This window comes from Protomyctophum parallelum, assembly GCF_964188405.1.
Source record: "Protomyctophum parallelum genome assembly, chromosome: 12".
NCBI lineage: Eukaryota > Metazoa > Chordata > Actinopteri > Myctophiformes > Myctophidae > Protomyctophum > Protomyctophum parallelum.
The window spans coordinates 35972481-36116659 of NC_139712.1; the positions used below are offsets into that span (position 1 = coordinate 35972481).

At 43.1% G+C, this 144179-nt stretch overlaps 4 protein-coding genes across 5 annotated transcripts in view; 3 read left to right on the plus strand and 1 right to left on the minus strand.

Moving 5' to 3' along the window:
• Positions 1-6903: 6903 nt before the first annotated feature.
• Positions 6904-10467, plus strand: cidea (cell death inducing DFFA like effector a; the record flags this gene model as incomplete). Its single annotated transcript, XM_083777763.1, has 5 exons — positions 6904-7017; positions 7547-7691; positions 8503-8655; positions 9603-9775; positions 10368-10467. The coding sequence occupies exons 1-5, from the start codon at positions 6950-6952 to the stop codon at positions 10465-10467; spliced, it is 639 nt and encodes a 212-aa protein (XP_083633889.1). The 5' UTR covers positions 6904-6949.
• A 4423-nt stretch (positions 10468-14890) lies between these two features.
• tubb6 (tubulin, beta 6 class V) lies at positions 14891-28070 on the plus strand. Of its 2 annotated transcripts, none has more exons than XM_083778480.1 (9): positions 14891-15086; positions 15727-15835; positions 16391-16501; positions 17445-17560; positions 19026-19154; positions 20100-20337; positions 21541-21755; positions 22503-22874; positions 27254-28070. In XM_083778480.1, the coding sequence occupies exons 1-8, from the start codon at positions 15030-15032 to the stop codon at positions 22869-22871; spliced, it is 1344 nt and encodes a 447-aa protein (XP_083634606.1). In that variant the 5' UTR covers positions 14891-15029; the 3' UTR covers positions 22872-22874; positions 27254-28070. The 2 variants fall into 2 exon arrangements, with proteins under 2 accessions (XP_083634606.1, XP_083634605.1); XM_083778479.1 differs by having other exon boundaries at positions 22503-22867.
• Positions 28071-38390: 10320 nt separating this feature from the next.
• Positions 38391-95533, plus strand: dipk1c (divergent protein kinase domain 1C). Its single transcript, XM_083778778.1, has 9 exons — positions 38391-39214; positions 79951-80154; positions 80473-80526; positions 80843-81021; positions 81883-82030; positions 83739-83909; positions 87897-88061; positions 93038-93112; positions 94506-95533. The coding sequence occupies exons 1-9, from the start codon at positions 38972-38974 to the stop codon at positions 94719-94721; spliced, it is 1455 nt and encodes a 484-aa protein (XP_083634904.1). The 5' UTR covers positions 38391-38971; the 3' UTR covers positions 94722-95533.
• Positions 95534-132813: 37280 nt separating this feature from the next.
• cUnh18orf63 (chromosome Un C18orf63 homolog) overlaps positions 132814-144179 on the minus strand; it is a gene marked incomplete at both ends in the record, with an annotated part of 27318 nt that continues 15952 nt past the window's right edge. Inside the window, 6 exons of the mRNA XM_083777764.1 lie at positions 132814-132936; positions 133761-133844; positions 134939-135175; positions 135549-135643; positions 136631-136889; positions 139267-139453. Of these exons, the coding sequence (XP_083633890.1) occupies positions 132814-132936; positions 133761-133844; positions 134939-135175; positions 135549-135643; positions 136631-136889; positions 139267-139453 (985 nt within the window). The remainder of the gene's footprint in view (positions 132937-133760; positions 133845-134938; positions 135176-135548; positions 135644-136630; positions 136890-139266; positions 139454-144179) is intronic.

The window sequence follows — 144179 nt, forward strand, 5'->3', positions numbered from 1 at the left end:
TGAGTTTGTAGGTCTGCTATTTTCGGTGCGCGACACCGTTTTGGCGACGAAGTGTAAACTGGAATTCACGGACGGTTACGTGAACACGCTGCTCCGTGCCTAATCTATTATAAATAATGATCGATTAGATATTAACGGATGATTGAACTGACTGATGAGTTTAAATAAGTCTATTATTCAACCCGTTTCAATGTACACGTGTGTGTGTTCACACGTGTGTGTGTTGTTAAACAAACTTATGGTCACGAGCACGGCTTGGGGAGAACGCACGCAGAACCAGGGTGCACACGCTGTCCCAAGTCCGGTCCGCGGGAGCACATGCAAGCACAACGCAGTCCACGCACCGTGGCCGCGCGCGCCACGCACAGCCACACACACACACACACACACACACACACACACACACATTGTTTATTGGACCAGTCGTGTGTGAAATTGTGAATGGATTAAAGCAAAAATAAAATCTCACAGCTCAGCTGGTGTCGTAGGCTACTGTTATTGTTTGTATGGCCAACAAGTCCGGATAATTATGCAATTTGTAGTTTTGCACTAGTTTTGCAATTTGTAGTTTTGCATTTTTAAAGAATAGGCTACATGTAATAGGCTACTTTAGAATATATTCACTATTGTTAAATGCAAGTATAGGCCTACATGCAGTTGCAGTACTGTCTGTCTGTCTGTATAGTATCCTGCAAATTTGACAGAGCAACTTTCACTTGTAGTCATAGTACTGTGTACTGGCCGTAATCAGTGGTTAATATTGGTCATGCACACTTGCACAGCCATATTCAATCTTCCGCCGTAGCCTGAAAACCCATATTTTCAGACTCCATCATGGCCCATAGCACTTACCCTAACCCCTTAGATAGCATTTCTGTTGGCTTAGATAGCATTTGACACAGACTTATAGCATGTTATGTAGACAGCACTATAATTGTATTGTATATAGTCATAGCACGCCATAGTACATATGTATAGCATAGTAGTAAATATGTATAGTTTATATGTATAGTGTATGTATAGTTTCATTATATAGATATTCCACTGTTACTTTCTTAGCTTACGCATGTTTCATGATATTGATAAATGCTTTTATGTGATGTATTCCCATGCTTTTGTTCTTGCTTAAATGTAAGTCGCTCTGGATTAAGAGCGTCTGCTAAATGCCTAAATTGTAAATTGTTATATTCCAATTCCAAATATTATCCAGCCAGATGTAATATAGACTTATATACTAGTCTAAGGTTAAGGTTATAGAGCGTCGCAGCTCGAGTTGTGACAAATCATGACAACAAACAAACAAAAAAAATCGGGCCGGACAAATAATTCGAAAGAAGAAGAAAATGTTGTGAGTTTGAACCCTGGACAATGTGGAATAAGCTTGCAAATATCTAGTCAGGTATTGTGTTGAATGGATTAAAGACATGATTTAAAAATAATAATTTTAATAAGCTAAGACATTTTCCTTACAATTCTCTCTCTATACCTCTCCCTCCTTTTAGTCACACAGTCACACTAAATGAGGGCCATGTTCTGGGTTGTGTTGAACAACAACTCAGTGGTATTTCATCTGTGCAAATAAATATGTTTTAAACCTTTAATTTAGGTGGCCTAGGCCCTAGAGGTGCATTCTTTGATCTTCATCAGACCATACAATGTCACAAAGAGCAAAACTGTACAAAGAAGAATCAGGAGATTCCAATAACCTGGCTACAATTACAATTTAAGCATTTGGCAGACGCTCTTAATCCAGAGCGATTTACAGTAAGCAAGACGCATCAACCAATCAGACATCATGCATGGCTTCACTAATATAATACTAATAGGCCTACATTCTAATTATTTTACGCATTGTTGCCAGAAATATTATTCTGTATGTAAACAAAAGTTATTAGTATGCAACTGCATGCCCTAAATTAGATTTTGTTTCCCCCCTGGCATGTTCATCATGAAAATCAAGCCACGTTACAGGTTGTTTTCCGTTATTCGCCGATGGCATTCTCAGATTGCAGGTTGGATGGCATGACATTTATTTGAGGCTCACAGATACACACAGATTAGATAAATCAACAACATGATGAAGAAACAATTATCTTGTAATATTAATGACAATGATGATGATGAAGATAACGATGATGATGACGATGATAATGATGATACTCTGTCTGTTCCTCCTAGTGTCTTCATCCAAGGAGCTGTGGAAGAAGCACAGAAACACATAGATTTATTTATTTTAACAATTTTCAAGTTTCAACCGTTGCTATAGTTAACTTATTATTATATATATCGTTGCTGTTGGACAGAAAGCTTGTATGTCCATTTTCACATGTTTATGTGAAATGTGGAGATACAAGTATTTTTGTTGTAGGCCTATCTCTAAATGAATACCCATACTGAGTACTGCACAAAAGTAGTGAAAATAGCAGATTGCGCACAGCACCTCGCATCGCCTTGTGCAAGTTTTTATCACAGGTAAACTGAGAACCTATCAGTCTAAACAATAATAATAATAAAAATAATAATGATAAGGCTAATAATAATAATAATAATAATAATAATAATCTGTACCTTGAAAGAATATAGGATGCCAAATGAACCTGGCATCCATGTTTACTTACTCTAGGCCTACTAAAAATCATTCATTCGTATTTTCCACTACATGAAGCGTTGAAGTCTATAACAATAAGCCCTGTTGATTATAATCCATTTACATTAAATTAAATGAGTCAGTTCATATTCAGGGATTTCTGACCTCTCTAAGCAATCATCAAACGTCCCATGATCAAAGAATATAGGGGCGTTTCCTGGGAGACTCGGCCATGATTCCATCGTCTCCGAAGCCTCAGGGAGGTCTTCTGACTGCTCGTCATCAGCTACAGCAGCATAAGAAGAATAAACAGTGTTTTGGTGGGTCAGTTTACAGAAGTGTTAATTTTGACAGAAGATTTTGATGACTACTTTTAGTCATATTCTTACCCTTACCCTTTATCCCAAAACTTCTTTGCAATATTTTACTATGTTGAAAAACATTTTAAAATAGTTCAACTATAGCAAATCTACATCGACACATTGTGAGCTTGTAGATCGGCTATTAAAACTATTTTAAAATGTTTTTCAAAATAATAAAAAATAGCAAATCATTTTAGGGAACGGCCCTTATTTGGTCATATCGGTATCTGCAAATATGCCAGTCTAACCGATCCGACACAGGGGTAAGGGGTTGACACTATGGCAGGTAAATGAGTGAGGACTTCAAAATAAGATATTTTTTCTTTTTTTATTATTATATATATTATTCTCTGGTATCGGTATTCGGTATCGGTATCGGTTAACACAGAAATGTTGGTATCGGGATCGGAAACGAAAAAAGTGTATCGGGACATCCCTATAGACTTTACAGTGTTAATTACCGTAAGTATATGATTAATATGATACTCTATAGCAGGGCTTTGACTTGAGAGCTACTTTCAATCTGACCGGCTCAACAAGATCTACCCACCAAAAATATATATTATCCCATTGCTGAAAACAGTTAAAAAATGTACCTGAGGGGGGCTCTGGAATAGTGTCGCTATAGCGTTACATTATGAGACAAACGCATTTGGAATGGGAAGGGGGAAATGGACTTGGTAGGGTTTTCTTTTTTAAATAAACTCAATGCTACTGATGTTTGTGACTTTGTGTGCAAGTATTGCATTATGGCTTTGAGCTGATTTTGATGTCAATCAATCAAGTCACTTTAATTCAAGTGGCAGATGCCAAAAATTGTGTTTTAATTATAAATTATATATTTTTAGGGGCATGTCATATATGATCTACCTGAACAGCCATTTGTGATCTACTGGTAGATCACAATCTACCATTTGGGCATCCCTGCTCTATAGGATGGTCTCAATTCAGTCATCTTTGGCAACAAATAATTAGCATCAAAAACTAAGAAATTTGTAAGATGAAAATAAATATTTGCTTAATATATAAATCATACACTTAATTTGCCTTTCTGAGTCTTTTTGTGAGTGAGAAAGGTAAAGCTGTATTATGGAGAGAGTCTAATCATTGTTTGTTCAGTAAACTGGTCTCTCCACCTCTTGTAATTGTATACAGTATTGACATGCTTAATGTTTGATGTGTTCTACCTGATCCCCCCAACGGCCTTCATGTTCTACTATACATTTCTGGAAAACAACCAAATGATGGAGCTCAGCTTACAACAAAAACACACGCTCCTTTACATCTGTAAACCATTGATGTGATGTGACAATACATTTTCCTCACCTGAATATGCATTTTCTGTTGACTAAATAGCTGGAGAGACAGGCCGGAGACCCCAGTTACTGAACAAACATTCTATCGCAATGATTTCTACCAGTATGTAGAGCTAAAACACTGACTTATTATCAGCAGCTGCGGCAGTAATAGTGGCCAACAGAGCAAAAAGTAGGAACACCATTTGGGTCTTAATTTCAGGTAAAACAATACAGTTGTTGGGTCTGCTAGTGAGTGCACTGCACATGGACAACAATTATTATAGGTGAAAATCTAAAAAGTAGGCCTAATGTATAATGCATGGCTACATATATAATCAATAGTGGCAGCCCAGTAACTATAAGTATTGAGCTCACCTTCAGTAGTTTGGAGAAATCCTTGGATGTGAGAAGAATGTGGGAAGTGATATCTTCAAAATGCAACTCAACTACTGAGATATATCTCACTCACTACTGTACAATATACAAATATTGAGGCAACGGTTGCAAATAGCCCTGAGCATGAATGTTCAGCTGAATTTCGTAGACAGATTCTTACGTGCCTGGGGGCATACTGTAGGATCTTGGCCAAACAGACTATGAGAGTCAAGTGGGGCAACAGTGAATCAGGCCCATTTGGGGTCACCAATGGTGTCAGACAGGGAGGAATTTTGTATTATATGGATGATCTGTCGAAACAGTTGAATGCTTGTAACACTGGTTGTATGCTGGGTAATGATCTTGTTAATCATTTGATATATGCAGATGATCTAGTCATACTGAGCCCAAGTAGCACTGGACTACAGCAGCTGCTCGACATATGTACTGAGTATGGCATTGAAAATGATATCAAGTATAATGCCAGTAAGAGAATTGTTCTTATTTGAAGAACAAAAGAGGACAAAAGTCAAAACTTTCCTGATTTTAAACTATCTTTTAACACTCTCTGTATAGTAAAGTCAAATATCTTGGACATTTTAATACAGAACAGATGATGATGATGATGATATACACACAGACAGTGCCGTAGGACGTATGCACAGGCGAACATCCTCGCACGTAAGTTCAGTATGTGTTCAGAAGCATCAAGCAGTTAAGATTACTCTATTTAGAGCTTACTGTACACCACTGTACACTGCCCACTTGTGGTCAAGCTACAAAAAAGCAAGTATTCAGAAACATCAAGTAGTGTATAATGATGCATTGAGAATTTTACTCAAAAAGCCTAGATGGTGCAGTGCAAGTGAAATGTTTGTGGCTCAAGAGTCAATACTCTTCGAGCTATTCTCCGGAACGGATGAGTCTATGAATAGCATCATCGTCAGTATAAATAACTCTGTCAAAAGTTGCACTAGATACTCCTCTAGTCTTATAAGATGTTGGCTTAAAAGCCTTTATTTATAACAGTAACAAATGCCTTTAGTTTTGTATGTTTTTCTATGGACCCTGAGTGCAATAAAGGCATTCATTAATTAATTAATTCATTACATGAAGATTCTTCACTGCCTTCATGCAGTGAGATGTCCTTTAGAATTCTGGCACATGGAAGGACTAGGCTCTGTGGGTTGACACCTGTCCGGGCCCCTCCTACGTCTCACCAGGTCCACTCCTGCTCTCACCAGGTCAGGCCCTGTGCGTTGCACCAGACTCCCAGCACCAGGCACTTTATTCAGGAATGGTGGATTCTCAAGCCGCAACGGTTCCGCAGGCTCCACCTTGCCCTTGGTGGTGCCGCAGGCTCCGCTTGAGGCTTGCATGGCCCTCCTAAAGGCCTCACCGTGGGTTTGTTGGGCTTCTTCCTCACGGAAGACACAGGCTGGGGCGCTAACCCATACTGCTCCCAGGTGCCGTCTAATTTCCGGCTGCCACCCGTCTCTCCGGTGGTCACCAGACTATTCCTGGTTGTCACTTAGTCTATTCCTATGAGTCACTATAAATATATAACCTACTCAGTTATAGGGTGCAGTGCCTTGCTCAAGGCCACTTTGATATGCAGCTAGAGCAAGGTAAAGGAGGAGCCTATATAGAACCGGGAACCTTCCAACATATAAATGTGTGTATCTAAGTGTGAATTGCTTAAAAATATACCAGGGCCCACAAATAATAATTGATGGAATCCAATCACATAAATTCAGTTGTTCATGAGATGATGTATAATGGTAAGAGCGCCCCTCACTTCACATGTGTGTGGTTTTTAACCATGTGTTAACTCTCAGAGTCAAATTAACATTTTGTCATATGGTTTTATATTCATTCATTCATTCAACATTAATTAAGAAGATATTCAGTGTTTATCAGTCAGCCACTCAGCCCTCTTTATTTTAACTCTGTCCCCTCACCAGGGGGCAGCCTTCCTCTTGGTATCATAGCATCCAGTAGCAGTAGCCTACTGTAAAATATACAGTAAGTAATTAAGTAAATAAATAAGAGAGAGAGAGAGAGAGAGAGAGAGAGAGAGAGAGAGAGAGCAAGCACCCTTATTCCTACTTGCAGACAAATTAAGCCCCAGCTATCCATCTGGCTCTCATTCAGGAATCCTGACCAATCACAAATCAACAGTGCTGATTAGTAAGTGGTTGGTTTGTGGTCCATTAGGTGTTGGTAGCAGGTGTGTTGAGAGCAGGACCAGATATCACACCACAGAGATTCCAGACCAGAAGTGTTGGTTAATAGTTCCTGACACAGCAGGCTGTGTGTGGACCAACATGGCTCCTTTCTCCCTTCAGTCCAGTGTGGATTATGCCAAGACTCTGCTACCAGAGACCCTGGTCAGGTAGGTGACAAGTGACAACTAGTGACAACATCACAAGATTGCAGATCTAAAAGTGGTTAACCACCTGTAGTATATGAGCTGTTTGAACTTGTAAGATGTGTCACTGCTCATTGGGGGTGGCAGTGGCTCAGGGATAGAGTGGTAGAGTATCTGGATAGAACAGCCGGATCAGTTCAATCCCGGGCAAGTTAGTGTTGAAGTGTCCTTGAACAAGACTAATGGCTCCCTATGTGTTGGTTGGTGCCTGCATGGTTTCCTCCATCGGTGTGTGAATGGTTGAATGTGCATTACAGTACATTCAAATCTATCTAAAAGCTCTTTGGATAAAAGTGCTATATAAATGCATAATTTACCATTTTTATAAATGCAACAGTCGGTTCAATAAGGACACTTATTTTAGTTTTCCAAATAAAAGAGGATTCCTTATTTGGCAAATCTACATTGAGTCACTTAGGCCTACTTCAGATGAAAGTGCTTCACAATGTATGTATCACATGGTACAGTATGGTGTTTGGTCTTGGTTCAACAGGTCAGTGCACAGTGTCCAGATGTCCATCTCACAGCGTATAATGCCTGCTGCTAGGCCCCGCATCTTCAGAGTGACCACGGCCACTCACAAGAGACACACAGGCACAGCCATCGCCGCCTCATCTCTGGACGAACTCCTCGACCAGGTGAAGCAGAGATTAATACAATGTTTAGAGTAGGGCTGAATGATTTGAGTACAAATTGCAGTCTTCCTGTTGTAGAATAAACTTCTCTTTGCCGTATTTTTATTTAGCGAATGCAAAGTCCTTAAGCCAAACGGTTGCCTCCTGGTCTGCTGTGTGGAGGGTAATTAATCCTCCTTCCAGTCTTTGGAGAGGACAAACTTCTATGATGTGCTTCATAGTTTGCTCCTCACCACACGCACACAGTTCTTGCCGTCAGAACTGCAGACTCACTCCCATGGCCATCTTCCACTACTCATCTTAATTGCAAGCAACTCTTAGATCCTATTTTTTTATATCTGGAAATCTCCCAAACTAGTGCAAATAGCAGATCTACAAGCTCACAATGCGTTCAGTGTTGCTTGGAGATCTGCTATTTCTTTTTACTACTTCTTGAAACCACAACATGGATAATGTACTGTCAGCATAAATATTTATAATGGATGCTGTACAGACTGATAGTGTAGGCTATTAAGTCTGACTCTGAACGCAAGGTTGCACGTGTACACAGAGTTATAGACAATACTACGATTGTATAAATTAATATAAATCATGGTATTTTTCTTTAAAACCTTTAAAATATGATTCATAGTGATACAGATTAATGGGAACTTTGTTCCTTTGATACAAGCCGGAAAACACAAAATGCACACGTGGCCCATGCACATCTGACCAACCTGAGTGGTCAGATGGGTGGGCTGCGGCCACTCAAAAAGAGATTTCCAAGTGGCCCGTGTGATCCAGAACCATCGTGGTGTACCTTGTTGCTGCGCAGGCATCCCGAGTGTTCCTGCTGACGAGTCCGCTCCTCACGTTGGTGTTGGACGAGGACGGGACGCAGGTGGACACGGAGGACTTCTTCCAGTCTCTGGCTGACGACATGTCCGTCGCTGTGCTACAGGAGGGAGAGAAGTGGACAGGGAGCAAGGTAGGTGGTCCGTCGCTGTGCTACAGGAGGGAGAGAAGTGGACAGGGAGCAAGGTGGGTGCTACTTAACCCATTTTGACCTGGGAACGATTCTGCAAATGTCTTCTAAATCCTGACTGTTTTCTTGAAAAAGCTATGTTTTTCTATGTCAGTCGTTCTCAAACACTTTCATGTCACTTTTCACGATTCTTAAAAAATAGCAGACCTACCGAGTGGCGTGCTACGAGCTTGTAGATCTGTTATTTTTCTTTTAACACCAAAAGGGGTTCCCGTCCCAGAATGGGTTTTTGGGTTAAAACCTCACAACACAAAACTATGTGCTGAAGCCTGGAACTATACCATTATTCTATTTTATCAGGCTTGCTTTACTAGCATTGGAAAATGCTTGGTATAGTTTCAATCACAACAACACAAAATGTAGGCCTACAGAAACTGATTTGATGACTGAAACAATGTAAGACATCTTTAATAATAACGATTAATTATTTAAGTGAACATCTCTGTATGATTGCATGCACTGCCCAGACGGCCCAAGTGGGGGGTCTGGGGGTCCTCCCCCAGAAACCTTTTAATATAGTAGATGGAAGTTCCTGTATTCTGCTGAATTTTGGGACTTTGATACCAAATCCAGGAGAGATGACAATGCAGGAGTCATGCAGGAGATAAGGCAACCCTGCTGATTGTTCTATTGATCACAACGCGCCACGTTGTGCGCGTGTAGATCGGCTATTTACATTAACTGTATATATCTGGAAGAACAGGTCACTGATTGTATTGTTATTGACTATTAAATATCCTTGGGTTGACAAACTAGACATATGTAATGTTTTGGACACTTAGAATATTCTATCTTGTGAAGCTTAAACGTCCATAGACATTCTACACGGAAACACAGCCGTGTTTTGTTTGCAAATATTCAGATTTGGTCTGTTGAAACGTGTGTCCCAGGTGCGTCCGAGCTTCCAGCAGCACTGCAGGTGTGGGATAGCCAAGGTGACCTTTGACCTGTATAAGCTGACGCCCAGGGACTTCCTGGGTTGTCTGACCGTCAAGGCCACCCTGTACGATATGTACAACATGTCCGTCGACTTCAGATGCAGTAGGGCCAAGCACTTCTTCAAGTGAGTGTCAACTTCATTACGGTTTGTCAAGCTTTTAATGTCATGGTTCCCCTGCAGTTTGATATTAGGACCCTAATTTGATAAATTTGTTCCCCCTCTTAATCTCTGGGACCCCTTTTACTGATTTCTGGATCAAAGTAAACCCTTTTACCCCGACTACATGTTGCTTAGAAAAATATAACTATATGCTGTCAGGCAGAAATGTCATAACTCCATATGTTAACATATGTTGATGCCATGCGTTTTTAAATTGGCTATTTTTGCTACTTTTGAATGTGAATCCTGAAAAGTAGCCGTTTTGATATGGGGTGTCCCGACCCGATGCTATGAACGATGACCCACATTTTGGAAAAAAAAGGAGTGTAAGACTTTAAATTAGAGCATCCTGAGCACATTTACTTTAAACTGTGTCCAGTTTTTACATTTTCCACTTTCTCGTGCACCCCCTGTAGTACCTCTGTGTACCCCTAGGGGTACACGTACCCCCATTTTTGAGAACCATTGTTGTACAAGAGAATACACTTCCAGAGAGTGCTTTCATCATGATTTAAACCAATTAATTTATACTCCACTCTGTTTATCTGTCTTTCAGGGTCATCCTGCATTATGTAACGCATGTGACTCAAATGGCGGGTCAGTTACTACTGTACGCATCTACATCTTTACTGGAGGCCATTGGCGAGGACGATTAAGTGTGTGTGTGTGTGTGTGTGTGTGTGTGTGTGTGTGTGTGTGTGTGTGTGGTAGACATGTCTAGATGTTTTTAGTGGTAGTAACGCGTGAATAAATAAAATGCTTCATTTGTATATTTTGAGGTAAACGGCATTTATGTGGAATTTAACTGAAGTTACTGTCAAACATGAAATGTGTCAAATGTATTAATAATAAAGATTCATTGTTCTAAAATTATAGTATATGTAATCTAGCAGGAGTCCTATTTAAACTAGTGATGGGAGGCACATTGATATTGGCCTCAAAATATATCGGATTTAGCAGATTACATTTTATTATAATGTTGAAAAATAATTAAAATGACCTGGAAAAAGCCTTTTTGTGATGATGAAGGCTGCAAATTGTTTTCTGGGGAAGCTTTCGAAAGAGTCAGTTGTTGGAACATTAAAAATAAATCCTACATTCAAGCTGTTTATGTTGGGATATGAGCCAACATTTCAATAACGGTGCATCCCTAGTTTTGGAATAAAGAGGCATTGCTTTTTTTCCAAATTCAGCCTTTTTTCAGAATGGACAAAATATATATATATATATTTTTAATACAGAATGAGATCATATCGACATCTGTTATAATAATTATATCTATTGGCCAAATTGTCTCATCGGTACATCCCTAATTTAAACTACAAATTTTATTGTGCATGCATGTTGACATGTCTGTAGACCCAAGTGTTTGATGTCAATTATTCACTCCATGGAGACTTGAATTCATGGATATGTTAATTGCGAACGCAATGAGCACTAACTATGAGACCTAGCAGAACATGTGTGTCACATGTGTGGCTGTAACACCACCCGCCCGCCCACCAGAGGGCACAGCTGTAACACACACACACACACACACACACACACACACACACACCTTAACTTAAAGAAGAAAACTTACAAAAAACACATACACACTAAAAAAAAATAACTTCAACATTTTTTTAACTTAAAACTTCAAAAAATATCTCTTAATTGTTATTGCAATTTACGAGCTGCGTTCGCACGTCTTATGTTTTAGTTTGTCGCATTCCTAAGCCATTCATTTGATAATTGGCTGTGGTTGCATGGTTCCTTATGGAGAACCACAGCCAGTTATCAAATTATTGGCTTAGGAATGCGACAAAGGGGTCTCCATGGGGTGATTAATTGATAGAAAAAGTTGCTTTGGGTGTGAACTATCCCTTTAGTTCAGACTCTTATGTCCCGATAAAGATGACATGGACTGATGGTCACTTCAGCTCCATGATGAATTTGTTTTTGATTGATTTAACAGTTTGCAGAATCGCAGTACATTTCAAGTACAACTCGATTAAAAAAACAACTGAGTGGACGGCACCATAAAGCATTATACACTTGTTTACAATAAGGCCCACCATTTTCAATTAATCAAAACATTTGGAGACGTACGAATAAATACTTCTATATAGCCAAAACTAGGAAATCATCATAGAGATGGAAAGAAATGGTTTGTGTATGTGTATATAGGGGTTTACCCAGGCTAGTCCTACACAGGACTTCCAGTCACAATGTGTTTAGTCATGTCTCTTCTTAACATAATCTTGGTTCAAAGTACTGAACCTGTTTGTTGAACACCGGTTTTCTGCCAGTACAATATTTTTTTGGTACCTTGTAATAAAGCTTTATATTCCTACATTAAGTGATGGAGGATGGGGTAATAAAAAGAAAATATCAGCGCCCCCAACTTGCAGCTGATGGACACATTAATGCATTACTACATTTCAATCCAACATGATTGTGATATGGGCCATTCTGCACAACTAGTACTGTTATGTTTGGTATATGATGCCAATGCTTTTGTCAGCTACGTTAAAAATGTCTACATTGTATTGCTTTTACTTAAAGCAGCACTATGTAACATTCCTCTTCTATCCCGGATTTGAACCCAGTTTCCTGCTCAAGTGGTGACATTCTTACCGTTTATTGTTTGTTTATAAGGATCGTTAAGCTAATGGAGCCGGTCTGCTTGCTCGGGGGATTATAGATAGATAGATAGATAGATAGATAGATAGATATACTGTGTCTAGGTGAGACATTGATTGATTGATTGAATTATTAGACAATATAAAAAATGCAAACAGCACAAGGTACAGTCAGGCATTTTGGTCCAAAAGGATTTCTGAAGAAAGACCTTGAGGTCTTGTTTCAATTCGGGTCCCATGCACTCACACATATACAGTCGTGAACAATCACCTCTCTCTGACCTGTTGACAGGTGACATTTTAGGCCTGTTTTAAAAGAGGTCCGTGATTTGCTTTGTTTTAGGGGAAGGGGGCAGCCGAGCAGGGCATTCCACACCTGAATAGCAGTGCTGCGGACGGTGAATTTACCCATATTTGTTTTGTAAGTGGGTGGCACCAGATCATTGTTTACGCTACCGCTAGTTTTGCGGCAGTGGGTGTCGCTCACTTTTTTTAAGTAATCAGTCAAGTAACTGGGCACTGAGGGCATAGCTGCATGTACAATATCGAATGTCAGACCCATGCATTTTCAATTGTTGTCTCCACCAGGCCGAAGGCATGGGGGGAGAGTATATTTTGCACTCCGTCCGTCCGTCCGTCCGTCCGTCCGTCCGTGTGTGTGTGTCCGTCCGTCCGTGTGTCCGTCCGTGTGTCCGTGAGCAGCTAATCTCGGCCACCGTTAACCCGGTCCATGCCAAATTTTGCACACACACTCCCTGGATGCCAACGATGAACCTCTGCCCCAAACTTTCCAGAACGGCCTGTTATAGCGCCACCAGGAGGCCGCTTTGTGCAAAACAAGTTTTTGCACAGTACACCTACAGATTTTGTCCAAACATCACGCAAATTGGTACACAGTCTCTCTAGAGCCATTCAACGAAACCCGTCTTTCAGATTTCTCAGACTCCATCCTGATTGGTTAAGATTGGCTTCCAAAGTTCACAGGAGTGCTCCGTTTCAAACAAAATGCTGCAAATCATGAACACATCGCGTGATTTCCGTGAAATTCTGCACCCACATTCCCACCAGGCCGAGGACGAAATGCCACATGAACAATTTCAACTCAGCCTCAAGGTGGCGCTATAACTGGCCGAAAAGTGTTTTTACCTCTAACTGCACGGATCTGTGGATAACTTTGTATGCCAACTCCCTAGAGGCCAAGGAAAAACATTTGCCTGGAATTTTTCACATCTGCTCTTTATAGCGCCACCAGGAGGCCGACATATGTAAAACACATTTTCTATTATTACTCCTTCAGATTTTATCCAAATTTCACGCAAATCGGTACACATGATCTCCATAGTCATATTGATTTCTCATATTCCATCCTGATTGGCCACGATTGGCTCCTACAGTTTTCAGGAGTAGCCCGCTTTGTACAAATAGCCACAACTCCTCAACGCAGCGTCCGATTGCGATGAAACTGTGCACGCATATTCCCACTAGGCTGAGGAAGAAATCCTGGTGGAGACCTGTGCCCAGAAGGGCACTTTTTCTAGTTTGACTCTGTCTTCTACCTGGAGCCAACCAATGCTATCCAGATTCTCTGCATATAAGTGGGTCATTGGTCCCACCAAGCCTAGAAGAAGTCGAATCAGTTTGTTTTGGGAGGTTTGGAGCTTATTCTTCTGTGGCCTTTGATATGATTTAAAATGTCTCAATATAAGAGCAGGGAGACTAAATACAACCACCCCAATTGTTCTATTCGATAATGTATTCTAACATACTCTAGTCTACCATACAGATTAGACAAAATTATATTTAATTCATTAAAAAAAAACTGTTTCATGGTGAGGCTTTAAGTAAATCTGTAAGTAGCTAGCAGTGATGATTGATCGTCATAGGGCTTCTCTGACACTGTAAGTTGAGACACTGCATGGCTGTGGAGTGGAGTGGAGCTGTGTCAGGACTCAGGAACAGCTGACCAGAGGAGCGTCTGAGGGGAAGTCCTGCCTCATGTTCCATTCCTCACACATGTTCCCTTCTCTGCTTCCTTCATTACTACCTCGTCCAAAGATATTAATACATAGGTCATATGGGTGTAGGCTGTAGCTATAGTTACAATGGGCAGAAGCTCAGTCAGATTCCAAGCAGGTGTGCGCCACCGTGTCATAACGTATTGTTGTTGACTTGTTGTCTTTAATTGGTTTTGTACATGGACCCCGGTTTGTGTCTGTTTTTACTAAGTAATACTAATCTGTTGCAGTCTAGATTCTACCTCTCAATTGTGTACTAATAATAGCCTTGAGGTGGAGGGTGGAGTTATTCTTTTGGAATGGAACACATCCCAGAGGGGGGGGTTCGGTACCGTGCCTGCCTGCAGGGCGTGGCTGCATGAATGCACGTCAGCGGAGGAGAGCAGGAATTCAGACAGTGCGCGTTCTGGTCGACAATCAGCACACAGCTGGGACGCACAGCCACGCACAGCAGTCTGACACGCATAGCAACACACACACACAGTCACACGCATAGTGACAGCGCACTGAGCGCACATCGACAGAAAGAGCAAAAGGCAGACGGAAAACTTTGATCACAAGTTTTAAAAAGGAAATAAAATGAGGGAAATTGTTCACATCCAAGCCGGGCAGTGCGGGAACCAGATTGGAACCAAGGTAGGATTCTTTTTCATATTAATATGACAATGTTTATGCCTGTGGACCTCCCAATTGATTTTGGCAGCGGAATGCCATCTGTAAAATATGTTGTGCAAGCCAGGGAACCTCATACAAGATGTGTTTTACATATTCCACTTTTTCCAATTTTTTCTGAAAATAAGATGATTCACAACAAGATCAGCAATTTTGATAAATATTTGATTTAGCATTTATTTTTCCTGGAGACCCCCTGGAACCCCCTCATTGACCCCTGAGGGCCCCAGGACCCCACTTTGAGAAGTTATTTTTATGTATGGAAAAAATACACGCAAAAAAAGTAAATATTTTTAAATGGTGTAAACAACTTTGGGAAACAGAAAAGATATGTACTCACGACTCATAAAAATGGATCCCATACATACATACATACTATGATGGTGTGGTTTGCTGACTAGAAGAGATGCTAAGCTAACAACAACATGGCGGTTTCCATCATGTCTCATCTCATCTCAACGACATATGAATTGAAAACACATCACATGAGCAGTAGGCATTACATTCACTTAATATCTGTCTATATGCATCTCTCAATATCCCCCCCCCCCCCCCCCCCCCCCCTCTCTCTCTCTCTCTTTGTGTGTCTATGTCTCTCTATCAGTTCTGGGAAGTGATCAGTGATGAGCATGGCATAGACCCGGCAGGGAACTACGTGGGTGACTCCATCCTACAGCTGGACAGAATCAATGTTTACTACAACGAGGCCTCCTGTAAGTACAGTACACACATCACTGTGTGTGTGTTAGTGTGTGCATGCAACTTGTGAGAGCCAAGTGAATTAAACGCTATTTTGATCAACCTGTATGGCAGAGTATAACTTGTATAGCCTACATCTGCAGGTCTCTCACTCTTCCATTGAGGAATGTAGATCCTGTGGTAGGGTAGGACACCTATTGATAACAGGTATTGTGTAAAGGTGAAATCACAAATTATACTCCAATGGGCTCTAATATAATAATAATAGAGCGCAGTGGGGAAGCAGGCTGGGAGTCGAACTTGGAACCTTTTGTTTCCCAGGCTCTACCCATTCATCTATGGCTACCTCTGGTAGGGCAAGAATAGCTCTCCAGTATATAGCTCAATATTACAAATGTCAGTGCTGGCGTCGGGGACCAAGGTTGGAGTCTTAACTATTTTTTTTTCATCTGATCATCACCACAAAACTGTGCTCAAAGTTCTGTGAAAATACTAGCTTTTAATATTGTGTGTGCGTGTGCGCGTGCGTGTGTGTGTGTGTGTGTGTGTGTGTGTGTATGTATGTGTAGCGCATAAATATGTCCCCCGGGCGGTGTTGGTTGACCTGGAACCAGGAACTATGGACAGCGTTCGCTCAGGAACTTTTGGACAACTCTTCAGACCGGACAACTTCATCTTTGGTATAACAGCCTGAAAACATGACAAACTCCACCTCTACATTATTTGTATCAAACCCTAAAATACAGAACCTGAATATCACACTCTAACACTGCATCAAACCAGCCCAATCACCAGAGAAGAAACATTTCAGTAGTACATTTTTCTACAGGCCACTGTAACACTTTGCATCTCAACATTTCAAGGCAGGCCTGCCCTGTATAGTCGCTCAGCTATAGCGCAAAGAATCTGTAGGATTGAGTTGGCATGGCCACGGTCCACTTCTAGAAATGTTAAAAACAAAAACAAAGCCTCCAGTTTCAGTGTTTATTTGCAGAAAAGTACTGTGCCAACATCAACAATACTTGTAACCCAGGTAATATCCTCAAATGATGATATATCAATGGCAATAAAGGAGACATAAATGAAACCCCAGAGTGCTCCAGAGTGTGTGTACGTGTGCGTGTGTGTTCTGTAAACAGTCCTGAGGTTTATAAACTCATGTCTCGCTGAGACAAGACAAGAAACAGACGCAAGCACGCAACGCAACATGCACAGAGTGACTCAGCATGTGCATATCGCCACAACGATCTGTTGTGAGCTTGTAGAATAGATTGGTCATTTTCGGTCATGTATATATCGTCTATACCCAGGCTTTTGTGAGTACCCCAGACAGTTTTTAAGTTGCTCGATTCACTATACATTTAGATATTCCTTTTAGCTGCCCGGGCCCTTCCTATATACAAAGTTACAAACCCATTATATTAATAGAAAGTATATATTAAACACACATCTTTTGTTCTTTGTGCCTGATATTGCCTAATACGTGAAGAGACCGTGTTTTTATTTTTTATTAATTTCTTATTTATTTTTATTTTTATGGATCCTTATGCTTTTCATTCTCCCCCCAAAACATTGAACTCAGCATTCACTGAGTGTGACGCCGGTTCTCTGTCACCGCTGCAGGTCATACGGGTGCAGGCAACAACTGGGCAAAGGGTCACTACACAGAGGGAGCTGAACTGGTGGATTCTGTCCTGGACGTAGTGAGGAAGGAATGTGAAAACTGTGACTGTCTGCAGGTAAACATCTATAACATAGTTTATAACAGAAACATTTTCATTTCAAGGACCCTCAGTTTGACAAGTATTAGGCTAATGGCATTTCTATCTCTGGAAGCCCAATTTATTTTATTGTAAAATCAATGTTAATTAGATTTTTGAGAGTCCATTTGGTTGGTGTTGGTTGTTCATGACCGACACAACACAACACTATGCAGAATGCATGGTGTGCTTGTAGATTGTCCATTTTCAAATGGCCAAAATATACTGTAGGGCTGAATTGGTTAATGTGTTTTGTGATAATATTAAATCTAAATCTGCGTAAAAAGTAAAAAAGTAAAAAGTACAATATTTGCCCCTGAGATGTATTAGAGTGGAAGTAAAAGTATCGTATTTAAAATTGGCAATACTGAAGAAAGTAAAAAATACCTCAAAATCATACTACAGTACTTGAGTAAATTAACTTAGTTACTTTGGATGGATGGATGGATGGATGGTAGTACCATAGATCTGTCCACCATCTGGTAACACAGACACACACATTTAACAAAACCAGTTAGAATGGAGTGTTTCTGTACATAAACACCTCCATCATTGTGTTGTGTTGTGTTTCCAGTCCACCCATTCCCTGGGTGGAGGTACTTCTGGATACACTGACACCACACAGCGTATTCAGGGCGGAGTCACCACCCCCAGGGGAAGTTGTGATTTGCTCTCGTTCACTGCAATGCAATTTGCGGCATTTCCAAAACAATATTGCGCAGAGTAGCGATTATCAAACGTATTTGCAATGCCATACGTTGAAAGATCTGTTTCCCGTGGACAAGGCACGTTACCTCCGCAAGTTAGATATTATCGGCATAGATGTTTGTCCTTATGTGATTAAGGATTGGAATAAGTTGCATTGGCAGCCATAGAAAATTCTTACCCTGGGCTAAAACCGGATGTGACGTTTTTGGGCGTTCCTGTCTTATGTGGTGTCAGTCTATTAAAGCTGAATTAAATCTCACAACTGAAAGATTTTTTATGGCCAAATTATAATCTGCGATTTGAAACGGCATGAAAAGAACGAGCACACACACACTAGCGCTGTTTCATTAACAATATATAAATATGCAAATATGCATGTAAAATTATGATCTTTTAGTAATATCGTTGTTGCTGTTCTACATATACAGTCAACCAAGAAATCACAGGTTGAGGCTTTAAACCAATGTTACTTATCCCAGACCATTAGAGTTTTATGGAAGATGCTTCTAAACATGAACACTCCAAATGCTCCAATCTTAAAATAATAACAAAAAATCTACAAGCTCTGAATGTTGCTGCAAGGTTGTAGATCGGTGCTCACATGCTTCCATAGAAGACATGCTGGCATTTATGGAATCCAAATGACTACTGAAATCAGTCTTGGTGACTGCAAAGAAGTTGAATCCTTTGGTACTGGTTCTGGGGCGGTGGTGTCATTGTGTGCTTGTGTTTGCAGGGCTTCCAGTTGACCCATTCCCTGGGAGGAGGGACTGGTTCTGGGATGGGAACCCTGCTCATCAGTAAGATCAGGGAGGAGTTCCCTGACAGAATCATGAACACATTCAGCGTCATGCCTTCACCTAAGGTAGACACAGAAGAAGGGAGGAAGGAATGGATGATGGATGGATGGACAGGATTATATATTAAATGCGGCAGTCTGCTATGTTGTACATCTGCTATTTTCACTAGATTTGAAACAGGGCTTAAGTGGTTATGGTTAGGGCGGCAGTGGCTCAGGGGTAGAGTGGCAGCAGGGCAACCGGAAGGGAAGGTTCCCAGTTCGATCCCGGGCTCCCCCATAGTTAATGCCGAAGTGTCCTTGAGCAAGACACTGAACCCCTAGTCCCAATGAGCAGGTTGGTGCCTTGCATGGTTTCCTCATCGGTGTATGAATGTGTGTGAATGTAATGCACAATCTATGTAAAGCGCCTTAGATAAAGTCCCTAGAGTCTAGACCCTATACCATTTATGTACATTTTCCGGTAGAGCAAAAGTACAATAGCCTATTTGTTTTTAAGTGAAATTAAAAATGAAATTATTATTTTATTGTAAAGCGCTTTGTTGTTATTTAAATGTGCTATATAAATAAAGTATGGTATGGTATGGTATTGTATGGTATTTGTCTTTGAAATGTACTGGGGTTAAAGTCAAAAGTATCCAAAAATACAAATGCTCAAGTTGAGTATACAAACGCTCATCAAAGTACTCGAATAAATGTACTTAAGTTACCGCCCACCACTGATTATTGATTACCGTGATCCTCCTGTTCTCGTCTTTTAAGTGCCAGTATACGGTATTAAATATGAATATCTCTGGATAGCTCTGGATTAAGAGCGTCTGCTAAATGCCTAAATTGTAAATATCCTGTGTGTGTGTGTGTGTGTGTGTGTGTGTGTGTGTGTGTGTGTGCATGTGCTGTGTGTGTGTGTGTGTGTGTGTGTGTGTGTGTGTGCGCGCATGTGCTGTGTGTGTGTGTGTGTGTGTGTGTGTGTGTGTGTGTGTGTGTGTGCGTGTGCGTGTGCGTGTGTAGGTGTCAGACACAGTGGTGGAGCCCTACAACGCCACCCTGTCGGTGCACCAGCTGGTGGAGAACACGGACGAGACATACTGCATCGACAACGAGGCGCTCTACGACATCTGCTTCCGCACGCTCAAGCTGACCACGCCCACCTACGGCGACCTCAACCACCTGGTGTCGGCCACCATGAGCGGAGTGACCACCTCGCTGCGTTTCCCCGGCCAGCTCAACGCCGACCTGCGCAAGCTAGGCACGTTTCTGCTGTAGGGAGTGCACTGTTAAGGCCTATTCATACTAGTCCAGTTTTCAGGTGAAGAGGTGACCACCGAAAACTACATCATGACGTCACGCAGCGGTGGTCACCGCTCACACGACACATCTCTCTGCTTTTACTAACCGTGGCCACCCAAAACTGTACTATGAATAGGCCTTAAATCAATTTAATAATGTAGAAAATATTAACGATAATACTATAGGTTATAATATGCACACAGAATAACTGTTCCTATACTTCCGGGCCCCTTCCCTATACTTTACAGGTGTTACCGATGATGATACTAATGAAGGCTCTGTTCCATTCTGGTCAAACATAGTCAGGGTGCTGCTGTTGTGCATGTTGGCTCACTGGAAACACTCTGCTACCTCAGTGGGTCTCAAAGTGTCCTTGAGTGGGTTCCAAATGCTTGTACAAATCTCAGAGGGGGGGTCCTTGAAATGTAAAAGTTTGAGAACCACTGTACACTAAATGGAACAGAGCCTTAATAGGTATCATCACCTGTGAAGGAAGTAGGAATAGGAAGAGTTCTTTCCAAAATGGCTGCTGTGCATATACCCTATCGATAATTTTATGAAATAATCAATCAATACTCTTCCCTGTTGTTGTTTTGGATATGTCATTATCCTCCTGTATTAAAATTGTTTAACACTTGCTGAACATTGCTCTGATCAGCTCAATATAGGACTAGACTTTCAGCCATGCAGCTACGTCAACCAGTGGTCCGGGGACCACCAGTGGTCCTTGAGAGGATTCCAGGTGGTCCCCAGCTAAATGATGGAGAGTTGGTAACCAAATGTTAAACATTACTGTTAAACATCTGAATTAATTCATTTACAAGAAGTCTACACAATTGGAAAATGTAGAAGAATTGTTATTTTTATCTCTCCTAAATACAGCATAGAATTGTGGACAAAAACAAAACTCTTTGGTTTTGGGTCTGAGGGACTAAACCTCATCAAATGGTGTTCCGTGGCTAAAATTCGGAATAAATAGTGGGCCCTGGTATCAAAATGGTTGAAAACCACTGAGCTACGTGGTCTGAAAATGTGGTTGTACAAGCTTTGGGGAGCTTGTGGATCGGCTACTTTTGGTATTATTGCAGAACACAGTTGTGCGTATTTAAAGTTTTAAGTGGTTAATCTGTCTGTCTGTCTGTCTATCTATCTATGTACACAGCGGTCAACATGGTGCCCTTCCCCCGGCTGCATTTCTTCATGCCAGGCTTCGCTCCTCTGACGGCACGCGGCAGTCAGCAGTACCGTGCCCTCACCGTGCCCGAGCTCACCCAGCAGATGTTCGACGCCAGGAACATGATGGCGGCCTGCGACCCACGCCACGGCCGCTACCTGACGGTGGCGGCTGTGTTCCGCGGCCCCATGTCCATGAAGGAGGTGTGTGCTTTGGTTTGGTTTGTTTAGGATCCCCTATCAGGTGGCGTGAGCTTTCCATCTTGAAAAAGAAGCCAGTGTGGAAGTAATGAAAGACACTGCAGTTCTCATCAATGGTGTAGATTCGACCTAGTGTCACAAATTCCCGCTAAAGACAACATTTCATCCCATCAAAGCCAACGGAAATATGACAGGACATTACACTTGGTTTTATTACCAACATTTTCATAAAGACTTCGGTATTTTAAAGTTGTTTTTAATGTAAATAGAGGGTATGTGTGTGACATCATCATCATACCCGGAAGTTATGCCGGAATGCAAACAGAAATCTGATTGCGTTAAACAATGTTAAACTCACTTTGATACTCACTTTGCCACTGAGTTTATGCATGTGCAACTGCATACCATACACTATATTATGCTACCAATAATTATTAAATAAAAAAGGGTTTCTTCTGGTTCTACTGAGTGAAGACGCACCCTCGGTCCCCTTCCTTCCAATAGCATTGATCATTTCCAACCGGAAATTCAAGATGGTGCATTTGGATTTGCTGATCTACCGGCTCTGTAGAAACCTATGGGTGACGACATATCCCCACTATTTTAGCAGTGATGGAAGAAGTTCCACTTGAGTAAATGTCAAGTACAAAAGTATTGTCATCAAAAAATATACTTAAAGTATTACAGTAAAAGTAGGCTACTTCATTACTGTCCAGCACTATATGTATCAGCTGGCTTGTTTTTCCTCAGGTGGATGAACAGATGCTCAACATCCAGAACAAGAACAGCAGCTACTTCGTGGAGTGGATCCCCAACAACGTGAAGGTGGCCGTGTGCGACATTGCGCCGCGCGGCCTCAAGATGGCCGCTACGTTCATCGGCAACAGCACGGCCATCCAGGAGCTGTTCAAGCGCGTGTCGGAGCAGTTCTCGGCCATGTTCCGCCGCAAGGCCTTCCTGCACTGGTTCACGGGCGAGGGCATGGACGAGATGGAGTTCACCGAGGCCGAGTCCAACATGAACGACCTGGTGTCAGAGTACCAGCAGTACCAGGACGCCACCGCCAACGACGGAGAGGACAACTTTGATGACGAGGAGGAGGACGACATCAACGAGTAAGGAGTAAGATTTTAATGATAATATTACATTAATATAAAAAAAAGAGCTATCCGTTGTGCATCTGTCCCCCTTTTTTATTTTATTTTTGTCAGGAACGTGTATTCTCTGTCACAACCTCTCGGTTGTTGGTTTCGTTCTTTTGTTGGTTCAGTCACTGTGATTCGGTATGCCTTTCCTGTATAGCTCCAGACAGTTGGCTCATAACATTAGCCGCTGTTGTCAGTGGCTCGTTTCACGCTGCAGCGGTGCAGAGACCTCCGCACGGCGTTTCTGAGTATGGGGTCAGAACGTTTCAGAGTATGGGGTCAGACCAGGGGGGCAGTCAGCCAGATATTTCGTGAAGCCTCATTTGAAATCGGTAGTTCATATAATGGCCTGTTGTGGCGCTGGACTGGACCCAAAAAGCCCCATAGCTCCATAGAGGCCCATGTATTTTGGCCCAACTTCACCTAGACTGTATTACCTTAATAAACATGGTCATGAATACTTTCTTCTTCCAGTCACTAGTTTAAAGTCTCATTTCTAATGTCATAATATTCTTTTTGGAAAATTATGGTCCCATTAATTAAAATAATGACCATAAAGTCGCGTATGTTCTGAGGGGCGTGGCTACCGTTACCGTCTATGATCGGGATTCCCCTCCCACTCAAGAGTCTTCTCCTCCCACTCGAGTCAAAATAAAAACCAACGGAGAAGAAGGGTCCCGCCTCGTTGTCTGGGCAGCCAATGGCCAGCTGGACCCAAACGGAGCCAGCCAATGGCCAGCTGGTCCAAAACGGATCTAGAAAGATGGCGATTTACATGCAAGGGATTTCAGGCTTCATTTTACGTTCATGTTAGACCCGGGGAACGCTTTGTCCATATTTCTTTACAGTCTATGGGTCAGACTCGGGCAGCCAATCATGACTAGGTTGCACCAAAGTTTATCGCTAAAGCCAACGGCATCGAATATAGGCCAGGCTTCACCTGACAAAAAACAATTATAGTATACTACTACTGTAGCTAGTTGATCCAAGTCAGAACACGATCAATTGGTTGATAACTAAAATAAAGATGCTCTGAAAATGCACGTGGCCCACCCAGTCAGTGGTCAGATAATAGTCCAATGAAGAGAAAATTATATATAAAAAATTTATATATATTACATATATCGTGTGCAGACATTCAATATTTTTCTTCATTTGAAAATGTTTTGGGCCCAGCACCATCTTTAAAAACTGTGGGAATGTGCATATCTTATTTATTTTTTACAGATAATAGTCCATCCATTGATCCGATGGGTGGGCCGCGGACGCTTTTGAGATTTTCAAGTTGGCCATGATGACCTAACCATGATGCTTGAGGGGGTCCCAAAGGGTCCCCACTCCCCATCTAATTTAGTCAAGGTAGCGTCAAAATCAGTGTAACCACTTCAACCCCGTTTTATGCATGGGTGGTGGAGCAGTAACGTAACGGGGTACATGAGTCCACAGACAGACAGTAGAGAAAATGTCCCAGTCAACAGCCTGGCTAATCCCCGTCTACAGCACTCCATTGTAGCTAAAACTGACTTCCTAGCACTTCTGTTTGTAGGTGGATTAACCTCACAGACAGACAGATGGGTGTGTGTTAGAGCACGTGCGCGTTTACTATTCAGGTGCATGTTACACCTGTGTGTCTGTCAGTAAGTCATTTACTCATTTACTGTAATATGTCCTTAGTCCTCAGTCATAATACGAAAATGGACTATATATGGTCAGAATGTATGCTACCTTTTGATTCAGGGACCCCCAGGGGTCCTTGAGGGGGTTCCATAGGGTCCACTGCTGGCCAATCCCCTTTTAGCCACGGGAGATATTGAGCTCATGAGCTCCAGGCAGTACTACTACTACTACTACTACTACTGTAGTGTACAGTAGTATATATATATATATATAGGGCAATGGTTCTCAATGTGGGGTCCTTGAGGGGGCTCCAGGGGGGTCCGCAGCTAAATTGGGTATTTGGAAATAGATCTGAATGCTCATAATGCATCGGAACTTCTTGTTGATCTGGTATTTTCAGAAAATCTTTCATAATAATAATAATAATAAAACTTTATTTGTATAGCACCTTTCATGACATGAAATGCAGCTCAAAGTGCTTTACAGAACAATGGAGAATAAAAGAAAAGCAAGGCAACGACATTAAAAAACAAGCAGTAATGCAATAAAGTGAGGACATGAATAACAAAAAATAAAAGATCAATTAAAAGCAATGTTGTAGAAGTGGGTCTTGAGCTGTGCTTTAAAAATGTCTACAGAGGCTGCCTGACGAAGGTACAGTGGGAGCTTGACGGCCCGTAGAATCAAAAAGCTGCTTCCTCGTATTTTTTAGTTGCCATTTCTTTAGGCAAAGCGAGCAGGCCAGCAGTGGAAGACCTTAGGGGGGCGGTTTGGGACATATTTAGGCATGCATTCATGTAGGTAGGAAGGTGGGAGACCATTGAGAGCTTTATAGACAAGTAAAATAATTTTAAAATAAATCCTAAAAACAACCGGAAGCCAGTGCAGTGAAGCCAAAACTGGAGTAATATGTTCTCTCATCTTAGTTCTAGTTAAAACTCTGGCTGCTGCATTTTGGACAAGTTGTAATCTGTCAGTTGTTTTCTTAGGCAGTCCTGAAAAAAGTGCATTGCAGTAATCAAGCCGAGAAAAAACAATGGCGTGGATTAGCGTTTTTGCATCGTCCAAAGACAAATAGGCTCTGATTCGTGCAATATTTCTAAGGTGAAAAAAGGCAATCTTGGTAACATGATTAATGTGTGAATTAAAATTCAATTCAGAATCAACAATGACCCCCAGGTTCTTTACTGTACTGTTACTTTCTACAGTCAGGTTTCATGTGGCACAAAATATTTTCAGATATCCAAATACATACATTAATTTGGAAATCCTTGACATGAAAATGTATGAGAAGCACATATGGCCTATGAAACTGTACACGACCGTTTAGGTCCTGTATTGAAGCCTGTCTAGACTCGCTGATGTATGGAATTGTAAACAGCTGCTGAGCTAGCGCTTCAGTTCTTTATAGCAAGGCACAAAGCTAACAATACACAGTCTGGGATATGCACGCAGTAGAGAATCGACCAAAGAGTTTTGTGTGTGTGTGTGTGTTTGTGTGTGTGTGTTGCTATGTCCAGCTGGTATCCCAGCATGCTTGTGTCAGGAGGCCAGCTGACACTGAAGCAGTCCAATGGGTCACATGACTAAAATAGCTAAAATAAGTCGACATAATGTGTTTTTTATCACTCACAGGGGCTTTTTGTGTTATCCTTTTAGCAAAACCTTTTGACGGTACTACCTGTACTGTTAACAAACTTGTTAATAAAGTATTCTATCAAAAACCCAAGTAATGTACAGAGCTCAAAAAATGTATTAAAGTAGGCAGACTACTCAAGTAAATGTACTTAATTGTAACTTGTCCACCACTGCTCTCCATCAACTCTCTATATTACCACAGCAGTTCACTGAGTAACACTATTATTGAAATATCATACTAACGTACTAGTACATACTAATAAAATATGTTATTTTCAACATACTATTGAGTATGCTTCATCTCACACATACCAGAGACCACACAGAATGTTAGGAAAGTGCTCCATCTTGTGACAAAGCAGAGGTACTACGCATACATGCAAATTCCACACAATTTCAACAAATAACTACATTATACGTTTAACCGAATAACTACACTCTACATGTTTAATAGAATAAAAACTACATTGTACATGTATGTGTTTAATTGAATAAATAACTACATTATACGTGTGTTTAACAGAATAACTACACTCTACATGTTTAATAGAATAAATAACTACATTCTAGCCAATCTACAGCCCATGTAGATTGGGATGTACATGGGATCTATATCCCATGTAGATTGGCGACAAGCGACAAAAATAGTGCAGCCCAAGTACAGAGCCCGAGAGAGACTGAACATAACCACTGCAAGATAATTTTACACAATATGTACTGGGGGTCCCTGCTTCATCTCTAAGGGGTACCCTCACAGTAATCCTGGTCTCTAAACTACCTCTCCCTGGCGCCTGGGCGCCTGATGGAGGGGAAAGGAACTGGTCGGAATAACGTGTTCCTTCCACACTTTCGCGATGCGACTCATTGTGAGCTTTTAGATCGGCTATTTTGAAATGGCCAAAATGAAGTGGTTAATGTATGTTTTTTAATAATAATCAATTATATATCATCTACAAATAATAATCATCTACAAAGTAACTAAACGTTTTCAAATACAATAAAAAAATTCTGAAGTAAAGCCTACATCAAAATTGTACTTAAGTACAGGTACTTTTCACCACTGTCTGTGACTGACACATCTGTGAATATCTGTTCAAATAGGAAGTGGAGTGAGGAGGACCAGCAGCCAGAGCAGCCAATCAGAGACCAGGATGAGAACATCGATCCAGCTGACTAGGGAGTCGTTGTGTAAAAGCACTGGGTTCTCAACGTCAGGTCTGGGTCCATGCACCCGGGGTGTAAATGGACCATTAACGGGTCCGTCACGCCGGGAGTGTATACAAATGGACCCTTACGGATCAATTTGGTTCTCTCAGAGTGAAATGAACACTGAGAATTTAGACCCCAGTCACATCCAGTCAAATCTGATTTATTTCTCAAAATCTGATCTTTTGGCCCGACCATTCCCACTGCATTTGCAAGATTGGATCTGTAACAGATCTGTGTGTTTTACACTGGTAGGCCTATAGCCACATCCAGCCTGAATCAGATCTGACTGTGCCACAGTCATATTGGAATTTGTTTAAACAAGTCACAAACAAGTCACATGGAATCCACTTTAGGTCAGGTTGTTGCATTCAGACTGAGAGAGATCTCCTCAAATCAGATTTGAAACCACCTCTGAAAATCTGATTCCATGTGACCTAGTCTGCATTTAGACTTTAAACCAATCGGATTTCAATCTTGATGTGTCACAGATCTGATTCAGGATAGATTCGGCTGCCAGTGTAAATGGGGCCTAAAAGGATAGATTGCGTAATAGTATAAAGTTTGTCTTCCAATAAAAGTTGGACATTTTTGAAGATCATCACTGTCACATGATCACGTTTTGATGACTTCTTCCTGGCTGCCATTCATAATTTATGAGTGTTATACATGTGGAGTGTTTATTCATTTTATTTTGTTTGGCTGAAGTGAAATCGTGTGGTTGAGTTTTTCTACGTTTGTTGATGAAATTGTAACAAAACAAACAATAAAGACATTGAAGATCGAAGTCCATCCAAGGTTGAATCTCTTTCATCCCATACAGGTTAATCTATTTGGGTTTCGGATCCTGACAAAATGGCAATAAAGCAGTACTATTAAAAAAAGAAATATACAACTGTATATATTGCCTGAGTCGGCTGGCGGGCGGAACATCACTTTGACTTAACTTTGGTTGGATCCAACCAATCCAACCAATATATGGACGACATAATGGTGACATTGAGGAACTCCATATGGGCATAAAAGGAACAATTAAGAACTGACAGATACAGAGATCTCCACATAATATACTAATCACTCGTATGGCGCGCTTCAAAAGCCTTTCTTCTCTCTGGAGAAGCTGAGACAGGTTTGAAGGTTCAATATGCATCAGGAGTCTAAATAAGTCTGAAACTGAAAAACTCCATAATTCGATGACGTGTGTAATTGATAGGGAACAAATGGGTGAAGTAGCTTACTCCTTTATCCACTTGCTCACAACGCATACTAGTGTTTGCGATGCATTGTGAGCTTGTATAATCCACTATTTTCCTGCAATGGTTGTCCACCAGAATATGGATGCTGCCTCAGGGGTTTAGAGTGGTTAATAGTATACTAGGCTGCACTCTTTCAATAACAAGAAAGAGCTGATGCAATGACACCAACCCACCAGAAGATGACGATGTAACAAAGCTCATTAGCTCCACTACCAACTGTCAAACTTCACTGAGTACTATAGGCTAGCTTCACCCTGGCCGGCAGGCAGGAAGGATATTACAAATAACTGGAGAATCAGAAGCTAGTTCTACCGAAATATGAACGGGCTCATTGCAAAGTTTCTGCTCAACGCTTCAAGGTCAAGCTATTTGTTTATATTTAAAGCAAAGTGGGATAAGAAGCGAGCCTGTCTGAGATCAAATGTCTCCCATGCAAATATATGTATTTATTCCGCTGAATTATTCAATGACCTCGGGCTGTGCAAAGTCCATTTCAAGAAAGCATGCAAATTTGGGGGGCTTTAAAAAAAATGTCCTGAAATAACTTCTTAAAGCGCAAATAACATGCATTTAAAAACTGCTTTTAATATTTAATATCATATTGTCTATGTCCATCAAAGTTATTTCTAATGGTTTGAGCCTCAATCACCACTCTGATATAACCAGGCCTTCTTTCTGGACTTTGAAAGCAGTTTTAGCTGCAATACCACAATGTCAACAAAAAAAACAGATTAGTTTCCATTCCATGCCAGCTTGGAAAATCAACAATGGTGGACATTGGAAACAAAGTGGAAATGCAAATTTGAAACTGAAGACTGAAGAAGGAGGAAATATACAAAGTAGGGTGACATTGATGAGACCAAAATCAGTTGAGCTGTTCCTGAGAGCAATTTCCATTAAAGCACCTACAGTATATTATATGAAAGCTGATTGTTCAAAATTGGTTATTTGTGGGGAGAGAGACCACTTATGGGAGCCCCAAAAACACAAAATAAATTGAAAAAGTTGAATTTTATGTTATAGGTCCTTTAAACTCTTATAGGCTATAGACAGGGGAGGGGGTGGATTTTTAACTTCAAGGTGGAAGCTGTGTCCTCGTTAAGGAACATTTGCAAAGTCAGTTATTTCTGAGTATGTTAAATTAAGTCTTATCTACTGTGATAGGGTGGGTGGCCTAAACGATTGGCTCCCTGTTAATGAGGGGCCTTAACAAGCAGCCACTGATGAGTGGATAATGCTAACGAGAAAGAAGAATAGGGCTGGGGACATAAATGGTAATTAATTAATTAATTGATTAATTAATGCATTAATTAATTAGTTAATTAATTAAGACCTCTGAGCTCAATGTGACGCTGAGCAGATGGTGACTTACTTTATCTCACTCTCACACACGCGCAATGCATGCATACGCATTTATGCACACACGCACACGCACACACACACACACACACACACACACACACACACACACACACACACACACACACACACACACACACACACACACACACACACACACACACACACACACACACACACACCTGATTCTGCTGCAGTATACTGCATCTCTCTCTCTCTCTCTCACACACACTGTCTCTATTTTACTTTTCTTTCCTCCTATTTATATATCCATCGCTTGCACGCATTCACTCAAAAATGTCATTGCAAAGCTGCACGGGGGCATAAATCCTGCATGCGTAGGTCGATGTCATCTTCTCACAGTGAGGGATGGAGTCTGGACACAATGCGAGGGAGGGAGAATGAGAAGACATGCAGGCGGTGAGAAGAAGTATAGGCGAGTGTATGAAGAGAATGAAGGAGAAAGAGAGCAACAAGAGAGACACAAAGAGAGAGACCACTGGTTCCCAAACAGTGGATCAGGACCCAGTTGTGGGTCACGGAACAAGTTTTATGGGTCACAACTCGAGTAAAAAACGTGTGCATATTATAACCACATACCTGGAGGTCTATTATAGTAATGTTAACTCCATAGACACATACAAAACAGATAAAGTTCAAAACAATGACGCCATCATAAAAAATAAAAAATAAACTATTTTAGTTTTCGTTAGATATTTCATTAGATTCCGTTCCAATAGCACTGGTTTCTAAACACTAGGTCGGGACCCATTTTTATGGGTCCCTTGTTATATTTTGTTTCCTACATTTAGTTTTTAAATATTATAATTTCAAAACATAAAAAAAAAACATTTCCTAAAAAAAAGAAAAAAGATTATCATGAATTGAAAACCAAATTCAAAGATTTTTTCCCCCCAGTAATTGTATGAAGAAATACATTTAAATCCATAAATTAGAAAACAAATGATTAAGAAGCAGTGAAAATATCAACAAGTTCATAAGGTGGCACGAAGTGAAGCGTTGTCTAATTTATCTTTTGGGCCACGGGCTAAAAGGTTTGTGAATGGCTGACCTACAGGGTGGGATTGGAACCAGGGATTGGAACCAGTGCCCTACTGTATATATAGCTGCACACATCAAAGCTGTGCCAGCGCAGCGGTCACAGCCTGGCAGCACTGCATGTGCACTGCTGTGTTTGCACAACTTTATTACTATCCTGTGTTTTTACAAACGGGACGATTACCGACATGCCTCTGAGCCTAGGGCTGTTGTTATGAGAGAGAGAGAGAGAGAGAGAGAGAGAGAGAGAGGAGAAGTGAAAGAGGGACAATAGAGGGGGTTAAGAAGAGAGAACATTAGAAATCGCGAAAATAGAGAGAGATAAAGGGAAGGAGTTAATAAAAGAGAGAAAAGTAGAGAGGATAGAAGGATAGACCATGTAGGAGAAATAGAGAGATACAGTAGCATAAGAATGTGTGTGTAGAGGGACAGACAGAATAAAGGAGTGGCAAGAAGACTTTATGGAGTGAGTCACAGAAGACACACACACACACACAGTGTGTGTGTGTGTGTGTGTGTGTGTGTGTGTGTGTGTGTGTGTGTGTGTGTGTGTGTCTGGCTGAAGGAAGGAAGCAGCATGGAGCTGAGCGAGCAAAGACGATGAGCATGCACACGCACACACACAGCGTGAGACTCCGTTCGTAACTCCAGCCCTAGCCAAGCACTTTCAGACATTCAGCCAGCATGGAGAGCGAGAGAGAGAGCGAGAGAGAGCGAGAGAGAGAGAGAGAGAGAGAGAGAGAGAGAGAGAGAGAGGCAACAGCAGAGGTGGAAATCTGAGCCTTTCTTGCTGGGAATGACGGCACACACAGCACAGCTACACTACCTCTGTCTCTGACGCTGCTATAGCATCTCTCACACACACGCACACGCACACGCACACGCACACACACACACACACACACACACACACACACACACTCAACAAGCTGTAGCTATGGCAAAGACTTCAACAGTGTGAGGAGGAGAAGTTCAATCAATGAAGCTGGCCTTTGAGGAAGCTTGTTGCACCTGACAGCTCTACTGTGACATCATCGCACCGCCATCACCCGCTGGACATCCGTCTGCCGCCATCCGTCCCAGGGTGGGACGTGAAGGACATTAATGACATATCAGGGTGGGACAGATGGGACACGTCTCAGAGGACTCGGAGGACATGCAGGAGACGATCCTTTCCAGGACCGTGTTTTTGTTGTTTGTGTTTCCGAGAGAGAGTTTGATGTTTGTTTGAGAGACAATCAGTGTTAGTTTTCTTTGACAGACATTAAAGACTGGAAAGGGATGCGAGAGCCGGCCGCAGTGTTGTTGTTTGCGAGACGACTGAAAGCTTCATCTGGAGGTTAAAACCCCCGCTTGGCTGCTGTCACCACATCAAGGACCTTCTAATGACTTCCAGAACCCTCGAGGACCTTTGGCTCCGCCGGCTGTCTGAGAGAGACGCGGAGCGCGCGCTGCCGCGACCCACACCGGACCGCACAGCCTTCTGAGCTCTTCAAAGAGTTAAAACGTTCAGGGACATTCGACCCCTGGTTTGGGGTTTTGCGGTCTTTCCCGGGTCTCAGGTTCTCATTAACGGATTTAGTGTCTTGACTAAAACCAGACGGGCGAAGAAGAAGGACCTTCCGTGAACCATGTGGTTCGAGCTGCTAGCCGGACATCTAGCGGGGATGATGACGGACACGTGCAGGCCGCGGCCCACGGCTGAACCTTTGACCTTCTGTTCAGGGGGCACTGATGTTAGCAACTAGGATCACCTCAACACCTCTCACCAGTTCTACCGAACTCAACCTCTAACTGTAAGCAGTCACCGACACGGTGACACCAAGCCTGATTAGGTACAACACAAGAAGAATGGAATGGAAGCAGGCAGTAAGTCACAATGTTGTTACAATGTCAAATGAACTAAAATATGTTTGCATACTATAAAACACAACAAGAAAGAATACCTTGATACATAAACCTTGGAAAGCAGGCAGTAAAACAAAGCAACCATGCAGTAACAGTTCTGATTATCTGAAGGACTTCTTCTTTGGCATTGGGGGAAATTAAATGTACTCATGTGCTTATGTACAATTTTGATGTATTTTTGTTGATACTTTACTCCACTATACATTTCAGAGGTAAATATTGTACTTTTACTCCACTACAATTAGTGGACAGCTTTAGTTTCTAGTTACTTTGCCGGTTTAGTTTACCATTACAAAGCATACAGTTAAACCATATTTTATACTTCTGATTAGGGATGTCCCGATCGGATCGGGTGATCATAAATTGGAGCCGATCATGTCATTTTCAAATGATCAGGATCGGGAGAAATAATTTTTTTTTTTTTTTCAATAAAATAGTGTCTAAATAGGCTTGTGTCTAATGTAAATCTCAAAGAAAGATGTATAAATTATATTTTGTGAAAACTGTCATGTTTATGCTTGATGTTTGTCCTCCTGGGCACTAGTTCCAGCAGTGGCAAACACTTGGGGTGCCATTTTGAAGATCCGTTTTACAATGGGGTAATACATAAATTGCCCTCGCTCTGTGCACAATCGTATTATGAAAGGCATATCGGCCCGTGTTGAACGCACACACATGGCATACGGCGTTCCTGAATATTTTAGCATTGTGGGAGTGTCCATATATTAATTATTTTCGCTTTGCGCAATTTGCTATTAAGCCCCTTGACCTAAAAACACTCAGTGCATAACGATTAGACGTGGGTCTGACCACCTCATAAACGCAAAAAGCACTGTTTGATTTTACACTTGAGGGCTCTGGGAGGCTGCTGGAGTGTTGCCATGTCTGTTTATTATAAGCGGCTTCTTTTTCTGTAAAGTTGCTTGTAAATATTGGTAGTTGACTAGTTGTACTAGTTGTGGTTGCTTTTCTTGTTTCTAAAGTGGTTATTTGGGCTTTTCTCCTAATGTTGTTTAAACCAGTGATCCTCACACAGCACATTCCCATGTCAAGGATCCCCAGATGAATGCATTTGCCCAACTAAGGACGGCTAATCCAAAAATTTTATATTTTTTTTTCCAAGATTACTTTTGAAAATAGCAGATCTATACCAGCTCACAATGCATCACATTCATTCATTAAAACTATGAACTCTGACTGCATGGGGATATATATAATGATCATTATAACAATGTGCAAGAAAATATTTAAAAAGAAGGAAGAACTTTATATTTGTGGACAATCAAAATATGTTTTTTTATTTTAATGTGGTGTCATTAAAATTAATCTGGATATGGCAGACTCACTATCTAGAAAATAAAAACATGGCACTTCATTTAAAATAGGTTACAGACCCCTGTTATATGCGCTTATTTTTATAGACCTATTTACTTGTTTCTATGAGACATGGCAACAGCCTCTTTTCGTTTTTTTTTTGTAAAATGTTGAGATTAGAAACGGCCATAATTCTTTCATTTCTCAACCTTAAAAATAAATAAAAACATATCCATAATCCTTGGGAAGTCTTCAATAAAATGCTACGAGCGAAGACAATATACCATCGGGGCCACAGGCACAGCATTAAGCAGCAGCATTCAACTCATTCCTTCATCATGACTTGAATGAAATAAAATATAATAAACGTTATTTTACTGGTGTTTTTCAATAGAAACAAATAATTTTGAGGCATAAAGGTGACAGCATGCAGTGCAATAGGAATAATTAACCCAAATGTGACAAAGTCATGTCATGTCTTCTATGGTGCCAGCCTGAAGAAATGTAATACCACGATCCCCAAAGTGCGCATTCCGTATGTGACATCAGCTGACTGGTAAAGAGAATGTTGATTGGGTACGTCTCAAACACGCCTTAAACACACCCATGACTAATTCAAGGCCGTTTTGCGCAATCCACGGGATGTCGAAAGCGCTTCTTAACATGCCCAAAATTGCAATATGACATACAACAAGCCCCCAGCTCATAAAACTGTAATATTATATGTCATATTATATGAATTGCTTAATGGAGCCCTTGGTCTCAAAGATCATGCAACAAAGACATTCACAGATGTGTGAAATACTGTAGACCCATGATGAAAACAAATGCAACCCCCATGATATGATAATGTCCTATAGGCCTACTATCTATCTCTGAATGATAGCCAAAGCTATGCAAATGGTGTTTTTTCTACATACATACATTTCTCACATGGCATAAGTGTATAAAGTGTATAAAATATAAAGGTCGGATCGGGAAAAATCGGTATGTCTCAAAATCAAGTGATCGGAATCGGATCGGGAGCAAAAGATTTTGATCGGGACATCCCTACTTCTGATATTCGAAAATAAAAAAGCTCACAGCGTATTTTCGAAAGAGCATGACAAATCTGGAAACAAATGTAGTATTTGTAATTGTCTACTGTTAATATTGATGCCTTAATTTGAAGTTGAAATATGCAGGCCTTTTAGTTGTAACAGGGTATTTTGACTTAAGTAGCGTACTGTTGTTGGTTGCTGCAATTCTCCTGGCATCGAAATGACCATTAACTGCCAGAGAACGTGCGCACACACGCATGCGCGCACACACACGCATGCGCGCACACACACGCATGCGCGCACACACACGCATGCGCGCACACACACACACACACACACACACACACACACACACACACACACACACACACACACACACACACACAGAGAGAGAGACAGCTGTTGACGGAAAGGACGTTTAGAAGTGCACAACAGCTCCGGCAGACCCCTGGAGACTTGTGTGAGCCCAGAGTAGAAGCGAGATGACTTCATGGTTTTGGACGCTCTGGCTAAATTATAATCCTAATCACCAAATACAGTACATGATGTCAGACTACTGGCGGATGACATCACTTAGAGAGAGAGAGAGAGTGACACGTTTAAATGTTTAAAAAGGTAGTTTGAGAGACTTTGAACTTTTGGCAAGACTGGACATGAGGCAGAACATTATTTTAGACATTGAGACTTTTTCAAATGTGGGATTCGGTGGAAATAATTCATGGGATATCAAATGTCAGAGCTGGAAACATGTGTCAAAGGTTGAAATGAAACATTCTTTCTGAATGACAGATCCAAGCTGTGATAAGGAGACATTTAAGGGCATCCATAGATAGGATACATCTAAGGACACATCTCTAAGGACATATTTGACAAGTCTAGACAGCTGAGTTTCAGAGGCAGTCATGGGACACAGAGTGACAGACTGGTAAATGTAAGCAGCCCCAAATCGCTGCAATCTTTTCTGATATATTATTATTATATACTCCACTATAATGTGGATTTCGATCAATATTAATTTAGCCCTATAGCTATTGCATTTTCCACACTGTCACTTTTCTTACACAAACAAACAAAAGAACAAACACCAGACCAGAATATTTCCAGTTCCTTCAACTTCCAATTAAAGTTACTTGTGATTTGGAGTCGTGTGTATTCCAACAGAAGTTGATATTGGACTGAAGGAGTTGACATCAGGACAGCACAGCCAGAGCTGTGTGTGTGTGTGTGTGTGTGTGTGTGTGTGTGTGTGTGTGCGGATGTGTGTGTGTGCATGCGTGCTTGTGCACTACACACAGTGTGTAAGAGGTAGTGTGTTTGACACAGTCTGTTTGTTCGTTAGTCAACGTGTGTGTGTGTGTGCGTCTAAACGTGCAAATATGTACTGTGTACTGCATGCATCTGTATGCTGTCTCTATATGAGTGCATGTCGTGCTGTGTTAGTGTGTAGGCGTGTGCATGTGTGTGCACGTGGCAGACTTCCAATATGAACAGTGCAGGAACACAAATTAAATGTTGCTTCAATCTTCAGTTCACAGATCAGTGGTTTTCATGCCAAGTCCCATTATTTATTGTGGATTTGAGCCACGGACCACCATGAGATTTAGCCTTGCGGGCCCAAAACGAAATATGTCCACATTTCCATGCTGAATTGATGTTGGCACCATTACTTACTAAAATGGCAACAAATAAATATGGGGAAGCAGCTTGTTGCTTCTCCGGGCCGAAGGCGTGGAACAAACTCCCACTATACCATCGACAGGCAGCCTCTGTAGACATTTTTAAAGCACTGCTCAAGACCCACTTTTACACTCTTGCTTTTAATTGATCTTTTAATTTGTTTTGTTATTCATGTCCTCACTGTATTGCATTACTGCTATTATTTTTTAATGTTTATGCCTTGCTTTTCTTTTCTTTCTTTCTCCAATGCTCTGTAAAGCACTTTGAGCTGCATTCCATGTCATGAAAGGTGCTATACAAATAAAGTTTTATTATTATTATTAATATTATTATTAGGAGAGATAACACGCAAACATTGATCATAATAACTAATAATTCTTCTACATTCACTAATTGTGTAGACTTCTCGTAAATTAAGTAATGCAGATGTTTAACAATTAACTCTTAAAACTTGAGAGCCATAAGGGTCCATTCTGGTTTCATTTGACGGTTACCAACTCTTCATCATTTAGCTGGGGACCACCTGGGACCACCTGGGACCACCTGGAACCCCCCCCCCCCCCCCCCAAGTTTATCCCTATTTTATACTTTTCATTCGAAAATAGCTGATCTCCAATATACTCACAAGGTCACAACGCGTTGCAATGCAACACGTTGTGAGCAGCGATTTCTTTTAAACTGTAAGCATTCTTTGATTGATTGCGACGGTAGGTCGTGTTTACTATGAAAACCTGCATCCCGTCAGTCAGTCAGTGTGTCGTGTCACGCCTTGTGTCACACAACTTTACATCTGACCTCAAACCCTTAGATCTCCATATATGGAGCTGACCTGTTCTGACATTCCATATGTTGATCCTTCCTCAACCATCCTTCCTCTTCGATCTCTCCCTTTTGACTGATACCTGTCCATTCAAACTCTAGACGGGCCCGCCCCAAAGTTATTAGTAGAGTTCTCAACAGGCCCGAAAATGAACCAAGACACTGCCCCCGCTGCCACCCTTAGATCTCTATATGGAGTTTACCCTTTCTGACATTCCATATGTTGATCTGACCTCATCCTCATCAAACCCTGCACACTCAAGACACACTCTATATATGGCCAGACCTCATCAAACCATGTACAGTACACTCAAGACACTGCCCCTGCTGCCACCCTTAGATCTCCATATATGGAGCTGACCTGTTCTGACATTATGTTGATCTGACCTCATCAAACCCTGTACACTCAATGTGATGCGTGCACTCGCCCTCAGGGCGTCTTACTTTACCAATATGCACCTTTACTAAATGTTCAATACAGGACTTTTTACTTGTAGCAGAGTTTTTCTCCATTGTGCTACTGCTACTTTTTAAGTAAAAATAAACTGATATTACACTCTTTTTTTGCAGGGATCTCAAGTCTTTGTGGATCGTGTAACGGAACATGAAACATACTGTACAGAAGCATCATAACACCATAATCAGAGCCGTTTGGATTACATGGATTACTGGGATCGTTTTGATTATGTCCTCGATGACCGTTGGGTGTCGTGGATATGGAAGCTCAGTGTTTGGAGCTTACATGGGATGGATCGTATCCAAGGAGGAGTGACCCTCAGGCTAAGCTCTGTGACTTCCCTGTTCCACCCCGGATTTGAACCCGGGTCTCCTCTGCGCAATTAAGTGCTGACATTTTTACCAGTGAGCCAATAGAGCTTGCCTTCTTGCTCTGGGGAGAACTTGATGTTGACCTCCAAGTACAATTTGTGTCAAAACAGAAGCTTTATTTTATTGCAGTTATTATCGACTTGGAAAGAAGGACTTTAAGTCACTTTTAGGCGACATTCTGAAGACAAATTCTCTCGTTCATGGTATAACACCACTTTTTGGGCTCAAAACTACCATTATCCAGTGATACAACAATTTTATTTGATTACATATTTTTCTACCCCTTATTTGCTAACCCATTTAACACATTTTCGGCAAACGGATTACAAATTTCTACGAAATCCAGCACCTCCATGGCACCCCTCGGAGCCCCCTCTCCGCCGGCAGGGCCGGGGGTCCGCGGCGGCGGGGCAGGAGGAGGCCTGTACGTGCTGCGGTGGCTGGGGGTGAGGATGTGGTCCCGGAGGGGCACCCTGCTGTTCGCAGCGCTGTGGTTCGGCTCCTGGTGTTTCCTCAACGGCCTGGTGTTTGTCCACAGGACCATCCTGTCCGACTACTGCACCGAGGACCGCAGTAGGACCATCCTGCACACACTGGTGAGTCCATGAGTTACTGCACAATGCTATGCTGCGCTCACACTCTGGTGAGTCCATGAGTTACTGCACAATGCTATGCTGCGCTCACACTCTGGTGAGTCCATGAGTTACTGCACAATGCTATGCTGCGCTCATACTCTGGTGAGTCCATGAGTTACTGCACAATGCTATGCTGCGCTCACACTCTGGTGAGTCCATGAGTTACTGCACAATGCTATGCTGCGCTCACACTCTGGTGAGTCCACGAGTTACTGCACACAACGTATGCTGCGCTCACACACTGGCAAAGCTATACAGGCTGCCATTCATTTTCAATGGAATGGTAGCCTGGAGCACGCAGGTGCGTGCGTCCGCATGCATGTGTGTGTGTGTGTGTATTACAACCGTATGTATGTGATGTATGCATTGGTGTCACTGTCTGCTACGTTTCTATGAAGACAGCTTCCATTCATCCAGACCTATACAGCTATTAAGATCGGTCTCATGTGATTGGTCCTTACTGAATCACTCTACCATGCACCACACTTTACAAACCCAATGTTTATTTAGCTAAGCGTGCGTGCGCATGTGTGTGTGCTTGTGTGTGCTTGGGTGTGTGTTTTGCCAGGAGCGAGACGTGAGTGTTGCATCAACATTGTGCAGTCAGATAGTGTCAGAAAATACTTTGGTGGTTAAGTGCTCGCACGCATGCATGGACACACACACACACACACACACACACACACACACACACACACACACACACACACACACACACACACACACACACACACACACACACACAAGTGTTTGGGTCAATAAATCTAAAGCATGCTGTGTGATCTCATCTAACATCTGATAAGGACTGACAGGAAGTAGAACTGTCTGTGTGTGTCTCTCTCTCTCTCTCTCTTCCCCCATCTATCTCTATTTATGTGTGTCTCTCTCTGCCTCTGTCTGTTATTTTTGCCGATGATGTTTGGTGTAGGCCCTACATCAAACACTGTAGGGGGAAAGCCTGAGGGTGGTCTCCTGAAGAAATCATTCTCTTGAGCAGCTGCATGCGACTCCAGCAAGTGGTAGTGTGAGGGTCTAATCTGTCTTATTTATACCGTCTTGTCACCTGCGTGGAAAGGAATCGGGTGTTCAGAAGTCTTCTCTTCACTAGTGTAGAGGGACAGGAGGGGGCCTAGCTAGTACAGAGACCACTGAATTTAAAGGGATTTGGTTCACCCCCAAAATGTTTCTTTTTTCTATTGATTACTCACCCCATGGCGACTTGATTTATTTTTTAGTTCATTTTTCCTTCCAATAATTTGATGATCAGCAATGGTTCCCTATGGAGACATTAAGGAGACTATTTCTGTCTCCATAGGGAACCACTGCTGGTCATCAAATTATTGGTTTATTATTATTGCCACAAGAACTACAAAAAATATCCATGAATTCAAGTCTCCATGGAGCTTCTGGAGGGGTCCCTGGAACAACATAGTTTCAGATGGGGGTCGGTGGCCAAATACATATATATTTTTGGGGGCGTCCCTGACATGAAAATGTTGGAGAACGACTGACATAGAAACATGCGTTTTTCAGAAAACTGTCAGGATTTAGAAGACATTTGTAGAATCGTCCTCAGGGTGGTCATATGGGTGGGCCACGAACACTTTTGAGATTTTCAAACAAAAAAAGGTCCTGAGAAGCACTGACCTATATGGTTTTAAGGGGTTAACACTTAGACATCAGATATTGTGTATCTAATGGTCTGTCTACTGGGAGATTATATGAATGGAACACAGACCGTTCTGTTGTTTACACAGAAACATAAACTGCCACAATGTTCTACAATTACACACTTTCTGACCATTAGCTCCACTTCTGACACTCTCTTTTTGTCTCGACACGCACCGACGCACGCACATACAAGAACGCACGCACGCACACACGCACGCTCGCTCGCACATTAATCCTTCTGTGTTTTGAGATGACATCCATATTTTTGACCAGGAACATTACAAGAGAATCCATTCCAAAAAATCCAGACGATTTGTGTTAACCCTATCCTATACTTCAAAGTAAACAAAGCTGTCAAAATATCCATTCGCAGTTATTTATGGTATATAAGACTCTCTCTCTGTCTCTGTCTAATTCGCTTAAGGCAGGTGGCTGCCGTTTTTCCATACCAAATGCTGTTGGGTCTTTGCTCTTAAAAAGCAGCAATTTTAATTTCCAGGACCCCCGGTGTGATATGCATTAAGCCACAGACCCCCCGTTTGATACAAATTCTTATCTCCAGGAACTCCAAACTATACACTGTCAAATCAACAGGATAATGTGGTGCTATAGGACAGAGCAATATAAGGGCCTGAGGGACACACACGCTAGATGGCTAGACTCCTGCAGAGCCTCGCCTTAAAAAATGAAAATAAAACAAAGGTGTTTTGAAGTGATGTGGTTCCGGGGTCGTGACTCACATTTGCTGGGTGGTACAAAGCCAAAACATATACAGTACATCACACAGTCTGCAGGAGAGCTCCCTGAACCAACAAAGCCCTGGTATTATTCACAAACGATCCCTCTTAAAACAACAACAAGTGAAACCGCTTAAGCGTGAAAATGATTTAGGACGCATTGAGGCTGCGTCCTGCTGTCATCGCTGCCAGGTGCCAAGCGAGATGACAGGCTGGATTTCCTCCCAGAAAGAAGTTTAAAGTCTCCAGACTCCCCGTGCAGACTTGTCTGAAACTGCTTCAGGTCGTGCCGTGGCAACCTGGACAAAAGACCCACAATCCTCTCTTCCAGCCCCTGAGGACACCCCATCCCTCTATTTTACGGTAAATCTGTCTTTGAACGGGGGGAGATTACACGCTATTTGAAGAGTTTCACTTTGTACCTGCTGAGTTGTGCATAGACTTTATTATTTATTTATTCATCAAATTTAATTATCTCCGAAATTGAGCGTACTTTACAGGCTGATTTTGACTCTGTTCAAAAATGGTTTCACTCTAACAAACTGCTGTTGAACAAAAGAAAATCTGTCAGCATGCTGTTCACTCAAAGACCAAACCCTCATCCTCTAGTCCTTAACTTTTCCGATGGGGCAGCATTGGAGAAAGTGGAGGAGTTTAAGTACCTAGGACTTTGGCTGGATCCTCAACTCTCCTTTAAGACTCATATTAACTCTATTGTTCAGAAAATAAATTTCAGTTTGAAAACTCTATATCGATCCATCAATAGTTTTACCCTTCAGATTAGAAAAAGATTAATTTCACAGCTGCTACTACCCATAATAGACTATGCGGATGTCATATATCAGAACACCACCGATACAAACCTCTACCCCCTCAATGTCACCTATAACAACCTATGTAGATTCATACTGAGATGCCCATATAGAACTCACCATTGCTCCATGTACGAGTCTTTAAACTGGCTATCACCTAAATCACGAAGACACTCACATTGGCTACAATTTATTTTTAAATGTATTTTCTTTCCTTATCCACAGTACCTAAAACAATTTCTTGTCCCATACACACCACACTATAATTTAAGACACATCCCTACTTTACAGTCCCCACAAGGATAAAAAAGGAAAGTGGGCGCCGTGCCTTCAAATTTAAAGCTCCATCTGATTGGAATGACCTACCAAGTCCACTCAGATCAATCACTTCCCTCAACGTATTTAAGGAATCAATTTTCATACACCTTCTAACGCCGGGCTCATGCTTCTAAATTAACGTACTCTTCTTGGCAGTTGTCCTTGTTTTCCATAAATAAACACACCGACCGATCTGTATGTACCTTCATATGTGTTCCCTGCTGGCTCGATGCTGCTGTTCATTATTATCACATTATGCATGCTGGTATTGCTTGTTTGCTTTTGTTTAGTTTTTTTTTGCCTAATAACATGGTCTTATTGTGCAAAGGGTATATATTTTCCCCCATATGAACTCTGCTATTTAGGGTTGAAACAGTGGGGTGGGAGCTATCTTTGGGCGAGCTTTTGTTTTGTCTTGTTTTGTTTTGTCCTTTCGGAATGTATGGTTGTACTGTTGTATTGCTTTGTGAACTGTATTGTACAATGTATCTGTGCTGAGGACCCCCTCTAAAATGAGATGCGACATCTCAAGGGGCTTATCCTTTCAATAAAGGTATATATACTTTGTGTGTGTATGTGTGTGTGTGTGTGTGTGTGTGTGTGTGTGTGTGTGTGGTTCTGTACAACTGGATCTCCATGTGTGCCTGCCTAGGCTATAGCTAATCAGGGCTGTATCGGCCTATATCCGACCGTCTCAATACCGGGAACAGCACTGGTCAGGGACGTGCAGAGAGTGTTAGAGAGGCAGAGGCTGAAAGAGGGCACTTTTGGACAAAAATAGTGCAAACGTGTCGCGCTGCGACACGTTGAGAACTTGTAGATCAGCTATTTTCGGGGTGCAAACCAGTACTCTTTAGCTAGTGGAGACTGGAGATGTGGGTTACGACATGGATTTCTAAACAAATTTGTTCAACGCAAAATACTGTGTTCAAGTTCAGAAAAAGCAATTATCCTGAATGCTGCCTTCCAGCATGGCATGGAAAGGAGAGGAGGGCATTTGCATTTCTTTCACCATTAGTAAATGCTGCATTCGTGGTCTGGAGAGGGCAGTTGTTTTACAGACGGGTAAAAGGGCAGCGGCTCAAGCCCCCTTTGATGTCTATGTGTGCACGTCCCTGGCACTGGTCCTACAGAGATTTTGCAAATTTAGAAATGCATGGTATATCTTTTAGCACATAAATAAACGCAACAAGGAAATTCTGACTCTCTCTTCTCTCTGTCTAACTTACAGTCTCCTGTGTAGAACAGGAATGCCATATGAATGATATGATTTAATCCATTTTAGTCTAGTGATTAGGCATCAAGCTCTTTCCAATCTAGATGAAATCCTGCTGACAGACGTAAGCCAGAGTTGAAACACTAGACCACTGGTTCTCAATGTGTGGGGTCCAGGGATCCCCAAGAAGGGTCCTTGAGGATGTTCTAGGGGGTCCTCAGTTAAAGGTATAAGGAACCAAATGGACCCTTATACTGGTCTGTAATTCAAAGATTGCACAAATGCTGTACCATCTAGAGTTCAATTAACAGGATTTTATATTTATATTTATATATTTTATATGATTTTCATGGGTTTCTGAAAGTGGGTGGCATGGCAAATGTTTCTCCCAGAATATGGACGCTGGGGTTGAAGTGGCTCTGTATCAAGTATATATTTATTTTCAATCTCTCACGGTAATGGATATTCTCTCCAAGTGACATGCTGTATGTTAGGGCAAAATATTTATGTTCCATAATATGACATACATGTAATGTGCTATAAACATTAACAATAATGTAATTCAAGGATGAAAAGGTTATTTCCAAGGGGTGCCCTGGTCCAAAAAAGATGTTGGCCAATCAAATCCAGATGTTACGTTTGTGCCATTTGTTGGCCAATCAATTCCGGATGTTAAGTTTGTGGATGTCCAGTTGAAACACTTTTAACGCCTTTTTTTAACCACTTGAAACCCCAGCGTGCCTATTATATCCCAGGAGGAACATTCACCAAAGATTGCTGATCCACACATCTGTAGATCGGATATTTTTGGCGAAGATAGCGAACAAAGTACAGTTGTAACTCAAGTCTGGTTCTAGAGGTTTTTTCAGCCTTGAAGACCCTGAATCACTAGCCACGCTCAAAATGGCATGAAAGTTCAGGCTGGTGAGTGTCAGGCTCGGTTTTAAGTGGTTAAATCAGTTTCATTCCTTGCATAGTTACCGCACTTTGGCTTGCTGTATATAATATATTAGACCCTGAGGGACCCCAGTAGGGTTTAAAGTGGTAAAAAGAAATGGTGAGAATCACTGCGCTAAACTGATGAAAATGTGCTGATAGACTTAAGCCACAGTTGTAACATGAAACCACGTCATATATTCTCCAGCTCAAAGTGGGATCAACAGGGGGGACTGTGTAAGATATGGGAGGTTTATTTATATGAACTCATTACGTTGATGATGTCATTCGGTGTGGTTAAAAATACACGCGTGGGAAACTGCGAAAGCTCCTCATTTGCCAAAAGAGTCAAAAACACATGAACTCAGTTAACTTGCAGTGGAAAACGAATACACAGTGTGACACGACACTGTATTTATGATGACTGGGATTCATGGCCGCTTATTATTTACAACATAAAACATTGTGTTTTATCCATGCATGCAGGCCAAACTGGCACAGTTCTGAGCCTTGTCCTACTAAATTCAACAATGCATTCATCAACTTCTAAACCGAGACATAGTAGTGAATCAAGTTTTTGTTAATATTATTATTATTTATTTGATACTTTAGAGTCAAGAGACTTTTTGCTTGACCTTAAATGTTTAGAAGGATGCTACAGTAGGTTCATTCATTTCTTTGAGGCACTATGCTGTTTTCTCTGCACTCTACTTGACTATTTGCCTTGTGGTTTATTGACTAGAGTTCATTCTTACTCACTGATTATTATGATCTCACACTTGAACAGTAAGTCACTATATGGATAAGAGAGTCTGCTAAATGGCAGTGTGGAGTTTGCATGTTCTCCCCGTGTCCCCTAGGGTAGGTAACCTCGCAAAAACATGCAGTAATCCTAGTCTCTATACTGCCTCCCCCTGGTCAGCCGGGCCGCGTGATGGAGAGGAAAGTAACTGTTTGGAATAACAATTTAGCAGACACTCTTTAAAAGGGAGTATGGTAAATGACAGCAAATGGTCCAACCGGCTGGGAATTCGAGAGGGGAGCATAGTACACTCTCGGGTCACCCACGTTTTTTTAATTTTCACATAACACTAACATCCAGAAAAGCTTCTGTTTCCTGCATCTCTCTTCCAAACAAGTTGAAATGGAGTTTATCTATATCTGAATCATATTACATGTGTTTATTTGAACAGGAGTGTATCTATGTGAATCCTCCAAGTCTGTTTGTTTGGCTCTTGGGCTGTTAGTTTTATTTCCAGTTCATGTTTAGTTTCATTTGACAGCCTAGCTCCTTTCCTCAGGCCACGGAGAGGACACGTTGTTTTTTGTAGACTAGTTCAGTGGTTCACAACCTTTTTTGACCTCTGCGCCACTAGCACATATTATTTTAATAATCCTCAAGGACCACCCCACCCACCTCCCCCAACCATATTATATTTAGTATAAGAAGGAATTTCTATTTTACTTAAAGTGATTGTGACATTAAAGAAAAAACTTTTTGTAATTTTTTTCATTTGTTTAGGTTTTCTGAGCTCAATTGTACCCCCAAAAAACGGAACTTTTAACATTCAATAGATTTTCTGTGGTCTGGGGTTTTCTGGCTCAAACAAGTGCTCAGATTTTCCTGTGTGTGATGTGTGATGTAAGAACCAGCAGGTTGGTTGGTGACTGGTTGGTCACTGGTTTGCCTGTTTTCATTGCAGCTCAAAAGGCTTCACAGACACAGAGAACATCGACTAAATGTTCAAAGTTCAGGTCGTTTGGGTGTAATTGAGGTCATAAAACCTAAAAGAAAACCGAAATGTTTCATTTTTGTAAAACATTTACATTGCCAGATTCATATACTTAGTTGCTCACTGGTCTCCTATACAAGCTCACAGATCGCTGTGCGACTCCGCTCAAGCCCTTGTTATAATATTTCAAGTTTCGTCCAGCGGTCTGTTGACCAGTCCAATGGTCGTTCAGCGGTCTGTGGACCAGTCCAGTGGTTGTTCAGCGGTCTGTGGACCAGTCCAATGGTTGTTCAGCGGTCTGTGGACCAGTCCAATGGTCGTTCAGCGGTCTGTGGACCAGTCCAGTGGTTGTTCAGCGGTCTGTGGACCAGTCCAATGGTCGTTCAGCGGTCTGTGGACCAGTCCAGTGGTTGTTCAGCGGTCTGTGGACCAGTCCAGTGGTTGTTCAGCGGTCTGTGGACCAGTCCAGTGGTCGTTCAGCGGTCTGTGGACCAGTCCAGTGGTTGTTCAGCGGTCTGTGGACCAGTCCAGTGGTTGTTCAGCGGTCTGTGGACCAGTCCAATGGTCGTTCAGCGGTCTGTGGACCAGTCCAATGGTCGTTCAGCGGTCTGTGGACCAGTCCAGTGGTTGTTCAGCGGTCTGTGGACCAGTCCAGTGGTCGTTCAGCGGTCTGTGGACCAGTCCAATGGTCGTTCAGAGGTCTGTGGACCAGTCCAGTGGTCGTTCAGCGGTCTGTGGACCAGTCCAATGGTCGTTCAGCGGTCTGTGGACCAGTCCAGTGGTTGTTCAGCGGTCTGTGGACCAGTCCAGTGGTCGTTCAGCGGTCTGTGGACCAGTCCAATGGTCGTTCAGCGGTCTGTGGACCAGTCCAGTGGTTGTTCAGCGGTCTGTGGACCAGTCCAGTGGTCGTTCAGCGGTCTGTGGACCAGTCCAGTGGTTGTTCAGCGGTCCAGTGGTTGAGAAACAGTGTGCTAGAGATTCACAACCCCCTTGTGTGTGAAGTCTTCGTCACGCTTGTTGAGTGCAGGAGTCCTACAGTAAGTGATGTGTTTTTATCATTCCTGAGAGAGTTAACCCTTTACCCACACGTTACACATCATCTAATAATACCTTGAAGCCCCATTCACACTTCATCACACAACAACCCTGTAGTGAGCTTGTATATTTGTTATTCTCAGCCTTTCTCGGCGCGCAACGGATCATAAATTAGGCTTAACCCTCATCGACCCCATGAGCCTTGGAGGTTTTCCTTCTTTTTTCCTTTTTTTTAACTTGCTGACAGAATTATGTGCTGTAAGCTGTTTTACACATAAGCACTGTGTTTTTATCATTCCGGGTATTCTTCATAGCCAGAGGGGACAGAGAGACATCCAAATCTCTGCTCGCTCGCTCTCTCTCTCTCTCCCTCTCTCTCTGGGGTCAAACTGTCTCCGATCCTTATGACCTCATGTCAGTGGAAATGTCGGCAGTGTTTGTTTTGGTCTTTCATAACCTGCTTTATGGACGTCCGTCCGTCCGTCCGTCCGTCCGTCCGTCTGTCTGTCTGTCTCTGTCTGCTAGGGAAATGACTTGGAGACAGAGTTTAGGTGAAAGAGCGGCACTGGCAGTCAGATAGGAGGACACAGTAGTGTTGTAAGGACAGACACATTTAAAACATAAACCTATTTAGTACATTACTAAAATATCCATCCATCCATCTTCAACCGCTTATCCGTATAGTCGGGTCGCGGGGGCAACAGCTCCACCAGAGAGCTCCAGACTCTTCCCTCTCCAGAGCAACTAGTAAGAGAAATCTATGAAGATCTGGGAACTAAATCGTTACCAAGACATTTCTTCACCAATGTGTTTCTAAATGTGTCTAATAACATGTACTAAAAGTTTGAAATTCAACTCCTGTGGGAAATTGAGTTATTAGCATAATATGTGACCATACCCATAACATCCTATATAAGGCCAAAAAGTCAAAAATTCATCATTCTTTAAGTAGGATGTGACATATGAAACTAGGGGTTTTTCATGATTCTGAATCCATTCCAAGCATTAGTTTTGCACAAAAAACACTCCTTGGGCTAAATTAGGCCATATCCACACCAAATGTGCTGACCTCATCACGTTTGTGATGACGGCTACGGCCGTTTTCCTCCCAAGGAGTGTTTTTTGTGTAAAACTAATGCTTGGAATGGATTCAGAATCATGAAAACCCCCTAGTTTCATATGTCACATGCTACTGAAAGAATGATGAAATTTGGACTTTTGTTTCTTTATATAGGATGTTATGGGTATGGTCACATATTATGCTAATAACTCAATTTCCAACAGGAGTTGAATTTCAAACTTTTAGTACATGTTATTAGACACCTTTAGAAACACATTGGTGAAGAAAGTTCTTGGTAACGATTTAGTTCCCAGATTGGTCAAATACCTGATAAAATGCCCTTACTAAACTTAGTAACTTGGTCAAAGACTTAACAGAAAGGCTGATGAGTGAAGCAGACAGATACACTGACAGGGGGATAAATACAGAGCTGTTGTTTTATGTAATTTAAATAGTGAACCACAAGGTTATGAGTTATATTCCCATCAGTGGGGGAAAGCAACTAAACTCAAGTACTGTACTTTACTGGAATATTTCCTTTTACTGCATTACAATTATTTGAAAACTTTAGGTGCTGTAATGTTGTATCATGAATACAATCTTAGTGTTTAGACATTTATTTGGGGTCCCACTTGTATATCATCACGGCCCAACAGTGGGCCCCGGCCCACAGGGGGCAAAAACAAACAAAACTAAAACATACCAAAACGGTGTCAAAACCAACTGAAGACTATGAAGAAGTGCTGCTTATGGACCTGATCCAGCTGGACCATACTGCCACTCAGCTCTGCCAACAAGGACTCTATATTGTGTGCTTCTCAAACTTCTTGATATTAACGATCCCCCCATAACTCTGAGAGATACAGACATTTAAGTGTTCATTTGAATTTTTGAAACCCCCTCAAGGAACCCTGAGGCTTTGAGAAAACACTGAGGAAGGATTGGCTGATTGATTGACGGATGCTGGCGCCAACGAGCGTGCTGATCGACACCTCAACGGTGAAAGAAATGCTGCGTCGCTTTGTAGATTTGTATATTCTGCAGCTGCCAGTGTGAACACAGCATTAAGGGTATATATCCATTTCTGAAGGGCATTATGTCAAAATGAGGGCCAACGACAACCATGGCCTCCATGATGAAATTCCTGCCCTGAGGCTACTTTTACTTAAGTAAAGAATCTGAGTAAACTTTTCACCACTGTTGATGAGTGAAGCAGACCATATGAGATAAACATAGTGTATATCAAACTGACAGTGGGTGTAAATAGGGGTTGACATCACTGTGTTGTTTTATGTCTTTTAAATATAGTGAACCGCAAAGGGTTTGATTCATGTGGGGTTTTTTTTTCTGTCAGTCTGAAGCTTAGTTCGTTGTCGTTTTGTTTTGTCCCCTCTGGCTATAAGGGCTTAACTGACCACACAGAATGACACGTACGGTAAACGTTAACACATAAAGGCACGAACAGGGTTTGAGAAGAAATTTAAAAAAAATAGGCCTATGGCAACATTTTCCAAATTTCATCATGCTTTAAGTAGAATGTGACATGCCAAACTAGAGGGTTTTCATGATTCTGAAACCATTCCAAACATTAGTTTTGCACTAAAACACCCCTTGGGCTAAAGAACGGCCATAGCCATCAAATGTGATGAGGTCAGCACATTTGGGCACGTGGCTATGGCCGAATTTAAGCCAAGAGTGTTTTGCGTGGCCCAGGCCGTAGCGTAACGGTCTGGGCACCGGACTGGTGATCCAGTCGCGGTGTGCCGCGGGTTCGACTCCCGAACCCGACACGGCCTTTACCGCATGTCATCCCCCCATCTCTCTCCCGTTTCCTGTCAGCCTACTATCTGTCCCTTAAAAAATCAATAAAAAGGCGTAAACCGCAAAAAAAAAATCTTAAAAAAAAAAAGAAAATGTTTTGCGTGCAAAAATTTATGGAATGGATTCAGAATCATGAGAACCCTCTAGTTTGACATGTCACATGCTACTTAAAGCATAATGAAATTTGGAAAATGTTGCCTTATATAGGTTGTCTCTGGTCAAAAATGGCCATAACTTTTTTTCGTGATGTTTCCAGCAAAGCAGGCCTCTCATTCTGTGTACCATAATGACCAAATGCATAGAAAAACACAAATAAAAAGTACGGCATGAGTGACATCCTAGGTTAAACTATATATTCCTTGAGCTTTTGAGCCTGTGGCCCCCTCGACTATTGAGCAAGATGCTGAATGTGTGAGTGAGTGGCTGAATATAACACACTTTAATCTAACTAATAATCATTTTAGAAATGTCCTCAAAATATGAGAACGGAATTTCTGGACGGAATTGCATGACCATGCATGCAGGCACCGAAATTGGTGCTGTGATTGGCCGTTGTGATTGGCTGGAAGGTGTGCCATTCTGTGCTGTGATTGGCTGAGCATCGCTTAACGGGTGTGACACAGGGGACACCTGTTATATATAAGTGGCATGATATTCCGTGCTCAAAATTTGAGGAGGGAATTGGCACCGAAATGTGTAAGTCTATAGGTTAATGCAGTGGTTCCCAAAGTGGGGTCCGGGGACCCCAAGGGGTCCCTGAGGCAGTTCCAGGGGGTCCCCCCCCAGCTAGTTTGGAATCAAATGGACCATTACTGGTTTGTAACTCAATTAACATTGATTTTACAATATCAATTGTGGGTCCAGAGATAGAAATTCCATTAAATGGGGGTCCGTATTGCAAGTCTAAACTGGGGGTCCTTGAAATTGAACAAGAATCACTGAGAATCACTGCTAGAGCCGTAAAAATCTTCTCTTATGGGGGTCCCTGGCATATCTTTTCAAATGGGGGTCCGCAGGCTAATTAGTGTAAATTTGGGGGTTATGAAAAAGTTTGGGAACCACTGGGTTAATGTATCTATTAACCTACTCAAGGAAAGAGAATAGAGGACAGCTCCCGGACGCTCCTTCTTCGCCTGCATGGGTGAAATGTACTCACAATGCACTCATATTATATCCCCAAACTTTCATGTATGGACTAGTAATAATAATTAGACCTATTTTTTCCCGCAGGGGAACTTCAGTTCAGCTGCCTGAGTGCTGGGTGAAGCAGGGGGGGTAGTTAGGGGTTAAGCGTCTTGCTCGAGGACACCTCGACGCATTGACGGGGACCTCTGCTTCCCAGACTCCCAGATGGGCTTCTCCACTCATTCAGCGGTGGCTGCCGCATAGCTGAATAGCTGAATGTGCTCTGGATATAAAGGCTCTATAGAAATGCCTCCTCCATTGAATCATTTTAAAGCTCAGGCTCAAGACATTTTATTCACTGACTTTGAAGATTTTGTTATTTATCATTGGTTGTTGGTATTTCATGTGCGTGTCATTGAGCTCTACGATATTTATTGTGTTCTGGTTTATGTCCGTGGTTTGTGTGTTCGTGTGTGTGAGATTTAGTTACTGTACCTCAATCCTGCTCTGTACACCACTTTGGTCAAGAGTATTTTTTTACATGATTTATGAATCAATGAAAAACCAATAACAAGAATTGCCCCCCCCCCCAAAAAAAAGAAATTAATAATAATAAAACAATAGACACAAAGAAAGGCCACAAGCGACAGCTCAAAAATGCACCACAGTAATAAAAAGAGCTTACAAAACAATCATCCAGCCTCCAAACCCGAACCCTTGCTTCCATACAGCATAACAGTCCATCCTCATGATTTATGTATGATTCACAATAAGCTGTTCCACATTCCTCACGCACACCACGCACGCACACTCACATGGGTTAGTTTCACTATACTTGTGAGACCATCAACATGCACAGTCATTTTATGACTGCCATTTTTAAACCCTAACCCGTAAAAGCCTATAAGCTCACTATACAATGTGAACTTGTATATATCTGCTATTTTCGGTGTGTGGCGCCGGCACAAGTTTGAATAAGGCATAACTCTAAACCACAACCTCTAACCGTCTATAGTCTTAACTCTAACTAAAATAATATCATTATACTTGTTTCCTAATTTTAAGCACACTCTTGCTTTATACAATTTAATATTTTTTTTAACATAAAACAGCCATTTCTCTTGTAAGGACCAGAGATATTGTCCTCATAATGTCTACTTCTGAAATTCTACTATACCCACTATAGAGGGACATTTGACCCTCACTAGGCTAGTAATAGAAGTGTGCAGTGCCAGCGCACGCGCACACACACACACACACACACACACACACACACACACACACACACACACACACACACACACACACACACACACAACTTGTGAGAACATATAACATTTTACTCTTTGACTGCCCAACAGTACCATCTAGTAGTGGCTCAGACTGCCAAGGTTTTAGCCCCTTTTAAGAAGTGAGACCGACGGAATTGACGCACTTCCGGGAACACGGGAGCATTTCAGGGGTGCACCCTAGATACATGGTCAGTGATCACAGCCTAGATACATGGTCAGTGATCACAGCCTAGATACATGGTCAGTGATCACAGCCTAGATACATGGTCAGTGATCACAGCCTAGATACATGGTCAGTGATCACACCCTAGATACATGGTCAGTGATCACAGCCTAGATACATGGTCAGTGATCACAGCCTAGATACATGGTCAGTGATCACACCCTAGATACATGGTCAGTGATCACAGCCTAGATACATGGTCAGTGATCACACCCTAGATACATGGTCAGTGATCACAGCCTAGATACATGGTCAGTGATCACACCCTAGATACATGGTCAGTGATCACAGCCTAGATACATGGTCAGTGATCACACCCTAGATACATGGTCAGTGATCACAGCCTAGATACATGGTCAGTGATCACACCTAGATACATGGTCAGTGATCACACCCTAGATACATGGTCAGTGATCACAGCCTAGATACATGGTCAGTGATCACAGCCTAGATACATGGTCAGTGATCACAGCCTAGATACATGGTCAGTGATCACAGCCTAGATACATGGTCAGTGATCACACCTAGATACATGGTCAGTGATCACACCCTAGATACATGGTCAGTGATCACAGCCTAGATACATGGTCAGTGATCACACCCTAGATACATGGTCAGTGATCACACCTAGATACATGGTCAGTGATCACACCTAGATACATGGTCAGTGATCACAGCCTAGATACATGGTCAGTGATCACACCCTAGATACATGGTCAGTGATCACAGCCTAGATACATGGTCAGTGATCACAGCCTAGATACATGGTCAGTGATCACACCCTAGATACATGGTCAGTGATCACACCTAGATACATGGTCAGTGATCACAGCCTAGATACATGGTCAGTGATCACACCCTAGATACATGGTCAGTGATCACAGCCTAGATACATGGTCAGTGATCACACCCTAGATACATGGTCAGTGATCACAGCCTAGATACATGGTCAGTGATCACAGCCTAGATACATGGTCAGTGATCACACCCTAGATACATGGTCAGTGATCACAGCCTAGATACATGGTCAGTGATCACACCCTAGATACATGGTCAGTGATCACAGCCTAGATACATGGTCAGTGATCACAGCCTAGATACATGGTCAGTGATCACACCCTAGATACATGGTCAGTGATCACAGCCTAGATACATGGTCAGTGATCACAGCCTAGATACATGGTCAGTGATCACAGCCTAGATACATGGTCAGTGATCACACCCTAGATACATGGTCAGTGATCACAGCCTAGATACATGGTCAGTGATCACAGCCTAGATACATGGTCAGTGATCACAGCCTAGATACATGGTCAGTGATCACAGCCTAGATACATGGTCAGTGATCACAGCCTAGATACATGGTCAGTGATCACAGCCTAGATACATGGTCAGTGATCACAGCCTAGATACATGGTCAGTGATCACAGCCTAGATACATGGTCAGTGATCACAGCCTAGATACATGGTCAGTGATCACAGCCTAGATACATGGTCAGTGATCACGCACACACACACACACACACACACACACACACACACACACACACACACACACACACACACACACACACACACACACACACACACACACACACACACACACAGTAACGCTGTAATTTGTCCAGTATGTCCAACTCTTTTTCTTCTCTCACAGGCCATCTGTCTTGTGTTAATGTCAGCTTCCATAAAACGTTAACGTGTTCTTATGGAGTCAGACAGTAAGCTACACTACCTGACCATACAGTCTCTCATTCAAAAGACATCTCTCATGTTAGGGTTGGGATCCGATTCCCTTTACGATTCCTATATTAATCTTCTTCCTTTTTTTTGATAAACACAAATGTAATCGTGCACACAGTATTACATAGGCTACATATTATTGTAGTTGTTCTCAAAGTGAGGTCCAGACTCCAGGGACCCTCTGGGACACTTGATGTTGTTCCAAATGGACCCTTACAGGTCTGTGACCTGTCAGAGTTAATGTGGTCCTTGAAATGTAAAAGTTTAAGAACCACTGGTATTGGAATTAGACAAGTCCACATACCAGCCCTGATAGTGTGATAAAACCGGGTACGGAAACCGGATCACAACCTTTGTTAGCGTGTGTCGACGACAAATACAATGTCAATCCCTAGTGTTCATTTCACTCACATTCTGTGAGCTTGTAGATCGGCTATCCAAATCCGCCATTGCTTCATGGGGTGAAAACAACATAGCTTACCATTGGAATTGAATTAGGGAACATACATGTGTGTTTTATATTTATTTTTTTCATAGCTAAAATGAATGTGAAGCAGGGCAATTGTAGTGCAGGTGATTGCAATTGATTGATTGATTGATTGATTAAATACTTTATTGGCAGAAATGTTTACGGATATCACCGAAACAAAATGTTTCCATTCAGGTCCTTGGTATTCAATTCCTAATCATGACATGAAAAATAAGGGGTTATGCAATAACCGTGGTTATTTAATCAGTAATTTGCGAAGAATACGCACCCCCCCTCCCCACACACACACACACACACACACACACACACACACACACACACACACACACACACACACACAGATATCCTGTGTTCAGATCTATCAAAGAACACCACAGATAACACAGAGGACATCACTTCCCATAACCAGACAGTCTGATCCTGCAAACTGTGATAAGCATTCGTACATAGCGCTTAATTTGCATAAATATGATCTATGGGATGGATGAGAGAGAGAGAGAGAGAGAGAGAGAGGGGCAGTAGAGGACAAATGGACAAGGAGTTGGAGAGAACATTGGGTGGTGGAGAGAAATCAAAGGGAGGATGAGTGGAGGGCAGAGATAACTAGACACTGAGGCATTTAATAGAGAGAGGTAGACTTGCATGTCTCATGCATACTAATTAATGCCGAGGCTTAAGCTCAATTTATACTTCACCGCACAATGGTGTTTAGCGTCCAGGATAGCAGATATACAAGCAAACAACTCGTTGCGTCCGTGAACCGTTGTGAGCGTGTAGATCTGCTGTTTCGGAGGTTCGACACCGGCATGCGAAGAAGCTTAACTTAGGCTGACTGCCAGACAGTCTGAATGACCAAAACAAAATGTCCTGCAGGTGCTGTGTCCTTGTCTGTCTCTGCTCGAACGCACTCACACGCGCCACGCCCGTGAACACATGCACGTACACACACACACACACACACACACACACACGCAATCGCACACACACACACACATGCACACACACACACACACACACACACACACACACACACACACACACACACACACAAACGCATCTCATCTGTATGGAAAGCACACATCATTCTTTCTGTCTACACCATCTCCCTCAGTTTTCCTACCGTCTGTCTCTCCTACACTGTCTCTCTCAGTTTTCCTACCGTCTGTCTCTCCTACACTGTCTCTCTCAGTTTTCCTACCGTCTGCCTCTCCTACACTGTCTCTCTCTCAGCTTTCCTACCGTCTGTCTCTCCTACACGGTCTCTCTCTCTGGTTTCCTATTAGCTTCCCTTAATTAGCCTGTCTCCCTTGCAGCTGTCTGTCCGTCAACCGTCTCAGCTGTCTGTCTATGCTTGCCTGCCTCAGTAAAGAGACACAGACAAGGACAATGGGCTACAAACTCTCCTTAACAATGCAGAAACAAAAGTTTGTCTTGAAGATAGAGAAGTTGCTGAGCAGAATGTATAACTCGCAGATAAGCAGTGTGTGTGTGTGTGTGTGTGTGTGTGTGTGTGTGCGTGTGCGTGTGTGCGTGCGTCTGTCTGTTTGGCACTATACTTTTATAGAGTGATTATCACAGACCTGAGGTTTGAACCCTGAAGGCACAGCCGAGGTTAGAAATGTGTTACACAGAAAAATGTTACAAGTAGAGACACAGAATGTGATGACACGTTTATCATGAGCGGTAGGAGTCTCAAAAGTAGAATGAAAGTCTTCTATCTGCTTTCTCTCTCTGGCTCAGCTCTATTGGCACGGCAGGTTGTACAGTATGTCGGTTGTCGGTTTGTCGAGTGAGAGAATGAGGAGAAGTTTGTGTATTATTAGTAACCAGAATCAATGTGTCAGGAACAAAAGTGGTTCAAGTAAAGAGACAACACAAGTCCAGTTTACTAAGTCTAGAGGTAGTGTAGACAGTGCAGACAGCCTGTATTATAGTAACGTTGCGTGCGTGCGTGTGCAGAAGACATGCATTGCATGTGCACACCAAGACATGCGTGATCAGGTCATGTGATGTTATGTAAAGCCTGAGTTGTGCAGCTTGTAGTTAAAAGGATAGACATTCCAGATGTGATTATAAACAGCTCAGTAAACGTTCCACATATAATGAAACATCACGCTGAGTGCACGCAGGCCTGGCTATAGCAGCGTCACCTGTGTGTCCACCTGGAAAAGTACAAACCAAGACACCTTTGCAAATTAGAGACAACAAAGCATCTGTTGAATTTCTGCAGAGTCTGTATGTGGGTCCATTTGGATCCCTATGTGTATTTACTTGTTGTTGATGTTGTTCTTCATGTCTTGTGGTTGAGGACCCCTGTAAACATAACTGTAACCTGAAAATGCATTTTCTAATTACTATAGAGCAGGAGAGGCAGGGAGACCCATGTTACACCATTAGTCCACTTGCCAGAATGTGAACCCGGACATGTTGAGTACACCAACGTTTTACGTTAGAAATGTTGAGTATGGGTCCCCAGCATGTAGAAACTGCCAGATGCTAACTTGCATATGTTGAGCAATTTTCATAATTGGAATAATGTGTGACATTAACAACCTATCAAAATATTGAAAAAACACTCATTGGGCTTAAAACGGCAATGCAAAACGAATGCTTGGAATGGATTCAGCATCATGAAAACCCCCTAGTTTGATACATCACATAAAGCATGATGACATTTTGAATATGTTGCCTTCTATAGGTTGTTAATGGTATGGTCACATTATTATGCCAATTATGAAAATTGCTCAACATATGCAAGTTAGCATTCGGCAGTTTATACATGCTGGGGATCCATACTAAAAATTTCTAACATAAAACCTTGGTGTACTCAACATGTCCGGGTTCACAATGGGGCTCTATGCCTGGGCTGGCAAGTAGACAATATAGCAATGATTACTACCAGAATACAGAGCTATATTTAACACTTCATCAGTTTCCCTGCGGTGATTAAACAATCGTGTTCCAGATCCTCCTGAGACACTGCGCTGACTTGATCGTTGCTTGTCATGAAAATCTGCTTAACGTATTCCAAAGTGTCGATCACAACAACAGAGCGGAGAAGGAACACGCGCACGCGCTGCGCGGCACCGCCACCATTGTAATGCATTGGGCCTCAATTTCCCAGAACCCTTTGCATGCCGGTGCGACAGATGTTTTCGCGATGACGTTATCAAAACGCGTCACCTATCCCACTCTGTTCGTTGGAAACCTTATATGACTTAAAACGTAGTAAAAAACACGGATTAAACAATGAAAACATAACTCCTGTAACTTGTTATTGAGAGGGAAGCCGTTCTACAGTCAATTAACTCATGTAAGTTGTGTTAGGGAGGGAAGGTGTTGTTTTTTGTTTGTTTGTTTGTTTGTTTACGAACATTATATTTTCTATTAATAACTAATGTCTTAGTAAAACTTGACCTTTGGCTCTGTTGATGCCCACTGCATTAGGCAGTACAGTGTGTGTGTGTCATATAGCTGTGACATGACAAAGAGAGAATTGAGGCGGTGGCGAAGCTGTCACGGCAGGATATGAATTAGCGCCCTGCGGCGCAACTCCACTGTTAGTTTTGACAGCTTTCAAAGCCTCCTCTGCCCACAAGCCAAAACAGCAACGCTCCCCACACACAATGACACGGCAGTTATGTGTGATTGCCTCATTGTGAGAGATTATGAGACAGTTTTATGAAAGGTTCACGCGGGCCAAGTGCCTCTAAACCAACAAGACACTGCATGAATGAACAGTGGCATCCTCGATCATAAATGGGGATTCCCAAGCTAATAGAATTAGAAACTACACAGCCTGATGGTCTCGAGGGCAGAGATATATGTAATATATATATATATATATAATGTTTTTATAATCGTCATGGGGGCCCGCCAGCCAGGGGGGACCGCCCGCTGTTGCCAGCCAGGGTGTTCTCGCTGGTGGTGGTTTCATAGTGTGAACAAGTAGCCTAAGCAGAGTACTGTATGCATGCATACCCATACCTGGCAGGTGAAAACAAGCACCCAGATTAGCATTTCAATGCCTGATCTGTGTACAAGGGACAGGCAACGCGGTCCACCCCCCACCACCCCCCATCCCGAAAAAAGAGGTGTTAAGGTGCCGGAGTGGATGGTTAGAGCGGCGCGATTACATACAAAGTCAATGCAAGACGAGAATTGCGCGAACGGGCGCGACGCGACCTGGTGCGGTACAAACGGGATGAACAGAGGCCAATATATATATATATCGAGATCCCTGGTCCAATTCCTCATGGGGCCCCGCCCCCCTGGCCCCCACAGACTCTACGTCACTGCTCGAGGGAGAGCCGAGCCCGCCGCCGAGTTGTTCGGATATGCGGTTGTCCAGAACCGCTGAGCCGACTGATGTCCATATAATGGGCATGCCGATATACATGTATGGGCACATTGCACTCGCTTCTTCTTCGCTTGGAAAGGAGCCAGCTTAGGTGGTTTGGGCATCTGGTTAGGATGCCTCTCGAGGAAAATCCCTATGGGAAGGTCCTTGATGCACGGCCCCGCTGGAAGGAGACCCCCGGGCAGACCAAGGGTGAGGTGGTTTATATCTCCAATATCTGCCGGGAACACCTCTGGAACGCCCAGAATGAAGTTACTAATGTTGCTCTGGAAAGGGAAGTCTGGAGCTTTCTGGTGGAGCTGTTGCCCCCGCGACCCGACTGCGGATAAGTGGTTGAAGATGGATGGATGGATAGATGGGCGCATAAGGAATCTCCAAATCTGGCCACAGTCAATGCGTTCAATGAGAACAGGAAAAAGCACAGGAAAAAAACAATTCAGCATATACTGTAAGTGCGCTGCCGGTCATTCCTTAACATAGCACTTACGCTTGCGAGTGGTTTAACCGCTAGCTAGCTGAAATAAAACTCATTGTTGTTGCATTAATTAAAACAACAGCAACATGTTTGCAATGACCAAACATGTCATCTGATGATGTCAGGTTTCTGAATAGTCCACAATTCAGCTCACCAACGAGACACGGTTAGTAGACAGAAATGGTGCCATATCTAGCATTAGTAAGGACCAACTCAAAAGATAAAGGTTGAAAAAGGGGCGAAGTGGTCCTTTAAATGGTGAAATGGTTCAAGTGGGACCGGTAAAACAAGTGTTTCTCTCCTCTGGCAGCTGTTCCATTATCGAGAGATGAGACATTAAATATTTGGGGACATTCTAGCTGCTTCCTGACCTTTCCGTGACAATGGGACGGGAGCCTTGTGTCACACACGCAGCCTTCAGCCATGCTGATCATAATATACACAGATTTATCTCTTTATTGTGTCACCGAGCCAGACAAATGGGCTGCCTGCCTGCAGCGGGCGGGCGGGAGGGCAGGCAGGCAGACAGACAGGAAGGCAGGCAGGCAGGCAGGCAGGCAGGCAGGCAGGCAGGCAGGCAGGCAGGCAGGCAGACAGACAGACGGGTTGTGAGCCTGCAGGCAATTGAATGGAGATGTTTACTAAACCATTATGTGTATGTATAGAGAGATTATGTGCTCTGGATGCCGACGCATGCACGCACACACGGGAGCGAGACGTGAGTGTTGCATCAATATTGTGCAGTCAGATAGTGTCAGAAAATACTTTGGTGGTTAAGTGCTCGCACGCATGCATGGACACACACAGACACAGACACAGACACAGACACAGACACACACACACACACACAAACAGACAGACAGCTATAGTGTGGTGTCATTGTCCCCACGGCAGTGGTCCTTTCTTGTCATGGTTCTATTGTCAAACGGTGAGACGGATCCGTTGATAACATGACGGCATTCATCTCACGGCAGCACACATTGGGTGGACGAAACATGTCGGAAGTGTTGCTGTTCCACGGTTGACGGTTCTATTCCCTATAAACCCTGTCACTGAGAGTGCCTTGCTCTTAGTTAGAGTACGTAATCCTAAACTCATAGTTCACACATCTATCACATTGTGATTCACATGATGTACGGTTTCACTTGTATAACACTCACATGCTCTCTAGGAGTATAATAGCTACTTCACCCATGCACTGAATTACTGTACAAAGGACTTGAAACCACATGCCTACATTTTACATCACATTCATTTAATGTATAGTCGTTTTTCTGTATAGTCAAGATACATACACAATGTAAAGGTTATTGATCCATGCTTTGTCCAAGCTGCGGCCATCATTATTCACACTGTAAGTACAGTATCAGCACTGGGGGGCATTGCTACAGCCTCATAAATCACTCTGTGTGTGTGTGTGTGTGTGTGTGTGTGTGTGTGTGTGTGTGTGTGTGCGTGCATACGTGCGTGCGTGCGTGCGTGCGTGCGAGAGCAGGGTTATAGTTACATCCACACAGTGGAATAATGAAACGTCAACACGTATACACTCTCCAAAACACTCACAGCACGTCGCTTCGCGCCACGTTGCAAGCTTGTAGATCGGCTATTTTCGCTACTTCTTAAACATTTGTTTTCTAATTTATGGCATTTCTTTGATTTGTCTATTATTTCTTCATGAAATTACTGAGAAAACAATTATTGAATTTGTTTTTAATTCAAGAAACAAATACTTTTTTGGCAATGTTTTTCGAAAATGTTTTGAAATGGGGCCTAATAATATTTAAATACTAAATGTAGGAAACAAAAAATAAAGGGACCCATGAAAATGTGTCCGTGACCCACAAATGTGTCCCGACCCAGTGTTTGGGAACAGTGCTCTAGAGACTATACTAGATAAATAGCCTATACACAGTAGAAGCTCACAATGGCTTATACGGCCTGGCTCAGGTCCTGGCCTATAGGTCAAATGCTTCAAGGTAAAGTTGTTAATGTTTTACCCTTTGTAAAACATTTTCATAAAACAACACATTTTAATATTACAGTAAAAATCATGATGTTATGTGATACTGGATTGGTGCATCGGCAGCATACACACTGATACCAGTATTTTAGGCAATTCTGATACCAGAACATCTATATTTGGTAAACGGAACACTCTCCCCAAAACACACTCGGCGCAATTGTTTTAACCTATTTTGACCTGATATCAGATTCTAAAAATGTCTTCTAAATCCTGACAGTTTTCTGAAAAAGCTATGTTTCTATGTCAGTCGTTCTTCGATTTTTCTAAAATAGCAGACCTACAAGCTCGTAGTGCGGCACTCATAACATAATGCTAACACCAAAAGGGGTTCCCGCCCAAAATGGGTTTTATGCTGAACTCAGAGGTTCTTCTTGTCTTCATGTATTCACTTTAATACTGTAGGTAAAAGTCCATAAAATCCAATTTTAATTACTTCCTTTGAACAAAAAAGGTGATGTGTGATGACGTGTCGAGTGTCAAATGAATCTTGATTCAATTCACCTGTCTTCATTCCCATTGTTGCGTCGATATGTATCTGAAAACTTTATTTATAGGTTAGAAAAAAGCCCCAAGCTTTGCTGCCCGTCTCTTTGTCAATTTGTAAATAAACAAACTGCGTGTGCATTGATGGAGGTGGAGAGCTTCACCTATCTAGGCAGTGTTGTCGACAAACAGGGCGGAACAGATGCCGACGTAAAAGTCAGAATTGGCAAGGTCAAGAGCAGCTTTCCATCAGCTGAAGAATGTCTGGGGAGCCTCAGATCTTAAACACAAAGATCAGGATTTTTAATTCTATGGTGAAGCCGGGCCTGCTGTACGGAGCAGAAACCTGGAGAACAACTGTAAACACCATGACAAGAATCCAGACATTCATAAACACCTGCCTCAGAAGAATTCTCCGAATACGCTGGCCAAATAAAATCAGTAACCGGGAACTGTGGCAGCGAACAAGTCAACACCCGGTGGAGGAAGAAATCATCCAAAGGCGCTGGCGATGGATCGGCCACACTCTTCGCAAGCCTGCATCTAGCATCACAAGATACGCACTGTTCTGGAACCCACAAGGGAGAAGGAAGAGGGGCAGACCACGAAACACCTGGCGCCGTGACCTGGATGCAGATGTGAAGAGATCTGACCGTGACCACACATGGGGACAGCTGGAGAAAATGGCTCAGGACCAGGATGTCGGGAGACCTCTTGTTCGTGGCCTACAGTATGCCCAAAGTTGGGCTATAGGCGTAAGTAAGTAAAGTATGCGTGTGCATGCACGTCCTGCATAAGACGGAGCTACGCAACGTTCTGATTGGTTCAAAAACAGACAGCTTTATGTTTCAGGGTGAGACTTCAAAATAAAATGCCCGTATTTTTCATTGCACCAGGTCTTAGTATAGTTTAGAGTAAGTGCAGTGTGACGTATACTGTATAGGTTCGACTATAGAGCTACAACTTAGTATGTTATATATCAGCAGTAATATGTTATGTTAGGCTTTACATGAAATCAATAGCAGTAAAGAATAGAGCCTTTGATGAAGTGCATCGTTAAAAAAAAGATATCAATGCCAAAATGCATAGAGCACATTTTGTACAGGTGCACAAAGTAGTGTGTTTGTGTGTGTGTGTGTGTGTGTGTGTGTGTGTGTGGGTTCGCCAGCTGTGAGAGCAGCATACTGTACACTTCCAATGACCTGACCCGGGGTCAGCGCGTGCACCCACATAATTGCAGTTGCAGGCACATCTCTCTCTCTCTCTCTCTGTGTGTGTGTGTGTGTACGCGCACTTGTATAACCCACACATCATGACACGTATATAGTATAATTTCAGAAATAGACATTGTGAAGACAATTTTCCTGGTCAGTCACAAGAGAAAGCATGTTTTATGAAACTAACCCTTCAGGATTAGAATGTTGATGTCCGTCCTGGTGTTCTGTGTGCGAGTGTGTGCATGTGTGTGTGTGTGTGTGTTTATGAGTCAACCCACTGACCATCTGTGCACAGACTGCACACAGACTCATGCATTGTTCTTATAGAGTGAGCGGCCCCTCCCCTCTCTCTCCAACACAATGTGAACACTTATGAAAGTGTTGATATACATTACAGACTGATGGGAAATATACTGTAGGCCTACATTAACTGTACCGTTACAATAAGTGTATAATTGTGTCCTTTGCTCCACAACGTGCCTGAGCTGTCTGTTTTTGTTTGTTTGTTTTGTTTTTCCTGTCTTGTCTTTGTCATAAAATGTAAAAATCAATAAAAATATTATTGAAAAAAAAACTGTACCGTTACAGCCGACCTCCTGGGTCAACGTGAGAATTACCTCATTGTTGCTTCTGTGTGGGAAACAAGCACAGCTACAAGTCAAATAAAATGAACGCAATAAGCCATGAGAGATGGCCCTCTTAGCCAATCTACAAGCATGGTAGAAGACAGGCTCACGAAGATTATTGCTCTAACAATACGGCTACAAAATATAACAACCTTGAAACAACATGAAAATCATATACCCAAAAAAATAAAATAAAAATCTAAATAGAAGAAGAAAAGTAAAAAGTGAGAACCCGAGCAGACTGGTCTACATCAGAGGATGATGGCCAGACTGGGTGAAACATTTCTTGTGTGTGTGTGTGTGTGTGTGTGTGTGTGTGTGTGTGTGTGTGTGTGTGTGTGTGTGTGTGTGTGTGTGTGTGTGTGTGTGTGTGTGTGTGTGTGTGTGTGTGTGTGTGTGTGTGTGTGTGTGTGTTGATGCAATATTGATGCAACACTCACGTCTCGCTCCTGGCAAAACACACACACGTCACACACACGCAAGCACACACACACACATGCACACGCGTTGTGTGTGTTAGGCTGCACACCAGTGAAAGAAAGAAAGAAAGAAAGAAAGAAACACTATTTCCGTGCTCTGACCCAGCCAGGGACACACATTGCTGTGCATTGAAATGGCTGCAGCACAAAAAAATATATATATACACCTGGCTGGCTGTCTCGTTTCTCTACTATGCTGTTCTTGTGTTGAGTATATATGGAAGTTCACCTAGGTCCTAAGGGCTTTATAGCTTTGCATTTACGTGCATGGACAGCAGATCTCCAGCAGCACTGCACCAGACCCTGGAAGCTATTATCTCTGAGATGTTGTACTGTAGGTAGCTGAACAAAACATTAATCTAGGAACCTTCTCTCTGCACTGTTTTTGCGTGTGCATGTGTGTGTGACTGTGTGTGCGCGTGTGCATGCTTCAGGATTGCCTGAAAGCATGAGGCCATTGTCTGCAGTCAACAACACTTAAGTAATACGTGGTGAATTTCTGGAACAGTATGAGTGTGCCAGGAACCGCATGTCCAAGAGACATGTCTCATTACATCGCTGATGTTATTCCAACCCTAGAGGGACATATACATGGAACCCTGCAAACCCCTGGGTTTGAACAGAATACAACTAAAAACAGAGGGGTTAGGATCTACTATAAACTTCATCATACAAAAAAATATGTGACAATGTAACTTGTATTTTAGACATTTTGTGCGCACGCATGCGTGTGGATACATTGATCAAGTGGTTCAGTATGTATTACAATTTACAATTTAGGCATTTTTAATTCAGAGAGATTTACATTAAGCAATAACAAAAAGCATGGCAATACATTACATACATAAAAAGTAGTTTATGTATGTAATGTATGTAAAAGTAGTAAAACATGCGTAAACTAAGAACGTAACAGTGGAATATCTATATAATGAAACTAAACATATAAACTATACACTATAATATGTATTCACTTTTTTGTAGACTTGCATTGTCATAGCACTTCATAGTACATATTATGTACTATGAAGTGCTATGACTATATACAATGCAAGTCTACAAAAAAGTGCTATCTAAGGGGGTAGGGTAAGTGCTACGGGCCCTGAAAAGGTGGGTTTTCAGACTGCGGCGGAAGATTGGGAGTGATGCTGCAGTTCTGACTGCAATGGGAAGTGCATTCCACAGTTTTGGAGCCAGAAGGAAGAAGAGTTTGGGACGTGTGGAGCGTTGTCCCGGCGTTTTTAGTGAGGGTACTTCCAGCTTCCCTGTGTTGGCTGATCTGCGTGCACGGGAGCTCGGGTTTGTAGGGTTCAATCATACTTGCAAGATATGGGGGAGCCATACCTTTGGTTGCTTTGAATGCCAGCATCAGAGTTTTGTATTCTGTGCGGGCAGCGACCGGGAGCCAGTGGAGGGAGCGGAGAAGGGGGGAGACATGTGAGAATTTTGGCTGGTTGAAATCCAAGCGAGCTGCGGCATTTTGGATCAGTTGGAGAGGCTTAAGTGTACATGCCGGTAGGCTAGTGCACAACACACACATGTATGTGTGTGTGTGTGTGTGTGTGTGTGTGTGTGTGTGTGTGTGTGTGCGTGGGCGTGTATGTATGAGTCTTCACAAGAGCGAAACAAAACTGTAAGGCTCCATTGTTTCAATATAACGTCCAACAAATGCTTTAAGTCTAGTTGTAAGAATTTGAGTCCGTTATCTTATCTTCAAATCTTATTTTAAATGCTGCGCTTTGGAATGACTGCAGCAGAATGGAACATTTATAAGAACGTCTTTGTTCTCCATTAACATTCTGTAACAGAGTAATCTATGTACTATATGATTATGATGTATGTACAATATGATGCTCATACTGTACAAGTGTGTTCATTATTGTCAGTTATTAATCTACAGTTTTATTTTTATGTGTTGTTAATGTTATGTGTTGAGACAAAATAAGATAAAGTTATATCTCATCTCATCACACGAACAGCTTTCTGACTCAGCGCAGAAACCCTTAACCCATTAAAATTGGGAAAGCATACTGTACATACTGTAGTGTCATTTATTTTATTTTAATTTTATTTTACATAGTTACTCTTATGTTTTTGCTATGAGAGAGACTTTAAGAGAAGTTTACGTCAAGCAGTTTGATGTTGTCTGTTTAAAGCCACGGTAGTTGGCTCCAGGTGCCACATTTTGAATGTAGTAATGTTTAGCAACTACAGACTAAATACAATTAATATTGTCATGGGAAAAAAATGAGGAAAATCATGATCTGCAATTCTTGTGGACGAAAATCGAGATTCACATTTGAGCAGGGATCGTGCAGCACTATCCCATACACATATTTAATATCGCAGCATTTAAGAACTGAGTTCCAAATATAAACAAATTATCCTGGTCGTTTAACTCATATATGGATAATATCAACCAACGGCGTGAAAACGCTAATGTTACCACCACCAAATTAGTTAGATTTTTTTTCTTTTTTTTTTTTAAGATATTTTTTTGCGGCTTACGCCTTTTATTGATTTTTTAAGGGACAGATAGTAGGCTGACAGGAAACGGGAGAGAGATGGGGGGATGACATGCGGTAAAGGCCGTGTCGGGTTCGGGAGTCGAACCCGCGGCACACCGCGACTGGATCACCAGTCCGGTGCCCAGACCGTTACGCTACGGCCTGGGCCATTAGTTAGATTTTTTGCCAGAAACAGACTATCAAATATGAGTGACTGACTATCGCCGGCACTGTTTTTTTCTTTTTTTGACCACAATTCTTGTATGGGACTAATCTAAGATGACTAATGTTTATTTTCCATAGAGAAAATACTAGTGACCCAGGGGATGAGCGAGTGACGCCAGGACTTCTGTACTCTATAGCAGATATACAAGCTCACCGCGCATCACTTTGTGCCGCACTGCAACCTCTAAATATTTTTTAATTTTTAATGTTTAAACTGCCTAACGATGATGTCACTGGAAGACGGGTTTCTGAACTGCTCACAGCCCTCCTGTGAGACACAGATATTCATAATGGAGTTAATTCAAATTAATTCAAACCCTGGAAAAGAGATTTTAATCTCACTGAGTATTTTAACCTGGTTAAATAAAGGATAATGATGAAGAGGTAGTGTCACTATTTCCATTGGCAGGAATGGTCTGTAATCGCATCGCCGTCGGCGACTCTCAATTCCTGCCTGAAGTTCTGCTGCCTCAGCAAGTTGAGACACACCACGGTTCAATGTAACTCTACACAACCCTGTATGACCTGCACCATAGCCACATCCACATCCACTTATGAGTGCGTGCTTGCGTGCGTGTGCATGCCGTAAATGCGTGTGCGTGTGCGTGCCGTGCGTGCATGCATGCGTGCGTGCATAAATGCCCTATATACACATAGGCCTACTGTAGAGGAGATTTGAGGAATAGGCATTCCAAGGAAAACTTTCCTGGTCCTCTTAACAGAAATGTTTGTTTTATAGTTAATACATATTTGGGGAGTTAGGCGTCTGTCCAATTAGGATCAGATTTAATTTGGGTTAGCCTCATTTAAACTTATGGTCGTTGCGTGACTGTGTCGTGGACCAAAAATAACAGATCTATAAATTGATCAGATCTATAAACTGCTATTTTTGGCTTAAAAAAATTATACATGAATAAAATCTGCTGTCCTGAAATTATGATGTCCTCACAAGTATAGTAATACAAACGTGTGCGTGTGTGAGTGTGCATGCGTGCGTGCATGCGTGGTTAAACTTGGCTTTTGGGTTCAATACTCACAGGAATGTCATTAAGGTCTTTTAATGTGCTTTCGGGCTTGTGTTTGTTATAAGGCTGGTTTGTACTATACCGCCACACACCAAAAATAACAGATCTGCAAGCTCACATTGCGTCACAGTGCAACACGCTGTGAGCTTGATCAGACACCGCACACACAAAATAAAATAATTGAAGGAACTGTATAAATTATGTTCGACTCCTTTGCACATTTAACCGAAAAAATGCTACTAAATGATAAGTTATTGTACTTGACCCTAAACCTAATATGTATTCTTCCTTGTACTTTTTATTTTATTTTATTTTTTGCTTTATTATGTTATATTGTAGCACAATTTGCGGAACAAGTCCCAACAACATTTTGTTAGTGACAAATAAAACCTGATTCTTGATATATGAAGCCCTTTAAGCTTCTGGAATGTTTTAGAGGGAGTTTTGGCTTTGGGACAGATGAGAAAACAAAGGACGCCTTTGATTGTAAGCAGTGGTGTAAAGTAACTGAGTACGTTTCCTCAAGTAATTACAATTACACTGTACTTTTACTTTACTTGGGTATTTCGACTCCACTGCATTTCAGAATAAAAATGTACTTTTTTTTACTCCGTTACATTTTAGTTTCTAGTTACTTTGAATATATAGATTATTAATAATTAGTTATCAATCAAAAATCTTGAAACATTTGCTTATAGCAGATCTACAAGCTCACGATGTGCTGTATCGCAAAACGTTGTGTGCTCAGCTCGGCTATATTTCGAATAGTCTAAGTACTATAAAATAGCCAATAATTTGTTAATGTGTAATATTACACATTTAAAAAGAACAAATGTTGAGTGCTGCACAGAAACAAAACAAGTACTAAAGCAAGTGCACAATCATACGCACTAACCCTTGTCGTACACATAAATTACGTAAAATAAGTAAAACTAAAAAGAAGACTGAATTGAAAGCAAGGGAAAGTAAATGAGATTCGAGTAAGGATTTATATTTCGATGGACTGGGTCGATCTAAGTATTTTCTTTCTTTCTTTTTAATTCAGTCTTCTGACAATCACTCCTTCCCAACAAGGCAAAAAAAATACATTAATTTACCTTTGTGTTTATACATGAAGTTGTGGAAATCTCTAGACGCATCATTAAATGAAATACTTCACCCACAAATATATATCATTAATCACCCCATGAAGCATAGAATGCATGGACATTTTTGTTGTATTCCTGAGCCGATAATTCAATATTTGCTGACTCTGCTGCTGGGGAGACCAATGCAAAACTATAAGAATAATATAAACTCCAAAACAACTCACTCCCTTTTCCACCGGTTGGTTCCCAAAGGGAACAGGTTCAGTTCTTTTTGGTTTTTAGTCCATGAGCCAGAGCTCCAAAATTGTAACGTTAATTATGAATTGAGTGTGCAAAACCATACTTATATTAAATTGTTATCACCATGAAACTTCCCCAGTTGATTACGTACACGAACACAATGATTTATTGTATTACAAATTAAAAACAAATATGCAAATGAGGCATTCTATAGGAAAATGTGCAAAAAATAGAAAATATGAGAAAGCTACTGAATGGTTATCATATATTAATGTATGTATATTGATCCTATAAACAATTGCATATAAACAACATGCATGGGTGAGTAATTTAATAGACAAAAAGTGATTTATTTTGTGTGAACTTTCCTTTAAAGCAGGGGTTTTCAACTGAAACTGTGAACCAGGGACCACCACCCTGACTAAGAATCAAGCTAGGGACCACTGTTGTGTTGGGAGGGTATATGGGCTAAGCTTAGCCCTTTCATAACACTTGCTAATGCTATGCAATATATCCATACCACTGTTTCTTAACAGATGGTCCACGGACTACTAGTGGTCCATGGCATAATAGGCCTGCAGGTGGTCCATGGGAAATGTTTTAAAATATAAATACAATGTATTTTTTAGATGTATTAAAATATGTTTAAATAATACAGTATTTCAAAAGTCCATCAAATGTAAGAAAATATTTTAATCGATAGCTAATAAAAAGATTGAAATTAAATCATGACTGTTAAGGGCTTGATTTCATTCATTGCACGATACTATGTATGTGCAACAAATTGTATCAAGCCAAGGCATTATTTAACTGAAATATACGAGTGGTCCAGAGCCAAAAGATATATCTTTTGAGAACCACTGATCTATTCCTATCCCACGGTTACACTTCTCTTAACTGATACAGTACTGATAGAGCAGACAAAAATGGGCACATTTCCTAATAATGATGACTCAATCAGGTAAGCTGGTAGACTGCACCCTTCTTGAGAACTGGAATTTCTTAACCTCAGACTTCCCAGTAACTGATAACATATATGCACTTCCACGTCCGCCAAAAGTAGTGCATTGTTCCGTGGAAGAAAATACAAAATCTTCACTTTGCTACAATACTAAATGCATGGTCAGGGACCACATGCAATACCTTCACAGACCACCAGTGGTCCACGGACCACCTGTTGAAAATCCCTGCTTTAAAGTCATCACTTTCATTGCCAAGTGTTTTCGTGTTTGTAAGTCTTTCTTGCACTACTGTTCCCCTTATAAGTTTGGATAGCGCCTTCGGATGATTTCATCTCCGGCGTCATCAGCCGTTATATCAACACCATTCAATGCAGCCAGTATGGACATTTCCACATACTGACGTTGTCAGCCTTTGCCCGACGTGGCATTGGTCGCAGTGTTAATAACAGCAACAGTGAAATCTAACCCTAACCTCATTTTTAACCGGCCACATAATTCCCTTAACCTCATATCAGTCTTATGCTATGAGCTATGTAAGTCAGTTTCATGATATTCGGCACAGTAATTTCACTTCCGCATTTCCTAGTAGGCTATATTATGTGGAAATGTCCATACTGGCTGCATTGAATGGTCCTGATAAGAACATGCTGGTGATTATCGGTTGATATTGATAACATTCGAAGCGGGTGGTTTGGATTCTTCTGTATTGTTGTTCACTTTTAATGTTATGTTATTTAATGATCTCTCCTATTCTTGAGAATTGTTTTCTTCTGATATGTATTGTCTTGCTTTTATAATTATGAAATGCGCTATTAACTAAACTAATAGTAAGGGGCAGGCTGTTCTAAAGCGAGAGTTACTGACAGTGAGTAATGCGTCTCGTGCGACGGCTTGCTGTTCCCAGCTGCTTGAAATGCGTGAGACGCAGCAAGAGGCGAGCGGAAGTGAAATGACCAATCAGAGTGAATGATGGCACTGTTGCAGTGAAATAACCAATCAGAATGAGCGATGGTGTTGTTGAAGTCGTCCAAAGTGTCTCTTCATCACGATGATGCTTATAGACACATCGATATGAGCTGCATCCATCAGTGAAGACTTTATCTACCGTCTACACTTTATTTCTCTACTCTCTCTTTATCTATCTCTCTACACCCTCTGTTTCGCTCACCACTCTGTCCCCACACATAAATGGACTGCACACATTTAGTTCTCCCTCATGCACGCACGCACACGCACACACTGAATTAAGTAGAAATGGAATATAATCATACACACGTTTTTCCTCTGACTCCTACGCCATTCTCTTTCCATCTCTCTCTCCACCTCCCCCTCCCTCCTCAGCCGTTCTCAAGATGCTGATTCTGTGACATTTATTGGCATTAAGTGTGTGTGTGTGTGTGTGTGTGTGTGTGTGTGTGTGTGTGTGTGTGTGTGTGTGTGTGTGTGTGTGTGTGTGTGTGTGTGCGTGTCAGTCAGATGGACAGGCCATTACTGTCCATTGTTCTAAAGCCTGGTTGCCTGGTAGAAAAGCTGCCTCTGAGCCTGCTGGTCTGCAGGGTCTTCAGATAGGTGGTTCTGCTTGCCAGACTGTAGCAGCTGAAACAGTGCATGGTCAGTGATAATCCTACAGGCTTTACTGATACAATGTCCAGTGTATTTATCCTGGATGGAGGGAAGCTCACATTGACTGATGCTCTGGACTGTCTGCATTACCCTCTCTAGTGCCTTGCATTTTCTACAGTCTTTGGTATACGACCCGGCCAGGGAATCAAACCCTGACCTCCCAGTTAACCACAGGGTGGACTGAACACTCTAACCACAAGGCCTGGTGGCCGGGCCTGTGTCCGACATATTCATGAAAAGAAAAAATGGTACGGTGGGCGGTGGCAATGGTAGTGCTGTCGCCTCACAGCTAGAAGGTCCGAATAACGTGTTCCTTCCATGTGGCACGCGCTATACGTCGGGCCGGGGAAACTCTACCCTGTCAGGTGAAAAGAAGCCTCATGCATAGAAGGAAGCATGAGGCCAGTCCGCTGCCCCCCCAGGTTGGCAGAGGAAGTGTAGCATTACATTATATAATTGACACTGGGTGAAAAAATGGTTTTCAAAATCGTGGGATAAAAATAAATTTAAAAAAGGCCAGTGTACAGGGAGTAGAAGAGGGGGCTCCTGTGGTGATGGAGATCATCCTCCTCACCTTCTGGCATATAAAGTGCAAATGGTTAACAGTGTGTTTTAACAGCGGACGACAGCCTATGACGTATTTTCCGGGAAGTGCGTTATTTGTCCCGGCCGACCCGGCAACTACTGGCGATAGCAGGCGAAGAGGCGATAGTCGAAAAGTGGGCGGAGGAACGACGCCCGAAAACATGAAAATATTTTATAATTGGAAGACATCGTCCGGCGATAGCCAATCAAATTCAAGTGTTGCTTTGCCTTCCACACCACCTATACGAGGTAATGACAGCAGGAACACCAGCTAGGAGATTTATATCGCTCAGAGTCGCCGTTGTTCTCCCGCTGTTAAAGGACCACTTCACCACTAATAATCATGATAAAATGGCACCATGTTTTTCTACTCAGTCTGTGTCTCATAGGACCAGTGACACCATCGTTAGGCAGATTCTTTTTACAAAAATGTTTTTTATTATCCAAAGCCTGCAGTTTCTATCAGCTTGGATTCACCATCGATGATGAGGTGGTCCTTTAAAACGCACTGTCAGTGTGTCCATGTGGGTCTGTAGGTTTCCACTGAGCCTAAAGCGATGTGTAAACTGTATACATACATGATACATCCACACACACAATACTCACTGAAGGATAAACTGTGTATGTAAAGGTTCCTGAAAATCACTGACGTGAATGTATAAATGTTGATAGACCTGCACGCACACCAGTAGCCAGCAGTTTATGACTTCACACACACACACACACACACACACACACACACACACACACACACACACACACACACGCTTGATGCCAATAAATGTCACAGTAGATGGCAGGCAGATCGGTGGGAAAGTTGCAGTGTGCCGGAGACAGGAAGCAGCTGTGATGTATACACACAGAGAGAGAGAGAGAGAGAGAGAGAGAGAGAGAGATAGAGAGACTCCAGTCAGGAAGGATTTAGATAACATGGTCAAAACGAGAAGTAAATCTCAATAAAAACAAATTAAAGCATATCTAATGTACAATATCTATAAAAACTACAGCTTTTAAGGAACTGGAGTGGAGTGAAAATGATATTTGATGGGAGCTAGTGGAGTAGAAGTAATAGTGAAAACAGTTATACTCAAGTGTCCCTCTTCATTTGCATTATTAAGACCATGTGGGTCAATAAGGATAGGGATTTGTGTAACTTTGTTTATCAGTGAGCCCAAAGTCTTATGTCGCTTGTAGGTCGCATGAATTTACATTATGTGAATAAATGTTATGCTATCTGCAGCAGACACATGATAATGTGAATTCACACTATGTGAATGTTATGCTATCTGCAGCAGACACATGATAATGTGAATTCACACTATGTGAATGTTATTCTATCTGCAGCAGACACATGATAATGTGAATTCACACTATGTGAATGTTATGCTATCTGCAGAAGACACATAATAATTTGAATTCACACTATGTGAATGTTATGCTATCTGCAGCAGACACATGATAATGTGAATTCACACAATGTGAATGTTATGCTATCTGCAGAAGACACATAATAATTTGAATTCACATGACCATGGTAGTTTACAAATATCAAACATCGCCCTCAGTGAACATCTTTCACCCGTCTTTGCGTCAGTTCGGGGGGATTTGCCGCCGTGCATCGTGATAGGTCGGCGACAGGATAATCGGGGCTAAAATCTTGCAGCGTGAACCCGGCATAACTCAGCAGTGTTGAGGGACTCAAAGACCACATTTTCAACGCATATTTTCTCAGCAGCATTTATCAGCCTCACTGATGATGGCTGCAGGAGAATATTAGGAGGCCTGTGTGCGTGCATGCGTGTGTGTGTGCGTGTGCATGTCAAGATAATTGCAGGGACCCCTTCAAATTTAGTCTGTTCTCTAGTCTCCACCCATCCCTCTTTACTCCATCATCACACACGCTCGCACACACACGCACCCACACACGCGCACACACATACACATTCCGCAGCTCAAAGATAAGACGAGGACACTTATGTCTTTCATCTGAGGGAGGAGAGCATTCCAGACAGACAGACAGACAGACAGACAGATTCCAGTCTTTCTCTTGCCACCAAAACCATCAGACCAACACGCACGCACACGAGCCCGCGCGCACACACACACACACACACACACACACACACACACACACACACACACACACACACACACACTTAAGTCAGGTGTATAGGATGTGTTTTTCTGCTGTCAAACGGGCCATCCATTAGGAGTAGATGTTTAGACAGCGTGGATGGGCAGCTTCATCCGTTTCCTGAGTCGTAAACATAGGCGGGTGATGTATAAATCTCCATCGGACCTCAACGTTAGCATTTCGCTAAGTGGCTCGTTGCTCAGGGCAGCGCTGCTAGACATCTATAGTACATGTACAGTACTCACAAGCCTGACTGTACATCCAGGGTTCCATTTGTAAACAAAACAGAAGGGAGTCAACATCATCTATTTAATTCAATTGTTGTTATTCTAAGCAGAAGCAGGGCTAAAAACATGCATCACATCACAAGGTGACTGCATGGTGTAAAATAGTTATTATTTATTTCATAAGATCTCGACTTTTCAAGATTTTTTTTATTTTTAGGGTAACTAATAATTCAGAAAGAAACAAGGGAAACAAAGTTGGATAACAAGAAGTCAGAATGCCAAAAACATACATTGGCATTAGGTGCATGGTGAATATAGAAAGAAAATGAGACGGAATGTGCTTCTTGTGCAGGTAGAGAAACATCTTTAGCACATATAAATAGAGCAGATATAGAATCACAGTCTGATAGTGAGATACAGCAGCTGTCTCTTGTCCAGCTCATGTACATCATGTAGCAGATGATATCAGACATGTCAAGATGTCAGCCTACAAAAGTGCCAGTGCACCAGCAGTGGGGTTTACTCATACTAATAAAGAGGGACGTGCAGAGAGTGTTAGAGGGGCGAAAATGCGTTGCGCTGCGATGCGTTGCTAGCTTGTAGATCAGCTATTTTCGGGGCGCAACCAGTACTCTTTAGCTATAGAGATGCGGTGTATACAACATGGATTTATAAACAAATGTGTTCAACACAAAATACTGTGTTCAAGTTCAGGAGACTTCAGAAAAAAAGCAATTATCCTGAAGGCTGCCTTCCGAGGGCATTTTCATTTCTAACACTATAGTAAATGCTGCATTCGTGGTCTGGAAAGGGCAGTTTTTTTACAGACGGCTAAAAGGGCACGGGCTGATGTCTACGTATGTGTGCACGTCCCTGCTAATAAATACATAAGTGTTTCTGTCCTTTGCACACCTCGAGAACCGTTTATCAAATTGACTTCGTTCACACTTGTCGGGTGTAGTAGCTGAGGAAGTGTTTTAAGTTGATTGGACGGATGAGTGGTTCATCACGTCAGAACTGGTCTGCTCTGAACGGGCACGCTTTCTGAAATGGTGTCTACACACCATGAATGACGACTGCACTAGCAATGTGTATTACTGGAGTGCAATGTATTAATGAATGAATGAACGAACATCAAGCAAAATTATGTGAATGACGGCATGTTGGTACAGGCCTGTTCCCACAGAGGTTTTGACTTTTTTTCAGGGGCCAGTTCCAAGTTGAAGCCACCTGTAAGTGCTCTTTTATTATCATTTATGACATCTGTTGGTATAGGGCATTCCACATTTGTTTTGTGGCATAGCAGTAGAACAAATGTAATCTCTCGTTTGAGCCAAATCTGTGTTGAATGTGATTTGGGGAGCTCCCTCTGGTGTTGTTGCTGTGGACATCGTTGACGTTTTTCAAGTAGGTGTAGTGCAGCGGTCCCCAAACCTTTTTGGCCGTGCACCCCTGTTACCTCCTGACCTAGCTGACGCACCCCTCAACGCTCTGTCTCGTTGTATTTGGCCAAAAATTATACCTTTGATTGTGGAAAATAATCACATAATATCACTGCACTGAGAGACATCCAGCTGCTGTATACTTCCGCAGCTGATCTATATCTCCTTACAACAGAAGTTTTCCGTTTGTGTTAAATAACACCATAAAACCACCATTACCCTTTTCATGTCACGCCCCTAAAGGGCATTCGCGCACCACCGTTTGGAAACCCCTGGTGTATCCTGTAGACCAGGCCCATTGCAAGTTGCTGTACGTTGTCCTCTACCCTGAGCCATCCCACCCTATAGCAAAGTGAGGGGCGGGAGAGTTAAATTAGTTGTACAGTAGGTGTTTTGGGAAGTCTGGAGCCTTGCTTTGAAGGCCTTTGTGGTGAGTCCAGTTCTTACTGACCAGAGAGGAGATCCTCCTCCTCCTGTCTTGTTCCAAGGTTGAAGTTTTGATTACCTTAGTTGCCATTTTTGTGTGTGTTTTACACTATAAAGCCCAGAGTGAGAGGGCAGTTTGTTAAGCAGTGTTGTGGCTCTGGTTGTAAAGATGTTTAAGCGATTAGCCACATCCAGCTTGTCTATAATGAGTGTGTCGTTGCACTGTTTTAGTTTGAGCTTCACATGATGGCTTTTGAGATCCATATTGAAGCATTTGGCAAGCTTAGACTTACATTATTTTCTTCAGAGCTTTTTTTTGTCCCAGACTTTAAGACTTTCAGACTTTCTTTGCATAATGTCAAGAACCGTTCATGATTGTTGGACTACCTCCAATCAGACAAGGCGCCCACCCCAGTGATCTTTGGCACCAGGCAGCGCCACTGCCATAAATGACTAGCTAAACTCTAGTCCTGCACTCTTGCGTGATGACATGAATTGAAGCAGACACCCTTGGCAGGTGAGCTGACGTGAGCTCTGGCTCCCTGTGGCTTATGGACACATGATGCAATGGGATTCATAAGAGGATTTACTGCTCCAAGAACACACTCTTAACCAGCATATCACAGATGAATGCTCTCTGCACAGTAAAATACTTTGTGTTAATTTAATTCAGAGAGTGTACGAATGGAACTAAATTGGAGCGTTATTGGGTGGATCTCTGTGTATGCCTATATATGGGCATAACAGTCGGCACTACGATTCTGGACAACCTGTCTGTCAGATAGGTTGACGCCGGGCACCACACTCCCTCAGGTCCTCTACGATACTTTATGTCCACAGCGCTGCTACGTGATATGCAAAGGACACGCACACAGTGGTTTTGTATTAGTGAGACTGGATTGAAGTGTGCGCATGTATAGCATTGGTTTGATTCAAGTAATAACCTGGGTTTCTTGATTTACTCCAGAAAGTAGAAACCATAAGGGAAATCAAAGTGTTGACATTAGGGGAGCCCCATCTTAATCAGTCTGATCTAGAAAATGTGTTTGGGGGTGAGGAGCGGGAGGAGTAGGATGGAGGTGGGTACAACAGTAAGTCCTCCCAGTGGGGGCTCCTCAATGGCTGGTGAACCAGTACGGTACAACAGTAAGTCCTCCCAGTGGGGGCTCCTCACTGGCAGGTGAGCCAGTAAGAAGCAACAGTACGTCATCCCGGTAGGGGTTCCTCACTGGCTGGTGAGCCAGTAAGAAGCAACAGTACGTCATCCTGGTAGGGGCTCCTCACTGGCAGGTGAGCCAGTAGGATACAACAGTACGTCCTCCCGGTAGGGGTTCCTCACTGGCAGGTGAGCCAGTAAGAAGCAACAGTACGTCCTCCCGGTAGGGGTTCCTCACTGGCAGGTGAGCCAGTAGGATACAACAGTACGTCCTCCCGGTAGGGGTTCCTCACTGGCAGGTGAGCCAGTAGGATACAACAGTACATCATCCCGGTGGGGGCTCCTCACTGGCAGGTGAGCCAGTAGAATACAACAGGAGTGGCAACACAGAAATGTGTGGAGAGGGTTAATTGGCATAACTAATAAACTGGAGTAAAAAATAATTGTCTACAAATATTTAAGAAAGGAAGAAGACAGACAGACAGGTATTTGAAGGTTATTGGCATTGATTCAGTATTATCTTGGAAAATGTTAAGCTGTTTATTAGCATTTTTGGCAGGTGCATATATAGCCAGCGAGAGGGCTTTATATTCAGTGTGCGTTAGTGTCAAGTGCACACAGGCTGCTGACTGATGCTGTCGGCTGGAATGTTGGATTACACGGCTAATCCCTGAGCATAACACTGCTAACCCCACACATCATCAACTCTCTCTGTCAAACACACACGCACACACAAAAAACACACCTTCCCCAGGTACACTTGAGCTCATACAATCAAATCCTGTGTGTGTGTGTGTGTGTGTGTGTGTGTGTGTGTGTGTGTGTGTGTGTATGCGTGCGTGCGTGCGTCCATTTCGGAGCTCAATGACATGTCGGGTAATGTTTCTCATTTTACACAGCGAAGGTGAAATGAATGATTCAATTGGAAACGTCACTGAATTATGTGTTACTAGAACAGTGCCCGTTGGGGGGGTGATCAGGTGTGATCAATTGGCTAATATAGGGCAAGATGAAGTAATGCATATCAAAGTGGGAGTTCTTGAAATGATTATGAACTTGATAATCACTATGCCAACCCCTTCTTTGTTTTTCACCTGGATGTCGGAAGAGGCCCAGGCAGAAGTAGTTATTCTGCGTGCATATACCCAACAATAAGGCTTCTTATCTTATCTCATGTCATGGCAGTGCACGGAGTACGGCGAGGGGGCGGTGACCGGGGACCTGTGCGAGGACCTGTGTGTGCGAGGTCTGGTCCAGTACAAGCGCTGTCTCTACTATGAGAACGGGAAGAAGGTGATAGAAGCTCGATGGAGAGACCTTCCCATCATCCTCAAGTCCAAGCTGGAGAACTTCTCCTTATACGAGCCACTGGGAATACTGGACTACCAGGTATACCACCACCGACGTCCACCACATAGGCCAGTCAATCTAAGCCTGACCCAAAAGAAATTGCAATAGTAAGTTTTATTTTTTATGATCCTTAGGGTTTCCAAATAACATCTTTGACTCAAAGGCTTTCAGCTTTCAGGAAGAAACCAAAAAATACAACAGGGAACTAAGACATATTTGAATATTATAACCACACCGTGGGGTCTATTAGAGACAGAAACATACAAAACAGAAAAGGTACTAAATTCACAGCACTCCATCTGTAATTAAAGAAAAGTTATTGATTGCAGCTTCAAATGAACGATTTCCCTCCTGCAGGACACCGCAGAGGACCTGTCTCCTATGGATGTGGTGTTCTATGCAACCCTGGAGGTGAGTACACATGACAATGTGATTTCTTCTTTTCTTTACTCAAGTAAAAAATACTCTGTATAACGAGTAAACGTCCTGCATTTAAAATTGTACTTGAGTAAGTGCAAAATATCAATTATACTTACAGTAGCAAAGTGATGTGCTGTGAGTGTGAGATATTCAAATACAGTATAAATAGGGCAGAGTAGGGAGCAGTAGAGTTTTACAGTGTGTGTGTGTGTGTGTGTGTGTGTGTGTGTGTGTGTGTGTGTGTGTGTGTGTGTGTGTGTGTGTGTGTGTGTGTGTGTGTGTGTGTGTGTGTGTTCTCTGGTGTGAGGTGAGGAACTCTCTGGGCTTGGCCGAGGAAGAGGAGGATGAGGAAGGAGCAGGAGGCAGAGAGAACAGCTCACTGGCCAAACTGTGGGGCCACAAACTGAAGAAGGACAAGACCTACAGCCGAGCTGAGCTGGCCTCTCTGTGGAGCCTGCTGCAACAAGAAGAATACACCTTCCTAAGGTAGGAGGGAGGGAGGGACAGACGTAGGAGGGGGGAGGGAGGGATGGACGGACGGACGGACGTAGGAGGGAGGGAGGGACGGACGGTCAATCAGCGGGACTCCCTCTCTCTTTGTTGTTTTTCCCAGTAAAACTAATCCTAACCTCACAAAAAACTAGGCCTAAACCTAACCTCACAAACACTATGCCTAACCCATAACCAAATATATACATGTATGCCTAAACCTGACTTCAAAACTATACCCACCTGGGCAAAGCACGTGGGAAAGAGAGAGTCTGTAGGCTACTGATACCAGCTCCTCACGTCGCTCCCATAGAACACTATGTCTGACGTCAATATCGGTAGAGGGCGCAAATCCTGTACTTTTTATTTGCATTGTAATCCCCATAGGGGGATTTTAGATCGCCTCATATAAGTACTGTGTTGAAAAATAAACATGTCATCCCGGCCATTACATTCATATAGATATGAAGAATCAACCGACAGAGAGAAAACGCTATTGTTACTGCTACTGAATTACCGTAGTTGCATTGTCGCTAGAAACAGACTGTATCATATCATATGACCCCATGTTATTCTCCATAGAGAAATTACTACGCTCTATCTATGAACTGCAGTGGCCAATGAGGCATACAGTATATTATATACCCGTATTGTCCCGAATATAAGACGACTCTGGTTATAAGACGACCCCCATTTTGCAAGACTCATTTGTGGAAAAAGAACATTGAATCTCAAATAGTCTAGTCCCCGATTATAATACGACCCCGTTTTTAGGATATTTCCATTGGAAAAACGTAGTGTTATATTCAGGCCAATAGGGTATTTTGTTTTATATCTATGCCCTCTCCCCTCCTCCAGGGTGCTACAGGACCTTAGCATCCATGTAGCTAAGGTGTTGGGCACATGTGGTCACTTCTATGCTGTGGAGTATCTGTCTGCAGGACATGCCTGGGACCAGAACATCTTCTCTCTGGACGAGGTGTCCATCCCTGGGCTCCAGGCCAAGGTTTTTATAGTTTTTATTTTTAGTTTAGTTTTAGATCATTTGACAAAGTGAGGTTATTTGACAGGGACGCAACGTGTCCCATCACAACACGCTGCGAGCTTGTAGATGTTTTACAAGATAGGGCTTAAAACTGGCAGACTAAAAGTAAGGAACAAAAAAAAAGGCTTTTTTTCTTCGCCAAGTTGTACTGCTTAATTCCCTAAGGGCGTAAATGAGATCTCTTTGAGATATACCCTGACGAAGACCGTTGCCTTGCTCATCAATAAACCTTTTATATTTTTTCACTGAAGATGGAGTGCGTTGGATTTTCTTCTTTGCAAGTCTGCATTTTCCACCCTTAGGGAATTAAGCGGTACAACTTGGGGAAGAAAAAAGCCTTTTTTGTCTATAGTTCTGCCTGTATCACCATTTTTATTCCTCTATGATTTTAGTTAGTTTCAGTTAGTTTTATGAAGACAATACAGTTTCAGTTAAGCTATTCATTTTTATAATTTATAATTGTTTTTGTAAAACATGTACTGTATATATTTTTTTTTAATTCAGTTTGTATTACAATATAACTTACACAAATGGGGTGGTTGTATTTTGTCTCCCGGTCGAGATTGTGTCAAAGATCATGTTTCACCTAGACTCCCACTATGACGCATGGCTGAGTCCTGGAATTGAACCTGTGACAACTTAGCAGATGTGCAATCTTGAAAGTCTGAAAACTACTGGTTTAGAAAGGCATTTGTAAAATGGGCCTCAGCAGGTCTCAATGGATCAACTCTACTGTGGTTTCTCCAGACAGGGTGTGTGTGGTCGGGGTCTAACTGTACTGTGGTTTCTCCAGACAGGGGGTGTGTAGTCGGGGTCTAACTGTACTGTACTGTGGTTTCTCCAGACAGGGGGTGTGTGGTCGGGGTCTAACTGTACTGTGGTTGCTCCAGACAGGGTGTATGGTCAGGGTCTAACTGTACTGTGGTTTCTCCAGACAGGGGGTGTGTGGTCGGGGTCTAACTGTACTGTGGTTGCTCCAGACAGGGGGTGTGTGGTCGGGGTCTAACTGTACTGTGGTTTCTCCAGACAGGGGGTGTGTGGTCAGGGTCTAACTGTACTGTGGTTTCTCCAGACAGGGGGTGTGTGGTCGGGGTCTAACTGTACTGTGGTTTCTCCAGACAGGGGGTGTGTGGTCGGGGTCTAACTGTACTGTGGTTTCTCCAGACAGGGGGTGTGTGGTCAGGGTCTAACTCAGGGATGTCAAACTCAAATACACAGTGGGCCAAAATAAAGAAATTGGTACAAGTCGAGGGCCGGACTGTGTTTCAACACACGGGCCATTTTTGGGGAGAGGCGTATAGCTGAAATTTGACCACAAGTGATCTACTTTCACTGCTGATCAATAGTGAAGAGAAGACGCATGCTTGCGCTTGCGGGCCCTCGATACACGTGTGACAATGCACTCGCAGTGCATTGTGGGGTAGTATTAAAGTGGTCCGTGCAATATACCAGAGGGCCAGTTCTAATACTAATTAAATATCATCCCGCGGGCCAAAGATAATTCATTCACGGGCCTGATTTGGCCCCCGGGCCTTGAGTTTGACATATATGGTCTAACTGTACTGTGGTTGCTCCAGACAGGGGGTGTGTGGTCGGGGTCTAACTGTACTGTGGTTGCTCCAGACAGGGGGTGTGTGGTCGGGGTCTAACTGTACTGTGGTTGCTCCAGACAGGGGGTGTGTGGTCGGGGTCGGGGTCCAGGTGGACCAGCAGGGACCTGGTGCATCGCATCGCTCTCAGTTTCCTGCACATGGTGCGGCACTTTGACCAGGACTTCACTCACCGCCTGCACCTGTGTGACGTCAAGCCTGAGAACTTTGCCATCAGGAAGGACCTGACGGTGAGACCAATGTCATGTAATGTAACGTGCGCGCGTAGGTTGGCTATTTTTGGTTTGAAATGTTGTTGTTTTTTGGGGGCTTTTCTGCCTTCATTGATAGTATCAGGTGAAGATGGATAGGGAAGAGGGAGAGAGAGAAGTGGAGAGACATGCAGCAAAGGTCGTCGTAACGGGACTTGAACACGTGCCATGTACCTGGAAAACTATAGGCCAGCGGGCGCCCCGGTTGGAAATGTTTTGAAACGTTTTGCCTTTAAGTTAATCACATGGCCAAAATAGGGACGCCAGGTTGTTAAGTGTGACTGTGTGCTTTTATAAACTACATTTAAAAAACATTTGATCCATTGGAAAACAGGTTATTTCTTTGGACATACAAGGTTTCCACCCGACCACAAATATAAGCTGTTGTCCTTTTAACCTCAGCTTTGGTCTCCAGTTTCAGCCATGACCAGCTGCAGCTGCACTCAATTATACCTGCATGCACCTGCTTCACTAGCCACATAACAGTGTATCTTAAATCACTCGTTATGGAAGCAAACCAGACCTGACAGGTGAATACAGGAAGAGTTTGTAGTGCATGATCGATCGAGTGCCTAAATAGTCAATGTTAAATTAGCTAAGATTTGAACTTGCAGACCCAAAATCAACTCCTATGTCCAGCTGTTGGTGTGTGTAACCCAAATGTTGTCCAAACACAAACATTAAATGCCATTGACAATGAATGGACAATTTTGAGTGTTTTGTGCAAATATTGCGTAACACAAACATTGAAGACGAAGGTGAGGACGCAATTTCTGATTGGCCGGAATGAGATGATGTATGAAGATGTACGATGACAAGAGCGCGCCCCTCACTTCACACGGGTGTGATTTACACAGGTTTTGTAGCAATTTGTAGCAATTGCAGAAATATGACGTTTTAGATGCTGAAGCATGTTTAAATCACTTTACATTACTTCAGACCATCTTCCAATTTCTTTCACATAGCCATTTGCCATGCACTCTTGTTACTGAACTCTATATAATGATTACTATCAAAATACAGTGCTTTAACCTTTTCTTTTTTCTTTTGCAAAAAAGGTTTTGTTTTGACAAATAATATCACTTACTGTACCCTGCTACCGTTTAGAAGAAGAAGTGTATAACTTACAATAGGCACCAGTAGACTAAGAAATATACATTGAGACAGACCCTGCTCAAAATATGGAATGAATTATGGTGCGTGCCGTGCGTCGGTGTGTGCGTGTCATGTCGGCATTATGTATCATGTAGCTAGCAGGAGCGTGAATGCCCTGGGCTCTCCTCCCCATGCTGTGATTATTGGGTCTTTACAAGGCCATACCCTCTGAATTGCAGAAATAATAGGAAGGCAAGTAGGCAACAGGCAGGAGAAACGTGTTAACAAGACACACACTTACGTAATATTGCTATATAAGTAGCGCCTAGCACCCCTCTTGCGCATATCAAACACCTTTTCACTCAAATAAGTCAACTGGAGGTAACTGGCGTATAAGTCTGCTCTCTGTCTACGTGTCTGAGCTACAGACACACACAGGCTTTGTTCCACAGAGCAGTGTTTTCAGAAAACCAGATAAAGGAAAGCGGCAGCATTTTAACACAGAAACATCAAAGAGATCGTCTGGGTGATAATAATTGACTGAAATAGAAGCCGTCCCAGAAGCAGCTGAGCTTAGTAGTTTTGAAGATGAAAAGCTCTGGAGGAGCCAATCGATAATATTGAACAAAGAGCAATGATAAATGCATAATTTAACAGTCCAGTGCTACTGTACTGTATTGTTTGTCTGATGGAAGCTAAAAAACTGAAGATACAGTTTCAGTCAATAAGTTGATTCATGCTGGAGTTAAGGTTGGTTAGAAAGCTGAGACGTCACACCTGCACAATAGATGCTCTTATAAAGGCTTTTTTGTTAAATGCACTGGCTGTGCTTTGGTCCATATGGATCTTTATACATTCAGAACAGTGTGACCACTAGCATCACTTTTCTGGGTATGTCATGTTAGATGAAGTACAGGTAAATAGGGTATGAAGCGATCACGTTCTTTTGCTCCCGATCTGATTACGATCATTTGATTTTGAGTATCTGCCGATACCGAATTTTCCCGATCCGATATTTATATATATTTATATATATACACGTTTATGCCATATCACAATAGTACAATATCCAAAATCACAGACAATATCCAGTCTAATATCATGACACGGATATAATATTGATACTAGGGATCGTGACAACCCTAGGTTAAAGTGTTCTATATTTCATTGATCGGGGTTCCCCCAGTTGCTATTTGGCCCCTCCTTGTCTCTCTACACCAAATATATTCTGTGAAAAAAGCCCAATATATAAGCTCACAGCGTGTCACATTGTCATACGTTGTGAGCTTGCAGGTCAGGCTTCTTGAAAACATTTTAGTAATATCTTATTATTACAATAGTGTTTTTTTCTTTTCAAATTTTATAAACATTTTGCTGCATGTCTTTCCTATAATGACATGCCCATTTGTGTGAGCTTATTTTGTAAGAAGTTATCCCTGTTTGAGTTGAATATGAATGTTTGTATTTTGAACGAAAATGTTTTGTGGTCGTAAAACAGTGAATATTAAAAAAAAAATTACAATGCTTGTACATGCATGGCTGGCAAACACTAAACATTAATTGTGTTCTGGCAAACATCTTCAGGCTTGAGAGCCTTTTATACCATACATATTTGACATAGCGCTGGCAGAGGCATAACAAACAGAGTTGTGCATTTACTGAATATCTTTGCATGTTTAATGAGCGAAACGCTAAAATCACCATGCTGAGAGCATACAGTAAGATGCTTTAAAGTTCAGTACACACAGTGGTGAAGAAGTACTCAAAGATGTTTTATCAATACCACACAAACTTGTATCTAAAGTTGTCAAACACTTGTAGTGGAGTAAAAACTACATTTGCCTCTGAGATTTGGAGGACTAAAACATTGAAAAATCAGCATACTCAAAGTACATCAGAATTGTACTAAAGTGCAGTGCCTAAGGAAATTTACTGTCGTTAAGTTATTTTACATCACTAACATAATCAGTATGCTAAAATCGTACTGTGACAACGATAATAAGGCTCTGGTCTCTGCCAGCTGAAGTTCATTCTGCAGTCAGCGCTAACGCCAAACATTTTGCTCCCAGGGCACGCTGCCAAATTAAGTTTTTTGTAAAACTCTCAATTTTCCTCTAATTGTCAAGTCATTGTTACTGAAAGCTTTAATGTCAAAGACAGATTAGCTTTGGACTGTGCGTGTGTGCGACTGTGCGTGTGTGTGTACGTGCGTGCGTGTGTGTGCACGTGTGTTGAGTTGCTAAATGGCAGTGCTAAAGCGTCTGTTTGATTGTGTTTCAGCTCATATAAACCATGGCAGCGACTGATACTGACTAAACAAAAGCAGAGTCTGTTCTATCCAAGCCGTTAACACTAATTCACCCTCTGCACCCTAAAGTCTTTATAATTTTCTCAGCTCCTCTAAACCGATATTAAATTGTTCCCTGGCGTACTCATTACTGTCGCTCTGCTTTGTTTAAAAATCACAAATCTACAGTATATCCCGTGGTGGACAAAGTACTCAAACCTGGTACTTGAGTGAACGTATGGTATCCTGGTCAAATATGACTCAACTATATGTCAAAGTGTCAAACTCGGTCAAGGATACTTGACTTAAAATGATGCCATTTTTCATATCAATACCATATCAAAAATTGTCAATATTGAAATAGTGCTTAATTTGTTAATTCAATCTTCATCTTTCTACAAATGTAGTGGAGTCAAAAGTATACAATTCAACATTATTCAAAATGAAAGTATTTTAAACACGAACCTCTCTCTCTCTCTCTCTCTCTCTCTCTCTCTCTCTCTCTCTCTCTCTCTCTCTCTCTCTCTCTCTCTCTCTCTCTCTCTCTCTCTCTCTCTCTCTCTCTCCCCCCCTCCCCCCCTCAGGTGGTGGCTATAGATGTGGACATGGCGTTCTTTGAGCCCAAGATGAGAGACATCTTGGACCAGAACTGCACCAGTGACGAGGACTGTAACTTCTTCGACTGTGTGTCCAGGTGTGACCGAGTCAAGAGCAGGTGCAGCCCCCAGCGCTCCAACACCAACCTGCAGGTATACTGGTAGCCTTTATGGATTTAGTAGACGGTAATATAGTGTGTTAATTTCCTTATTTCCTTGAGTCATGTAACACCTTTCATTTATGCATTCATTGCACTGTGATATCTTTTTAAATTTTAAACAGGAATTTACCTACATGTACAGTAATTCACTGTCCGTTAAATCTACTCCCTCCTCTTTGGTCATACCACTACATAATTAAAACAACAACAACAAAGAAATGAATGCATTGAAATGTGTGTATAGTCAATAAACACCCAATGCATTTATATATGATTTTTTCTGATTGACTGAAGTTTTTATTTCACAGTATGTAGAATGGGTACATTTCAAACGAAAGCACAGGACTTGTTTAATTAATTAACTTACTAAAAGTAGTCTTGGGGAAAACCTATAACAATCAATCGATGGGGTGTTTTGTTTTAACTTCGTAGGAGTTGAGGTCACACTGATAACCCTTAGTATACAGTGTCTGCTAGAACATTGTATAATTTTATGCCCTCTTACAAAAAAATACATATCTTCAACACTCAATTACAGGTCGTCTGCTTTTGCAAATCACCCAGCGCATTGTGGAATGATTATGATCTGTTCACGATGACATTATGAGGCACACGATGACATTATGAGGCACGCTCGTATACCAGCAGTGGTATATTTTACATATTTACACGGATGTGTTACTGTAGGTATGCTCACATTTAAACATGCGTGCAATAGGAACACATACTATAATTGATCTAAAATTGTATCTACTTTAATTGTTTGAATTCTGCGGTTCATATCCTGTTAATGTAATGGCCTCAATATTCATACCAGTAGAACTCATTTATAACTATTTAAATTAACTCACTTATTAATTATATTATGTACAATTACTCCACATATGGTTCGCTTTATAAATATACACTCATCATTATCTATTTTGTGTTTCCGACAAAACCGTTTTTAATTCCTATTTGAAGATGTTCCAACCGCCATATACTGTACACTATTGGTTCATAAAGTGGGGGGATTACAGGCGGTCCACAGCTACATTTGTTAAGACAGCATAACAATTTAACCACTTTATACAAATGTTAGATGTTGGATATAAAAAAAGAAATTGTACAAGCTCTTGAACATCTGCTATATTTTTTTCTTGACAGTATTGGAAAATCTAGATTTGTATATTAGTGTTATTTGTGAATATCTACCCTCTGAATGTTTTTACGAAGCCTAAAAACAACAAAGAAATGTTCTAATTAACGCCAAAACCTCAAATTAAATCGTTAATCACAATTATCTGTGCAACAATTAATCGCCATGGGTAAAATTATATAAGAAATAACTCAAATGCCTCAGAATGGTGAGAATAAAGGACGTCTTGGTTTTGCCGTAGCGCTGACAGTTTTCAAAGTGGACTCATTTATGCTGTCGACTGATTCATTACACTGTAGCAATTAATAGTGCTTCTTTGTCTCTAATTACGTGACCATTTACCCCGCCGTTAGTTGACGAGCGTTCGTGACATTTACTCTGACCTTACATGTTGTTTAACGAGTAAATAAATTATCACAGCGTATTTCACTCTGTACCAAATCCATGAATCCAATGATTTAGTCTGTAGCATTTAATTCAATTGTCTAGTATTTACACTGTCCCCACCCTACATTTTGTCGCACTGAATTACATTACATTATATTGTAATTAATATAAAAGTAATTAATGTAAAACTAAAGACATTCGGGGGATGAACTGTAATTTTATTTTTATTCGGAAAAGGCACGTATTAAATGCTAAACATTTTTTGTACAGTTGTGTCATTTTTATACTGTTTTTGACATACACATTATTGTAACAGTACTTTGTGATTTGTTTCAAATGTAAAGTACATTGTAGATAAAACATATTATTATTGTCATTAAATTAATAAGAAGCATAAGGTTAATGTGTTAACTGAGTACAAATATTCATCAATCTTATGATTAATATGATTTATATTTATTATTTATGTTATTAAAAAATCTTCACATGAGCCATTACTTAGTTTAAACTGCTACAATAATAATAATGATCGGGCCACTTCTAATAATTTCATAATAAGTAGTACAATACAATAGTACAACACTAATTAATTATTATCGGAATCATAGTTATTTTTTATGCATGACTTGAAATATGATGATAATGTCTGAACTATTACAAGGAGAAATGTTTACACAGTAAGTTGTAAAACGCGGTCAACAGAAGCTCCGTATCCTCCACAGGTGAGACACAATAGTAATGAGAGCTGGTCAGTTGTCATCACAGTGTGACGCTGTCATCCTCCTGTCCACCAAACGGAAACAATGAGCGTAACCCAACCTCTGCAGGCCTCCGCTACCATCATCGCCATGAAGATAGAGACTGCATATATAGACAAGAGTCTCATCACTGGGCGGTTAGGCTGGACGTGGTATCACATGTCACCGATGACCTGGTCACACGGATGTGTCTCCGATGCTATATTCCGTGGTGTGGTTGTACGTTTAGCGTCCAAATATGGCTCCGTCTTTGGGAAAGACTGATCGGTATTTCAGTGGCTTGAATTCAATTACAATGTAATTATTACATTTTTATTATAGAGCAGGTAGTAGCAAAAAGTGTGTTTTGAAGAAAAGCGTGAAATGGCGGAAAATCGAGTCTGGTACAAATGGACCCGGGGCCTTAGATATGTGGAGTTGCGTCAGGATCCAAGGAATCCAGTGGGGTGCCCACTGGCCAAGTGGTCCAGACGCATGCCACATAATAGGCTCTGGCCTGACAGCGTGTCGCGTGTTCGAGTCCCGTCCATGACGACCTTTGCTGCATGTCTCTCCCTTTCTCTCCCTCCCACTTTCCTGTCTGTCTTCACTAATAACTATCAATAAAGGCAAAAAGCAAAACGAAAAAATCCATGCATAGGGGAAAAGATTTTGATCACACGACCTACGGTTCAAGAAATATGGGCTGGTAGATAAATAGGGCAGGAGAGAAAAGGGGGAGTGGAGGAGAGATTTAAGATGAAAGGAAAGAAGAAACAAATGAGGCATGAAACAGAAGAAAGAGAAGGAGAGAAGAGTAGAGAAGAACGAAGGACAAGAGAAGACCAGAGAGGAACTGTTGATGCTCCGTTTGCTTTCGATCCATCTGAGGGTTCACGTTGGTCATGACCTCTAGTGAGCCCTTGTAACCTCTGCTAACCACTGGTGACCTGTGGTGACCTCTCCATTGTACGTCCACATAGAATGGAAGCACCATGGGTGTCCAGACTTTTTTCAAAGGGGGCCGTTTTTGGAAAATATGAAAATACTTTAGGGCCCACTGCATCTGTCATACTGTGGACCATCACAAAGACTATATCAATGGTCTTTTGTTGGCAGTGTAGTCAAGTGTGATTAAGCCACTCATCTGTGCTGTGAACAAAAACTAATGTTTACAGTCCAATACAATGTATTTTGTTCTAATGGCAGTGAAGCCATAATCAGGTGCGAAAAGGTCACTACAAAAATGTAGGCCTAGATAAAATTGACGGGTGGGGGGGGGCACGAATGGAACAAGGAACAAGCAGTTATTTTATTGAGAAGCAGTTTATCTGCCCAGATTAAAAGCATACTTCAATATACAGTATGTGTCCGGTTTTCGGTGAGATTTGCCGGGATCCGAATTCCCCAGAATACAAGCAGATTTAGCTAGGTTTAATACGCACAATTGATTTGTTTAATGCTTCAATAACTTCCTTATTTTACGAATCAAACATGCTTTTTATAGGGTTTTTAATAGTTCATTCTTAAACATAAAACACATATATCAACATTCACACGTTTGTTCAGACTTCCCCACGCAGACTGATACTAGTAGCCTACCCTGGATTTGTGCTTAGCACGCCCTTAAAGTCTAATACCTAACCCTGCTCTCATTTGGAGAAGTGTAGTTATATTGAAACATAAGCGGTATTCCTCTTTCTGAGGTTCCACTTGGTAAGTGTGCATGTGTGCGGTAGGCTATTCCACTTTGTGTGGTTCCACTATGCTCACTTTGTAATGTGTGTGCCAGGTATGTGGCAAGTATGTGGTTTTAAATCTACCATTCAAGATTATTAATTGGAGAAAATAAACACAATAACACTTACAATCTAATTATCATATTACACATTAAAACATAGTTATGAATAATGCACAAATCATATCTCATCATATAGTTACCGCTGGCCTTCTGCTCGGTTCTGTCATCATGATGGTATTAGATGAATCTGGAGATTCAATCTTCCTGTTCATGTACTAGACCAGAGAGAGTTGCTTTGGCAACCAATCAGATCAACAGCTCCCATCACTTTCTGTCATGTGAGCTGCTGCTTATCTCTAGATCACACTGTCTAGATTAACTGTTTAAACCATTACATATATTTATCTGGGCTTTTACCAACCCAGTATATAATAGGTTACTTAGTTAGGACACATTATCAAAGAAAAGGAATTAAAGAACCAGGTTATGGCTCCTATTAGCCTATACAGACATGTCCTGTGACTAAGTTTCTGCCTGCCTGTGGAAGTCATAAACATCTTCTCACAGCAAGATCAGATAAGCAACCCCCTACCAGAGTGGTCGCATGCAAAGGAATGCGCCTGTTAGACCCATTTCAGTCCCTTGCAGTTATCAGTGTGGAACAGCTGATCAATCATTTTGACCCACTATATCTTTTTACCACCAATTCTGAATAATACTTTCCGTACATCCATATATAATTCGACAATAGGAATTTCACATGACTATACTGGCGGGATATAAATAATACATTTTAGGAAGGAGCCATATAAAATCTGCACTCGGGCCATGACTGGCCTGTGGGTCTGACTTTGGACATTTCTGGTCGATGATTGTGTGTATGCAACTATGCAAGCATGTGGGTTTATCTCTTCTTATGTGTGCAACTTATTTCATGTGTTTATGCTCTCCTCTACTCTCCTCAGGTTATATGTGAGAAGATCTTCAGGTCATGGTTTTCTCCTACTCTGTTGGGGGCCAAGGCAGGCCTCCCTCTCCAGGTATAGCTTAATCTCTCTTCATTGAATAACACAGCTATTAGAATTAGAAATATATCCCCTGCATCTGTAAACGTTTTGTCAGTTCTATTCACTGCAGACAGGGAATAGAACCCTCAACCATGCCAGTTCATGAATGAGTTCCTGTGCGATGTGCATTATTTTATTATAAATGTTGGATTATCCTCTTCTATGATGAAGCAGGGAATCCCCATACATGGGAATGCCCATGTCTATTATGTTGATCCTTCCCCATCCATCCATCCATTCAAACTCTAGACGGGCCTGCCCCAAAGTGAAGAGTTCTCAACAGGCCCGGAAATTAAGGCCTATTCATTAGAGCTGCCGATGAATATTCTATATCTGAATATATTTTCGAATCAATTTTTTTTATGAATAACCGAATATACAAAATTAAGGTTCGAATTAAAAAGAATAATACAAAATAGTTTTTAGTTATTATTATTATTAGTTTTCGCGAGACGGTGCCATGGATAAGCGACGCGTTGTGACTTGTGAGCTTGTAGATTAGTTATATTTGCCACACGACACGCCGACACGGGCATACATTGAAAAATAAATCAGCTGCCTCGTACTCTATTCGAGGCACTACGCAGGCTGCGTAGTGAGCACAGGGCGGGCGGGGCCGCGGGAGCCTTTTACGTTCTTTGCGCAGTGGGTGTACGCTGGTGAAATCTTCCGTCAACATTATCTATTGATCAGAATCTGGGACAGGCTTTGCTTCGGTGTTGTTTCGGACAGACGGGAGAGTATATTTTTTAGACAACACACAGATCTATCACTCATCAATCTTCAATCATGAAGCGACTTTATCCTTCAGGAAATTATAAAAAGATAAATAAAATGCGTAAGGATGAAATGTGGTGCCGGCTCCGGTAGCAGCAGCAATGCAGTGTTTTAATACTGCCTCCGTGCCTCGTTTTGATAAGTGGTGTGCCGTGGTAGGATTGCTCATTTAATAAAAATGTCTGTGAAGTTTTACTGGAGAAGGGAGAATGCATGCGTTGCGTTCCAACTCCGTTTTCAGCAGCACCAATGCGTGGAGAGAGAGAGTTGCGCCAGCAATGCGATCTTAAATGTTATGTCTCAGGTTGTATTGGTGTAAATATAATTATTAATAAATCCGAATGGCTCGAATTGAAATCCGAAATCCGAATGGCTCGAATTGCTCGAATCCACGTGGGTTTTTAAAACGAATATCCGAATCAAATTTTTGTACAGTACAGAACAGTACAGAATTCCTTCCATGTTGATCTGACCTCCCATGTCAAAGCGCCAGCGCTCGCCCAGCAGTCTGCCGTCAGAGCAGAGCAGCTTACTGGTTATAACAGAACAGTGTATTGTCCCGTGGTGTAACTGTTAATGTCACCACCAGGTGGAGCTGCAGAGAGCAGTGCAGGAGTGTTCAGAGGCTGGCAGAGGAGGAGAGGAGAAGAAGGGGTCAGACGAAAGAGGAGAGGAGAGGGGCAAAGACATCCACGAGCGCCTCCTGGACATTCTGACACGCCTCCTCCAAGAGGGAGGGGCTTCGAGCCAGGGAGGAGGGGCTCGGGAAGGGAAAGGACACACCCACACCGCCCTCAACTTCTGAAAGCGCTCACGTCCCTTGACCTTTGAACAATGAATGACCTCGTGGCTGTTCCAACAAAATAATGCATTCTCACGCCGTTGACATCAACCGGTTAATGAGTTGGGATGGATTTGACCATCCGTCAACATTTACGTAATGAGACGCCCTGTGACATCACCTGTCCTGATGAGGACGTGAGGATTAACGATTCTGAAAAACTGTATGCAATCGGTACGGAACTTAAGCGGTACTGAGTCGGCTGAAGTGGACTTCAAGTCCACTTCAGACTTGAGCATGCATTGAGGCCAAGGCAGGTGCACTTGCCTTGTTTTAAGTGTTTCTAGCCTACTACGAGTTGGGGGTGAGTATGGTGCTTCTGCATTCCAGTTTGGGCAGGATTACCAGGACCGTTGTAAATTGTCAAACGTTGATGGGTGGTCAGATTTAGCCCCAAGCCGTCACTATAGTACGTAAGAATGTGTAAACCCAAATGGATCTATGGAGGGAAGAGCACCACGATCACTTCTACCTGATCTCCACAGAGCTTGACATTTGGGCTCCACTGAGATGTTTTCCAAAGGACATGCCCCCATGGAGGTGCCAGGTACACGTAACTCTCATTGGGTGGAATCCAGCCTCGTGCACACACCTGAATGTGTGTGCTGTTGAAAAACGGATCACCCTCACGTGTTGTGTGGTAACTGATATGGATTCTAGAGAACTTTGAGTTGAACTGGAAGCCAGGCTGCTCCTGTCATGCAGGAACCAAGGAGAACAGTCTGGAGGTCTGTGTGGGGAACCGAGCCCATGTTGTGCTTCAATGTCACTTGTAAAGATTAGCTGAATGTTTGGACTCCAGAACTGAAGATATTTCTGTAAAAATAAGTAATTTTTAGCCTTTAGTGTTTCATGTTAACCTTTGGTTGCTGATCGTCACATCGCAGCTTTGTCATTTTCTCTCCTTAATTCATCACTATAGGACTACTATTTGTGAGAATGTGAGACAGATGTCTCTCAGAAAGCACCTCCAATAACACAATGTAAAGAAAGAATCTAAAAGTGCTTAAAGCTAAGAACTGTACCTTCTGTGTCTATTGTTTCCCTTTCCTGATGACAAGGGTTAATTGCAACAATGTCCGAACTACAATAAAGATAGCGGCGCCTGTCTGCTTGAAAAACCTGTAATGACATTGCCAACTAACTAATTACTAATTGTCTAACAATCTAAATGGAAGAGACCACCTCCAACCACTGCACACTTGAGATGAGAACAAAATAAAGCCCTCATAATTGGGAGATTTAGAGTCAGAACTGTGGGGACAGAATGAAGCCCTTATAATTGGGAGATTTAGAGTCAGAACTGTGGGGAGAGAATGAAGCCCTCATAATTGGGAGATCAGAGGTTGACTGAGAACAAAAGACTTCTATATAATCATGGAGCAGAGCCTGTGTAAACAGACATGCTACTGTAAACCTAGTGTGATTTCCTGTGTTGTTGTACAGTGCAGTTTATCAGTCAAAGCCATGTGGTTGTGTGAATGTTTGCGGTGTGCGCAGCTGGATGACTCTGGGTGGACCCATAGGGTAGCCTCTATACCCAGGCTTTCATTTTCGTTCGCATTCGGCTCAAAAATAAAGCCTGGGGAAACCAATTGGAAAATTTGGCATAGGAAGCCCACTTCCGTGTATTTTGCTAACCTCGCATCACCAGGCTTTCCACCGCCTCGGAGGAAAGCCTGGTCTCTGTTTCAAAAGTCCGTATGATCCGGGCTGGGGCCGGATGATGTGGTTACGTCATGTTGTAGTATTGTTTTGTAGTCGGAACAGGCGGCGGCAACTTCCTTTTCCCTCTCAATAAAAGCTCTCGTAAGCGAGAGCTTTTATTGAGAGGGAAAAGGAAGTTGTCGCCGCCTGTTCTTCCTGTTTGTAAGCATATCATCCGGCTCCAGCCCGGATCATATACCGAAATGAAATGGTGCCCAGGCTAGTATTTTGCTAACCAACAGTGCAGAGGGGCATCACTCCAAATTTGGTGACGTGAACCAATAGGATCCACCGCCTGTTTTCGACTGGCACCCGCCCCTCTAGAAACCACTCAGGCTGGGCCAGGCTAAACCCAGGGTGACTCTTGTTCATATAGGAAGAGATTGACTTGGTTCAAGTTCTTAGACCAAGATAAACTTTCTTACACATTTTGTCTGTCTATATCTGTCTGTCTAGTGTCCGTCCGTCCGTGTCACACACACACACACACACACACACACACACACACACACACACACACACACACACACACACACACACACACACACACACACACACACACACACACACACACACACACACACACACACACACACACACACACACACACACACACACAAACAAAATATTTACAAAAAGATCAGGTTCCAAATCCCTTCCCGATAGTGTTTGCGTGTTGACACAGTGGTTGATTTGAAACGATTGCATTTGCCAGAAACCGCAGTTAACTGCTGTATAAAGCGGCAGTAAACGCGTCATTTTTCAAATAAATACTCTGCGATCTCACTTCTGCCAAGAATTTGACCCGGCGGTGAGTTGTCCCATACTGTATGTCTCAACCACAGGCATTCAATAATAACATACAACCACTAAACTAAATCGTCCCTGTCCATACAAAACCTTGTTATTTCCATGGCTGACAATAAGCCTCTCTGACCTACTACTTTCATCATAATTGAATACATTAATGACCTTCCACCCATCTTCAAACGCTTATCAGTAGTCGGGTCGCGGGGGCAACAGCTCCACCAGAGAGCTCTATAATTCTCTCTCCAGAGCAACATTAGTAGGCCTATACTTCCTCCTTGGGGGATCTATTTTCATAACATATTGCGTAAAAGTGGTACGTTTGTGCGTAGGTTTTATAAATATTTAACAAATTCAAAGAATTAACAAGAGCCTGAGAGTAAATAATAACTACATTGGATCCATTGGAACAGAGGTCCTTATGGTGGACATACAAGGTTTCCGCCCAATATACACAAAGTGACCGGCCAAAAAGCTTGTACTGTGGGAACCAACACACAGGCATCGATCGAGACGACGTCCCACAAATACCTATGTGGAGTCTTGTGGACGTACAATATACAAAGTGACCAGCAGTCATGTCAACCCTGGTCGTTACCCTGGGTATTATCTACGTGGCTCTCCAAGTACCACCATAATGATTAACATAGAGTAGTGTAGTCCTATCCTATTTGGCTATGCACCGTTCACACAAGCAAATGTATTCATAAAAACAGTTAGTATAATATTGTAGCACTAAAACTGATACTCCTGCAATTCTCACACAGTGTGTGTGTGTGTGTGTGTGTGTGTGTGTGTGTGTGTGTGTGTGTGTGTGTGTGTGTGTGCGTGCGTGCATGTGTGAGACACACTCACGCAAGTAAAAGCAATTTGTAAAGATAAACCGTGACAAAACATAATTAGTGTTTCCAATTAGTGTCCTTTGTTCCGGGAAATTAAACTCTTAAATGCTGCAGCTGCAATGACATTCTGGACAATTTTGTGGCAACTGTTTGCGTGTGGCTTGGAATGACAAACAATCCCCCTTTTCACAGAGGACCGCTTTGGAAATGAGTGTTTTAAGGAAAGCATTCAAGTACTATGCTCTGGATTCCTTGTCTCATATTGTGGTGAGATGTTGTTTCTGAATCCATATTACGGTAAGTCAAGATAAATCATACAGAAATGATTTATTGAGATGAGTCTCACCAAATAATCTCTGTCTAGGTTTTATATAGCAGTAATGTATGCCCCAACCCCATATCTATGTCTATTAGTGATTAATGCACTACTATTTGGCTTGTAGCACTGTAGCAATATACAGTATAGCTATAGAGCATTATGAAACCCATCCATTATGTTTTGGAATGACAATTCACCGCCAAACCCCCTTACAGTACACACAAACACACACTCGATCCCACACTTTTTTTCCTCAATTTTACTTTATATTAGATTTTTTTCTTTTCTTTTTCTAACCACTTTAAGTCCACCTTCCCTATTCTGGGGGGCAGATTTCACCAAAAGCAGCTGATCTACAAGCTCACAACGTGTTGCAACATGTTTAATATAAATCCTCCCGTCAGGGAGTCCCTCGGTTCATGACTGGTTTGTGGAGTTAGGCAAGGTTGCAGCATACGAAGAAATGGCATATAGGAGGTCTGACAGATTGGACAAATATATACGGAAATGGGGAGGATACATAATGCATATTGCTGTCAATCCCATTGTGGTGTGAGCGCAACGTCTGTTTTTCTTTCTTGTTTTCCGTGAATACAGTGTAAATTGATATTACCCAGGTGTAATGGCATTTATTTTTCCCTTTTTTATTATTAATTTGTTTTATTATTATTTGATTGTATTGTCTGTATTGTTTTATCTTTTCTGTAAAGATTTTGTTGTGTAATGTATTTATTATTTTCTTGTCTAGTTTTGTTTCGTTTGTTGTCTTAATTGTTTGTGAAACTAAATTGAAAAAGCAATAAAGATTTGAATCATAAAAAATATATATAAATCCTCTAGAAGTAAAGTGCTGTCCAAGTTCCAAGATCATATCTAGTCCTACCTATGCCTTGAATTTTCTACTATCTGGCTTGTAAACCACTAAGTGGCTAGTAGTGCATTAGGACATCCATCCACAATGACCAGTGGACTAAAACGTTGGTTTACTGCCAACGTTGAAATGAAACTGCAGTTCACCTAATGATTCTGAACGGTCAAGCTGATGTACACTTTGTACAGTAGAGAGACTTTCCTCTCTGATCTGGACAGATCAATATGCTGAATGAGAGACGAGGAAGCATGAGAGCTGCTGTCGGGCAGAAACCCTGTATCTCCATATTATGTTTCAATAATAATAATAATTGTGACTGTAGGTCGCAGATTACTATGAAAAACCACGACAGTGATCAAAACGACCTGTTGTATAATCATCTATAGTAAAAAGATTCGTACTCATTCCTATGTTATAATCATCTATAATAGAAAGCTATAAAACCTGTGCCAGTATCCTTCACCACACAGCAGGCTGCCTCTGACTCAGACAAGAGAGAAGAACATCTTTCCATCACGGACGGGGTCAGGGTCATTTTATTAGACGTCAATCACATCACAATGTAAACTCACGGCCAAGCTACACCAGGCTTTTCAGCACGCGTTTGCGAGCACACGTGAGCCCCGCATACAGTACGCTCACTTAAAATAGGACTGGATCTATACAGTAAGTGCGTGTGTGCGTATATGCGTAAATGCACGCTGAAAAGCCTGGTGCAGCTCAGCCGGCAACCAGACTCCCACGTGGCTGTGGTGGTGTGTTAGTTTACAAACTCAAAACTTGGATTGAAACTTGCGTGTACGTAACTCGATGAGACGAGGGTTAACTCTGAATGTCTCCACTGTGCGTGTGTGCGCGCATGCATGTGTGGGGGTGGGCGTGTGTGTATGTGTGCATGTGCAATGCATCTGTGTGCATGCTTGCACGTGTACATGCGTGCTACAGTATACGCGTAATTACTAAATCTCTTCTGTCTCCAACAGTAGAGTAATGCAACAAACCGCATGGTTCAGAAAAGCCCTCAAACCATTGAAATGCTCAGCCACAGGACATATGGTTATAATATTACATTCTGTTAACCCCCTCTTCAGTTTTCAGACCATAAACTACATACAGTACTGTGTGTGTGTTAACACACCTTCCATTTCCTATAGTACTGTACATGCCATCACCTCAGCTTTAGACAGTGGCGGTACTGGAGATTTGTTACTTTAGTCACAGTAGCAATTCCATATAGTAGTGCAAACATGCTCTTACAAGTAAAATGTCTGTATTCAAAAGATTATACATGTTATACAACATACTGTCATCACAAAATGCTAAAGTAAAAGACATACACACAAAGCCACAGCCAACTGGGGGTATGTCGTCAAATACCGGGGGTTCCCCCAAATTGTACTCAATGCATCAGTAAGACATTATACAATACAATACATATCGGTAAAAGCTTGGTTAGCTGCTAGCCCCGTTTGGAACCTCACACTCCGCTGTTAGCTCTGAGAAGAGGTTCCATATGACACGGTATCCCTGCATAGGGTCGAGCCCTCCAAAAGCAGTGGAGAAAACCCTTTTCGAGGTATCGTATCCAAAAAGTTAAAGTATTTCTAAAGAGCTACAGATGATAAACTTAGAAAGAAAATGTTTAGCAGGGTGTAACAATCGCTTAAATCAGGGTTAAATTGCTTATTTAGTCAGCCTGTGGCCAGTCAATCCCTGTCCACATGTGCAGCACTGCTTCCGTAAGATTGCATTGGGAAAACAACTGACATTTACTTTTTTGATACAATATTGCGCTTTCTCCACTGCATTTGGAGGCATTTACAAAAAGATTACGAAAAGATGATGATACTACCAAAGTGGTCCTCGATAAGTACTGCCTGAAACTCATAAACCCACTATCTCAAAGAGTGAATTGGTATTTGATTTGGAATGTTTATTTTGAATAAGGCAATAAGGGCTCATTAAGCCAATGTGTTGGGGTTGAGTACAAGATGTTTTGATGAGTTGACAATCAGAGTTTATGTTCTACTGAATCCCTCTGTGTTTAATTGTGGTTGTTGGTTTTGTTTGATATTTCTACGGTGCCACTACAGAAGCCAACACACATGGAGCTGATTATCTGTCGAAGGAAACTTTACGCAAACCTTCTCTTATACTGACATTGAGTTTACAACATGTGGGCCAGGGCCCACTGGTGGGCCACAGGATCAAAATGTCTCAATAGAAGAGCAGGGAGACCAAATACAACGACCACAGTTGTGTTAGGCCCAAACCACACCAATGATTCGCCATACAACTACTCACGAATAGTGTATATAGTTGCATGCAACGGAACCATTGTCCACAATGACAGTTGCAAGGAGTTTCATTGGTGTGACATATTCTTAAAAGGAGTTGCATTGGTGCGGTAACTGCGGTTAGGGCTTTACAGATTGTGCATGCGGTTAGAATAACATTTTAGCAACACGGGCAGACAGACAGACAGACAAATGTACAGTTCAGTACTCATCATAGGTGTAGATATTAATGTTGAGCTGTCATCTGAAACCCTGAACAGTCGCCATGGAAACGAAAAACCACACGTGGGAAAATTGCAAAAGAAGAGCAGCAGCGTTCTGAACTTCTGAATCAACTGCAGTCGTCTGATTGCTTTGTTTTAAGGGAGACCTGTAGGGTCACCACTACAGTTTTTCTAAATCCAGCTGAGACATACCGGTAAGTCCTTTAAAACCTCTTAAACCCCAGGGGGGTCCAGGAGGGATAATAAAAAATATCGGAGTTGGAACCTGAGACCTTGACCAGCCCCATTTACCCTCTGAGAGCTGTTCATGAGGTGGACAGCCACTGCCCCCGCCGGCGGGGGATTGGGGCTTAAGAGGTTTTAACCAGTGATATGTTTTGCATAGAGCACCCTAGCCGAGCTAAACAGCTTAGGGGTCCATTTTTCAAGCGCCGTGTTTGAGGCCATGCAGTCAAACAGCGCCTGAGTTATAACTGGGACAGCCAGACAGTCGGACAGTACACAGGTAGTATTCCAATAACTAGTGGAGTAAAATGTACAACATTTTCCTCCTTGACATGTATTGGAAGTACAAAGTATTGGAAAATGGAAATAGTATAAGTAAGTAAAAGTACTCAAATTTTGTGCAATACTTAAAATTCCTGCACACCACAGGATACAGTACTTTCTCCAAAACCACACACTCTTTGATGTGTGCATCACTGCAGGAAGGTGGAGAGGAGAGGAGAGGAGAGGAGAGGAGAGGAGAGGAGAGGAGAGGAGAGGAGAGGAGAGGAGAGGAGAGGAGAGGAGAGGAGAGGAGAGGAGAGAGTACAACTGTGCCAGATGTCAGGAAATTGGCCACATCTTTGAAACATCAGGAACGGCAGGCTGCAAAGAGAGATAAGTACAGTAAAGGTCACCTGGCTGTAATATAATGCCGAGAGAGAGAGAGGAGGGGGAGGAGGGGGCTGGTGGATGAACGATGGTGAAAGTGAAAAGACGTATATACAGTAGGCTATGTGATGGACAGGGTGGGAGACAGATGTAGTGATCTGTCCATAATCCTGCTGTATATACAAACAGAGCAGAAACCTTATACGTTTGAAAATTTGTGTGTGTGTGTGTGTGTGTGTGTGTGTGTGTGTGCGTGCGTGCGTGCGTGCGTGCGTGCGTGCGTGCCCGTTCTAGCCAACAGTTGACTAGAATGAAAAAAGAGAAGCCATCGCCTGCATAAAGCAATTACCAGAAAATAGTCCTGTTCCTTTCCAGCTGCAATGTCCCTAATCCAGCCATGGCCTGGTGGACCCCCGGGGCGATTAGATGATCTGCTTAGGTATCTGCTAATGGTGGTCCAGATCACGTCTGGAAGTGATCAGTGTCTGGTTGGATGCATGGAACTGCACACTATTAGCAGTCTCTCTCCCAGCCAGGGGCCATGCTGTGTGTGTGTGTGTGTGTGTGCGTGTGCGCGCGTGTGTGTGTGTGTGTGTATGTGCGAGCAGGCGCACACGTGCATGCATGTGTGAGAATCGTAGAAATTGAGAAACGAACATATTGTCGGGACAATTTCCCTGTCCTCACAAAATAAATGGTTGATTTATGTTGAATTTCAACCTATATCTCATATAACTGCTCCTCCTCACTAATATAATGCTCATTACTGTCTCTGTCTCTGTCTATAGGACTGTGGACCGTTCAGAAAGGTAGGTACTAGGCAGGTTTGGTCATTTCAAACCAGATATCAAACGTTTTATTATTGTATTGATAAAAAGAACAATGGCTTCAGTATGCTAACTTTCCAGGAAGAAGAAAGGCTGGCGTTTATTATTAGCATGGAATCCCCATCGATGATGTCATTTGGTAGGCAGGTTTCTCATAGCCCACCAATGAATCGACAGAAATGGTGCCATCGTATAATTAAGCATTAGCCAGGACCAAATATATGAAGATAAGGTTGAAAGTGCTCCTTTCAAAAAAGAGAGTGAATGTAAGGTACTTACACGCTATAGGAGAAATGAATAAAGTATCAAAGTCCTGTGTCAATCTGTTATCCCCCCCCGGGTCACAGAATTGTTTTCTATTGAAAATCCCATATTATCATCAAGAATAAAGTCATATAAGAACTCTCTTCTTCAGGGTAACCAAACCACAATCTGAATGTTTTCCCATTTGTTAGCCTAACTCCCCTAATGTAAACTATAAAACAATTTATATTGTGAAGAGCTGGACAAGTCTGCTTTTCGAATGCAACTATATAATTGTGGGGCCATTTCGCACGCACACACACACACACACGCACACACACACAACATATTGAAGTACACTTCACATGAAAGATGAGATGTGTGCGTCTCCGGTACAAATTGATTCCCCTGTTTCTAATCAGAGCAGCTGCTCCACCTGATTGCAGCCAATCACAATCAGCCACACAGTGTCCGTTACAAAGAGCATATAAATGTGTCGGGTGCATCAAAGTCACACATGTATGGAAGTATGTTCTGGATTGTCCATGACTAATTTCCAGTGGTGGACAAAGTATTCTCAACTCCAGTAGCCTATACTTGAGGCAAAGTATAGATACTCCTGGTCAAATGTTTTGCATTTTCGCTACGTCGTAAACATTTGTTTTCTAATTCATGGAATTTCTTAGATTTATTTCTTTGAGTTCTTCATGAAGTTACTGACAAAAAGTCATTGAATTTTATTTTTAATTCATACATTTCTTTTGAAATAATAATTAAAAAACAAATAAAGGAAACAAAAAAATAAAGGGACACATCAAAATCTGTCCCCGACCCACAAATGGGTCCCGACCCAGTGTCTGGGAAAACGGTGACCTAGCCCATGCACTGTAGCATGTTTTACTAGTTCAAGGCTCAACTACAGTATGTGTGAAGCTGACTGAATCCATCTGAACCTCTTCGCTCTCAACAGGGTGCACGGCTCAGTGGCTCGCTGACGAAATGTCCCTTTGAAGACATGATAGTCGGGAGCTATCAAAGGCATTAATTATGGTCACCTTGTTGTTTGCCCGCAGTCCTCTGGGAAGCAGATCGCCATAGGGGACATGTGACCTTAGGGGTCGAGTACTCATAGGTAGATTTGTTACTGTTACTTGTTGTTGTAAAAGTAGCAATACAACAATATAGAATTGCCCAGTTGCAATTGTGAAAGTACTGTACTGGAAAGTTTACTTGAGTAAAGGTATAGGCTACAAGAGTTCTGGGATGAAGCACAGCTCATTTGTTTTTGAAGCTATATCATATTTTTGTCATACATTATTTTATTTCCAAAACACATTCAAAAGCAAATCTAAAAACTGAGCTTATAGATTATGGAAAAGGAATAGTAAATCAAGTTTTTAAATAATTGTGGTGGATTAAAACGTAGAATATTTTATAGACTAAGAGTATTGGAAACATGGAAACATTCAATTAAAGTACTGTACCTCAAAGTTGTACTTTGAAAGTACAGTAGGCTACTTGAGTAAATGCACTTGGTTACTTTGGGTCAGTGCTTAGGGGTCAGAGGTCAAACTAACTTGTTGGTGTAGCGTTACGGTAGCCCCAGGAAGCTCGTTGACGTGTAGTCTAATGTGTGGCTGTAGGGAATGGAGTCAGGTTTCCAGACCATCAGGGGTTAAAGGTCAGCCATGTTGCTCATTATGAGGCCCAAGTGTTGTGCCTTTGATCTCAGAACGCTTAGATCATGTGACCCGTGCTGCTGTGCTTGAGTCACGGTTCCATTCCACGAGAAAAACCCTTTGAGTTGTGCGTGTTCAACGACACGGGATCATTCTAAGCCCGTGGCTCTCTCACACTTTTACATTTTAACAAATGCCTTCTAAATTAGTAAGGTTTTTCAAAAAACTTTTAAAAATTGCATATGTGCAAGCTTGCAGTGCGGTACAAAAATCTAAAATGATACAGACATTTTCTCGTTTTAAATCGGTTGAAGGAGCAGAAAAGGGTAAGGTTGTAGTTTCTATTATAGGCCTATGTTAGAATCCCCATCGATAGGCAGGTGTCTGAACTGTCCAAACACGAGGCCCATAATGAGTAGAGTGAGTAGACAGAATCTTATAATGAACATTATAAGTGAGGACAAATTGTATGACGATTACAGTACATGCACGTCATGGACGCGCATGTACGCACGTACGCACGTACGCACACACACACACGCACACACACACACACACACACACACACACACACACACACACACAGACCTCGGGTGTTGTTTTAAACCAACAAAACAAGGGAACCACGAGATGATGTCAGCATTCCGTTGGAGTGGAGAAAGTCACGACTCGTTGTTTTGAATCTGTTATAGAGACACGCCTCTCTACAGTGAAGGGCAAGACAACACACTGTCCATTACAATATATACAGAGTGCAAAACAATAGCACAGAACATAGATAGACTGTTATGACAGAAATATGGACTAAGGGGACATGATGTCACCCACTGGTTTCTACAGAGCCGTTTCGAAGCCAGTAGTTCAGCCAATTCTGTGCAGCCGTTCTCTCGATCTGTCTCACCAAGATACATTGATTTGTATTTATTTATTGTGTGCAGTCAGTCAACACTGGGATGCGCGTGCGTGCACGTGCACACTCTTTAAGTGCACACATGGACACACACACACACACACACACACACACACACACACACACACACACACACACACACACCATCATCATCGGCGGTCACTCGTATCCGAGTATGACTGTCCTCCTTATTGGTCCTTGTGGGTCGTCAGGTGGCGATGGAGGCCAATTCTGGACCCGATTACTCTGGTGCAGTGTGGACAGGTGAATGTAGTGGTGGGTTTGGGTTGGACCGGTTTATTGGATGATTTATTGGATGCTCTCTCCTTCCTGAGTCTGCACTTGTCCTGTGCAGCATGGCGGAGATCGTCATCATATCTTGCAGCACCCTCACGGACAAGGTTTCTCCAGGTCATCCTGTCTGTTGCCTTGTCTTCCCAAGCTTTGAGGTCTATGTGGAAGTTCTTGAGGTTGCTTGTAGATTTGTGTTCTTTTCGGCAAGCAACATCATCATGCTATGGAGTATAAACTAAGCTTTTAAGCCTGAGGTGCGTTTACTATCTCCTCTTCGTCTGCTATCGCCAGTAGTTGCCGGGTCCCATAGACACATAACGCACTTCCGGAAAATACGTCTGGCTGTCGCCCGCTGTTAAAATGCACTATGAGATTTAAATGAACACAGCACGTGCGTGCGTGCGTGCGTGCGTGCGTGCGTGCGTGCGTGCGTGCGTGCGTGCATCCTCATCTAATCTTTGTGTCAGAATCCTTCGTTACATTCCAGTCTGAGTGAGGTTGATACAGGCAGGAAGCTGAGCTCCTACTACCATCAGATAAGAGATCTGTGCATGTGCACGCTCGAACGCGCACGCGCGCACACACACACACACACACACACACACACACACACGAGTAGCAGAGAAAGAATATGCCATTAGAAAAAATAATGATGACTGCCCTATGGCATGTCATTTCCAAAGCTGTCATAATGGCAATGACAGCCTGCTGAGAGTGGAGGGAATAGAGCAAGTAGAGAAATCAGTTAGAGGTGGCAATAGACTCAATAGATTCCTTCAGAGTCATCAGAGAAAGACATTTTGGATTTTCTTTCGTTTGATGCTATGGTATACCTCGGTCTCAATTAGTAAATAGGTGAAGTGTAGAATGGATTCTACATTATACATATTGACAATCTTTTGATTTCGGCATGTCTTAATGTCATTTGTAGGCTAAAACTGCAGCGTCGACTTGTGATTTACACACAGGTGATCACATGGAGTACAAAAGGACTTGAACTGGCAGTGACGGTCCTCTAAACACGCCCTGAAGACAACGCAGTGGTGTGTCGAAACTCGGCGTTTTGGTGGCTTTTTATTGTTTTAATATGTGATACAGTTACAGTCACGTAACGTTATTAAAGGCTTCTAAAAACATAGCCTTGCTTAAGAGTGAGCTTGAAGCCCGTCCCAATGGGACCTCCCTTCACTACCCTACTAAATCTCTACTAAGACAACAAACAGGAAATTAAGTCATAGTCTGTAATTCCGGCATGCACCTGGGGCAGAATCCTGCTTCCTGTCGGAGGTAGCGTTAATTGAGCAAACCCAGAACCTTCAACCTGTTCTCCTATTGGACAAAGAGTACCACTTTGATGTCAGGAATGATAAAACCCAGTTGTGGACACAGACAGTAATTAAGTACAGTACATGTAGCCTACTTGAGTACTGTCTAAGCAGACTTATCGTAAAGAATGTATTATTATTTGCCATAATAATAAGTGTCATTAATTGATTTCCCCCCAAAAAAGGACAAACGTGTTTCTCTTATCAGTTCAATAAGAGACACCTCTTTTCATTTCCAAATAAGGGACCGTTCCTGATTTCAAGGGACGGTCGGCTACCCTATGATACAAGCAGTGGCTCATGGCTCAGAGCTCTCTGTGTGTTGGCACACTGCCAAGATGTTCCAAATTACCTCCATGTGCCAAGAAATCTGTCTCCCAGGCAGTGGCAGAAAGAAACTAAGTGTATACCTGTACATGTACTCAATTTTGAGGTACCTTTTTTTCCTCCATACTTTATACTTTTACTCCACTACATACATCTCTGATGCAAATGAAGTATTTGAAATCAATGTATTTTGGCTATTTGAAAATAGCCAATCTTACAACCTCACAGCGGGTTAATTACGATGCAATGCACACATTTTGAAACGTAAAAAATAATAATAATAATAATGGGAAAAAAAGATGGAAAAACTATCGAAATTGCACATTCTGCACAATGACAGCTTTCACTTTTGGTATTTTAAGTACATTTTGATGCCAAATTTCCAATACCTTTGCACTTACGGTACTAAAAAGTAAAATCTTGAATAAAGGAATTGACTTGTTTATAACGTATACATTGTGGTATAAGTAAAACGTGTGAGTACTTCACTACTTCTTCCACCAGTGACAGCCAGTGTGATGTTCCAAATTACATCCATGCTGCCAAGAAGTCTGTCTCACAGGGCTTGTCTTACACTGTAGAAATTAGCCTTCAGGTTTTCTTATGTGAATAGACACTTTTTATTAGATAAAAGGTCAGCCCATTTTTCACCACATTGCTGTGATAAAAACCTCCCTGTGCATTTTACATTTTATTCACAAGGATGCTCACACACACCAAAGCCCTTGAACTGAATAGGATCTTCCCGAACAATAAAGTATGAAAAAAAAGAAATGCGCTTTTTTGCCCTGTTTCCATCCACTGACAAAATGCAATGCTTGGGAGATATGAAATATCTTCATGGAATAAGCAGTAGGTGGCGTTATTTTGCCTGTCAAGTGAAACGCATATTATTTGACATATTTTACTTTTTCACATTCTTTTAGGCTATACAAACATATATTTTATGAACACAAGGCTGCTGTATTTTATACCTCATACTAAGCATTTAAAGTATGAGGTATAAAGTACAGCAGCCTTGTGTTCATAAAACAGAAAGATTGGGTATTGGGTAAGACTGACGTTATGTATCTTTCAGGACCTTTCACTGCTTCGTCTAAATGGCTCTGGTCTCAGCCACCGCGGTGGATATTTTGACATTCCGTTTTTTTTTCTTTTTTATGTTGCCACTACTGTTGGAGCAGCCATAAACTACACAGGTTCATTACGATGTTCTGGGCATATTTATAATGTTAGTGTTAGTAAAAAGCAGGTAAAAGAGTAACGTTTGAGGCAGACTAAACATCAGTCACTCTGCCGTTCACTATAGTAGAAGAGGTGCGCCTGGTGAGGGTTTAAACCCTGCAGCTATGTCGGCTCTGCCTACAGGAAATACGTAGGCTGCGACCATGAAACTGCTACGGAATCGGTCTATAAGACACACTCGCCAAGTTTGAGACCGAACGGCCTGATCCCTTCCAAGTTATGCCCAGGACACACACAGATTCCGTGACTTTATAGACAGATGATGGCAAGTAAGTCAGACGGCAGGCCGGACACAGAGATAGGGGAGAGAAGCCTCAATTAAACAGAACAGCCCAAGTGTGTGTGAGAGTGTGTTTGTGTGATACGGTACGTCCCTCAGTTTGGGATGGTACAGTTGGTACTCAAATCCTGTCCTGTCTTGACTTGCAAGATTGGTTCCTCACCAATCTTATAGCACACACACTGTTCAGGGATCTACCATGAGAATAGTCAAACCAGGCGCCATGTTGCACAACCTGGTTTACCGTGTCAGGGGACACAAGTTAAGGGCCCAGGTTCTCGGATCAGCACAATATTGGGCTAGATTTGAAGGCAGTGTGATTGTGTTTTAACTGTGGTAAAATGTGCTTTCCATCCTGGTGCAAGATGGTTAGTCTATGTTATTTCATCCCCTTAACCCAAAAAAAGCCTACACAGGTGGATAAACAAATTATGTACACTTTGTTCCAACCACGGGAAAAGTTTGCATAATGATCACAGGGTGATCACATATGTATTAACTAAGGAAAACACTCATGCAGTTGTACAACAACTGCACAACAGTGAAAGGAGGTGAAGGGAAGGCAATGGTCAGAGGAGGCAACGTAAAGAATGCATCATTTTGAGGATTTGCTATCAGGGAGACATTGACTGTCTGAAGAAAGGACTTCTCCAAACCACCCTACTCTCAGATTTGAGACACGCATGCTGGCATCCAAAACGTGAGATTACTTTTGTTTCAACTTGTGTTCACTGTTCATTGGAATACCGGTAGTTGTTGTTTTCAGGAGAACAGTGAGAAGAGTTGTTTCAAATGTTTAGTTGTGTCATTGTCATACTTCGCTGAAATCCATCCGTTATGTCTTCTGTCTCTTCTGAAGCGGCGGCAGGGCGCACACACAGACCCAAGATGAATAATACACAGGAGAATGCGTTCTCCTCGCTTTACATTTGGTCAAGAAACGTGGCGATGTACATCGGTCCAGGCATTGGCATTGTGTGCATTTCTGTGGTGTCTTTCTGCTGCCTCTCGGTCCTCAGAGCTCTGAAACAGCCCGGGCTGGGAGAAGGACAGAGGGACAGTGGGGGCGGCACAAACATGAAGGAAAGGGCTTTTAGAATTATTCTGGTCAGCTTGATATTGATGGGGGAAAGTAGACCCTTTAAGCAGTTACCATTACTTTTAAGAGTGTGCAGCCGAGCTGTGCCCAAGCAAGGTCACTCAGTGACAAGACGGATTTCTATATAGTGGCTGGTAAAAAAAGTGACACGTCAGAATTCTCCAGGACAGACTAACCCTCTGGCCTGCGCTTCGCGGGGCCCCACCGATCTGCGGACTGATATGATCGAATCTGAATTCGTGATGTAACAGGTCGTATTTGCTTTCATATATGTCTTTGCTGTTCATATGTATATCACATGACCATTCAATTTGGGATAATTGTGGGCAATCAATAAATGCCAGATCTTGTGAATCCATGATTTTAAGGTTACAGCCTGTTTATTGGACTATTAGATAACCCTCTCACAGGATGACGCATCAATATTAATGCTAGGGACTGTAGTGATCTATATCACCCATAATATACTTGTCCTACTGAACCGCCATGTCAGCCCTGTTGCTTTACAAATCACATATACAATAACCATGATGATGCCAGGCTTTGTTCACCCTTTGCACTACATCCACAAAGCTGGGAAACTGCCATGCTTCAAGGTTGCTCTGAATGCAGGATAGATCTCTTACTGTAGATGTTTCTATACTGTACATATTTTCCCTTATTTTCTAACCGTGTATATGCTGATTTCCTTTTTTTTGTGTGCATATCTGTGTGTCTTTATTTAGTTCTGATGAATTGAAAATGGAGTACCCTCATGAAAACAAGTGTTTTTCTGGTTTTATCCTCTTAGCAGATTTTGTATTGACCTGTAGCCTAATTTCGTTGAACTGCACCCATTCTACAAACTGTCAATCAATCAAACACACCAGACCTGTGCGTAAAAGTATCCACTGTCCGACCATTTAAAATTATTCAGCTATGTTATTGAATTGCTCGTGGTAGAGAATGTTTTTATTTATTTTTGAAATAATTACATTACGGACATTGTTTATATAACAATATTGTTTGTTGCGACTGTAGGTTGAGTGTATACAAATGGAATCAAATGGACACTTGCAGATCTGAAACTCTCCGAGTTAAATGAACACTGATGATTTTACAGTGTAGATAGGGTCCCATAAATGAAAATCGTATCAAATATGGGTCCGTGGCACACAATGTATGCCAAGCTGGGGGTCCTTAATAAAACCTTTAAAGACTGACTCTTTCAATATAAATGAAACTGAAGGATTTTCACCTGTTGTTGCCAAAACAAACCACAGCGCAGTGTGTTTGGCAGCTTCAACCAACATTAAATCTATCCCCGTAGAAACGCATTCCAATAATACAACATGAAAGTCTTGCCGTGTTTACTTTTCACTAGGCAGTGGTTTTGCCCCTGAGGCCAAAATACTGCATGTTTTTTTTATGAAGACAGTGTTTCGTTGGGGGCACAATCCATTCCTTTTTAGGCATTCCTTTTTTTGGTTCAAGAACAAAAGAACGGAATGTAGCAGTCAAAGCATTTGGAAAGACGGATGAAACTGAATCTATTATATATATTAGATTACAGTACATACACAATTACAATTCATTAGAAAAGTATATGATACAGATGTTACTTATACCAATAGAGTACTGAATACTTATAGTATGATATACTGTGACTTATACCCATTGAGAAATGAGTGATAATTTTACTTTTGCCCATAGAGTACAGAGTAATGTGATTATTGTATCATGAAGACAAATGCCATGATTATTTTGTGAATGTAACCTTGCTGCATCTTTAATATGTGTGTCCTTGTGTCCGCTCTCCTTTATGAATAAATTGTTGTCTTCAGTCTTTTTTCAGGTTTTGTTTATTAATATCCTGCATCTTCTGGGGGTTGCAATTTTTGCAATGTAAGACATAATTTTTTAGACCTTTAGGGACATGACTAAAATAGGGACATCAGGGTGAAAGTGTTGTTGTGAAATATTGACAGGAGTTTGTGACAAAATCAGCATCATCATTTTTCGACCGCGGTCGTTCACAATTCCATGCCAGACTTCCCGAAGGGAAGATATAACCTCATGATTAGATCTGTAGCAGTGGCCGGAAAACTGTGTTCTTCTGGATCGGACTAGTGAAGAAACACGGGGAAGGTTGCCATATATTATAGAGAAGTCGACGATGGGTGGCTCTTCCAAGAGAGATTTTGCGCTCTCATTAGAAGGTGGGTGTATTAAAGTGCAATCCAGCCATATGTCTAATTTCTTTGAAAGTGTCCATGTCTCAGAGCCATAGAGTAGAATCGGCTCAACGGTCGTCCTAAATATTTTTACATTAAACCTCTTACTAAGTTGGGATGACCAGATCGTATGCATGTCATTGCAGGCTGACCAGGCCATACCCTTCCTAGTTTGAAGGTTATTTTGGGAAGAAGATAAGATATGTGAATAAATTATGTTCTTTTTAACATTTCCTGAAAATTGGCAGCAACAATATGAGTGTTGGACAGTAGAGCGGATGGACAGTAGCCATCTTTAGAGACCCTACCGCCACTAGGGCTAAACATACCGGAAGAGAGGAGACTTTAATGAAAGGAGACACTCTGTAACATTCCCAGTCATGTGGAAGATGAGAGGAGAAGAGCAGCTGAGAGGAGAGGAAGAGGATGAAGACATGAATTATTACACAACTCATCCCCTGGTCACTGAATGTCACATTCCACCCTTTAGGGAGAGTGCAGATGAGCAAGGGAGGGTGAGAGGGAGAATGAAGGAGAGAGAGAAAGGGGAGAGAGGGGGGTATACTGTAAGAAAACATACTGTAGGCTGACAGACAGACAGACAAGAGTTATTCAACCCTTACTCAAGTATTCTGCATCAGGAAGTTGTCATGCAGAATGACAACAGAAATTCTTATTTGACACGATAACGGCTTCGAACGCACACACGTTTGGCCCGCGGGGCCCCATGCACTAACGCACGCCGTTAGTCCAATCCACATCTAACTGTGGAGTGTCAAGGAATAGTTACACAAAAAAACTAAAGTACACATGTTTCAGGCAGGTAAACGAGGTACACAACCATTTCACCAGAGCCAGTATTGCAGATGTGGTGCTCCCTGCTTTTAAAAGTAAAGTGGGCAAAGGCTCATTCATTTATATAGGAGCCACACAGTGGAATAGCCTGGAATCCTGACCACCAATTTGAGGACATTTAAACAGAAGACAAAAGAAATGGCTACTGGAAAAGGTTCCCCTATAAAGGGTCATCTTAGAGGGATGGATAGGGACGTATTTGTTGTGTTGTGTATGTAATGTATGTACTGTTATGTATTTGTGATGTATTTTAAAGTATTGTTCCGTTCAGTGTGAGAGGACCTCAGTGGAAATAAGTCTTTGGACTTTACTGTGTAATCGCTGATTATAATGTTGTATTAGGATTGCTTTTCTAAATAAATCAAATCAAATCAAATCAAATCATAGTCACTGTACTGTACACATGCTGTACTTTAAGGGGAAGTATACAGGAGTGTTTGGCACTACAAATGGACATAATTCCCTGTCCACTGTCCATTGCTCTGATCAGTGCAATATAGAACTTAAAGAACTTAAAGATTTAAAGGTCGCTAAGTACATGTACTTCTTTTTTAGGTCTACAGCCAATCTCTTCACCAACATCTACAAGCTGTGTTGTGTGTGAGCTCGTAGATCGGCAATTCATGGCTAATGTTCACCTCAGAAAATGAATGCTGGGATGGGTTCAAAATGGTAAAACCTTTTAAATGACAGAAACAAAGCTAAGCTTTGTGTTCAGACCTGGACAGTCAGTCTCTCTCTCTCTCTCTCTCGAAAGCCATTACAAGTTGTATTTGAGTTTCTGTGTGCGTGCCTGCCTGTCTGCCCGCGTGCCTGCCTGCCTGCCTGCGTGCACATGTCGTCCTTGGCTGCTCTTGGACAATGTTTATCAGAGGTTGAGGTTAAAGGTATACAAGGTTTCTTTAAGAGCATCGGCAAGGCACTGCTGTTCGCAAGGCTCCGTTGAAGGTCTTTCACCCTGCAGTGACTTTTTGTTCTTATTGACTTGCTGAAGCTGCAATAAAAACAATAAAGTTCTAGTAGGTTTGGGGTACTATATTCTGCAGCATTAACTGTCCGGTAACTGTCCAGGTAAAGAAAACTTTGGGGCAAGTGGAGTCTGCTTTCAGGTTGCCCGACCGGGCAAGTGCTCTTTTGAGAGGGGACGAAACTTATGAACACTACACAAAATATAGAACACCTGAACGTGGCCAGAGCGCTCTCTGCCTTCTGGTCTGTGAAATGCAAATAAGAGCACTGTTTACCTTCGACGTGCTGTTTTCACTGTAGTGTTTCTACATTTTATGATCAAAAATTTCTATAAGTGCTGTGAGCCCATAGTCATTCATAGCTACCGACCTATCATTATACAATGGACATTTTTTTTAATTTTCCCTTTTGCCCTCCCGGACAAGTGCCTCTGAGACCTTCATCATTATCATCATCATCTTTCGACCGTGGTCGAAATAAATGCTACGCCAGACTTCCCGGTTTTTCATTGCCATCCCCAGTTCCTGCTTACTGATGCATGTGTCCCTATAGCGATGACATCAGGGAACGACAGTTACCTCTGGTCTGCTTTGAGGCAGGATTCCAGAGAAGACGGCCCCTGGTGGTTGTCCAGGGCCCTTGGCAGTCAAGGGCCACAGGTTGTCCAGGGCCCTTAGCAGCCCTTGACAGCTAAGGGCCCTGGACAACCTGGGGCCCTTGCCTGCTAAGGGCCCTGGACAACCACAAGGGGCCCTTGACTGCTAAGGGCCATGGACAACCAGGTGCCCTTGACTGCCAGGGGCTCTCTTACTACCATGGGCCCCTGGGGGTCATATACTGTATTTATTTGCATTAGACCTCAGCATACAGTACAAGTCTCACATTCTAGCTGTGACTCTGACTAGCAAGAACAACATCTGACTGATTTATTTTGACATGCAAATCATTTACAATTTACAATTTAGGCATTTAGCAGACGCTCTTGAAGAAATAAGTATGTAAAAAATAAAAGTAAAAATATTCTCAGGTGATTTTTTTTTTTTTTTTAAGATATTTTTTTGCGGCTTACGCCTTTTATTGATTTTTTAAGGGACAGACAGTAGGCTGACAGGAAACGGGAGAGAGATGGGGGGATGACATGCGGTAAAGGCCATGTCGGGTTCGGGAGTCGAACCCGCGGCACACCGCGACTGGATCACCAGTCCGGTGCCCAGACCGTTACGCTACGGCCTGGGCCCTCAGGTGATTTCTTAACCAACAAATCCCTTACAGCTACAGTACAGTAGTTTCTGTACCGACCCGACTGCCCGTTCTGGGTATAGCGTGGGATCATAATGCTCTAAAATCCAACTAATACAGTTCCTATTGTCATTCAGGACCAAGAGCCAACCCTGGTTCCATCCGCTCCCCGCCCTCGCCAGGATCCTCCTATAGCTTCTTGTCCAAGTGTCCTTGAACACGAGTCTGAACTCCTAAATGCTCCCCGAGCACCACGGGGTGGCTGACCACTGCTCCTGGTAGTTAGGACGGGTCAAGTGACGAGGACTAATGTCCCCACGGGGATCATTATGAGTTTGAGAGTGTGTGAGAGACAGAGAGAGAGAGAGAGAGCGCACATGAGAGTACATTTTCTGGTCCATCCAAGGGCAGACAGTTGAGTCTCTCTCCTTCAAGCACCACTTACAGTAAAGAGCCATCTGTGTCTCTCTCTCTCTCTCTCTCTCTCTCTCTCTCTCACACACGCACGCACGCACGCACGCACGCACGCAGGCAGGAGATACATGGGGAAAGAGAAAGCCATTAGAAAGTGTGTGTGGTGTGTCTGCGTGTGTGTGTGTGGTGTGAGGGACAGGGAACAGGTGTGTTTGTAAGACATATCCAGGATGTCACATAACTCTCCAGCGCGCTCCATATATCTAAAACATAACTGTGATGGATGGAGTTAGAAGTCACAGGTCCTCACCCCAATCTATGCTCCATTCCGCGTGCGTGCGTGCGTGCGTGCGTGCATGCGACACAGCTGTGATTATTACACAAAATATATGAGAGGTGGCAGAGACATATCTGCATGAGAAAAGAGCTGCGATATACTGTAGTAGCTACAGATGATGTCTGGCCGCTCTGCACCTCCGAGACGTTCTGGACGAAGTGGTTCTGCTACAGCGATTGGGACGTGTAGGAGAGCCAACGAGTAGGAGAGCCAACGTGTAGGAGAGCCAACGAGTAGGAGAGCCAACGTGTAGGAGAGCCAACGCATAGGAGAGCCAACGTGTAGGAGAGCCAACGTGTAGGAGAGCCAACGTGTAGGAGAGCCAAAGTATAGGAGAGCCAACGTGTAGGAGAGCCAACGTATAGGAGAGCCAACGTATAGGAGAGCCAACTTGTAGGAGAGCCAACGAGTAGGAGAGCCAACGAGTAGGAGAGCCAATGAGTAGGAGAGCCAACGTATAGGAGAGCCAACGTGTAGGAGAGCCAACGAGTAGGAGAGCCAACGAGTAGGAGAGCCAACGAGTAGGAGAGCCAACGTATAGGAGAGCCAACGTGTAGGAGAGCCAACGAGTAGGAGAGCCAACGAGTAGGAGAGCCAACGTGTAGGAGAGCCAACGAGTAGGAGAGCCAACGTGTAGGAGAGCCAACGAGTAGGAGAGCCAACGTGTAGGAGAGCCAACGAGTAGGAGAGCCAACGTATAGGAGAGCCAACGTGTAGGAGAGCCAACGAGTAGGAGAGCCAACGTGTAGGAGAGCCAACGAGTAGGAGAGCCAACGTGTAGGAGAGCCAACGAGTAGGAGAGCCAACGTGTAGGAGAGCCAACGAGTAGGAGAGCCAACGAGTAGGAGAGCCAACGTGTAGGAGAGCCAACGAGTAGGAGAGCCAACGTGTAGGAGAGCCAACGAGTAGGAGAGCCAACGTGTAGGAGAGCCAACGAGTAGGAGAGCCAACGTGTAGGAGAGCCAACGAGTAGGAGAGCCAACGTATAGGAGAGCCAACGTGTAGGAGAGCCAACGTGTAGGAGAGCCAACGTATAGGAGAGCCAACGAGTAGGAGAGCCAACGTGTAGGAGAGCCAATGTGTAGGAGAGCCAACGTGTAGGAGAGCCAACGTGTAGGAGAGCCAAAGTATAGGAGAGCCAACGAGTAGGAGAGCCAACGTGTAGGAGAGCCAACGTATAGGAGAGCCAACGAGTAGGAGAGCCAACGTGTAGGAGAGCCAACGTGTAGGAGAGCCAACGAGTAGGAGAGCCAACGTGTAGGAGAGCCAACGAGTAGGAGAGCCAACGAGTAGGAGAGCCAACGTGTAGGAGAGCCAACGAGTAGGAGAGCCAACGTGTAGGAGAGCCAACGTGTAGGAGAGCCAACGTGTAGGAGAGCCAACGTATAGGAGAGCCAACGAGTAGGAGAGCCAACGAGTAGGAGAGCCAACGTGTAGGAGAGCCAACGTGTAGGAGAGCCAACGTATAGGAGAGCCAACGAGTAGGAGAGCCAACGTGTAGGAGAGCCAACGTGTAGGAGAGCCAACGTGTAGGAGAGCCAACGTGTAGGAGAGCCAACGTGTAGGAGAGCCAAAGTATAGGAGAGCCAACGTGTAGGAGAGCCAACGTATAGGAGAGCCAACGTATAGGAGAGCCAACTTGTAGGAGAGCCAACGAGTAGGAGAGCCAACGAGTAGGAGAGCCAATGAGTAGGAGAGCCAACGTATAGGAGAGCCAACGTGTAGGAGAGCCAACGAGTAGGAGAGCCTACGTATAGGAGAGCCAACGTGTAGGAGAGCCAACGAGTAGGAGAGCCAACGAGTAGGAGAGCCAACGTGTAGGAGAGCCAACGAGTAGGAGAGCCAACGTGTAGGAGAGCCAACGTATAGGAGAGCCAACGTATAGGAGAGCCAACGTGTAGGAGAGCCAACGTATAGGAGAGCCAACGAGTAGGAGAGCCAATGAGTAGGAGAGCCAACGTATAGGAGAGCCAACGTGTAGGAGAGCCAACGAGTAGGAGAGCCAACGAGTAGGAGAGCCAACGAGTAGGAGAGCCAACGTATAGGAGAGCCAACGTGTAGGAGAGCCAACGTGTAGGAGAGCCAACGAGTAGGAGAGCCAACGTATAGGAGAGCCAACGAGTAGGAGAGCCAACGTATAGGAGAGCCAACGTATAGGAGAGCCAACGAGTAGGAGAGCCAACGTGTAGGAGAGCCAACGAGTAGGAGAGCCAACGTGTAGGAGAGCCAACGTATAGGAGAGCCAACGTATAGGAGAGCCAACGAGTAGGAGAGCCAACGTGTAGGAGAGCCAACGAGTAGGAGAGCCAACGTGTAGGAGAGCCAACGTATAGGAGAGCCAACGAGTAGGAGAGCCAACGAGTAGGAGAGCCAACGAGTAGGAGAGCCAACGTGTAGGAGAGCCAACGTATAGGAGAGCCAACGTATAGGAGAGCCAACGAGTAGGAGAGCCAATGAGTAGGAGAGCCAACGTATAGGAGAGCCAACGTGTAGGAGAGCCAACGAGTAGGAGAGCCAACGTATAGGAGAGCCAACGTATAGGAGAGCCAACGAGTAGGAGAGCCAACGTGTAGGAGAGCCAACGAGTAGGAGAGCCAACGTGTAGGAGAGCCAACGTATAGGAGAGCCAACGTATAGGAGAGCCAACGAGTAGGAGAGCCAACGTGTAGGAGAGCCAACGAGTAGGAGAGCCAACGTGTAGGAGAGCCAACGAGTAGGAGAGCCAACGTGTAGGAGAGCCAACGTATAGGAGAGCCAACGTATAGGAGAGCCAACGAGTAGGAGAGCCAACGAGTAGGAGAGCCAACGTATAGGAGAGCCAACGTGTAGGAGAGCCAACGTGTAGGAGAGCCAATGTGTAGGAGAGCCAACGTGTAGGAGAGCCAACGTATAGGAGAGCCAACGCGTAGGAGAGCCAACGCGTAGGAGAGCCAACGTGTAGGAGAGCCAACGTGTAGGAGAGCCAAAGTATAGGAGAGCCAACGAGTAGGAGAGCCAACGTGTAGGAGAGCCAAAGTATAGGAGAGCCAACGAGTAGGAGAGCCAACGTGTAGGAGAGCCAACGTGTAGGAGAGCCAACGAGTAGGAGAGCCAACGTGTAGGAGAGCCAACGAGTAGGAGAGCCAACGAGTAGGAGAGCCAACGTGTAGGAGAGCCAACGAGTAGGAGAGCCAACGTGTAGGAGAGCCAACGTGTAGGAGAGCCAACGTGTAGGAGAGCCAACGTATAGGAGAGCCAACGAGTAGGAGAGCCAACGTGTAGGAGAGCCAACGTGTAGGAGAGCCAACGTATAGGAGAGCCAACTTGTAGGAGAGCCAACTTGTAGGAGAGCCTACGTGTAGGAGAGCCAACGTATAGGAGAGCCAACGTATAGGAGAGCCAACGTGTAGGAGAGCCAACGTGTAGGAGAGCCAACGTGTAGGAGAGCCAACGTGTAGGAGAGCCAACGTATAGGAGAGCCAACGAGTAGGAGAGCCAACGTATAGGAGAGCCAACGAGTAGGAGAGCCAACGTGTAGGAGAGCCAACGTATAGGAGAGCCAACTTGTAGGAGAGCCAACGTATAGGAGAGCCAACTTGTAGGAGAGCCAACTTGTAGGAGAGCCTACGTGTAGGAGAGCCAACGTATAGGAGAGCCAACGCATTAATAATTGACTCACGGCGTGTTTCCTCCTCCGCGTCATCAGTGCCCATACCCGAAGGCGGGGTTGGCGAAAGGGCCTTTCTGTGTGGAGTTTGCATGTTCTCCCCGTGTCCCCTAGGGTAGGTACCCTCACAAACATGCAGTAATCCTGGTCACTAAACTGCCTCCCCCTGGCCAGCCGGGGCGCCTGATGGAGGGGAAAGGAACTGGTTGGAATAACGTGTTCCTTCCACGCGCTACGTCCAACCAGGGAAACTCCCCCCCTGTCAGGTGTAAAGGAGCAACTTGGACACTCAGGCATGAAGGAAGCATGAGTTCAAGTCCGTTGCTCTCCCCTTGTCCCCCATATATGGGGACTAGGTTGGTGGAGGGTGTGTAGAGCCCAGGATCACATTAGATGATTGACACAGAGGTGAAAAATGGGTTACAAAATCGGGGGTAAAAATATATATAAAGAAATAAATAAATTGACTTATATAGAGCTTACTGAACAACTATGTGGCATATTTAACCATTTATGACAGGAACCCCTTTTGATGTTTTAAGCAGTATGTTGTACTTTAGCTATTGAAAAATAGCAGATCTACAAGCTCATAACGCGGCACTAAAAATCGTGAAAATGTGGCGCAAATCTTTGAACATATATTCTTTCAAAGGTATTCTTTGCTTCTGGAGAACAAGATATTTTCAGATGGGAGTCGGAGGCCAATTACGTTTTGGGGGGTCCTTGACATGAAAATGTTTGAGAACCACTGACATAGAAATATGCGTTAATGGCTAAATTGAATAGTTGCCACACAGAGTCCAGCAAAGCGTTTCTCTCTCCATTTCACCCCCTCACCAGGCTGTCTCCAGGCAGATGTATATCAGCCCTTGAGCAGTTCAGTGCACGGCCCAGACATTTTCATGTCAAGGACCGCCATTATTTACAAGCGCAACTTCGGCGTGAGCCACATTAGCATATGAACTGACTTTCATCGAGCCAAAATTAAATCAGTTCGGAGACGCTTCCTGACCTGAACCCATCTATTTCGGCTCTAAAAGTGCATTTGCTTTTAGAGAGGCCAAGGCCAATTTTGATTCGAAACTATACCGAAGAGTAAAAACATGTTGGACTGACCTAGTAGGCCTATACACCAACTAACTATTCAACTGTGCTTCTTGTAGCTGAAAATGTGTTTTAATCACTGACACGGTGTGTGTGTGTGTGTGTGTGTGTGTGTGTGTGTGTGTGTGTGCGTGTGTGCGTGTCATGAGGACCAAACCAGATGTTCGAAAAATGTGACAGACAATACCCTGAGAGAGAGAGGGAGAGAGAGTTGTGTTATGATGAAACAGCTCATAGATTACAGTGATTTCACCGTTAGGGAATCTTATATTTGAAACACACACACACACACACACACACACACAGAACCTCAAAGATTTCCCAGGTCTCCCATAGCTCAGGTTCAATTTCATGAAAAACGTACAGTATGGAAAACACGCGTGTGCACGCACGCACACACACGCGCACGCACACACACACGCGCACACGCACAGTACAATATAGGAGAGACAACTAACTGATGGTTCTGCTTAAAGCATGTATTGCCTCCATGGACACAGAGCAAAAAAGATGATGATGCTTTAACTGTTATGGTTTTTATGGCGTGGTGCTGAAAGAATGTCTGTCTGTCTGTGTTTTTCAGTGGTGGACAAATTATTTGATTCCAGGACTTGAGTCGAAGCCAAGAAAAATTAATAAAAAGACATGCCGTCTCCGGATTACTTTCTGTATCTGCGTACTGTACTGTAGGTGGATTTGCGTACAGTACTGTAGGTGGATGCTTATTTAGGAGACCGGGAGCAGGTTGGACTACTGGGCGGCTGTGGCTCAGGAGTTAGAGCAGGTCATCCAATGATCCATGGGTCGGCGGTTCGAATCCCGGCTCCTCCTGTCCACATGTTGAAGTGTCCTTGGGCAAGACACTGAAACCTACATTGCCTCTAATGAGCCACCATTGGTATGTGTGTGAATGTGGGAAGTGAGGACGCTGGCGTCGACTGTTCGCCGCTTCACCTCCCAATGTATGAAAAATTTACCATTGTAAAGTGCTTTGAGCAGTGAGCACTTGGATAAGCGCTAGAAAAATGCAAAAAAAAATGCAATTCATTATTACTGTAACGCCCTCTATTCAACACTCAGCAAAGTATCCATACACCGCCTACAGCTGCAAGACTCATCACTGGAACTATATAGAAGATTTGAACATATCACCTCGGTACTGGCCTCACTGCACTGGCTGCCATCATTTCCAATGGAAACACAGTGAACACTGATTCTGAACAACTCCTTAGCCTCACGGTCACTAAACTAAATATTGAACCCAATCGTCCAAAAATTCACACAATCATCCCAAGATTTTCATATTAAAAGTTTTTTTTTTACAGAGAGGCAAATCAGGAGAAAATGAATGTTATTATTGACCTTTCGGAAGGTCTAGATCCAGCGAGTGTTGCTGGGACAGAGAAGTCTCTGTGTGATCTAGCACCAGGACGTCCACAAGATCTGCCGTCAGACGCCGCCCACTTACAGTAGGAGACCATAAGGATTTGTGTACCATTTGGCCTCTATAGTGGCTCCAATTGGCATGGTGTACATTTAATAATTGAATATATTTGGTCAAATAATACTCCAAACAAGTCAAGTCGCTCTGTCAAATATGTCAAAATTATATTAGTATTGAAAAATACAAATACGTACGGAATACTGTACTAAAAAATTAGACTCAAGTAAATTGTATTATCGTTACTGTCCTCCACTGGTGTCTGTCCAGAGTTAATTTCTCAAACCACTGGACCGACCACTTAGTCTCTGGAGCCAGATCAGAACTGCCAAGCTCCAAGCAATCAGCATGAGACACACACACACATTTTTCATTTAATTTAATTAATGTATTTACCAGGGACAGTGCACATCCATGTAAATTAGCCAGAAGATAATTTACAATTTTAGCCCCGAGCATGCAGGCTGTTGTGATAAAACGATGCATACAAAAACAGACAGTGTCAATAATACAATAAAAGACAAACTACAGGCGAGAGAACAATTACAGTAAAGTATGAGAAAAGACACCAGTGACAAATGGAGCTGACAAATACCCATGATTACAAATTTGGTTTGCTTTGAGCCATCTCTGTAGTCACACCATAAATCGTATTTCTCAGGCTGTCAAATCAGCCTCAAATCACCCCAAGTGGAAAACTGTGTCAACTCTCTTGATTTAATTAAAAAGTAAAAACAAAACAAAAATGTGTTTTTGGCATTGGACACTGGAACATGAATAAAAATGTAATTTCTAATTTCTCTTTGCCAATTAGTCTTCGTAATAACATGTTCTCTGAGCAGAGAGCTTACATTTACAAGCTTACACAGTGTCATAAAGTGACACTTTATAAGCTTATAGATCTGCTATTTTTGTGTCAACATGGAAAAGATTGCGACAATTATGCTAAATAATTATCTCAAATAACTGTGATTAATCGATTATGTAATAATTGTGACAGGTCTACTCATGCACCACTGACTGAGTACTTCGGCGGGTCTGCGACACTGTAGCCCCGTGCACCCAAAAATGAACGCTAGTGAAAAGCAGAAATGATATACAGTAGGTGTGTGTGATTAAGACTAGGGATGCACTGATATGGAAATTCTTGGACAATACCGATGTTAAAAATAACTATTTAGCCGGTAGCCGATACTGATATGTTTTTGTTGTTTCTGCATGTGATTTTTGCGGTGGCCATAATAATGATAATTGCTGCACATGCCACCAAATCACAGGTTTTCTGAAAAGTTGCCAGCCTCTGTGCGACGTCATGGAACAATGAAAATGACACAGTAAAGTGGATGACCCACCTCCACCCCGCTTCCGTTTTGTCTTTGCAGTCGCGTAAATTTATCCGTCCGTAAATCAAATTAGGATATACACGTATGTTCGTGAATGGAAATGACAAACAGATGACAGACTCCGTTCTCGGCATTCAGGTTACAGAGATTGTGGGATCGTTTTCTGACTCTGGCATGCATGAGAGACTAACACCATATTGTCTTGTGGATACTTTTCGAAGGAATTATTTTGGATTATTTGTTGTATATTATATATATCTTTTAGATACTTAAATGGCTGCTACTGAACAAACACTATTACAATGACTATCACAAAATAGTGCTTTATACCCTTTTAACAACAAAAAAAAGTTTAAGTTTTTGTTCCTTATCCCAAATTGCATTAATCAGTCTCGTTTCAATAAATCATTGATTTCACATTCATGTTGACGGCAAAGCAGAGACATAATAAAATGATGATGCATGATGTATGCTCAGCAAAACTCTTCCCTGGACAGATGACGTTTTTTCAAAAAGCAAATGAAAACCTGGTGAATTAACAATATGAAATGACACCATGGGGAGTTTTCTAAGAAGAAGAATTGTTTATTTTTACAAGCGACCTCTGACTGAGACCACTCCCGCCGAGAGAGATGGAAGGTGGACACATTTGGAGACAAATGAGGATGGCGGGGATTGTTTTTGCGAGCGGGATTACAGACAATGTTACAGTGGAAACCTTGTATGTCCAAGAGTCCAATGGATCTAATGTAGTTATTTGTTAATTGTTTAGTCATAAGCTCTTCTTAAAACTTTTCATGGGCTCGATATTTAGGAACCCCCGCACGCACGCACGCTATTTCTGAAAGAATTTCAGAAATAGCAAAATAGCGAAACATGGAGATATAATGTTTCTGGGCGACAGTAAGGAAATGCTAAAAATGTGTTGTGTATTCTGCTAGAGTACTGAAAATAGGTGTGTGTGTGTGTGTGTGTGTGTGTGCGCGCGCGCGCGCGCTGTGTGTGAGAGAGAGAGAGTGAGCGCAAGTTCCATTTATCTATACACATTCATCTATGCACGCACACACGCACACGCCCGCTGAGAGAGATGGAAGGTGGACACTTTTGGAGACAAATGAGGAGGGCGGGATTGTTTTTGCGAGCGGGATTACAGACAGTGTTACAGTGGAAACCTTGTATGTCCAAGAGTCAAGAATGGATGGTTCCAATGGATCTAATGCAGTTATTTGTTAATTTAGTTTAGTCATAAGCTCTTCTTAAAACTTTTCATTGGCTCGATATTTATGAACCCCCCCACGCACGAACGAACGCACGCACTTAACCACTTTAACTTAAAAAATGTTCGAAAGAATTTCAGAAATAGCAAAAATAGCGGACCTACAAGCTCATGATGTGACACAATGTGAGCTTGTAGATCAGCTATGTAAATTTGTGTGTGTGTGCACGCTCACGCACGCACACACACCAGGCTATGCTCCAACTGGTCCAAATTATTATTTTTGAGTGGTGCAACCACACCAAGGAACAGCAATGTCCGTGTCTATGTGTTGTTCACCTATGTGACGTTAATGAGCACCAGTATGACTATTAGTACCAGTAGGGGCGCTGTTGTGCCAGAAACAGAGAGAGAGAGTGCTGCACTGTTGCCTGCTAATGAGAGAGAGGGGGGGGGGGGGGGGGAGTTGCACCACTAAGTTCACACGGGTGTGATTTTTCTGTACAATGAGGCGGCCATTGACAAAAATTGAGGAAAGACAGAAATTAAGACAATAATGGTTGCAACAGTGACCCATGTTGACTGTGGACCAAATCCATGACTAAAGAATGTTTCAGCAGGACACTATTCCTATAAGGTCTAGCACAGTATGTATTGGAAGAGCAGAGACATTGCACGCTCCATGACACAGAAGTATTGTGTGTACTGTATGTGTGTGTGCGTGCGCATTGATCCTGTAGGTTTTCACATAGAGTAATAAAAGGATAGAGACTGAACCGCAGCGCTAGCCCCCCCGTAACAGACTGACGGCCATATATGGTGGCGTGACGGAACGACTGACGGAACGACTGACAGGTTTTGCAGGTTTCAGTAATCTGCGAAGGTGCACCCATGGTCTCAACAAAATACTGTATGTACTGTAGTGGGAGTCCCTCGTTTTAAGGATTAGATTGTGGGGTGTCTGACAGTAGACAGATGGATTTCTGCACCTCATGGCTAAAGAATGGACGGACAAGACCACACACACACACACACACACACACACTCACACACGCACACACACAAAATACGTACAGATGCCACACACATTGGACCGTGCTATTGGTCTCTGTCCATGACTAAAGCATGGATTACCAATATACAGTACCACACACAGTCACACACACACAGTCACACACTGGTGTAAATGGGCAACTGCATGTACACTGTGTGTGTGTGTGTGTGTGTGTGTGTGTGTGTGTGTGTGTGTGTGTGTGTGTGTGTGTGTGTGTGTGTGTGTGTGTGTGTGTGTGTGTCAGAGCGAGACTCGGCTCGCCTGCTGGAATGTGGAGATCAACCCTGAAGGGACGGACTCTCTCTCTCTCTCTCTCTCTCTCTCTGTGTGAGACTGTGTGCGTGTGTGTGTGCGTGTGTGCTTGCACTGAAATGTGTGTGAGAGTGTCATAACACCTGTCAATATGGATTACATTGAGCAGGAATATGTGGATATGGAATCACTTTTCCCTTCTCTTTCTCACACACACAAATGCATGCAGGCACACACACACACACACACACACACACACACACACACACACACACACACACACACACACACACACAATAAGAATAATAATAAGAAACATGAAAGTAATCCAATAAACGAAGAGAAAGCAGCAGCAGAGAGAAAGAGTGAGAGAGAGACAGACAGATTACATAATATAACCGTTCATTATTCTTGAACCGTCACTGATTCCAGAACATTGTGTCAAAGATATTCAGTTATTGAACTTTTAACTGAGTCTAAAGTTTTTTTTTAAAGGGTTTAGATTAGACTATAAACCATTTTAAAATAAACTGCTGCCATGGGAGCTACACTACAGACAGAGAAACTCAAAACTGTACAGTTTGTCCCTGCTGGGAAGCCGTACATCAGCCTCAGACAGGGATGCCTCGTTTATTTAGGTAACTTGTCCGTCATGGCCCCCTCCCCCCCCCTCGCTAATCTGACACCCATACATCCGACTAGTTACCCAATATTCCGACCATAGAGCCCCATACTAACCCTGTCCTAAACCCTAACCTTAACCGTACGTGGAAGCCATGGACCGTGAGTCTTCTAAATCCTAAAAGTTTTCTGAAAAACATATGTTCCCGCGGACCCTAATCTGAACATATGTTGTTCCAGGGACCCACCAGAAGCAAGGATTTGAGTTAAAAACGAATAACAGAATATATGCAGTATTCAAAGGTTTGCGCCACATTTTCATGATTTTTCAAAAATAGCAGATCCCGCCCCAGTCCCCCCCCCCCCCCTCTCATCTTGCTCAGGGACACCTCGACACATTGCCAGGCCAGGAATCGAACCTGGGACTTTCTGTTTCCCAGGCAGCTCATTCATCTATGGACGCCAGATACCAGCTATGTGGACCTACCGATGCGTTAACAACACTCTTTTTTGCATCTTATGTCTAGCCCCATGTAGTTGTACCACGTCTGCTCTTCTGCCTTTGTAGATTTTCTACTTCCCCCACCCCTCCCCTCTTTCTTTCCTGAAAACAAGGAAATGATGCAGCTTGCACAAATACAAATTTCACCCAGCCCTAGGCCTAAACCATGGAAAAGATAAATGTTTTGATATAGGTTACAAAATAAAGTACAAGGAAGAAATGATTCAGGCGGTATTAAAAGAATGCCTGTCAGATTTTGTAACGGTTTGCATGTCTGACAATGGAGGAAAGAAGGGCCCCAAAGGAAATCCATTTACTGGAATGCAGGAAGAAACGATCAGTAATGGACAAAATATACTCAAGTAAATGTATTCAAAAGTACTAATTACAAAGTAGAAGGAGAGGAGCTGTGGATTCTGTCCATTCTGCACATTCAGAGAGAGAGAGAGAGAGAGAGAGAGAGAGAGAGAGAGAGAGAGAGAGAGAGAGAGAAAGAAAGAAAGAATATACATAGGTCTTGAACCAATACATCTACGTACAGTGTCACAACTCACGACGTCAACAACAGCCACAGCAAAACACACATGTAGATTCACATCAGTGGAAATAACGGCCGTTATGTCAACCAAACACCTCTGGCTTGAACTTTAAAGGAAAAAGCAACCTCACAAGAAGGATACAGCTAACAACACAACGAGCACACTGTAGATTCACATCAGACTTCAATTCCAGAGGCAGAAACAGCCACTCACATTGTCTCACTCACACACACACACACACACACACACACACACACACACACACACACACACACACACACACACACACACACACACACACACACACACACACACACACACACACACACACACACACACACACACACACACACACACAGAGCAAGGTTTCTACCTTGAGCCGTCTTCTGCTCGACTTCATCAGCGGTGTCTCCAGTCATCTCATATCTTCTCTTATCATACCTCAGAGGCCAGGGACGTCCCTAGAGAGCAAGGCATCAGGGTCCAGCATCCACTGTTGTATAGGACCATGGACTCTATACTATACAGGAGTGGGAAGAAGCGCAGCTTGATGTGGTGGTGCTGCTGGGGGTGGAGTTGGACTTCCACAGTACTGGCCATGCAATTCGGGGTGCCACACTGTCTGAAACACAAGATGTCGTACTCCTCACTAGTGCTGCCTGGCTGTCAGCCTGGCCGTGGGGCCTCCTTGTTCTATGGTGGTCTGGTTCGAAAGCAGGCGGCGCTGCCTGGGGTCACCTTCCTCTTGGACCTCTTCCTGCTATGGGCCGGAGTAGGTTGGGAGGGACACCATAAGCCTGAAAGAAAGAAAGAAAGAAAGAAAGAAAGAAAGAAAGAAAGAAAGAAAGAGTCACATACTGTCCATGTATAATGTACCCTGTAACAACTCACTTTGAACAGCAGCCTTTTTAATGTCATGTACATTTTTGAATACCGGTATTTCACAATAATATATTTGAGTAGTTTTTATTACTGTGAAAATTGTAAATTGTGTAATAGTTGGGCCAACTTCCACAACAGTACTACTTTATAAAAGAAAGTGATATAGGCTAAATGGTTAGATTGAGCAGAGTAAGTCATATAGACATAGGCCCAATTGTGTATAACATTATGTATAGGCCTGTGACATTTTGCAGTCCTTGAAAAATAGGCTAAAATGCCTTCCTGTCATCAAACATAGATGTTCTCTTACCTGCATATTGATTTAATGATGGGGGAAAGTAGACCCTTTAAGCAGTTACCATTACTTTTAAGAGTGTGCAGCCGTGCTGTGCCCAAGCAAGGTCACTCAGTGACAAGACGGATTTCTATATAGTGGCTGGTAAAAAGAGTGACACGTCAGAATTCTCCAGGACAGACTAACCCTCTGGCCTGTGCTTCGAGGGGCGCCCCGATCCGTGGACTGATATGATCGAATCTGAATTCGTGAATCTTCGTGATGTAACAGGTCGTATTTGCTTTCATTATGTCTTTGCTGTTCATATGTAGGCCTATATCACATGAGCATTCAATTTGGGATAATTGTGGGCAATCAATAAATGCCAGATCTTGTGAATCCATGATTTTAAGTGTACAGCCTGTTTATTGGACTATTACTATTAGATAACCCTCTCACAGGATGGCGCATCAGTTTGCATTTTTAATTCAAACATTATATATCCCAGTCTATAGGTGCCGCACTAGGGTGTAGGCTACTAGGCTACTCACTGTACTACTAGCCTTGAAATAAATTGAGAGGTTAAATAGAATGTGTGATGTTACTTGAGGTTGTAACACTTAAATAACAAACTCACCGATTTAATTGCATAATTTACATTGCAGTTGCACCATGTCCTCCTGACAGCTTGGCTTATCCTCGTTGTCTAGACTGTGTCAATATGTGTTCAATATGTGTTCAATAAAACATCCATTCCGCCGACGTTGTCATGTGTGACGCAATTTTTGCACAAAACAGTTGGAAATAAAACGACCAATGAAGTGAATTAACTCCTCTTTCAAGTGTGTCCCCCATGTACGTCATTTAACAGTATCACTCCGTGACAACACTCTGCTTCCATGAGGTGCAAGTTAACGTTACATTCTAATTTATTTCACTATTTTAATTAAAAATATAACGAAAAACCGTCAGTCTGCTTGTTTGTTGTTACCGCGCGCAGCTGTGTGGAGGTAGGAGGCGGGGCTACGGGGTGCTTTTAAAGGGTGCGCGCACTGACTAGTAAGTTATAGTAACCTCGCCACCAATGCATGCACTGTCCTATATACAGAACTAATATATGCAATTATTATTATTATGCAATGTAGACTCGCCTGGTCCCAGGTCTGATTCTCTATCGACTAATTTTACTCGAGCTGGAACACCCTCAAGGACCACATGGGGGTCCCCGGACCCTATATTACTTCCTCAATTAAGTTCCATCCTCAACCCAGGAGTAGACGATGAAAGTATTCAGTGGTGTTCATTATCCAGGCTCCAGCTGACCATTTTCTTTCAGAAAAGCCATGTTCCTGCTGTTTCAAATCACAGATTGAGGCTTTTAACCTTTGCTTTAATGTAACATGTGAGACATTAATATTTATGGAAGATGTTTCTAATTCTGAACATGTATTCTATTGCTGGTTTGACAAACTCAGATACTCTTTAATCATACAAATGAATGCAGATAGGCGGATGTTGAATCCAGTCACGGTTCTCGACCTTTTCTGGATCAGGAATTAGCATGGCAGCGACAGCCGAATGGCTACATTTTCAGATCCTGTTCAATCAATCAATTGTCACACCTTGAATTAATCAATGGAACTAACAAAGTATGCTTTAAGTTCTTGTTTATTGGTATCACTTTTTAATATTAATATTAATGTTATATTATCTTTCAAATCTGAAGAGTTTTGCCAATTATTTGGGGGCCCAGTGGCAATACCCTCGTGGCCCACCTGTGGGTCCTTTCCAACACAATCACTGATTGAATCCATGAGAAACAGGGGCAGTGTGAGTGAAGAGGAGGAAACGGGTTGAACAAACCAGTGTTTTAATTAGGAAACCACCTCAGGGATCATTTACACCTCACTCAAACTGCTGCCTCAGCAGCATTCAGCACGCATGTCCCTGCATTAATACAGCTCTGTGTGTGTACATCATAAGTGTGTTTACGTTGTGTGTTGTACGTCTGTGCACATGTAGGCCTATTTCTGTTAAAATGCAGACCTGTCAAAAATGCGTGGTGTATTGATTAGGGTTGTTGACCTTTACATGTGCAAATAAATAAACAAACAAATAAATAAATGAATACATAAATAAATTAAATAATACATTACTAACTGATAATGGTTTGTCTAAATTGAGCCTAAATCATAAGGTTTGATCAAATGGATGTTGGCTTACAGGTGTGTGTGTGTGTGTGTGTGTGTGTGTGTGTGTGTGTGTGTGTGTGTGTGTGTGTGTGTGTGTGTGTGTGTGTGTGTGTGTGTGTGTGTGTGTGTGTGTGTGTGTGTGTGTGTGTGTGTTTTTTAGTGTGAGTGACTGTATTGATTTGGGGGGCATGAACATTTCTACATCACGTACAAAAAATGGAAGTTGGCTTACAGCAGCCGACAGGCGATTTGAACATGAAACCCAAACAGTGTGAAACAGTGTTAAATACTATGTACAACCGTGTCAGTGTTACTCAATGGTATAAATCACATGCGCTAGAGTAGTAATAAACAAGCCATTCGCCAGAGAAAACATGTTGCATATACGTTTCTGCAAACCTCAGATACTTTGAATGTAGATTGTTTTTTAAGTGCAGCTCTAGACCAGTGGAGTGAGTGCCCGGGGCAAGAGGTGCAAAGATTGCTGCTGCTGTCAAATTGGAGTTGCATACCGATAGCTGTACATAACAGCTATAATCTACTTTGAAATTGCACAGAATACTTCACACAAATCTACAGTAGAAGGAACTCGACATTGTAGACATCTTTGTAACGTTGATGTGTAAAATTAAATTAAATGTGATTTCCAGAAACATATAGTGCCAGCCTTATTTTTTAATGGTGACCCGACTTGTCTTGCAGTGAAAGCTCTCAACAGCAGTACCAGCCTTGGCTTCACTACAACACACCTAGTGGCGTAGTGATCAAATATGTGAAAATGTGTGTGTGAGTCAGGCCTCGGCCAGGCAACTCATGACTCTCAGCATGAGTAGTTCCTTCTTGTCCCTGGTGCGGACAGACATGCCCCTTCCTCTGAGCCAGGCCAATAGGGTCGCAGCGTTCACCTTGGACAGCTGGAGAGAGAGACAGAGAGAGAGACAGAGAGAGACAGAGAGAGAAAGAGAGATAGTGTATAGATAGTGTAGAAGGAAAAGTATAGATAATCCTGGTCAAATGTTACTTAATTACAAGTCAAAGTTGCTCTGTCAAATTTGTACTTAAAGTTACGTTTGAGTTAAAGCACTTGCAGTGCTTGCTTTTAAAACTACTCAAATATGCAAAAGAAAGACAGAAAACAAACAGAAATAAGCTATAATCTCTCAACGCACTGCAATGCAACACATTGTGAGCTTGTAGATTTTCATTATTTGAAATAGAATTTAAGTGTTGATTAGTTCACAACATCCAAAAAAAATACAAATGTAGCCTATAGTATCCAAAAAAATATATATATATATACTTTTGAGTATAAATACTCAAAAACTATACTCAAGTACAGTACTCAGGTAAATTTACTTTGTTACTGTCCACCACGAGTGTGCCTCCATCTTTATATTGTGGTACTGTACAGTTCTCATTGTAGTTTTATTATAGTCGGGTGGACAGCAGTACTTTCATGGTAGTTTTATTGTCGGTACAGCAGTACTTTCAGAGACAAACGGTTTGTTTGTAAAAGTGCAGCTCTCCCACTGTATAAAATGATTTAACTCAATGACTGGGGCTGTAAATGTGATGAATGACACAGATAAAACACTCCACTACAAACTATATGCATGGCTTTAGCACGCACGCATGCGCATGCATGCACACGCACGCGCATGCATGCACACGCACACACGCAAACACACACACACACACACACACACACACACACACACACACACACACACACACACACCTGGTTGTTTCTGGCCATTATCTCAACATCCAGGTCTTGCACAGCAGGCCTCGGTCTTTTCGGCTTTGACTCAAACACATCCCCCTGAAAATACGCATGCACGCACACGCACACGCACACACACACACACACACACACACACACACACACACACACACACCTTGTTAATTTGAGCGGTGAAACTTAAAGTTTTATGTTGTTTGACATATTTTACTGTTCATTTATAGCGTAAACTCTGGCCCAGCACACATTGTCTGTTAACACACACACAGACACACACGCACATGCGCAAAACATGCTTTGTTTCACAGGTTTCGATGTCACTACTCTATGTATATTGTTCCTGCAGAAAATGTTTGTGTATCCCCCAGTAGTACGCTACTTTGTTGTACAAAAGTGTTGCATAAACGTAGTGAAGAAAATATCCGATCTATCTCTGATATTTATCTCTGATATTTAACTTTTTCATTTATAATGACATGCCCAAAATAGGGAAGCCAAGTTGAAAGTGGAAAGTCGGCTGCATTATTGCCAATAACAATGAAGTTAAAAAAGAAAAACTGCCAAAACAAGATATATTTGTCAGGTTAATAAGATTGACAAACAGAATCAGTTTACTGTCAAACAAATGATTATCACTGCCCATCCCTACATATTAGGGACACACTGTACAAACCCATTGAAATACTCACTCCTCTGTTGCTGGGGATATCAGACGGGACCAGGGCTCTGGGAGGTGCATTCTGGGGTCCCCCGTCCTGTCGAGGTTCAGCCCTGGAGACTAGAGCAGCTCCCTGCCTGGAGATGGAATTAGGAATGGGGCTGGACCCAGATTTAGGAGCAAAGTTAGGCCTTGATCTGGGATCAGAGATTGGGCTAGGATTGGCAGTAGGTATGGGATTAAAACTGGGTCTAGGATTAGAGATGGTCGGGGTTGGATTAGCCCTAGATCTGGGATCAGAGTTGGGACTCAGATTAGGTCTGTGATTAGGACTGGGTCTGGGAATAGAGAGGGGACTAGGATTGGGATTAGGTCTGGGATGCGGACTGGGTCTTGGATGAGAGAGGGGATTAGGAATCGGATTTGGAGTAGATCTGGGATTAGGACTGGGTCTGAGATTAGAGAGGGGATTAGGACTGGGATTAGGCCTGGGGTGACCATGGGAGAGCAGGGAGACCCCGTTGGATTTGGGCCGGCAGGCAAATAGAGGCACCACAGGCGGACGAGGGAGCGCCGCGGACGAGGTGGAGGATGAAAGAGAAGAAGAGAAGGAGGTGGTGGACAGAGACAAAGGAGGAGCAAGGGGAGCAGCAGGAGGTGAAGACGCCGCGGTGGGAGGTCTGTTCTTCCTGAACGAAGGTAGAGACACTCTGTGTCTCTCCTCTGCTCCTCTGCTTGGCTGCTCCTGCTGTTTCTGGGCAACAAAAAAAAGAAATCAGTCAAATTAAAACTAGAATTGACAAAACATCTTAATTAACTGAAAAATAAATGAGGTTTCACAAAAATCAGACACACTGAATCATAGAATAATGTGTCCTATATTCTTCTTCAAAAATAGTGAAAATAACCCATTTGCAAGCTCATGAAATGCATTATGAGCTTGGAAATCTGCTATTTCCAGAGTTGAATCTCGCAACTGACTATAGCCCATATTACTATTAAACAAAAAGATTATATATATATATATATACTGGTATATATATATATATATATATATATATATAACTAAGCCTTTTCACAAAATAAAAACGAACCTAAACTATCAAATCTGCTTTAAAAGCTCTAACCTTGTGCTTGTTGGCCAGTAGCAGGGTGATGTTGACATGGGGCTTCAGGGACTGGTTGTGGAAGATGGGGACCAGTTTAGGACCGACTCTGTTTACTGGGTGATAATAATAATAATAATCTTTATTGTCCCGAAGGATATTTGTCTTCACAATCTGTTCAACACCCACATCAAAAACAACACAGAGAACATAACACCAAGACAATACAAAAAAACAAAAACAAAACATGAGGTCCCCACTGTGTACAGAACCATCCTATCGGCGGGGCAGTTTGTTTAATGCCGCGATGGCTGAGGGGACAAAACTCCTACTAAAACGGACCTTTTTCCATGGCAAGGTTCTGTATCTTTGTCCAGATGGCATGAGGTTAAAGAAACGATACAGAGGATGGTCAGTGTCATTTGATATCGAGAGTGCTAGTCGTGTGATGGCCTTATTGTTCATATCAGAAAGTGTGGGTGTAGGAAGTCCGATGATTTTGGAAGCAATACTGAAAAGTTTGTTCCTATTAGGCATGGACAGTATGGTATAGAAACATGCAGAACAGTACAACAGAACAGGTTGAATAATGCTTTTGTACAATAATAGCAGAAGATGACTGTGAGGCTGAAATGCAACGCCATGCAAGAAGAGGAGAGAGAAAGGTTATAGTTAACTGAAACTAACTTTAAAACTACATTACTACAAAAGACATTTTTGGTCACTGAAACAGAAAAAAGAGGCTTTACAAAAAAATATAACTAACTTAAAATATATTGTGGTGATACAAAACTAAAGTCTATATATTTGATTATAGATATTTGATTAATAACCGATCTACAAGCACAGAATGCATGCCGCTACACGTGCAGAGCTTATAGATTGGCTATTTGCACTATTCTCGAAGATTTCTGACCATTTTTGTGATTATAATGACACACCCCCAAAGTACTATAATAGTAAAAACTAGTATACTAAATAAAAAGTCATCTTAAGCTAAACTTTTTCAAAAACTAAAAACCAAACTAAACCAGCAAACCCGATAAAACAATATACTTGAGAAATTGAAAGCCAAAACTACATAAAAACAAATCAGTAATAACCTTGGGAGAGGGTGGACGAAGAGGACCCAGTAACACCATTCAGAACCCCCTCTGTGCTCCCAGTACGGCCCATTTGGTCCCCCCAGCTCTGAGATCCAGGAGGCTGGAGGCTGGTAAGGGGCCTGGCTGGTGGCTGTGGCCCAACGGAGGGCTTGGTGTGTGGGGTGGAGGAGAAGGCAGGGTGCTGGGTGAGGACCACCGCACGACTGGACTGAGTCTGAGACTGAGTGGAGAGGTTGACTGCTTTCCCACTCAACACCTGCACAGAGACACGACACGATACAACACGTCTGATTAACTTCTCAATTAATCAAATACTCTAGAAGCCTGTTCATTATTAAAATAAATCACACCAGTGTGAAGTGAGGGGCGCTCTTATCATCATGCAACATCACATTCCTCACTTTTTATCCAATCCAGATAATCACTTGTGTCCTCACTTTTTGAGGGGCGCTAGCGACTCCTATATTCAGCTATTAGTGTAGATTTTCATCTTACACAAACATTAAATTCCCATTGACAATGAATGGAGAATTTTACACGGCTCAGCCAATCAAATCATCGCTATGGGATGCTCAGCCAATCAAATCATCGCTATATGGGGTACACACATACACACAAAGCTGGGCATATAGGAGGGGCTCCAAAATATTAAAGAAAATAATCAACAAAATTCTATTAAAATTATGTAATAGTATTTAATAGTTCATCGTTACTATGGAAACCATGTGAGAATGTCACATTCGATCACTGGTGAACATAGGTAATATGGTAACTATGGTAACATTTCACTGTGCCATATTGGAGGAATTTCACTTCAAAATCATATATATTTTATCTAAATGTATTAGATTAATTTATTTATAGAATAGAATAGAATGGCGTAATGTCGTATAATGCAGTGGGGCTTCGAGAACTGAATAGATCTGAATAGGGCGGCTGTGGCTCAGGAGGTAGAGCAGGTCGTCCAATGATCCCTGGGTCGGCGGTTTGAATCCTGGCTTCTCCTGTCCACAAGTCGAAGTGTCCCTACAATGCCTCCAATGAGTCGGTATGAACTTGACACCATTAGTGTGTGAATATGGAAAGTAAGGTGTCGACTCCCAATGAATGAACCATTGTAAAGCGCTTTGAGCACTTCGAAAAGCACTATAAAAATGCAATTCATTATAGATTAGAGTACCATATGGTTAAAGAGAGAATAAATGAGGAAGAGAGGAGGAGATAAAAGGTAGGGAAGATGGGGAGAAACGAGAGGTGAGAAGACAGAAAAGAGGAGAGATAATTGAGGAGCAGAGAGGAAGAGTAGAAGGAAGTGTGCGTTCTAGTGTTTCTAATAAAAAAAACAGTCTTGAGGCTGATGTAAAACTAAATGATTCATCCTGACACGTTTTCCTTTCATTAAACCGTGTTAGATAGAACCAGCCTTAACAACACTATTAGTTCTCTGGACAAATGTCTCCCAACACAGCAAGACATTATTACTGCTCAATGTTCCCGATGCGGATATAGCAAAAAGCATATAAGGAAGACGTGACCAGATTCAGGAATAAGTTTGAACATGGGAAAGAAGACATCTACCCAGGTTCGCAGAACACAGGTTCAAGGATCACTACGGTGGATCTTTCGTGGAGCAGAACCTTGACCCTTCGAGCTCGACAGCTCAAGGTAATTTTCATGCTGTTTTCTGCTTTTTTCCCCGCCTGTTCCGCCTACCAGTCTATCTACCAGTCTAGAAGCACTGAAATGCCTCCCCAGTCCCCCCTACTTTTGAAAAGCTTTTAAACTTTGAAATTGACACTAAAGTAATTTGACGTAACATCATCCTTTCCATTTTTGAGTGCTCAGATCTTTTCTCCTTTCTTACCCTGACTCCTGTTGATCAGAGGCCATCGCCATGCTGTCTTGTAGTGGACACTTTGGTCAACGTTCCGTTTTTTGCCGTGGACATATAAAAAGCTAGCCCTGAATGACCATTGGTGCGTGCATTGGTGCGTGCATGTTTGTAGCCCAAAAAAAAAAAAAAAACCTGCACTCATTGTCACTCATCGTGTGTGTGTGTGTGTGTGTGTGTGTGTGTGTGTGTGTGTGTGTGTGTGTGTGTGTGTGTGATCGTAAAGTTATCCTCATGTTTTACAGGATGGGAGTTGCTCTGATAATCGCTTTTCCTCTTCCCACTTCAGTCCCCAGATACTCGTCAAATCGAGTGTGTTTGTGTGTGTGCGTGTGTGACTGTGTGTGTGTGTGTGTGTGTGTACGTGCGTGCGTGCGTGCGTGCGTGCGTGCGTGCGTGCGTGCCCGCGTGTGTGCAAATGTCGGATGCACACACACACACACACACACACACACACACACACACACACACACACACACACACACACACACACACACACACGTACACACACACGTACACACACACATGCGTTTGACATCTGCAATCAGTTAGACAAGAGTGGAAAGAAGACAGAGAATAAGAATAAGGGAGAGAGAAAGCCCTTAATGACTGAGATTATCTTAGTGGAATGGAAGAATGGAACAAAATCACTCATTATACTCTGCGCGAGTGTGTGTGTGCGTGTTGTGTGTGCGTGCATGCACGCGCACGTGGATGCATGCGTGCGTGCATGCATGTGTACCTGAGTTGATGCTGAACTGGTCAAAGTGGCGGTGTGGTAGCGCGGTTTACTGGTCCAGCGCACAGGGACTCCACACACACTGTGCAGCGTGTTCGTGATGTCACCCAGGAAGGACTCCAGCGCGTCCTGCTGGTGGAGTCTGGAACAGCGCTCTATTGGCTGCAGTCTGATACAGCTCAGAGGATAGCTTGGAATACCGAGTTAAGAAGTGAACCAGGTTAACTTGTAGAAGTGAGTTCAAACTAAAGTAGGTTAACTAGAGACACTCGAAGCATAACTCTCAATTAATCTGGGTTAAAATGCAAAGAGTAACAAATTAGGTGTTTTTGTTTTTTATTCCCATGGGTCCTGTGGGAGCCAATTTTTTTAAATAAAAATTAAATTAAATAAAAACAGGGAATAAGAAAATAAAATGAAATATAATGATTCACTAGTTGGAAGAAAACACCATTGGAAGGTTTAAAGGTTTTTATTGAATGAGAGAATGGAGTGATGAGGGTTGTGATGAGGAGGAGAGCGGGGCGTGGGTTCCGGGGGTTCGCCGACCCTGAAGTCTTTGGGGAAGGGGTCGTGTAGCGGTCAGCCCGCGGCACACGTGGGGCGTGATCGCGTGGCGGTCAGCCCGCGGTACGCTTGGAAGCGTGATCCCCCCGTGGGAACTGTGAGGAAGGGACGAGGTGAGGAGAGAAGGAGGAGAAGGAGCAGTGGAAGCTGCTGGTCTTGAGGTGGTGAAGGGGATGGTGGCGGGATACGAAAAGCATAGAGGATGCTGGGTTGTCTGAGGCGGGTATAAGTAGGCTGGGTAGATTGGCAAGGAGGGCGGAGGATGGCATGAGGGCATGGTCAAGGTGTGTTTCTCCGCCTCCTGAACATCAGTTGTTCCAACTCCATTTCACTAGTTGGAAGAAAACACCATTGGAAGGTTTAAAGGTTTTTATTGAATGAGAGAATGGAGTGATGAGGGTTGTGATGAGGAGGAGAGCGGGGCGTGGGTTCCGGGGGTTCGCCGACCCTGAAGTCTTTGGGGAAGGGGTCGTGTAGCGGTCAGCCCGCGGCACACGTGGGGCGTGATCGCGTGGCGGTCAGCCCGCGGTACGCTTGGAAGCGTGATCCCCAAAAGGACTACGGTGGCGACTACTAGGCCAGGGAGTTGTGGGCCTGTTTGATGTCGTGGAGGGAGGAGCGGATGTAGGTCAGGTATGCCTGGGAAGACCATCGACCTAGCAGGCGGACGGTGTGGTCCTGGAGGCCTCGGCTGGCGGCTGTGGAGGCAGCGCCGATGCGGAAGGAGTGGCCGGAAAAGTTTTCCGCGGGGTAGCCTGAGATGGTGAGGATTTGGCGGAGGTGGAGGAGGAACCAGCCACGGGTAGCGACGGTTCCGTGTTCGTCGATGAAGAGGGGGTCCTGGGGGAGAGCGTGCTGGGATTGTCTGAAGCGGAAGTGGTTGGCCAGGGATTCGAAAGGACTGGTGGGAGAGTTGAGGCGGAAGTAGTAGACGGGGATTGGGCGGTGCTGGGAGGTCTTGCTTCGTTTGAGGGTGAAGACCAGTGTGTTGTGGTCGTGGGAAGTTAGGTCAGAGAGGCAGGGGTGGATTGCGGGGTCGAAGTTCCGGTTGGCGGCTGTGAACTCTGAGCAGCGGAGGAAGCCGTAGAAGGCGAGGAGGAACATGGATTCGAGGGTGGAGGTGAGGGTTTGGTTGGCGTAGCCGGATCTGATGGTGTGTATGCAGGAAGCCAGGATCTCTATGGTGAGGGGGAGGCGCCGAGGGGGGAGCCGTGGTTCACCGCGCTGTAGGCCTTTGAGTTGGAGGAGGATTTGGGGGTGCTGAGTGAAGGGATGGGGTGAACCGGTTAGGAGTTTGGTGAAGAAACTGATCCCGCAGAGGTAGACTCGGATTGTGGAGGAACGGGTGGATAGGGCAGAAGCGCTGTGGCTGATGTAGGCGGAGAGGGAGAGGAGATCGAGGGAAGGGAAAGGTAGGTTGTGGCGGAGATGGAAGGAATGGAAGTTGATCCAGGCTGTCCGGTAGGATGAGAGGGTGGAGTCTGCTATGCTCAGCAGGATGGATTGCTGGGACTGGAGTATGAGGTGGTGGAGAGGATGCTCTAGGGGAAGGTGATGTCGGAAAATGGAGGGACTGGGACCGGAAGGGGATCGGAGTGTGGTGCCAAGGTCTTGAATTTCTGAAAGAAAAAGCGGGAGAGGGAGTCAGCGATGGCGTTGTGGTGGCCGGGGACATGTGCAGCGCGGAGGAGGAACTGGTGGGTGACGGAGAGCCAGGTTAGGCGGCGCAGGAGGGACATGACGGGGAGAGAAGAGCAGCGGCCTTTATTGATGATGTGAACGACGGCCTGGTTGTCTGTGTGAATGAGGACGCTCTTGCTGGTCCACTCTGTGCCCCACAGGGCTGCGGCGACGACGATGGGGTAAAGTTCATAGAGGGTGGATGACTGAGTGTGGTCAGGGTCGAGGAGGTGGAGTTCGCCGGGCCAGGGGGAGGAGAACCACCTTCCTGCGTAGTAGCCGCCGAAGCCTACTGAGGGGGCCGCGTCTGTGTAGAGTTGGAGGTCTTCGGGGGAGGAGATGAAATCATTATAGAAGAAGGTGATGCCGTTCCAATTTGAGAGGAGGAGGTGCCAGAGGCGCAGCTCCATTTGGCAGGGGGAGTCGAGCGTGACTTGGTGGTGAAGGGAGGGGACTGAGGTGGAGAGGTGGAGGAGGTTGGAGATGAAGGAGCGGCCTTGGGGGATGATGCGCATGGCGTAGTTGAGGTGGCCGAGTAGGGAAAGGAGCTGTTGCTTGCTGCATTGGGGGAGGTTCATGTAGTTGGAGAGGAGGAGGGTGATGCGGTTGAGCTTGTCTGGGGGCAGGGAGGCTTGGAGTGAGACAGTGTCCAGGGTGATGCCTAGGAATTCCAGGGAGGTGGAAGGGCCCTCTGTCTTCTCTAGGGCGAGGGGGACGCCGAGGTGGTTGAAAACGGAGGTGAGGGTGGTGAGGCCGGAAGCGGGGGGTGCGTGAGGGGGAGTGACGATGAGGAAGTCGTCCAGCAGGTGGGTGACGTAGGGGAGCTTGTGGTTGTTGAGGAGGATCCAGCAGAGAGCTTCGGCGAGGGTGTCGAAAAGCTTTGGGCTGCTCCTACAGCCGAAAGTGAGGCGGACAGCAAAGTAGTAGGAGTCCTGCCAGAAAACCCCAAAAAGGTTCCAGCTGTCAGGGTGGAGGGGGAGAACTTTGAAGGCTGCAGTGACGTCGGCTTTGGCCAGCTGGGCTCCTTGGCCGGCGAGGCGAATTAAGTTTATGGCACCATCGATGGTGGCGTATTGCAGGGAGAAGGGGGGGCTGGGGATGAGACTGTTGATGCTGGGGGTGGAGGTGCCGTGGGGGGAGGAGAGGTCGAGGATGATCCTCTTTTTTCCTGAGTATTTCCGGGTGGCGATGCCAAGGGGGCTGATGCGGTAGGTGGGGAATGGTGGGGTGGAAAATGGGCCGATCATGAATCCGTTTGTGACTTCCTTTGTGAGTAGGGTGGTGACGGAGTCGGGGTCGGTGATGGCGGACTGGAGGTTTTGGCAGGTGTGGCTGTTGGTGGGGAGGGTGATGAGGCCGGGGGAGAAGCCGTAGTTCAGGCCTCCGAGGAGGAAGCAGGCGGTTGCGGGGTCGGGGTGGCGTGAAAGTGCGGCGGCCAGGGCAGGGATGTTGATGGGGGTGGAGAGGTGCCGGGACAGTCAGCTGGGTTTGGAGGGATTGGTGGGGTGTTGGGGGCAGGTGGTGCGGGCATGGGCGCCACCGCAGTGGGTGCACACGTGGAGCATCTTGCAGGAAGAAACGTTGCACCCTTTGTAGTTGAAATTATTGCAGATGGCTTCAGAGCCGCAGTAGAGGACTGGGCGGCCGTGTCTGTCGGAGGTTTGGTTGGAAGCTGGGTATTGGGGGGGTCGTTGCGGGGGCGGGCCGCCGGTGATGGCGAGGAGAGAGGGAAGACTGGGAGCTGGTCTGGTGGTGGGTTTGGTGGTGGTTTTGGCGGCGGCGTGGGAATGCTGGCTTGCGGCGGCGGAGCGGGGGGCGGCGTGGAGGCACTGGCTGGCAGGGTGGGTGGGGTTGCCGCACAGGTTGCAGGCGATGGCGAGCCTTCCTGCGAAAATACGGCAGTATAGTTCGAGGTCCAGGTGGCCCCAGTAGGTGGCGGTGTTGAGTTGATGGAGCCTTGCTGCGGCGGTGGCGGAGAACTGGCGGTGGTATTCCAGAAACAGGGAGCCGCCGAACCTTACGGCTAGGTCAAAAATGGTGGAGAGGTAGTCGTCCAGCTCCTGGCGCCGGGCTGGGTAGGTGGAGCAAATGACGTCTCGGTAAAGGGAAAAGGCCAGGCCGAACTCGGCGACGGTGAGGATGGAGGAGCGTGAGGGGGTGGGGTTGCGGAGTTGGACGGAGATGTCTCCGCACTCTAGGATACGGGACTCGGAGTTGGTGGTGGAGGGGCGGAGGAGAGTGGCAAGGTCAATGTCATTACCATGTAATATCTGGTTCCGGAGGGTGGCGCTGATGTTCTGAGGGTTTCTTGCTGGGGCATGGGGCGGGACGACTGCTGGGGTTGCTGTGGAGAGAGAGAAGTTGGGAGGATGGGGGGGGAGAAGGGGGGGGAGAGGGTAGGAGGGGTCGGGAAGGACGCTGGGAAGAGTCAGCGTGGGGTGGCAGGTGGTCGGGGAGGGCGGGTAGGCGGGTGAGGCCTGTAGGAAGGCGTGAGAGGCCTGAGGGAGGGTGGGCAGAGCCTGGGGGGGGGGGGGGGGGAAGGGGGGGTAGGCGGGTGAGGCCTGTGGGAAGGCATGAGAGGCCCGAAGGAGGTTGGGAGCCTCGGCGGGGGAAGCCTGAGGGAGGGTGGGTGGGGCCTGGGGAGGGGGGGCCGGGAAGGGGGGGTAGGC

Coding starts and splice junctions, on each gene's coding strand:
- tubb6 (XM_083778479.1), top strand. CDS start 15,030: ATGAGGGAAATTGTTCACATCCAAGCCGGGCAGTGCGGGAACCAGATT. Junction 21,756..22,502: donor GCCCCATGTCCATGAAGGAG/GTGTGTGCTTTG, acceptor GTTTTTCCTCAG/GTGGATGAACAGATGCTCAA. Junction 22,868..27,253: donor GAGGAGGACGACATCAACGA/GTAAGGAGTAAG, acceptor CTGTTCAAATAG/GAAGTGGAGTGAGGAGGACC.
- dipk1c (XM_083778778.1), top strand. CDS start 38,972: ATGGCACCCCTCGGAGCCCCCTCTCCGCCGGCAGGGCCGGGGGTCCGC. Junction 39,215..79,950: donor GGACCATCCTGCACACACTG/GTGAGTCCATGA, acceptor ATGTCATGGCAG/TGCACGGAGTACGGCGAGGG. Junction 82,031..83,738: donor TCCCTGGGCTCCAGGCCAAG/GTTTTTATAGTT, acceptor TGGTTGCTCCAG/ACAGGGGGTGTGTGGTCGGG.